Raw genomic sequence first — 144179 nt, 5'->3', positions numbered from 1 at the left:
CCTCCACAGTGCTTTGATTTATCCCCATTTTCTAGATCTTTGCTTTCGGTCAGTGAATGAGAACATTCTGGTTTACATCCGGAGGCTGAAAACCTATACAGACCTAATATTTCTCACAGCGGAGAGTTTGCTACAATTGCATCAAGTCTGGACAATCCTAAACAAGGAACGATAACGGAGGGGCAAGAAATAAATACCACATTTCCGGGCAGCGTCGTTGTCTTAGGCCTGATTCATCACTTTTTTAACCTTCGTTTAGCGTGTACGTTGGGAAAACTACGGATGTGCGCTCCATACGTGTCCACAGGGCTTCACTAGCACGACCGAGGCCAAAAGAGTGTCCTTTTGGTCCGTCGGGTTGGTTTACGTCCGTATACCTATTTGTTTGAGGATGGAATAACATAGTAGACTACTCTACTCTACTCCTCGGGGAGCTTCATCAGGGTTGGAGTCCCCACCTGGAGCATCAGGTAGAGCTCGGCCCAGAAGATAGTGACATCAGGGGCTTTCAACTATGGAGTCCCCTGGCCAGAGCATCGCAAGCGTTCTGGCCGGGGACTTTGGGACTGTGGAAGCCCCCAAAATTACATTACATACATGGACATTGACATCAGGGGCTGCTTTCAACTACAGACTCTTCCCGACGTACATCTCAGACGGAAGAAAATGAACCCAATATAGACAATACCCCTGTTAACTATATACTAGTGAGATGCATCTACAAGTCCACTGTACTCAGCCTCCTTACTCCGCTAAATGTCTCCGGGTCCTCGACTGTTCGGCTCGATAGGACTGAGCAATACAGAAGGTGTCTCCCATAGCGGGAATACAGGTCTCCAGATACAACTGAGAGGACTGTGTTAAAAACGCCTCTTCCCCAAAGTAATCCAGCTTGAACAGAGTGGACCCTCCTTCTACTTGTGTCTGCACCAAGGTTGGAGGCGTCACCTGAGAAACAGGAAAACAGAAATATAATCACGGTGACGCTATAGTGTGCATTGACAAAACCATAAACATGATGGTGTATGTTGAGTTATATTACTTGGTGCCCTCCAGTTGTGCCCCTCTGCCGTGAAACCGCCGCTTTGGGGTCCCCTCTGTCTTGTACCAAAATGGCCACATCCTTTGTTCTCGGATTGGCCAGAGCTGCTCACGTGAGCAGCTCTGGCCAATCCGAGTACAGTGGGAGTGCCTCAGACTCGTAGACTAAAAAGCGCTGCAGCCATTTTTGTGGCAAAACAGCGGGGACCCCAAAGCGGCAGATCCATGGCAGAGGGGTACAACTGGAGGGCACCAGGTAATATAACTCCACATACTTGCCACTTAGAGCCCTAAAAAAGCTGGGTGATTGTCCCTTTGTGAGGGGTAATGGCGGTAATACTGGTTGTCACTCAGCTTTAGGTGGAAATGTTCGTTGAGATTTCCTCCTGGAAGTAGAAACACAGTGGAGAACCCGCTTACCTCATAGTAACCGCTGTCAAAGAAATGGCTGCGGAAGCAGTTGATGACACTGGAGCGAACCTTGAAGATCTTGGACATGTTCTCTCCTCGGAGCATCATGTGACGGTTGTTCAGCTGGACGTCCACATCAGATTCTTCATTGATCAAGTTATCAGCGCCGCCAGCCGGGGCCAATCCGATAAGCTCCCAGTAGTCACATGACAGCTCATGCCCACCCGGGGCCTGGAAAGAATAGAGACACGATAGTAGCGTCAACTCCATGTATAGACCGGCAGCAAATCATTCAGCTTGTGCTGTGTAATGTCCGGAGCAGGAGAGTCGTCGCACTTGGCTCTAGTTACTTCCAAGTTATACAACTTTTTTCTTTGCATAGGAGTCGATGGAAATGACGTGGGACAATTTCCCTTGTGTTCTATGGAGCGGACGCTGTCCTGCCGGGGGCGAACTCCACTATCTACACACGTCATGTTACAAGTTATGTCTAAGAAGAATTAAAAGGGGCATTCAAGTTTTAAAAACGAAAGCTTACTGCTTGCTGTTATTTAATGGCAAACTTTATTGTTTACTTCCAGTGAATAGAAATCTCGTGTATTGGACAAACCGGTTCATGGCTTCTTACAGTTATCAGAGGTGTGACATTATGGAGGTGCAGATCACTGAAATCAATATGTGGGTTCCTTAAAGAAACAAGCATGATCACAGAGTGGGAACTCTTCCTAAAACATAACACAAAAACGGACACAACCAGGGTTGAATTAAATAAGCAATCCACGATAATCTAATCACCTGCAGTACCCAGAAAATTCAATCTAGATGGCGTGGTTCCTTACACCACCTATGGACAATTTCAGGGACACGAAACTTTCTATCACACACAATTAGTGTCATTTCTAAGCACCAAATATTGCATAAAATGACCACAAAACTGACACTTCATAACCGCCCCATCGCGTTTCCCCAACCTAGTTGCTTCATCAGGGGACAATGCTGGACAATTTGTGTGTAATTGGAGCCCTATAAAAAAGGTATATATATATTTGCTTGTATCGGCACATTTGTGACAGATTACAACTCACTTCACAGAAAAATGGAACATAGATATACAAAAACAAACAACAAAACAGGCCATACTTACTTAATGGGCAGGTTAACACCAGTTCCCAACAGGAGGAAGACAGACCACAAAAGCTACGAAGAGGGAGAGGGCTGAGGTACATGAACTAGTGATATCTACTCCCAACTAGTCTTGAGGGAGTGGCTGCTCAGTGTGATCACTGCACACAACCAAAGCTTCAAAAAACGTGCCAGTCACACGGCGTAGCGTATCTTGCCGGATCACAGCCCATTAGATCAGAGGGGCTGCCCTGCATGCCGCACCAGACCACACAATAGCACACTATTGGATCCTGAAAAAAAGTATCCATGATAAACATGAAGTATTAGTTGATACTTTGGCCAAAATACGCAATCTCGCAATCCACATCGAGGGTCCTCACCGTCTTGCGAGTCACTACACTACGATGGATACTTTTTTCCGGATGCAGCCAGGCCTCGTAATCCCCCTAAACCGCGATCATTGCTTTAAAGGTCTTAGAGACATTTCTGAACATACCCATGTGTTCCAGCAATAATAAAGTCTGCCTTAGGCAACGACGTTTCAATAACGACTGCCCCGTATGCAAATTACTTTGGAAGTGTCTGCTGGGCATTTCTCCAGCAGGGAAGTGTCCTGAGACCTAAACGGCAACTACTCCCATCTGTGTTTGATTGACGTCTCCTACATCCAACAGTCAATTGAGCCTAGGAGTCGTCACTGAGCTCGCAGGACGCTTCCCTGCTGGAGAAAAGCCCAGCGGACACCTCCAATATAATTTGCATACCACACAGGAGTTATTAAAGGGGTTCTCCTGAGAGAGAAAATTGAAGGCCTATCCTCAACATGCCAGAAAGAGTAGCAAAAACACACGGCGCCAATAATGGTACGGATCTTCAGGTAAATAGTTTGGGGTATAAAGTCGTTATCCAAATTATGAAAACTCCATAGGACCGCTGCAGCCAGGTAGATCCTCAATATGGGTCATTATTATCCGATCGGTGGGTGTCCGTCTCCAATCAGCTGCTTTGATAGGGCCGCAGCCTACGTTACACTTTACTATTGACGGCACACATGGGTATGTTCAGAAATGTCTCCCTAGCCCCTATAAAAGCAGATTAGCGGGGGATAAAACTGCTGACTGGTTCCCTTTAACAGACCCTAAACCGTTGACTGGAGGCAAAACAAGGAATCATAAGAGCCTGTAAGCCAGTGTGCAGCATGTAACACCAATGTCAGTGGGGGGTAGTGAGCTGGAACAGGGTGTAGGGGGTCACGGTGGACCATGCACATTAGTATTTGTGGTGCAGCTAAAAGGGATCAAGGGGGGAAGACAAAATCCAGAGAGCAGTGAGACAACCGGAAGATTAGTTTGCCGCACTGCTCCCTCTTCGGACCCACAAGTTCTGAATTCGCTCTTAGGGCCTGTTCACATCAACGTTCATTTCCGTTCCGGGGTTCCGTCGGAGGGTTCTGTCGGATGAACACCGCAACGGAAAGTGAAAGTGACAGCACAGCTTCCGTCACCATTGATCTCAATGGTGACGGAAACATCGCTAATGCTTTCCGTTCGTCACCATTCCAGCTGGTTTCCGGTTTTCCGACGGAATCAATAACCCAGTTTACTACGCTATTGATTCCGTCGGAAAACCGGAAACCCGTCGGAAAACCGGAAACCTGCCGGAATGGTGACGAACGGAAAGCATTAGCGATGTTTCCGTCACCATTGAGATCAATGGTGACTGAAACGGAAGCTGTGCTGTCACTTTCACTTTCCGTTGCGGGGTTCATCCGACGGAACCCTCAGACGGAACCCCGGAACGGAAATGAACGGTGATGTGAACAGGCCCTAAGTGCCAGATCACAATAATAAATATTTACCTGTTTTCCTTCTGGCACAAGGTTCAGAGTCCCATACACGGCCACCGTGCTTTCTGTAGAGAGGACCAGCCCGTTGTAAGACTGGCACTGTTAAAATAGAAGCGCAAAATACAATATTATCTGTCCCTATGGAAGATGGCAGACATCACAATTATTTGTCTATACCTATTAATGGCATGCTGGGAGAATTTTTTTTTTTTGCTGTAAACCGCATTAGAGGTATTCTCCCCTAGAAGCATTGCAGGAGAATAAGGTGCCTTGAGGAGTGCCGTATGGGTCCGTGCACACAGCATTGCTGCGTCCATAACACCTTTGATGCTTTCCTATATCAAAACTAAGGAATGTATGACAAATTCTTCAATTTGCGTTTCAACCATCCCCACAAATGCCTCAGATCTAACCGGTCTTTGTCTGTAAGGCAACTGGCTGCAGCAGGAGCCCTCCCCCACTACTGTCCGCAATATGAGACCTGGTAAGCAATGCTACATTTAATTGTACAGGGATCAGGAAGAAATTATTTCCTGAATTCTCTGAAATGCAAAAAACAAAGTTAGTCAGCACCTCCTAAGAAAGTGAATTAAATGACTGTATAGCGCCTGAATAGCGGCCGTGCTGCAGATCTGCTCCTATTCAGATGAATAGGAGCAGAGCTGCAGTAACCCAGCGCCGCTGCTATACAGTGTACGGAGCCTTCTGCTTTCCGGCACGACCCCTGCATAGCCTCGGGCTCACAGGGCCGGCAGCTGATCGGTGCGGTAGCCGGGTGTCGGACCCTATCCTGTGGATAGGTCATCTGTATGAAAAACCGCCCCATGTCTGGACAATAACTTTAACATTAATTTCGAGGTGTACTGTTCCTTTAAAAAATACATTAACTTTACACGACTTCTAGAGCATTTTCAGAAAACAGGCAGTGGTTCCCCATTTGGGACTTCCCTTTACAAGATGGATCAGAAAACTATGGCAAGGCTCCCAGCACCATTTAAAGGGTATGTCCATGATTAGAAAAACATGGCCCCACAAAATAGCACCACACCTGTCCATGGATTGTATCTGCTATTCCAGCTCAGCTCCATTAATGTGAAACGTCACACATACTGCAACGTCACACACAGAACGTTTTTCTTATACTGAAAAAAACGCAGATTTATCTAGAAGGTCCAACCATAATGATAGTAGATCAACGGGGGTCCAATGCAATCATTGACAGAGGGGTCATCAAACCAGACAATCCCATCGTTACATCATTCAGCAGGACACTCACCAGTTTATCACTGAGAACACATTGAAGGTATCCGGTCCCATCTCTTAGGACTATGAACATTAAAGTTTTTCCTGAAACGAACACCACAAATAATCAGTAAAAACATATAAAACCAACTCCAATTGTGAGGCACATTCATACATACTGATCCCTACTTATATAAGATCAAGAACAGCAGACTAGGTGGAATGTTTTACAGCCTGCAATAAGAATCCCCTAAAGATACTCGGGACACCCAGTGATCAGTTGTAATCTGTCAGGGAAACGGTCTGCAAGCATTCAATTCTCCTGCAGCTCCCCCAAAGGGGAAATAAAGCATTACACAGTTGTCATTGAAATCAATGGGCTGTCTATGTAATGTACTGGGTCTGACGCTCTTTGGAGTCGCTCTCTGCTCTGGCTAATAGATTAGGATCCTGAACATTGGACCCCCCTCTTCTAACTCAGAATTTTCTAATACGGTATTGGAAAATGGCTTTTCTACAACAGACAACCCTGCAATGTAAGTAAATTCATTGGTTCCTGGTCCAATTGTCAATTATCCAAACATCAATTCCAGGCAACCCTGGTTATTTTCATTGTAAGAAATACAAGCAGAAGATAGGCCAATATAATGAATACCTTGTCGGCGCAGCCTATGGACCCAGCCAAACACTTTCACTCTCTGTCCACGGTAAGATTCTAAATCCCGGATTTTTGCCTATAAAGGAAGATAAAATAAAACAAAAAAATATGCATAATACATTGGAACACAAATTTTTCACAGCCGTGTCTGAAAATAATAATTTGTATAAACATCGCTTTTTGATGTCAGAACCTGACTATTATACAGAGACGAGCGGCGCTGCATAGACGCTGCTAATCTCTTCCTGATCTGTCACCGATCACTTCTGTAGGAAGTTCCTTCTCCTGGGACAACCACTGATTGACTAACATGTAGTGCTCCTTCTCGGTTTAAAAAGAAGCTCCTCAGCAGCTGCAGCCTATTTGACACAGTTTTATGCCCTAGCTTCTGCAGATCATAATAGATACCAAAGCTGCTGCAGAACATCATAATACACACCTTATGAGGCAGCAGTTAAGGTGTGTAGTATGATGTTCTGCGGCAGGTGAGGTCTATATTAAGAGGCTCTGCAGCACATCATGACACACACCTCGGCTGCCGCAGAACATCATGACACACACCTCGGCTGCCGCAGAACATCATGACACACACCTCGGCTGCCGCAGAACATCATGACACACACCTCGGCTGCCGCAGAACATCATGACACACACCTCGGCTGCCGCAGAACATCATGACACACACCTCGGCTGCCGCAGAACATCATGACATACCTCGGCTGCCGCAGAACATCATGACATACCTCGGCTGCCGCAGAACATCATGACATACCTCGGCTGCCGCAGAACATCATAACACACACCTCAGCTGCTGCAGAACATCATAACACACATCTCAGCTGCTGCAACTCATAATACACACACCAACTACTGCAAATTATAATACAGACCTCAACTGCTGCAAAACATCATAATACACATCTCAACTGCTGCAAAACATTATAATACACACCCCAACTGCTGCAAAACATTATAATACACACCTCAACTGCTGCAAAACATTATATTACACACCTCAACTGCTGCAAAACATTATAATACACATCTCAGCTGCTGCAGACCTTCTTTATAATAAAGGATGAGGGAGTTTAAGTATTAAATCAATTGTAAGAAGAAATCTCACCCTTACTCTTCAAAAAGGGGTTCTGCAGCAGCAGTGTGTAATATAAGAAATATTGTGCCAACTATTGTAGAAGAAAATCAGAATTCCCCTCCGAGTTCTGTGACTTTGTACTTTTCTATAATCTCAGAACTCTTTGGAGACTCCCATTTTTGTTAGATTTCACTTGTAGGGGGCGCACATCTTGCACAGCGTGAATATAAAGAGCAGCGGAGCGTATAACATGTTGTGCAGACTCTTACAGTCACTGCTTCCGGGAGACTGGGGTCATTTTGGAGGACTATTTTCTTGGCTTCTTCCAAATTCTTTTCGCGTCTCAGGTTGTCCTCCGCCTGGAGAAAGAGATAAAAGAATCAACAGCAGGACGATTACAGTTTCTGGCAGTGATACACATTAAAGGAGCTGCAGTCTGACAAAGAAAAAATACTATGCCCTGAAAACCCACCTGCTGGTGCGCTGCGGCAAGCGGTCATTTACGTACTCTTACAGGGCGGTAAAAATCAGTCAAAATCTCAATGCAACATCCAGGACTGGAGAGGACTCGGATCTAACTTTGACCCCTTAAATGCCATGGTCAATAGCGGCACCTAAGTGGTTTGACAGAGGAAGGGGGCTCCCTTTAACACCTCATCCGGGCCGTTGAGGGGTGCGAATGGGTTGCCCGTCAGTGTAACACTAATAGGCGTAATAAAAGGCAATACAGCAGTATTTCTAGTATTATGGATGTATTTCACCAGACATTGATGGACCATCGCTGATCCCTACAACAAGGGGGCGCCGCACTAGGTAAAGTACATCACCACTCCCGACCCGGTTGTTGGTCCCAGTGGTCAGGACCCCTTCCCCTCTTTTACAGATGCCTCTCTGGGCCACCGCTCTCCATTTGTAAGGTCCTCTAAGCATCAGACACTCCGAACCTCTTTCTTTTCCTTGGCCTCATTCTTCATTTGTTCCCGGGTCCAGAGCTTCTTAACGTTTTTCAGCTGGGTCTTGGAGATCACATCCCATCTCTGCGGTGGGATATAAAAGATGAGAAGGGTTACACTAGATTAAATGTAGGACATGCTTTTCATACTGCAGTGTGATTGATCATGGTTTACATCATAAAGCTTGGTATACATCAAAAGCTTCCATGGGGCAAATCGACACTTTCTGTGGGGGTGCAGTTTAGGCTTTGTTCACATTGCATCGGAGGCTCCATCACAAATTACGTTGATGTGGTGAATAGTGCTGCATGCGGTGCAAATCTTCCTTTCAAGACACCACGACTGGACCCATTATAAGTCGATGGTGTTGGTTGGCACTGTGTTCTGGTTTCCCTTACAAACGGAAACCAGGAGGCAGATGTGAACAGAGCCTTACATTTCTATGACAGTTCAGCATCAAGGACACCTGTAGCTTTATCTACCTATTAGTCTGTGGCTTCCTGCTCCTCCACCCAATTCCTTTTGATGCCTCGTGCTACTGTCCCATCATATACAGCGTTACCCTTACTAACACAATCACATAAGTGGACAAGTCACTGCCCCCGACAAGACCAGCACACTACTCGTCCGCTGCCCGGGATGTTCTAACCAGAGCCTGAACTTAGGTTGCACGTTGCATCGAAACTTCAATACGGTTTCGATACTGTGCACCCTGAATCTGTTCAATACCGTTATTTCATGTATTTTGATACTATGCTGTGCGGCCGCACAGCTTAGTATAGTAACACATGAATGAAGTCAGAGCGGGGCTGTGGCTGTGTAATACAGTCATTGCCCCGCTCTTGAGAAGTGCGCGCGCGGTCAGGATGATGTGATGCGACCATTGCTGCACTAATGATTGCCGGCACTGAAGACAGAACATGGCGGGCGCACTGCAAAACACCATGTTCTGTCTTCTGTGCCGGCGCCACCGCTCATTAGTGCAGCGCCGGCCGCATCACCTCATGCTGACCGTGCGCGCACTTATTGTCTGGAGCGGGGCAATGACTGTATTACAAAGCCGCAGCCCCGCTCTAACGGCGGAGATCAGAGAAACCTCATCTCTGCTGCTATTCCCCAGAATGCTGCGATCAAAGCAGACTGCAGCATTTAGGGGAAAATGAGACGGGGGGATGCTCATTGGAACGCGTCACGGGGAATCCCTGTAACGCGATCGAGGGACATACCATATATGGGCGCCCAGGTTCGACTGGAGGACCCCAGGGCTATCTGACAATGTTTCCTGCTATTATGTCATACTGAGGTATGTCCTAACAGCTGCCTGTGTACTATCAGTGCACAGGCTAATGTACTGGCATGTAGATATGTCAGTACGTTAAAGTAAAAAGATAAAAATAAAAATAGGTAATGTTAAATAAAGCAAACAATTTTTTCAAATAAAAACAGTCTCAATACATAAAATATACAGAATTTGGTATCATTTAAAAAATTAAAAACTGCTTTCTTTCACTTATTAATGTGAGGCACGAGGTATACTGAATATTGAACCTCCATGTGCCTCACATTAATAGTAATTAACCCCATCATGTATCTCACACATTAACCCAATGTTGTCCATTATGTCTGAGGAACATGATGGGGTTAATTACTATTAATGTGAGGCACATTCAAAATTCATCACACCTCGCGCCTCACATCAGAAAACGGAAGAACTTTTTTTTATTATTATTGCTGGCAAAGTATCGTTTTGGTATCGAGTATCGCAATACTACACCAAGTATCGGATTCGAAGTCCAAATTCCGGTATCGTGACAACCCTAGCCTGAACAAATCTCGACACGGCCTGAAGACCCCAGAACAAGTCATTAGGGGATCTCCACACAGAATTACACTTTTTAGATAAGGGTTAATAGGAAAGTAATTAGATGGGAGGTACATTACGAAGACTATACCTGCTCCCCCCATATGTCCACTATTTGCCTCCATTACCCCAGTAAAATTGTAACGTGGCCTCGTCATATGTAGCACTGCCTGCCATATATTACATGAGAACGCATGCAACAACAACGACGCGGTGTCCAACCTCGTTCTCTTTTTGTGAATCCACATAAAAGACTGGAAACGGCTCTTTTCCCACGGTCAGCATAGCCTAAAATAAAAAAAGACACCGAGTCTGGGTCAGAGGGAGTGGAGCAACACATGACTGCATGGTCAGACTACACAAGTATGTTTGTAGTCTGTTACCACGGAGACAAATATATAGCATAGCAGCTGTATACACAAAATGATACGGGGCTGTTTGCAACATTTTTTCTTTTATACGCAGTGCAGCAAAAAAATGATTGCAAAGTATTTATATCCTATCCGATGATATTTAATGAAATACTGTAACAGCGTCACGTCAACATTACCTTTAGGACAGTCTTAAATGGTTTTTCTTTGGTTCCGTCTCCGGCGCCATCATCTCCCTCTTTGTCAGAAATGTACATCTCTTCTGCAGGAAAAAAAAAACCAAACGTGTAACTTTTGCACAATACGATGGATTTAAAAAGGAGCGGGGGAAGAAAAAAATTTAAATAAAATTCTCTTCTGTACTTAGGTGGCCATGTTTGTCGGCATGAGAGACTCCGAGCGGTCACCTCCGGAGCTGGGGCTTGCTGCTAAGCAGCCGTCTAAATTATTCCAGTCGTGCCTAGGACACATGGAACTTGCACAGATTATTTGTGGGACCGCCATTCACACTGGTCCAAGGGTAATCCAAGTCCTGTTCAGTAGAACCGCGAACGGTCAGAGCGATCGTGCACCTGAAGCATGGCCGACAGAAAGTGGCCTAGCAATATATCTACCTTGAGATACAAGTGTCGGACCACCACTCATAAAAGGAAGAATTCATGTATTCGTTATTAAATCCTGTTTTACACTGCGATAGGATATGGCAGACGGCTCATAGCTCCAGTGGAGGAAAAGCAGCGAGACGATCTGCAGAGACATTACCGGTACACGTCTGCAGGCTGGGCAGATACAATACTACAAGGAAACCGACTCATACATAGTCTATATATAAACATATTGCTGTACATCAAGTCACCAGAGACTAAAATATATAGTGACGCTGGAAAAATAAAAAACCCAAGAAAGGATCCTTAAGGGACACGAACCCGAACCACTGTAGAAACAAAAATGGAATGTTGTGCCATAAACGGCTGATAGGTGCGGGTCCTATGGGAGTGAAATTCTCCCTCTCGCCAACATATATATATATATATATATATATAGTATATATACTCCGTATATACGCACCCTTGAATAATCCCTACTACTAGTATATACAGCGGTACGGTGGATATATCGATGATATCCTGATGGTGTGGCAGGGAGGCCTGTCCCTTAACTTCTCCTTTGTGACTTACCTAGATGTGAATCCTGACAATCTGCTGTTCACTTTCAGACCATACTCCGTACCTGGACATATTACTTATGGGCGCTGAACAGCAGGTGAAAGTTAAAACCCAAATATACCGGAAGCCGACGTCGGGAAACGCCATACTACATGCTAGCAGCTGCCGTTCAGCTCACACCACCAAAAATCTGCCCATTGGAGAATATATTAGGGCAAAAATAGCCTGCTCCTCCAAACAGGCTTCATTCACCTCTGCGTTGCGCCTTCCGTTTTAGCGGATTCGTCCATATTGAAAAATAACGTACAAAATAACGGATGCCTGACTGAAAGCAACCGAAGGTAAGGCCTCGTTCACATCTGCGTTAGCGGCCTCCGTTGCAGATCTGATCAAGAGTACCAAAAATCACAGACCCATTAAAGTCAATGTGTTCTATTGGCCGCCAGTGGTATCGGAACCAACACTTCTGGGTTGTCCTTCATTCTGCTTCTCTGACGGAGCAGAAAAACAGAAAGCCGAACACAGATGTGAACGAGGCCAACCTTTCTTTTTTGACTGATCTTGTTGTAGGACGCGTCACAAAATGGGCACTTTACCTACCGTTTGCTTCAGCTTGGCATCAGTTATGCTACGTTTTTAACGGATTCGCTTTTTTAAGTAATTTTCATTCTGTGCATGTGCATTAAAAAAAATTGATTTGTTAAACGGAACTATTAATGGATACAAACAGAAGGCACATCCAGTTGTATCCGTCATCCATTATCTCCAATGGTAAAAAACAAACAAAAAAAACGGAAAGCTCTTTTCCGTCAAATTTCTATCATTTTAGACAGAAAAAAATAGGGCAGTAGAATAAATGAAAACCTGACAGAACGGAGCATAACTGATGCTAAACAAAACCATAGAAATCATTCGGTATTTTGACGGTTTCGTTTATTTCCGTTTTTCTACTTGACGGAGTAAAAGAATGGAAACGCAGAGGTGAACGAAGCCGAAGATCTTCCTTTCAATATCGTAATAATATTGAACCTAGAAGTAAAAAAAGTGGTTACAAGAAAACTGGGGCCCCATCTAGCGTTCGCCATTCTGTTGATCTGCTCCAGAGGAGAACAACAAGGCGAAAACCGGAAGCGCCGGTTCCGTTGGAGCACGGACACCACCGGCGGCTGACAGAACCCATTGACTTTAATGGGTTCCATCAAATTTCCATCAGGGCGTCTTTGGTTTTGCCAGGAACAATAGCGCAGCATGAGAGGGGATGATCTGCATAGCAATAGACTAAAAGAAACTAAAAGCAACTGGTATAACCGCGTCCCAAACTATTACAATATAACATTATTTAACCCGCATGGTGAACGCCGTAAAAAAAAAAAAAATACAAAAAATGGAATTGCTGTTTTTTGGTCGCCTCATCTCCCACAAAAAAACTGAATAAAGTGATCAAAAAGTCTTATATACCCCATAATAGTATCAATAAAAACGAGGGAGCTTGCGCTCCAAAAATTAAGCCCTCACACCGCTCAATCGACGGAAAATGAAAAAAGTTACGTCTCTCAGAATGTGGCGACACAAAGCAAATTTTATTTTTAACAAATTGGTTTTTTTCCTTTCCAAAAGTAGTAAAACATAAAAAAAAACTATATAAATTTGGTATCACTTTAATCGCATTGACCCGCAGAATAAAGGTGACGTCATTTTTACCACACGATGAGCGCAGTAAAAACGAAACCACCAAAAAAAACACAGGAATCGCTGTATTTTTCCCATGCCACCCTACAAAGACTCGTTTCCAGGACATTATATGGTACAATAAATGGTGTTGTGAAAAACGACAACCCGTCCCGCAAAAAACAAGCCCTCGTATGGCTGCATAGACGGAAAAATAAAAAACGAAAGTGAAAATCAGAAAAATGGCCAAGCGGTTTATGTCTGAAGGGCGAGAGACGTCCCTGCGTGGCCGGCTCGCCTCATCCCGCCCTTCTATTGCCATACGCCGACAGCCACCGTAACCTACAACATGGGGTACGTGGGACCCCCTTTCTTGCCCCTATCAGACACCTCTAGCACCCTGTGGATATATGAATAGCTATAGTGGGAAATGCAATGTGGTTTTTAATAGCAGAAGTGGGACCGTTTCACAGCATTTTTTCGTATTCGGTTCGTATCGATGCGGCAGCAGCCAGAACACGTGACCATAGCCGATAACAGAGAGAACGTAGCGACACTGCCAGTCATTCTCCAGCCTGTAATAGCTGATAACAGGGAACAGTAGACTGCCTCCTCCATCAGCAAATGAAGATAACAGACTTTAAGTGTAGTATCCCTTTAAAAACGAAGGCGGTCCCTGGACGCTGCTGAACAAGTACTTGGTCCTATCAGGGCATGCTGGGAATTGTAGTTTCACAACAGCTAGCGTTTTAATTTGCCATCATAAAAAGCTCTGATTGCTGTCAGCAAATGTAAACATTCCTACTTTTATCTAGGAACCACTTAATACACGTGACGGTTTCTTAGGCTGGGTTCACACGACCTATTTTCAGGCGTAAACGAGGCGTATTATGCCTCGATTTACGCCTGAAAATACGGCTACAATACGTCGGCAAACATCTGCCCATTCATTTGAATGGGTTTGCCGACGTACTGTGCCGACGACCTGTCACTTACGCATCGTCGTTTGACAGCTGTCAAACGACGACGCGTAAAAGGACTGCCTCGTCAAAGAAGTGCAGGACACTTATATACATTATATGCAGGGCACTTCTTTGAAACGTAATTTGAGCCGTTCTTCATTGAATTCAATGAAGAACTGCTCTAAATTACGGCCGTCAATGACGCCTCGCAAGATGCGAGGACGAGCAATTACGGTGCGGTTTTCTCCTGAAAACAGTCTGTAATTTCAGACGTAAATGCAGTTTACGTGTGCACATACCCTTACAATTGTATCCAATCCTCAGTTATACTGTCTGAATAATTGTTGCCATTCACCGACAGCAAGCAGAGGTCTTGAAACGGCATGGAAGTGATAAGTTCTATGATAAAGATATAGGGTGTATAGAGGGGACACTAGCAAAGACAAATCTTGCGAAAAAGCGGTGATGATTCCCTTTAAGTGCCATGTTACGGACAGGCTTCCTGTAAAGTGGCAATAGACGGAATAATGTACACCAAGATAGTGGTATGGGCACTAATGTATCTATAGCTTTACCAGCACATGGCACACGATGCTAGAATGCACCCGGTCAGGAAAGGGTTAAAGAGCCCTTCTACTTTATGACAGCCACCATTCAATATGTCAGGGCACCTTCTGCCCACAGCCTCTCCATACATTACTGTCAATTAGAATGATTCCAATGTATATATTGGCACGGACAGTCCTCACCTATCCGGAGCTGCGCTGCGCCTCCTGTGATCTCCTCCATGTCTCACACACTGTCAGCCGGTTGCATCAGATCGGCTTCTACTTACTCAGTGCGCATGCGCGTTGGTAGACGCGCCCTACTGTCAACCCCTTCCCTGACTCAGTATAGTCGCTCTAGCTCACACAGTGGACTCTATAGCAATCGACATCCGGTAAGTGGCCGGATGTGCAACTACAGTCGGCTTTACAGATGTCATCAGCCATTTTGTTGGTTGTCCAGACTACAGAATTTTCAGTTATTTTGCTATATCTGCCATTTATTGTTACTACGATTGCCCTATCTTCCACAGTGTTCATTATTACTAGAGTGTGTTCAGAATTGCTCAAAATATCACTATTATGCAACAACATTTTGAGATAAAATGAACAACTCACATTAATAATTGCCACTACTACCTGCCCAACAGTAGACATATATGGCCATATATGCACCAGGCATAGCAGACCACTGCACATTTTTACTTAGCCCATTTTCATAGTGCCCTCATAAGAGAGCATACCTCCCAACCGTCCCGGATCCGACGGGACAATCCCGGTTTCTCACCGCCGTCCCGGGCGGTCTGCAAAATGTCCCGCTGGGCGATGCATCACAACAGCTGATCGCTGCTGACTGCAGCAGCGATCAGAAGAAGGCAGGAGTCTTGCGGCGGTGTTCTCACTGGGATCGATGCCGGCACGGGAGTGGACCAGTACAGTCACCTGACCTGTCACCTGACCTGTCACCTGACCTCACCGGTCAGGTGACTGGACTGGTCCACTCCCGGGCCGGCATCGACACCAGTGAGAACGCCGCTGCAAGACTCCTGACTTCTTCTGACGGTGAGTGACGTCAAAGCAGAGCGGAGAGTGGCAGCAGTAGGGCCGGCTACCTCTACCGCTCTCCGCTCTGGCGGCAATGTGGCACAAAGTATAAGGGGGTTGTGTTGCGCTACCTACTGGGGGGCTGTGTGTGGAGCTATCTACAGGGGGGCTGTGTGTGGAGCTATCTACAGGGGGGCTGTGTGTGGAGCTATCTACTGTGAGTCTGTGTGTGGAGCTATGTACAGGGGGGCTGTGTGTGGAGCTATGTACAGGGGGGCTGTGTGTGGCGCTATGTACAGGGGGGCTGTGTGTGGCGCTATGTACAGGGGGGCTGTGTGTGGCACTATCTACAGGGGGGCTGTGTGTGGCACTATCTACAAGGGGGCTGTATCTGGCGCTATCTACAGTGGGGCTGTGTCTGGCGCTATGTACAGGGGGGCTGTGTCTAGTGCTTTGTACAGGGGGGCTGTGTGTAGCGCAATCTACAGGGGCTGTGTGTGCAGCAATCTACAGGGGGGCTGTGTGTGGAGCTATCTACAGGGGGGCTGTATCTGGCGCTATGTACTGGGGGCTGTGTCTGCCGCTATGTACAGGGGGGCTGTATCTGGCGCTATCTACAGGGGGGCTGTGTGTGGCGCTATGTACAGGGGGGCTGTGTCTGGAGCTATCTACAGGTGGGATGTGTGTGGAGCTATCTACAGGGGGGCTGTATCTGGCGCTATGTACAGGGGGGCTGTGTGTGGCGCTATGTACATGGGGGCTGTGTGTGGCGCTATGTACAGGGGGGCTGTATCTGGCGCTATTTACAGGGGGGCTGTGTGTGGCGCTATCTACAGGGGGCTGTATCTGCCGCTATGTACAGGGGGGCTGTGTGTGTGGCGCTATCTACAGGGGACTGTATCTGATGCTATGTACAGGGGGGCTGTGTCTGGAGCTATCTACAGGGGGGCTGTATCTGGAGCTATCTACAGGGGGCTGTGTGTGACGCTATCTACAGGGGGGCTGTGTGTGGCGCTATCTACAGGGGGCTGTATCTGACGCTATGTACAGGGGGGCTGTCTAGAGCTATCTACAGGGGGGCTGTATCTGGAGCTATCTACAGGGGGGCTGTGTGTGGCGCTATCTACAGGGGGGCTGTGTGTCACGCTATTTACAGGGGGCTGTGTGTGGAGCGATCTGCTGGAGCCATCATTGGGGAACCAGAGGTGAAGGCACCAGAACGTTCAAGTCGTCGTTTCCTGAGACGTCGGTCAAGACGTACCGCTAAAGCCATAACCTGATCTAGAGAGTCAGAGGTGGGATAGCTAACTAACTGGTCTTTCAGGGCGTTCGACAGACCCAATCTAAACCGGCACCTCAAGGCAGGGTCATTCCACCGAGAAGCTACATAACACTTCCTAAAGTCAGAACAGATGAGAGAGAACAGAAAGCACGGCGCCACGTGGTGCAGATTACCCAGGTACAAGGTAGTAGACAATGGAGAGTAATACTAACCTGGTATCGGATGATGGAAAGCAATAAAAAGTTAAGGTGCTGCTGCTGCCAGGACTCAAAACCGGTGTTTCAGATGAAAGACCGCAAAATAAGTGCTGGGTTAGCAAGAAAAGGGAGTCTCCGCGGGCGCTGCTGCACTTCAATGGGACCAGAAGGACACAAAAGTTCGGAGTGACGATAAGTGATGTACGAGAGAATAAATGATAAAGTAGGATTTATTGATATAATGACCAAATTGTCATTATATCAATAAATCCTACTTTATCATTTATTCTCTCGTACATCACTTATCGTCACTCCGAACTTTTGTGTCCTTCTGGTCCCATTGAAGTGCAGCAGCGCCCGCGGAGACTCCCTTTTCTTGCTAACCCAGCACATAAAGTCAGAACAGTACTCCTCAACGGGTCTCTTACCCTGACGTAAGGTCTCCAGCTGACTCTCGGCAAAGGCAGTCTTGTCAGTTTCGTCATAGATGAGCCCGAGAGCAGAAAAAAAAGGTCAACAGAAGAAAGTTCAGGGGCGTCAGGAGCCAAGGAGAAGGCCCATTCCTGGGGGCCGTCCTGGAGCAGGGACCTAATTATACCCACTCGCTGGCTCTCGGAAATAGAGTCTATATCTCTCCCGAAAAGAGAAAAAAGTCCTCCGGTTCCCTGAGACTCGGTCAGGCAACTTGAGGTGGGGTTCAAGAGGTGAGGTGAAGGGTACTACCTGGGTAGCATCACGCTGGTTGAACCTCTGAGCCAGGTCTTGGACCTGTAGGGAGAGACCCTGCATTTGCTGTGCTAGGGCCTCAAGGGGGTCCATAGTAGAGTCAGGGACCAGGGTAAGAAAAGGTATAAGGCCTGTGATTATATAATGAATCGGGTTAGGGAGACGACAGGTGAGCCCTAATCTACCCGCAACTCAGTCCCTGCCTACTTGCACGGCCTGTCCTAAGTGACGGCGTACAACTGGGCGACGGTCCCTACGCTCAGTAAGTGCAAGACAGACAACACAAGACAAGGGCACACAGAAACAAAGGGGGAAGTAGGGGCAGTTGCCCACAGAAAAAACGTGAGCAACAGGCAGTGGTGAACGAGCCGAATCAAACCAGGAGAGTACGTAGTAGCAAAACAGAGCAGAAGGATGGTCAGGCAAGCAAGGGTCAATAAGTCACAGCGGTCAATCAGGTAAATAGCAGGAATAGCAGAGCCAGGAAACCAGAGAATCACAGACAAGGAACATGCTGCAAGTGAGGGTATAAATAGACCAAGGGCGGGAGCTAGTACTGTCAGGCCAGGCTGTGATAGGTTCTCCCTCTACTCAGCCTGCAAGCCTGAGTGGTAACAAATCGCGTCACTCTAGCAGACCTTGGAGCTGATGAAGGCTGATTAACCCCGGGCGTCAACACAGAACCTGTGTCTGGCAAACCCTTTACATAGTCGCAGTAGAACCTGACGGACATGCCTCTGAGGGGTCATCAGATCTGGCGAGAAAATCAAAAAATCATCAAGATAAACTACAACACAGATTAAGAGGAGATCTCGGAAGATATCATTGACGAATTCCTGAAACACTGCGGGAGTGTTACACAGTCCAAAAGGCATCACTAGGTATTCGTAGTGCCCGTCTCGGGTATTGAACGCCGTCTTCCACTTGTCCCCTTGACGGATTCGAATCAAATTATAAGCCCCACGCATGTCTAATTTTGAAAAAAATTTGGCTCGTTTACGGTCAAACAGCTCGGATATAAGTGCCAATGGGTATTTGTTCTTGACCGTGATCTGGTTGAGACCACGGTGGTCAATGCAGGGTCGAAGAGATCCATCTCTCTTCTTAACAAAGAAGAAGCCAGCCCCGGGGAGGAAGATTTTCGTATAAAACCCCTCTCCAAATTCTCCTTGATATAGGCTGACATGGATAAAGTCTCTAGCAAGGAGACAGGATATACCCGTCCATGGGGAAGAGAAGCATTTGGAACCAGTTCAATGGGACAGTCATAATTCCGATGTGGAGGCAACGTCTCAGCCTCTCGCTTTCTGAAGACATCCGCAAAACTGGCATACTGAGATGGTAGATCGGAGAGTGACTGAGGCAGAAGGGGCATAACAGGACGAACTTGTGACAGGCAATGGCTATAGCATCTGGGACCCCATTGAAGAATTTCTCCGGAACACCAGTCAAGAACAGGGGCGCGTAGGCGAAGCCATGGCAGACCCAACAGGATAGGATTGATAGCCATAGGTAGTACAAGGAAGGCGGTCTGCTCCGAGTGAAGAGCTCCGACCCATAGTGTCAACGGCTTTATGATGAACACAATCGGATCGGGTAATGGTACACCATTCACAGAGACAACAGCCAGGGGTCTCTCCAGAAGAACTGTGGGCAGATGTAAATGATCCACTAGATCCTGCTGGTTGAAATTAGCAGCTTCTCCGGAGTCAACATAGGCAGAGGAGGGATGTGACGTTTCTCCGGAGACAATGGCCACAGGAATCGATAATTTGGAAGAGGTTTTAACATTTGGAGACATCCCACCTAGAGTTGCTTCTCCAACCAACCCTAGGTACTGGAGTTTCCCGGTTTCTGTGGGCATTGGCTCACAAAATGACCCTTAAGGCCACAAGAGCGTCTGCGCTGCTTCTCTTGTTCAGACAACCGGACTCAGTCTATCTGCATGGGTTCTTCAGGTAGCACACTAGGGGAAGGCAATAGTAGTCCCTGGACCGAGGGTGCTGGTCTGTGGCCCCGGCTCTCCTGTCGAACCTCTTGAATGCACTCCCGGATTCTCATGTCAACCAGAGTGGCTAACAGGATGAGGGCATCCAAGGTAGAAGGAAGGTCGTTCAGTTCATCCTTGATGTGAGAGGACAGTCCCTTCCAGAAGGTCACCATTAGTACATCTTTGTTCCATGCCAGCTCTGTTGCCAGGGTACGGAAGGAGATAGCATACTCCCCTACTGTGGAACCTTCTTGCTTGAGGGTCAACAGAGTGGCTGTGCATTGGTTAATAAATCCCCTACAGGCTCTGGGATCACCGTCATAGCGAGGAGGAAGAGGCAGAGGAACTGTGGATCAATCAGAACAATCAGGAGGAGCAACGGGCAATGGCACAGCAACAGCCTCTGGAGTAGGAAACGGAGGAGGAACAGTGAGTTGATCCAGACGGACCATGATAGAATTTACCACCTCCAGGAGTTGATCCTGAAGATTGCTTAGGTCATGCATCTCCGAGTGTATCTTCTGGACTGTGGTCTTGGGCTGGCCCGCGGGTTCCATGGCCTGAGCGTACTGTCATGTTCACAGGGTATGTGGACCCACTAGGCCGCTCCGCCGTAGCGGAGAGGCAGCTGGCCTAGTTACAGTCTATACAAAGGTCTATAGCAGTTCGTAACACTCGGGTACCTGAACTAGTCCAGACAGTGGCTGTGGCTTCAGCATGGATGGAGGTAGGTTCAGCAGGTTGCACCAGACGTGGCGGACAGTACAAGACGTGGCAGAAGACACTGGATGTGGCAGAAGATACTGGATGTGGCAGAAGACACTGGACATGGCAAACGACAGCAGTTGCAGTAGACACGACTCCAACACTAGTAGGCACAGAACAAGAACACAGCATGGGATACAGGAACAGGTAACAGGACACGGTAACAACTGGAACAGGAAAACACTAAGGGAGCATTTGCAAGACAGACTTGGGATATACTAACAACGCTCAGGCAAGGATCAGAAGGGCAGGGGTCTTCTTATAGTCCAGGAAATCATGTGAGTTGATGATGATGATTGTTTTCATGTGCGCACGCTGGCCCTTTAAGAGCGAGCTTGAGTGTGCGCACGCACCCTACGGGACACAGCGGACCAGAGCGGAAGTGAGCGCTGGCGTCTCCTAGGAAAGAGATGGGGACCAGCGCTCACAGATCCATGGCTGCGGGCGTCGAGAGGTGAGTAAACCCAACGGCCCGCGGCCATGAACGCTACATGGGTTCAGATATGTGCATCTTTTGATGGTGAGGTTGGGGGGAGTGTGAGCAACGCTACCTCGTATTTTGTAAGTCTTGCAGCTGATAGATGTTTTGTACTGGCCTGTGGCAACATTTCTTGTACTTAATGTGGTACCTGTATGGTGAAAGGGCTCTCAAGTACAATATCTGCTACTTTATCTTTTAAAAGTGCTGCTCTGATGCATGACGGTGCCCCTTTGATCACAGATTTACAGAGTGGTACCCCAATGGTCTTTGTTTTGGCCCATGTAGTTATGTAAAGATGCCTTGTGCATGTCTTTTTGTCTTATGACAAAAGAGGTTAAGGGTATGTTCACACGTAGTCAACCAAAACGTCTGAAAATCCAGAGCTGTTTTCAAGGGAAAACAGACCCTGCTTTTCAGACGTTTTTTTTACCAACGCGGCGTTTTTCGCGCCGTTTTCGCTGCGTTTTTTACGTCCGTTTTTGGAGCTGTTTTCATTGGAGTCTATGAGAAAACAGCTCCAAAAACATCTGAAAGAAGTGTCCTGCACTTCTTTTGATGAGGCTTTATTTTTACGAGTCGTCGTTTGACATCTGTCAAACGACGACGCGTAAATAACAGGTCGTCTGCACAGTACGTCGGCAAACCCATTCAAATGAATGGGCAGATGTTTGCCGACGTATTGTAGCCGTATTTTCAGACGTAAAACGAGGCATAATACGCCTCGTATACGTCTGAAATTTGGCCGTGTGAACATACCCTCAAGGTTTTTGTGTAGTCTGGTATGCCTAAGGCCGGTGCAGCTAAAATTGCCTCTTTGAGCTGTTGAAATATTGTCAGTATTCATCAGCTGTCAAGTGAAATTTTTCTGATATTAGTTCTATGGGTATTTCTGCCCTTTTTTAGAACTGTTCTGGCTGCTCCAGTGTTGACTAGGCAGCGTAGGACCTTATCTTGCGGAAGCATTAATTCCACTTGGGCATTAGTTCCAGGTTCGGCTTCTACATTGATAGGCGATATTGGGGTTTATTTGCAATTCTCTGTCTTACTTCCTGCTCTTCTAATGCCCTTATGACCAAAATTGTTTGTTCCAAAGGTATCAGAATACAGTCCAGTTTACTCATTACCGGAAAGGCATCAAAATAAAATGGATTATTTGAGGTAACGGGGTATATAGGTGCAGTCGGTCAAATAGCCTCTACACCTGGGGGGGGGGGGGGGGTGGATAGGTAGCTTCTACTCCCATAAGGGAGTGGTGAGCCTTTCCAGATTTACTGTAACCACATTTCTCATAAGTATCGTTCTCATGTAGGTGTGAAACATTGCAAGAACATACCCGAGTATTTTGTTTTGTTCGTCTCAGGGAATGAGTGTAGGGAGTATGCTGAACTGTAGTGGACTGCGCGCCAGTTTTCGATCCATGAGAGCAAAAACTCCAACATGTCACGAAGCGGGTTAGTGGACCCACTAGGCCGTACCGCCGTAGCAGGAAGGCAGCTGGCCAAACCACAGGAAACCCCAGAAATACAATGTCCCGCACAAAGGTACCTGGATAGTCCAGACGGTGACCGAAGCTCTGGAACAGATGAGATGGGTGCAGCAGATGGCGCCAAATGTGGCAGATGACACAGGAGCCGCCAGTTGCGCCAGACGTGGCGGATTCCTCAGGACGTGGCAGATGACACAGGACATGGCGGATTCCTCCGGACGTGGCAGATGACACAGGACGTGGCAGATGACACAGGACGTGGCAGATTCCTCGGGAGGTGAGTAAACCCGACGGCCCACGGCCATGCATGCTACAGTATCCACCCTCTTACACCCCCTCTTCTAATGGCCAGAGTGAGAGAGGAACTTTTTAATAAGAGCAGGAGCACTGAGGTTCTCTTCTGGCTCCCAGGACCTCTCCTCAGGACCAAACCCTCTCCAGTCCACCAAATAGAAAGTCCTTCCTCCTACCCTTTTGCAGTCCAGGATCTCCTTTACCTCGAATACATCAGAAGGACCGCTGGAAGCAACTGTGGAACTAGAAGTCTTGCTGTAGCGGTTCAGGACCACAGGTTTCAGGAGGGACACATGGAAGGAGTTAGGGATTCTGAGGGTAGGAGGCAGCCGCAGCTTATAGGAGACAGGGTTGATTTGTTGCAGGATCTCGAAAGGACCAAGGAACCTGGGAGCAAACTTGTATGAAGGCACCCTCAAGCGAATGTTCCAAGAGGACAGCCAGACTTTAGTCCCAGGAAGATACTGAGGCGGCTCTCTTCTCTTAGTATCTGCCTTTCGCTTCATGCGATCTACCGCCAGCAAAATAGAGGACCGGGTCTGTTGCCAGATTTGCAGGAAGTCCCCATATGCAGAGTCAGCAGCGGGTACCTGAGATGAAGTTGATACAGGAAGAGGGACTCTGGGATGTTGACTGTACACGATGAGAAACGGAGTGGAAGTGGTGGACTCACTTGTGTGGTTGTTGTAAGAAAACTCGGCCCATGGAAGAAGCTGTACCAAGTTATCATGCTGTGAAGAGATGAAGTGGCGGAGATAATTTTCCATGATCTGGTTGATCCTCTCAACTTGCCAATTGGACTGGGGGTGATAGGCAGAGGAAAAGTCCAAACTCACATCCAGGAGTTTACAGAGGGCTCTCCAGAACTTACAGGTAAACTGAACACCCCGATCTGACATGATGTGAAGAGGCAAGCCATGCAAGCGAAAGATATGTAGAATGAAGAGACTCGCCAGACGAGGAGCAGAAGGTAGGCCGGTCAGCGGGATAAAATGAGCCATCTTAGAGAACCGGTCCACCACCACCCAGACAGTGTTACATCCTGCTGAGGGGGGAAGGTCTGTGACGAAGTCCATCGCAATGTGCTGCCAGGGGGCATTGGGTACAGGCAGAGGTTGAAGCAGGCCGGCAGGCTTGGAGTGAGTCACTTTGTTAGAGGTACACACCGTGCAAGAAGAGACAAAGTCCAGAACATCTTTAGGTAGCATGGGCCACCAAAAGTGACGAGCAATCAGGTCTCGGGTTTTACGGACACCAGCGTTCCCAGCAAGTTTAGAACTATGTCCCCAGCGGAGAATTCTTCTCCTGTCTGCCAGCCGAACAAAAGTCCTCCCAGGAGGGATGTCTCTAACCTGCAGAGGATTAGCAGTAACAATGCAGGACGGGTCTATGATGGTCTGAAGGGACTCCACCATGTCTTCCGTCTCAAATGATCTGGACAGGGCATCGGCCCTCACATTCTTGTCCGCGGGACGGTAGTGGAGCACAAACAGAAAACGGGTGAAGAACAGCGACCACCTGGCTTGACGAGGATTCAGTCTTTGAGCGGACTGAAGGTAGGTAAGATTCTTGTGGTCGGTGAAGATCAGGATGGGGTGAGCAGCGCCCTCCAGAAGATGTCTCCACTCCTCCAGAGCCAATTTGATGGCCAGCAGCTCCCGATCTCCAATGGAGTAATTGCGCTCAGCAGAAGAAAACAGTCTAGAGTAGTAGCCACATACTACTGCCTTTCCTTTGGAGCTCCTCTGGAACAGAAGTGCACCTGCACCAACAGAGGAAGCGTCCACTTCCAGTGAGAACTGCCGAGATACGTCAGGATAATGGAGGATCGAGGCTGAAGTGAAGGCTCTCTTGAGGCTAATAAATGCGGACTCTGCCTCTGGAGTCCACACTTTGGTGTTCACACCCTTCTTGGTAAGGGTCGAGATGGGAGACGTCAGAGAAGAGAAGTTAGGAATAAACTGCCAGTAGAAATTGGCGAATACCAGGAACCGCTGTATGGCCCTTAAGCCTTGGGGACGTGGCCACTCCAGGACAGCCTTCACTCTCTCAGGATCCATCTTGAGGCCTTGATCTGAGATGATGTAGCCCAGGAAGGGCAGAGAACTCTTCTCAAAGACACACTTCTCCAACTTGGCATATAAATGATTCTCCCTCAATCGTAGTAGAACCTGACGGACATGCCTCCGATGAGTCATCGGATCTGGGGAGAAAATCAAAATATAATCGAGATAAACAACAACACAGACATAGAGTAGATCCCGGAAGATATCGTTAACGAACTCCTGAAACACCAGTGGGAGCGTTACACAGTCCGAAGGGCATCACTAGGTATTCATAGTGCCCGTCCCGGGTGTTAAATGCTGTCTTCCATTCATCACCCCAGCGAATCTGGACTAGATTATAAGCCCCACGCAGGTCTAGCTTAGAAAAAATTTTGGCCCCTCGTATGCGATCAAACAGCTCAGAGATGAGTGGCAACGGGTATTTGTTCTTGACTGTGATCAAGTTGAGGCCCCGGTAGTCAATGCAGGGACGAAGGGATCCATCCTTCCTTTTAACGAAGAAGAATCCAGCCCCGGCCGGGGAGGAAGATTTCGTATAAAACCCCTCTCCAGATTCTCCTTGATATAGGCCAACATGGATAGAGACTCAGGCAAGGAGAGAGGATATACCCGTCCACGGGGGAGAGAGGCATTAGGAACCAGTTCAATGGGGCAGTCATAGGTCCGATGTGGAGGCAGCGTCTCAGTCTCCTTTTTGCTGAAAACATCTGCATACTGAGCAAAATGGGGAGGCAGTCCCTCCAACGACTGAGGCAGAGGACGCTAGACAGGATGGATCTGCAACAGACAACGACCATGGCACTTGGAGCCCCATTGGAGAACCTCTCCAGAATTCCAGTCCAGGACTGGGGCATGTAGTCGAAGCCAAGGCAGGCCCAGCAGAACAGGATTGATGGCCTTGGGCAAAACAAGGAAAGAAATAAATTCAGAATGAAGCACTCCAACCTGGAGCTTCAACGGCCTGGTTTTAGAGATGATGGGATCAGCCAGAGGCAGTCCATTAACTAAGGCAACAGCCAAAGATGTCTCCAGGGGAACTGTGGGCAACTGAAGATGATCCACCAGCTCTTTCTGGATGAAGTTTGCAGCAGAGCCAGAGTCAAGATAGGCAGAAACTTGATGCGTCCTCTCGTCGGATACCAGGGTCACAGGAATAGTCAATTTGGAAGCGAATGCTCTGTTAGATTCCGTTCCACCTAGGGTTGTCTTTCCAACCAATCCTAGGCAATGGGGTCTCTCCGGCCTCTGGGGACACAGACGCACAATATGGCCTCCATGGCCGCAATACAGACAAAGTCCAGAAGTGCGTCTGCGTTGTTTCTCCTGGGTAGACAATTTGACATAATTACCCTGCATCGGATCCTCTGGTGGGACGACTGAGGAGGATTGCGGGACAGCAGAATCCAGCCTGGGAAGTTCTCTCCCCCGGAGAACCTCTTGGGAATGTTCCCGGATCCTCATGTCGACACGGGAGTCGAGTAGGATAAGATCGTCCAGGGTAGATGGCAGATCACGAGCAGCCAGCTCGTCCTTGATCCCTGAAGACAGTCCCTGCCAGAATGTAGCCACCAAAGCCTCGTTCCAGGTTAATTCAGCAGCCAGGATACGTAACTGGATGGCATACTCGCCCACGGAGAGGTCTCCCCTGGTGTAGGGTTAGCAAGGATGCAGCAGCCGAAGAACCTCTCCCAGGTTCCTCAAAGATCGAGCGGAAGGTCCATAAGAAGCACTGCAAGTCCCGGGTCTCTGGTACCTGATGTACCCACAGAGGATTGGCCCATGCCAGGGCTTTGCCAGTAAGGAGAGAGATGATGAAGGCGATCCTGACGCCATCCGAACAGAAGGACCTGGCATGTAGTCTGAAATGGATCAGGCACTAATTCAAAAATCCCCTGCAGGACCTCGGATCTCCGTTATAGCGTGGAGGTAGCGGCAAGAAACACAGGGGGTTGGTACCAGTACAGACAGGAAGTGTAGCAGGAGGAACCGCAGGGGCGGGTGCGGTGATGACTGTGGTTGGAGCGAGAAACCGATGGGCTATGGCGTTCACCGACAGGAGGAGCTGGTCTTGTCGTGACTGGAGATCCTCCATCTCGGCCAGCATGGCTTGTGTCGTCAAAGTCTCAGGTTGACCAGCGGGGTCCATGGCCCGAGCGTACTGTCACGAAGTGGGTTAGTGAACCCACTAGGCCGTACCGCCGTAGCGGGAAGGCAGCTGGCCAAACCACAGGAAACCCCAGAAATACAATGTCCCGCACAAGGGTACCTGGATAGTCCAGACGGTGACCGAAGCTCTGGCACAGATGAGATGGGTGCAGCAGATGGCGCCAAACGTGGCGGATGACACAGGAGCCGCAAGTTGCGCCAGACGTGGCGGATTCCTCCGGACGTGGCAGATGACACAGGACGTGGCAGATGACACAGGACGTGGCAGATTCCTCTGGACGTGGCAGATGACACAGGACGTGGCAGATTCCTCTGGACGTGGCAGATGACACAGGACGTGGCAGATGACACAGGACGTGGCACGACTTGATACTAAGGCAAAGCACGGGAAACCGGAATGGGGAACAAGGCACGGGTAACAACAGGAACGGGAAACACATTGGACCATTTGCCAGACAGACTGGGAAAACTAACAACGCTCAGGCAAGGATTAGAAGGCCAGGGGCCTTTTTATAGACCAGGAAATCGTGGCAGTTGATGATGATGACGACGATTTCTTATTTGCGCTGGCCCTTTAAGGCCGGGCGGGAGCGTGCGCGCGCACCCTACGGGACACAGCCGAACAGAGCGGAATTGAGCGCTGGCGTCTCCTAGGAGGGAGACGGGGACCAGCGCTCACAGATCCATGGCTGCGGGCGTCGGGAGGTGAGTAAACCCGACGGCCCGTGGCCATGGACGCTACACAACACTCATTAATCCCTAGTCGTTTGGCATTTCTACATTTAAAACAAAAGGGTGCATTCATAGGATTACATTGGCTATCTATGGGGCACTCCCACCCTCTGTAGATAACAGTTTTAAGATCTGGATACAACCAGGATCCTTCCCTTATAGTCTTTTCCATATTGATACCTGAGATGGGGATAGGTGGGGATATGGAGAGCAATGGAGCGGTGTGAAACCGTAGCGGAATGCAGCTTCACTGGAGCAGAAGTACCAGGATCAGTAATGGGGTTTAGTGGAGGCGTGTAATACTTAATTTTGGCCACTAGATGGGGTATCGGCATGGCCTGGGAGGGGATATATAAAGGAGAACAAAGGGAGCTTACCTCATTCAGTAGCAGTGTAGAGAAGTTGTAGGTTGCTGCAGGAGTAGCTAATTAGCCTTAGGAAGCATGGCGTCCTCCATGGACGAATTTTTGGCGGCCGTCCGGCAGGCGGTGACTCAGCGAGGACAGGACTGGGTGCAGGTCACGCTAATGGCTGCAGTGGCCGTTCCTGGGGAAACGAGGACAGCACTTCCGGTCTAGGAGCGGGCCCGGCGTTCCAGGCCACCCGGCCGCCCAAGTCCGGAGCCCACGCCCAGGGTTTGGCGCCGGCTTGGGAGCCCCACCAGGGACCCTCCTGTAGTTGCAGGCCGGCAGCGGTCTGCTCCGGTGGGCCTGCGGTCGGGGAGGAATCCCGTGCGCCGGCGGGACCCAGCGGAAGGTGGGAGGGGGACCGCCCCTCCTCCCCTTCTAATCGTCGCATTGAAGCGCAGGAATCGGCGGCTATATCCCCAGGTGAGAGACTGGCCATGCAGGGGGATGTACCTGCTACGGGAGCCGCCCGTTCCCTGCGGCGGGCTCTCGGAGGAAGAGGGCGACTGCAGCTTTACTTGCTGGAGCAGGGGGGAGCGTGGGCCCTGCAGATCTGGTCGCACATCGCCGTGGCCTGCACAGTCCGGCTGGCCGGCGGCTTGGACAAAGAGGGGGGCGGAGCCTGTATTCCCTGCTGCCGCACGTGCTGCTGGAGCAGCAATGGCGGCTGGAGAGCCCCAGGAAGAGGGTGAAATCACGGATGAAGACGATGCAGACGACGTGCCAACATGGAGGGGTCCTCCTCCATGGAGATGCGACGGCCGTTAGACCTACTAGACGGCCTGGATGTCGGGACGGAGCCTTCACTGCGGCTGCTGGGGATCCTGCCCAGGGACAGCCAGATGAGGGCTCTTCGGCGCAAATGGGGAATTGTCAAAGTGGGGGGGGGGGCTGTTTTACCTGTGGGGGTTGTGGGGCATGAGCGTATAATTCATGGAGTTTTGTCGGGTATGTTCGAATGGTTAGCACGTGTGGGGGGGGCGCACGGGGGGTTAGGGTCCCCCGCGATGGCGTGGTAGGCGTTAGGGTCGCAGCCTGATGTCAGTGTGGTAGTTGAGCGGCCACCTGTTGCGTTACCGGTAACTGCGGGGGGAGCTCCGGGGGCTGCGACTGTAGTGAGCATCGCTTCTGAGGGTGGGGAAGCGCTCGCAAGTACGAGTAAAACGGGGGACGGCGTCGGAGGCGGCGGAGGAAGTGAGGTTGGCGGACGCGGCAAAAGGGGAGGTATACGTGTGCTTTGAAGGTCCGTTAGGCGCTCATTTAAAAATAGAGACTGTCAGGGATCATTACCATGTATATTGTTTGCAAAAATATTATCCTCACACATATGTATATACATTTAAGTTCTTTGTGTAATATACTGATATATAATAAGTTCTTTGTTCATGTCGGACACACCTATGGAAGACACCGCCCCCTGGAATGCAAGAAGAGTGAGTCTGAGAACTTGCAGCTGAGAAGCAGGTGGGGGCTTGGGCACTCCCACATCTCTAGGGAGGAGGCATGTGTCTTTTTCTGTGTTTCTTTGTTCTGAATAAAGTTTTAGTCTTCCTCCTGGCTGACTGAGGGAAAGATATCTACCAACATTTGTCTGTGTGGTGTACTTCTTTCCAGGCATGCCTTCAGCTTTCAATTTACAGAGGTGGTTATTCGGTGTGAAATTACAGGGGACGGAAGCCACCCTGAAATACGGACCTGACATTTTTGGTGCCCGAACAGGGACTTCACTCGAGGAAATATCAAAATCCGGATAACCGACAATCACAGGATGAAACAGAGGACCCGAGATTGCCCACTGATAAGGAATTTGATCACCTCCATAATAACACGGTAAGCGAGTTGATTTTATGAATCTTCGTCTTATCTGTGTTAGTGGACAGTCTTGTGGCGATCTGTAGAACCCTTTTGTTGATTTCCTGTATTATCTCAGGCGACAGAGGTGATATTTTCCGCTGTGAGGTCGAAAACCTGTGAGACCTTAGTCGCTCCCGACTAACCATCCTCTGGGTAATTAGGGACAGACCGGAGAGCTGCAGACTGCGGAATTTTTATATTTCCAGCGAGGCCAGAGAGTCTAGATAAAGATTGTTATATCCTAGCGAGATGTAATAAATACATTGCAGACTAGAGATTATACTATTTCGGCGAGACTTAGCGTTGCAGACTGTGAAATTGTAATATTTTCGGCCAGACCAAGAGTTGCAGATCAAAAATTGTTATATAAATTACGTGTATAATACGTGTATAATATAGACTTTTAGAATGGATGGTTTACGGTCCATATTCAAATCATCAGGATCACCCGATCCTATTCATGATTTGGTGAAGCGAATGGAAGTTAGGAATAAGAAAGATATTGTATGTTATATGTATTAGAAAACACAGAACCAGCCGACGCCCGGTAATGGCGTCCGTACCTCATGTTGAGTGTGTCCTCATTGTGGTCGGGAACGCCCCCCCTCACAGCTGCGCAATGTGTTTCCAATGGGAGAGGCTGCCCCCACCCACCCCTGATGTGGCCACGCCCGGCCCAACCAAATCAGTATGAAATAATCGCCTTGTTAATTTTTTCATTTGTAAACACATGCTGCAGTGTCTTTTTATTTTAGGTTCCATTCTAGTGTGCGGGACGCTGTTCACTGATGAAACAACACGTCATCATTATATAGGGATGGTGGCCGACAGATTGGACTGTTACAGATTATGTGTTTGATGATTTGAACGTAGATAATTCCTATACAATGGTGTGATGAATGATTGCAGATACGTACGTTGTTTTGCCGGCATTGAAAGTGTTATGATTGTGAGACTAGAAGCTGTGAGGAATGAGTATGTGACCCCCCCCCTGTGGTATGCTGTGTTTGGGAGGGGGGGGGCTGACTGGGTGCAGTCTGCAGACAAAGGATTTAAATATGCACTGCTTTTAGATATATATATCAGTAATGTCTACGAACCTAAATAAATTTCTTCTCTTTGCGCATGCGCTGTTGTTTATAAAAGTTACGATGTTTATATGTTATGATGTGATCAGATTTCATGTGTTTTGATGTTTATTCAGATGTATTAAACTATAGATACAGTGAGACACGGGGTTTTGAAAATGTATGTGCCCCCCACCGTTCCATATTTTTATATACAGTTTATTGGTTTGCAGTAATTAATGTTATCAGATATAATATTTTCCGTTTTATTGAATAACTAACTACAATTGTTTTGTTTTTGATTTCACACATGAGTTATGTCATTGTAAAGATAAAATGTATTTTCGTCAGGAAAAAGTCATTGTTGTTTCAGGCTGTTGTACATTACAGGGGGTTAAACTAGTGCCCGACTTTGTTATGTTGAGATGTAGTTTTGAACTCTGCTACATTACTTTCGCAGAGTCCACAAAGGGGGGAATGGTGAAGGAACTGATCAGGTACAATTTTGGTTTGTTTTGAATTAATTAATTTGGTTTCAGGAGATCTACAAAATGTGTAAGAGACCCCAATGAGTAATCCAGATTAAATGTGTATGAGAGTAACCTAAATGTTGAGGTTTTTCTGTGTAGATGGTTCCAGATCTTTCCAGAACAGTAAATATGGCACTGGGTATGCTGTGCTGTAGTCTCCACCCAATATGAGGTATTGTGTAAAAGACCATCCCCCTCCAGCAAATTTACACAGGAGGCAGAGGTGACGTCACTCACAGATGAGTCTTTATAGATTTAGGTGGGGGAGAAGGCAAAGGAAAAAATTGTCTGAACATTGTTAATTTGATCTAAAGTTTTTAGGAATTTTTTATTTTTATTTGTTTTTGTATTAATCAAGTATTTGCAGACCCTGATAAAAGTGAGATTCTCAAAGTGTTCTGGATTATCAGATGAGTGTGGAGAAGTGTATAACATTTGGTTTTATTTTAGAGAATGAAGACGCCATCCCTTTGAGATGTTCTATCTATATGTGATATGGGTTTTTTTAATGTAAATTTGTAATGTAGAGATACTTCATCATATACAGTATGTACAAGACAGGATACGAGGCACCAGGTAAATTACCCAGAAACCACTCTCACCTTCTTGTTCATCTCAAGGAGCGGAGCTGGAGGTGCTCGCTGAGGCTTGTAACCTGGCAGAAGTTAAGACGGCCGACATTTACACTGACTCTAGGTACGCTTTTGGCATCGCTCGCAATTATGGGCCCATTGGTAGTAGGAACTTTATTGGATCATCGGGTAAGCCAAGTGAGAGAGCAAGAGAAGACAGAACTGACAACAAGGGTATGTGCAGACAGGCGTCAGTGAATTGGCTTGTCCCTGGATACAATAATGCCACCGCTAGGTTTGTAGCAGCCGGCATAATGTGCGCACTGCATGATATAGGTAAAACAGCAAAGGTACCTGTGAAAAGTGCAGCCCGGCCAGATTACCCGTCTCCACTGCAGAACATACAACTACCCGAGGTAGGCGTGTATGAATGTGCTCGTATATGTGTAGACCTGTTCTCAGGGGGGCCTGAAGCCCGGCCGGTATCTTCCCCACTGCAGACGTTGTGTGTAGTGACAGGGGAACAATGTTATAACAAGTATTGAGCTGGTATTTGTACAATGATAAGATGTCAACAGTTCTCTAGACGTTGTCCCAAGGTTAGTTTGTTTAATAACTGTATTTAAGAAGGGTTGTGGGAATATTAAATACTGAGGTTAAGTTTTATGTAAAGTTCTAGACTAGCCTCAGCATTAGACTGTTGGATGTGTCAGATAAAAGGTACAGAAGCGGAATATTCCCATTCGAAAACATTTTTATTTGTTTATTTTTGTAGTTGTGAAAGGGAAATTTTAGAGCAGAGAATTCTGTGCAGTGTATATATAGATATATATAAAGAAGAAGAATCAGTTTGTAGGTATCAGTTTTAGCTACTGACCAGTGTGAACGTTTAACATAAATCTGTCATTGTTAATGTTTTTTTTTCAAGTTAATTATCTGATTAAGACCAATTACTGATTAGGCTATGAAAAGCTTGTTCTCCACAGGAAGAGTCCAACTGGGAGCGGAAGGCGTGAGAACCAGATTCTAACAGAATGTGGACGGATAAAGGAAGGTAAACCGGTAGCCCAATGCATTCTTGATAGCACTTGTATTGATGGTGTATGACCTCACATATGCCCCAAGACTGCAAGGATCGACGTGGTAAAATCTAATTGGTATGTCCCAGGCTTTACAGCTGATGCTGCTAAATTCTGTTAGAGCTGTTTGATTTGCCTACAGAACAGTCCTGGCAGACCGGTGCCAACCTTATCATACCCGGCTCCCACGAAGAGAACAGACCTTGAGAGGCCTTCCCAGGTAGAACGAACCAGATTAGAGTAAGAAAAAATTGGTTTGAGACACTTGTCAGATAAACATGTGGAATCTGTGTATATTTCTGTGAGGTGGAGATGTTCTAGGCAATCAGCTGAGATCAAGGTACAAATCCTGCTGAAAAAGTATCACCAAGTGCAAATGAAATGTACCCAATAATTACATATCTTCTAGGTGCCCTGTCCATTGTAACAGAGAAGTTTTTTTCCTTATATAAAGGTGTTTGATGTCGTTTAAGAGCCTGACATTATTGTATGTACTTAGAACAACGTTTATAGTGTATGCGGATGATGTTATCACCAGATTAGTATTTATTTTAACAATTGACAAGAGTTGGCGGTCCCCAGCAAGTGCCAGTAAACATGAACTAAAAGACTTTTAACACGATGACCTCCATCACTGAGATGCGGCAGGCGCAGCCTGAGCCAGTACAACGCGTTTATCATGAACTGACGGCAGTGTCACAATTCTAAGCAGCCGCCCAGACACGTAACTTGCCAGAGGAAGAGTACAGATGCGGAGGGTTTGTGGTAGTCACAATACAACTCCACTAATCCGCCTACGTGGGATCTCACCCCAGGCTCACAGCATGAGGTGTTATGTACAGCACGGTGACGTGAACTGAAGGAGACGGTGTCTGACAGATGAGAAGGTCCAAACCAAGTCCTGATGACATCAGCGAAGATCAAAGTAAAGACCAAAGACATGAGTGAATCCGTCAGCAGTATCAAGTGTTTTGATAAGTAAGTGGCTAGGAGGGGGTAATAATAACTCCCCCACTGGACACCAACGTAGTCTGACTCCACAATTGTGTGGGTTACCCTGAGGGTGACAGTCAGTGAAGAGCAGAAGACAGGAGAAGAAGAGAACGATGATGTACAGGACTTGCAATGAACTAATGGGACCCAAACCTGAAGGGTGATAACATGAGATTGGTGATAGCATTATATTATTAGTTGAGGCCCTATTGTTTATAATGTCTGAGGTTTATAATTATAATGTGTGTAAATGTAGCGCCCATGGCCGCGGGCCGTCGGGTTTATCACCTCCCGACGCCCACAGCCATGGATCTGTGAGCGCTGGCCTCCGTCTCCCTCCTAGGAGATACCAGCGCTCACTTCCGCTCCGTTTGGCTGGATCCCGTAGGGTGCGCGCGCACGCTCGCGCCCGGCCTTAAAGGGCCAGCGCGCGCAATTAGGAAATCGTCATCACCATCAACTGCCACGATTTCCTGGTCTATAAGAAGGCCCCTGGCCTTCTAATCCTTGCCTGAGCATTGTTAGTCTTTCCCAGTCTGTCTCGCAAATGGTTCCTTAGTGTCTCCCGTTCCAGCTGTTACCCGTGCCCTGTTACCGTTCCTGTATTCCGTGTTGTTCCTGTGCCTACCCGCGTTCAAGTGTCTTCTGCCACGTCAAGTGCCATCTGCCACGTCAAGTGCCATCTGCCACGTCAAGTGTCTTCTGCCACGTCAAGTGCCATCTGCCACGTCAAGTGCCATCTGCCACGTCAAGTGCCAACTGCCACGTCAAGTGCCATCTGCCACGTAGAGTGTCTTCTGCCACGTCAAGTGCCATCTGCCACGTCAAGTGCCATCTGCCACGTCAAGTGCCATCTGCCACGTCGAGTGTCATCGGATACTGCCCGCCACGTCTGGCGCCACTTGCCGCACCTGCCTCCATCCGTGCTGAAGCCACAGCCACTGCCCTGACTATTTCAGGTACCCAAGCATACTGTCTACCATTTACTTCTGCTTAGACTGTGACCTGGTCAGCTGCCTCCCCGCTACGGCGGAGCGGCCTAGTTGGTCCACATACCCTGTGCCCGTGACAGTACGCTCAGGCCATGGAACCCGCTGGCCAGCCCAAGACCCCAGTACAGAAGATTCAGACAGAGATGCATGACGTACGCACACGTCAGGATCAACTCCTTGAGGCGGTGAATTCTATCCTGGTCCGCCTGGATCTACTCGCTGTTCCACCCCCGGTTCTTCCCCCTGAAGCTGTTGCCGTGCCACTGCCTGTTGCTCCCCCTGTTTGTTCCGGATCATCAGTTCCTCTGCCTCTTCCTCCTCGCTACGACGGTGACCCCAGAGCATGTAGAGGATTTCTCAACCAATGCACGGTGCATTTTAGGCTACGGCCTCATCTCTTCCCCTCCGAGGAGGCCAAAGTGGCATTTATTATCTCCCTCCTCGCTGGCAAGGCCCTCGCATGGGCAAACCCAATCTTGGAGCAACAAGGACCTGTATCCGCGGACCTAGCCTTGTTCCTGCAGTCCTTTCGTGCCGTGTTCGAGGAGCAGGGTCGAACATCCTCTGCCGCAGCCACTCTGCTGACCCTCAAGCAAGAGGGCTCCACAGTAGGGGAGTATGCTATCTCCTTCCGTACCCTAGCAGCCGAGCTGGCATGGAACAATGAGGCACTCGTGGCGACCTTCTGGCAGGGACTGTCCTCTCACATCAAGGACGAACTGGCAGCCCGCGACCTTCCTTCTACCTTGGATGCCCTCATCCTGTTAGCCACCCGGGTTGACATGAGAATCCGGGAGCGCTCTCAAGAGGTTCGTCAGGAGAGCCGGGCCCACAGACCAGCACCCTCTGCCCAGAGACCACTATTGTCCACTCCTAGTGCGCTACCTGAGGAACCCATGCAGGTAGACAGAGTCCGGTTATCTGAACAGGAGAAGCAGCGCAGACACTCCTCTGGACTTTGTATGTATTGTGGCCTCAAGGGTCATTTTGTGCGCCAATGCTCACAGAAACCGGGAAACTCCAGTACCTAGGGTTGATTGGAGAGGCAACTCTAGGTGGAACGTCTCCAAACGTTAAAACCTCTTCCAAATTGTCGATGCCTGTGGCCATCGTAACCGGACAGGCATCACATCCTTCCTCCGCCTATCTTGACTCTGGAGCGGCTGCTAATTTTATCCACCAGGATCTAGTGGACCGGTTTCAACTACCCACAGTCCGTCTGGAGAGACCCCTGGCAGTTGCTTCTGTGAATGGTCTACCGTTGCCTGATCCGATCATGCTCATCACTGAGCCGTTGACACTACGGGTCGGAGCTCTTCACTCGGAACAGATCTCCTTCCTGGTACTACCCAAGGCTATCAATCCTATCCTGCTGGGTCTGCCATGGCTCCATCTACACGCCCCGACACTCGACTGGAGTTCTGGAGAAGTTCTTCAATGGAGTTCCAGATGCCATAGCCATTGCCTGTCACAAGTCCGTCCTGTAGTGCCTCCTCTGCCTCAGTCACTCTCCGATCTACCTTCTCAGTATGCCAGTTTTGCGGATGTCTTTTGCAAACGAGAGGCTGAGATGTTGCCTCCACATCGGAATTACGACTGTCCCATTGAACTGGTTCCCAATGCTTCTCTTCCCCGTGGACGAGTATATCCTCTCTCCTTGCCAGAGACTTTATCGATGTCAAGGAGAACTTGGAGAGGGGTTTTATTCGAAAATCTTCCTCCCCGGCCGGGGCAAAATTCTTCTTCGTTAAAAAGAGAGATGGATCTCTCCGACCCTGCATTGATTACCGTGGTCTCAATCAGATCACGGTCAAGAACAAGTACCCGTTGCCACTAATTTCCGAGCTGTTTGATCGCATACGAGGAGCCAAAATTTTTTCCAAGCTAGATCTGCGGGGGGCCTATAATCTAATCCGGATTCGCCGGGGTGACGAATGGAAGACGGCATTTAACACCCGCGATGGGCACTACGAATACCTAGTGATGCCCTTCGGACTGTGTAACGCTCCCGCAGTATTTCAGGAGTTCGTTAATGACATCTTCCGAGATCTCCTCTATACGTGTGTTGTAGTTTATCTCGATGATATTCTAATTTTCTCCCCAGATCTGATGACCCATCGGAGGCATGTTCGTCAAGTTCTTCTGCGACTAAGAGAGAATCGCTTGTATGCCAAGTTAGAGAAATGCACCTTTGAAAAGAGGTCTTTGCCCTTCCTGGGCTATGTCATCTCGGATCAAGGCCTTAAGATGGACCCTGAGAAGCTAAAGTCTGTCCTGGAATGGCCACGTCCTCAAGGCCTAAGGGCCATACAGCGGTTCCTGGGTTTCGCCAATTTCTACCGGCAGTTTATTCCGAACTTTTCTTCTCTGACGGCCCCCATCTCTACCCTTACCAAGAAGGGTGTAAACGCCAAGGTGTGGACTCCAGAGGCAGAGTCCGCATTCATTAGCCTAAAGAAAGCCTTCACCTCAGCTTCAATCCTCCATCACCCTGACGTATCTCGGCAGTTTTCACTGGAAGTGGACGCTTCCTCTGTTGGTGCAGGCGCACTTCTGTTCCAGAGGAGCTCCAAAGGAAAGGCAGTAGTATGTGGCTACTACTCAAGACTGTTTTCCTCTGCTGAGCGCAACTATTCCATTGGAGATCGGGAGCTACTGGCTATCAAATTGGCCCTGGAGGAGTGGAGACATCTTCTGGAGGGCGCTGCTCACCCCATCCTGATCTTCACCGACCACAAGAATCTTACTTACCTTCAGTCTGCTCAACGACTGAATACCCATCAAGCCAGGTGGTCACTGTTCTTCACCCGTTTCCAATTTCTGCTACACTACCGTCCCGCTGACAAGAATGTGAGGGCCGATGCCCTGTCCAGATCATTTGAGATGGAAGACACGGTGGAGTCCCTTCAGACGATCATAGACCCATCCTGCGTTGTCACCGCCAATCCTCTGCAGCTTAGAGATATCCCTCCGGGGAGAACTTTTGTTCGGTTGGCAGACCGAAAAAGAATTCTCCGCTGGGGACACTGTTCTAAACTGGCTGGGCACGCTGGTGTCCGTAAAACCCAAGACCTGGTCGCTCGTCACTTCTGGTGGCCCACGCTACCTAAGGATGTTCTGGACTTTGTCTCTGCTTGCAAGGTGTGTGCCTCCAACAAAGTGACTCACAGCAAGCCTGCCGGCCTGCTTCAACCCCTCCCTGTACCCAGTGCCCCCTGGCAGCACATTGCTATGGACTTCGTCACGGACCTTCCTCTCTCAGCAGGATGCAACACCATCTGGGTGGTGGTGGACCGGTTCTCTAAGATGGCACATTTTATCCCGCTGACCGGCCTACCTTCTGCTCCTCGACTGGCAAGTCTCTTCATTCTGCACATCTTCCGCTTGCATGGCTTGCCTCTTCCCATTGTGTCCGACCGGGGGGTTCAGTTTACCTCCAAGTTCTGGAGAGCCCTCTGTAAACTCCTGGATGTGAGTTTGGACTTTTCCTCTGCCTATCACCCCCAGTCCAATGGGCAAGTTGAGAGGATCAACCAGGTCATGGAAAATTACCTCCGCCACTTCATCTCTTCACAGCACGATAACTGGGTACAGCTTCTTCCATGGGCGGAGTTTTCATACAACAACCACACAAGTGAGTCCACCACTTCCACTCCGTTTCACATTGTGTACAGTCAACATCCCAGAGTCCCTCTTCCTGTGTCGACTTCATCTCAGGTACCAGCTGCTGACTCTGCATATGGGGACTTCCTGCAAATCTGGCAACAGACCCGGTCCTCTATTTTGCTGGCGGTCGAACGCATGAAGCGAAAGGCAGATACTAGGAAAAGAGAGCCGCCTCAGTATCTTCCGGGGACTAAAGTCTGGCTGTCCTCTCGGAACATTCGCTTGAGGGTGCCCTCATACGAGTTCGCTCCCAGGTTCCTTGGTCCTTTTGAGGTCCTGCAACAAATTAACCCTGTCTCCTATAAGCTGCGGCTGCCTCCTACCCTCAGAATCCCTAACTCCTTCCATGTGTCCCTCCTGAAACCAGTGGTCCTGAACCGCTACAGCAAGACCTCTAGTCCCACAGTTGCTCCCAGCGGTCCTTCGGATGTATTTGAGGTAAAGGAGATCCTGGACCGCAAGAGAGTAGGAGGAAGGACTTTCTATTTGGTGGACTGGAGAGGGTTTGGTCCTGAGGAGAGGTCCTGGGAGCCAGAAGAGAACCTCAGTGCTCCTGCTCTTATTAAAAAGTTCCTCTCTCACTCTGGCCCCAAGAAGAGGGGGCGTAAGAGGGGGGATACTGTAGCGCCCATGGCCGCGGGCCGTCGCGTTTACTCACCTCCCGACACCCGCAGCCATGGATCTGTGAGCGCTGGCCTCCATCTCCCTCCTAGGAGATGCCAGTGCTCACTTCCGCTCCGTTTGGCTGGATCCCGTAGGGTGCGCGTGCACGCTCGCGCCCGGCCTTAAAGGGCCAGCGCGCGCAATTAGGAAATCGTCATCACCATCAACTGCCACGATTTCCTGGTCTATAAGAAGGCCCCTGGCCTTCTAATCCTTGCCTGAGCGTTGTTAGTCTTTCCCAGTCTGTCTCGCAAATGGTTCCTTAGTGTCTCCCGTTCCTGTATTCCGTGTTGTTCCTGTGCCTACCCGCGTTCAAGTGTCTTCTGCCACGTCAAGTGCCATCTGCCACGTCAAGTGCCATCTGCCACGTCAAGTGTCTTCTGCCACGTCAAGTGCCATCTGCCACGTCAAGTGCCATCTGCCACGTCAAGTGTCATCGGATACTGCCCGCCACGTCTGGCGCCACTTGCCGCACCTGCCTCCATCCGTGCTGAAGCCACAGCCACCGCCCGGACTATTTCAGGTACCCAAGCATACTGTCTACCATTTACTTCTGCTTAGACTGTGACCTGGTCAGCTGCCTTCCCGCTACGGCGGAGCGGCCTAGTGGGTCCACATACCCTGTGCCCGTGACAGTAAATATGCCACGGTGCTGCAAATTACAATCTGAGGAGTTTATGTGAAGGTGTGAGGTGAAGGTCACTGTGCTGCCCATGACCTGTTATATCTGCAGGGGTAAAAGTCCCTTAGGACAGTAAGTGACAGTGCGACAAATATTACCATTAATAAAAATTTAGACTGGATTAATTATATATATTACAACCAGCAGCGGCTTGTAGATTATATCAAGACAACCATCCTGTATCCAGAGGAGAATAGGGAAAGTTAGGACCACTCCGACACCTTGGAAGTCCAGGTACAAAGGGGGGTCAGTCATCAGGAGTAGCTCGTCTCAAGCTGGTGAAGAAATCCAAAACCCCTACCCGTCTGGTTCGAGTGGTCAGTGGTAGGTTGATAGGCAAGACTCAGGGATAGAGTAATAATATTTTTAGGGGGGACTGTCAGGGATCATTACCATATATATTGTTTGCAAAAATATTATCCTCACACATATGTATATACATTTCAGTTCTTTGTGTAATATACTGATATATAATAAGTTCTTTGTTCATGTCGGACACACCTATGGAAGACACCGCCCCCTGGAATGCAAGAAGAGTGAGTCTGAGAACTTGCAGCTGAGAAGCCGGTGGGGGCTTGGGTGCTCCCACATCTCTAGGGAGGAGGCATGTGTCTTTTTCTGTGTTTCTTTGTTCTGAATAAAGTTCCAGTCTTCCTCCTGGCTGATTGAGGGAAAGATGTCTACCAACATTTGTCTGTGTGGTGTACTTCTTTCCAGGCATGCCTTCAGCTTTCAATTTACAGAGGTGGTTATTCGGTGTGAAATAACAGGGGACGGAAGTCACCCTGAAATACGGACCTGACAAGACCAAGGAGAAAATTTGGAAGGACGAATTTGCTGAAATCTTCTCGTTGTTGCCTCTAGAAATATGTAACTTGGATAGGGTTAAACCGGACGAGAGTAAAAAGGACGAGGAGGAGAAGCGTCGTTATCGCTTAATTCCCCGCACTTTTTCGAATTGGTTACAGGCTTTTGCAATCTTGGCAAGCGTAGTGGGAGTGAAGGCACCGGAGAACTGTTCGGCGATTTTTTGCTATATGGACGGGATTGGGGAGGCTTATCGTGTGTACGGTGGCGTGGCGTGGTTACGGTACGACGAACAGTTCCGCCAGAGGAAGTCGGTACGGCCTAGTTTGCGTTGGGACCACAAGGACATTGGTCTTTGGATGAAGCTTATGGCGGTGCCAAAAGGGGGGGGGGGACAGCCCTTTCCCGGAACAGCCGGGGGCTCCTCAGCAGTGGGGTTCCCAGCCGGTTCGTGCAAGGGCTGCTGTTTTCAGTTCAATGAGGGACACTGCAAGTTCTTGTCGGAATGCCGCTACAAGCACGAGTGCTCTGGTTGTGGGGGAGGGCACAGCTTGTTGCGATGTTTCAAGCGGGGAAAAGGAAGAGGCGCAGAGGTTGGACAAAAGAGGGGTGACACCGGTGAGGGTGGCAGAGATGCTGGGATTCCTCGGGAGGTATCCAGATAAGGCGGCAGCAGAGTTATTGCGGGCGGGGTTTTCAGACGGTTTTCGTATCCCTTGTCATTTGGACGGTTCGGGGCGGGTGTGTAAGAATTTACATTCGGCGTTAGAACAACCAGGGATAGTTTACAAAAAAATTGAGAAAAAAGTTTGGCTGGGGCGGATCGCGGGGCCGTTTTGTGATCCTCCGTGGCCTAATATGTGGGTTTCTCCTTTGGGCTTGGTACCAAAGAAGGAACCTAACAAATTTTGCCTCATTCATCACCTGTCGTACCCTGCGGGTGGGTCGGTGAATGATGGCATTGATCCCGACTTATGTTCTGTGTCTTATACGTCGTTTGACACCTCCGTTCCGTGGGTTCGGAAATTTGGCAGGGGCTCCTTGCTAGCAAAAACTGACATCGAGGCGGCTTTTAGGTTGCTGCCGGTACATCCCGAAAGTTTCCCATTGCTGGGTTTTTGCTGGCAAGGAGCTTTTTACGTAGATTGTTGTCTTCCAATGGGCTGTTCGATCTCGTGTGCGTACTTTGAGGTGCTCAGTTCCTTTTTGGAGTGGGTGGTGCAACAGGAGACGGGCTGGATGTCGGTTTTGCATTATCTCGACGACTTTTTGTTTGTTGGCCCCCCGGGTTCGAGGATCTGTTCAATTTTGCTGCGCACCATGGAGCGGGTAGTGGGTTTGTTTGGCGTCCTGTTGGTGCCTGAGAAAATGGAAGGTCCGACGACTCAGGTGAAATTTTTAGGGATCATAATTGATACTGAACGGATGGAGTGCAGGTTGACGGTTGATAAAGTGGCAGAATTGCGCGATACAATAGCTAGTATGGCGGGGAGGTGAAAAGCGCAACTGCGGGAAGTTCAGTCCTTGCTAGGTAAATTGAATTTCGCCTGTAGAATTATGCCGATGGGAAGGGTGTTCTGCCGCCGGCTGGCCTTAGCTACGGCGGGGGTGGCGGGACCCCATCATTTCGTTCGATTGTCGGCTGACATGCGGGCAGACTTAGCAATCTGGCAGGAGTTTCTGGGGTGCTACAATGGAAGGTCCGTGTGGATGGAGGCGGTAGTGTCCAATGTTGATCTCGAGATGCATACGGATGCATCAGGAGCGCACGGCATATTTTCAAGGAGAGTGGTGTGCAGGGAAGTGGCCGGCCTCTTGGAGGGAGGAGGGGCTGGTGACCAATTTAGCATTGTTGGAATTGTTCCCTATTGTTTTGGCAGCTGAGATATGAGGCGAGCAGCTGAGGAATAAGAGGGTGCGTTTTTGCTGCGATAATTTGGGGGTGGTCCAGGCCATTAACAAACAGATGCCAGTTCCCCCCCGGTGGTAAAATTGCTGCATCAACTGGCGCTGCGTTGTCTCAGTTTGAATGTTTTGTTGCTGTTCATGTTCCGGGTATTGTTAATGATATCGCTGATTCTCTCTCTCGGTTTCAGTGGGACAGGTTTCGCAGGTTGGCACCGGGAGCGGAGCAACATGGGAAGTCCTGCCCTCCCTGGCTGTGGGACGTGGTCTAGGGGTATCGGCAGCGCTGATTAGACGGTCCGTGAGTACTAGTACCTGGGCAGCTTATTCCAGGTTTCGGTGGGAAGGATTGATGCAACAAGTGGGTGTGCCGGTGGCGAATGACTCCTTGGAAACTTTGTTGTTATATTTTATTGGTTTGTCGTTTAACGAGGGGGCATCTTTTTCAGTGGCGTTGCAGAGAGTGACTGCAGTGGCCTTTTGGTGTAAGTTACACTGAGTACGCGATGTGTCCAAGTCCTTTTTGGCGCGGCAGGCGCTTAAGGGCTACCGAAAAGGCGGGGCGCGGCGGGATGTTAGGCGCCCCGTATCATTCGAGTTACTGGGAAAGTTGTGTGTCAGTATCGGGGGTGTGTGTACTTCACAGTATGAGGTTGTTTTGTTCCAGGCACCATTTTCATTAGCGTTTTTTGGGGCTTTCTGGATTTCTGAGTTGGTTGCACGGAGTGGCTAGGTGGTTGGGGGTTTGCTATTGGATGACGTGGCAGTACTTGGTGACATTATTTCTTGTTTAATAAGGCGGTCAAAAACGGACCAGATGGGTAAAGGGGTGAAAGTGGTGCTTTCACGTTTGCAGGGCTCCCCATGGTGCCCGGTAGGGTGTGTGGAGCGCTTCTTGAATATTCGGAAGACGGGCGGTGGCTCTTTCTTAATACACGGGAACGGAAAGTCATCGTCTCAGTTTCAGTTTATTGCAGTTTTCAGAAAGTGTTTGGTGACCCTGGGTTTGGATTCTAGGGATTTCTGTTCTCATTCCTTTCGGATTGGGGCAGCTACAGAGGCTGGGGGGTCTTGGGGAGGCTGTGATTAAGAAGATTGGGCGTTGTGAATCTGCTAGGTTGAAGGGGTATGTCCGTCCTCAGTTGTTATAGTAGGGGTGTTCCTGCTTAAAAAATTACGGGGTGTTATGGTTGAGTCTTTGTATACTATGTTATTATTTCTATTTTCAGGAGCGGCAGCGTGTCTGGCTTGGATTGTGGGTCATTCTTGCGTGCACTGGGGCGCACGTGGCGCCGATGTTCGACCCGACGGTCGGCAATTGGGTTTTCACAGGGCAGATATGCAGGTTCGCTGGTTAGGGCTGCGGGACATGCTGTGGAACAGGGTATTGTCGGAGGTCCAGTTCTATGCAGGCATGGATAGGCCACCAGATATCTTATTGCTACATGTCGGGGGTAACGATTTGGGGATCTGCCCCTCTAGAGAGATCGTGCGGGACATCAAATTAGACCTGTTAAGGCTCTGGTCATCATTTCCTAAATTAATGGTGATCTGGTTGGATATCGTGGCCAGACAGGCGTGGCGGAATGCGAGGAGGGTGGAGGGGTTGAACAGGGCCAGGGCTAAAACAAACAAGGAGGTGTCACGTTTTGTTCGACGTAATGGGGGGTTCGCAGTGCGGCACAAAGAATTCGAGATACTGTCCCCGGGATTTCGCCGCAGCGATGGGGTTCACCTTAGCTCGGTTGGCATAGACATGTGGTGCTTGGGCCTGCAGGTCGGATTGGAATTAGCCCTCAAGGTTTGGCGGGACGGCCTCCAGTAAGGTTTCACTGTGGTCTGTCTGTGGCGGGGAGAAGGGGTCCTTGGAGGCAGAGATTTTATGGTCAGGTGCACGAAAATGGGCCGTGCATCTGAAGGTGTAATACAACGAATGGAGTCCTGGGGGGAAGGAGTCCCCCAGGAATAGTTGAAGAGTTGTATTTTGGTGCCCTTAGGCCAGGTGGACGGCTAAGGGTAAGGAGTTTTACCTTACTTGGAGAGTAGGGGTTAAAATTGGAGACTGCCTCTAAGGATCGTTTTTTCCCCCAAAAATGGAGAAGATAGAACAAGGAATATCTTCTAGGATGTTTTTGTTGATTATTTGTCATCTTACATTGTATTTTATGTAAAGTTATTTTGGAAAATTATTTATGAAAGTTGTTTATGGAAAAGTTATTTATATAAAAATGTTGTTAATAAATATGGCTGCTATGGCCTTTCTCCAACAACGGCAGTGGAGTCTTTATTGGGGGAGAAAAGGTGGGGCCATGGTAGAGACGGGTGTCAATCTTCTGTCCTTATAGTCAGTCCTGTACCTGTCCTAGGGGAAGTGGAGGTTCAGGTATCTGAGGTATGAGTTGAGGAGGGTTGACTATCATAGTGGTAGACATGTCTCTAGCTGCAGTGTGTTCTTCTCCTGATTTCTGACCTTGTGTGTTTATATCTGGTTCTTTTACAAAATGTTTCCCTTTCCTGTTCATCACTTTTTTTTAACTTCTAACCAAGCTTTTACTTTCTCTTGAATCCCTTTTTATAGATCCAATCCCTCTCTCTTACAGCAATTTCTACATCTTTGCTTTCCTCAAAACGTCTTTCTTCATGGCTGCCATTTCAGGACAAAATTAACAGATGTTTCGGTTCCAGCTCCTACTTGTCCTGGGAGTTTTATGGAGGTTGATGAAGAAAGAAAGATGTGTCGTCTACAGTATGCACTACTGACGCCATTGTCAAACTAGTGTCCTCAAACAAAGGGATAAATTATTACTTCAACAAGACCCGTTCTGTCTCCTTCTTTTAAGCCTGAGCTTTATGTATTAAAGGAAAAAAGAGGTACTCAGGTGGTTCTGGAGGATTCGGATGGCAGCACGAATGTGCAGAATTCATCTTTTGTCAAGAAATTAGTTGAGACAAAAAGCCAAGTAATGGATGCTCATTGGTGTGGGGTCCGACCACTGGAGCCTTCACCGATCATGAGATCGGGGGTCCTGTTCCTCCGAATAAACTCAGCGGCTGGTCGCACATGCGCACTGCAGCTCCATTCACTGTCTAAGGGACTGCCGGAGATAGCCGAGTACAGTGCTCGGTCATCTTCAGCCCTGCCATAGAGAATGAATAGAGCAGCAGGGCGCAAGAACCAGAATGATGAGACAGATGGCTCATTTAACAGGCAACATGCAGTCACTCGTTCATCGGCTGATTGACATGATAGAAATGTATGGGGACGAGCAAACGAGCGCGAATCCACGAACAGTTTTGTTGATCGGCACTCATTTGCACGGTCCATGTTAGAGGAACCTTAGATGCAAAACACCATCTAAAATAAAAGTTCAAGATTTGCAGAGTCTGTACATGCCACTTAGGGCTTATTCAGATGAACGTGATATACGTCCGTGCAACGCGCGTGATTTTCACGCGTCTCGCACAGACCTATATTAGTCTATGGGGCCATGCAGACAGTCCGTGATTTTTGCGCAGCGTGAGTCCGCTGCGTAAAACTCACGACATGTCCGTTCTTTGTGTGTATTTCGCACATCAATGGGTGCGTGAAAATCACGCATGGCACACGGAAGCACTTCCGTGGGACATGCGTTTTTCACGCAAGACTTGTTAAGTGTATGTAAATGAGTTTGAAAACGTGTCCAAACAAGCACAAACCAGGAAGTTGCTTTGCACTTGTTTGGCACATACTGAGCTGGACACGGACAACTGCAGCCATGCCTAGGGTTTGTGACGTGGAGAAACTCATCTGCCTTGTCCAGGAGAGGCCAGAGTTGTGGGACACGCGGGCAGAGGCATACCACGACCGCACGGGCAAAGAAGTGGCATGGGATGACATCGCGCAGACACTCTTCAGCCAGGAGTGGGCTAAAGGCAGCACACGCGACAGAAAGAGCATTGGTAAGTACATTGATTTATAGATGTCATGTAAAACACACATGCTGTAGTGTGTCCTTGTGTTAACATTTTCAAAATGCCCAACGTAGAAGGTGTGTCACAGCAACATTGAGCTTGTGTAATGTATCTTGGTGTGTAACGGAATGACAAAGTTTCCAACAAGAGGAGATTTGGGTTATGTAACCTCATGACTGACCATTTTGTTTTTTAATCCTTTGTACAGTAGATGATGTGAAGACCCGGTGGAGGAGCACGGGAATATGGGGCCAGAGGCCGAAGTGGTGACGGTGCGAGCAAAAAAAGAAAGTACATGTACACCCAGCAGCTCATGTTCCTCAAGGACATCATGGAGATGCGACCGTAAGTCATCAGACTGTACGTTTAAGAAATGTATGTGTTCACATGTCATTTAATCCAAACAGGGTGTTTGTCCCTTGTGGCAATGTTACTAATCACTCTACATTTGTATTATAGAAGCAGTGACAATCTGCAAGACACAGAAGAGGAGCCTGCCCCAGAAGACGAAAATCCCCTGCTGTCATTAACACCAGACCCGACAGCTCCCAAACCAGCCCCATAGTCGTCCAGCCAACCACAGGTGCCGCTTGACGTACCTCGTGAAACCACCACGGCAGCCAGGCGCAGCCACATGGGTTCCGCAAGTGCACAAGTGGACACAAGGGTACTGGAGTACCTGCGGCGCTGTGCAGACGAGGACGCCTGTGACGCCTTTGGCCGCACCATAGCCCCGTTACTGCGGAAGGTACCCGACCGCAAGATGGCTCCAGTCCTCCATTATCACCCTGATTGACAGTGCCACACCTCCAAACAATCCATGCCAGTGCTTCAACGCAATTGAGCATTGGCATGGATTTCCGGAGCAGTCGGGGGCCTTCAATGCACCTGGCCCATCCCAGCCTGTCACCCCCTTGCCACGCCAACATTACTACTGTCCAATGCCGTCACGCATGTCTCCTATTCCTGTGCCGGGGCGTGAGCGTCATTTCTCTTTCTACAGCCGACCGGTGGAAAGCTTTCCACAGGCGCCACCTCACAGCTATCAGACGCAGCATCAGCACCACTATGCTGTTGAGGAACATCCTCTGCAGGCCCATGGACAGCATAGTGGTGCTAAAATGGGCAGCTACAACTCACCGCCGCATCGATATCACAAATTGTAGTGCTGTGCCTGCATCATAGTTGATGTTATCAGTTAGGCCTGTTTTGGTTTATTCTTTGCAAATGTGCATCATGTTGGTGCGCTGTTTTCTTTGACGTTTAACATATGTTCTATGTACTGATTTTGTGTGGCATCAACATAAAGTCTGGTATTGTTTTACCAAAAAAGTGTGTGTTTTCCTAAATTAATTTTGTGTAACAATCTTTGCCAATCATGTCCTTCTGTAACGTTTCCACACGGTTGACAGGGCCCAATATTGTTGCATGCCATAATTGAGGTATTAGTGTATCTTTTGTGGTTTTGCTCGAGTCAAAATCAACTTTTATGCGCCCGTGCAGTGCTATCATATTGGACGCACACAGGACATTTGTGATTGTATTAGAGAACATTGGAATTGGCAATGTGCTTCACATACAATTACGTGTTTGCCTGCTAAATACTACGGCGAAACCCCAAAAGATATAAGCTCGCAACCCACGTCAAGGGTCCTCATGTATTGCGAGTCCCTAATACTACAATCCCCCCCAAAACAAAATACATTGGCGTCACTAATGATCTATATCAAGAATATTCTCAACTATGCCACCGTTTACATAGAATCGTCCTGCCATGGTAGTGCTCCAGCAGGGCTGTCAAAATATTCTGCAAATATTTCACGCACTCGGAGACCAGATTTTTGTGCCCTCCCTAGTGGAATTGGCCGCACAATGGTTGATGTGGTTGCATTTCTTAGGATATATTCAGCATCAAAACTTGCATCATGTATGCGTGTAAAGTTATGAAGAACTATACACGCTTGTATGACACGGGTCACATTCTGCGGCGTCATTTGCATTGTTGTGAGAAAGAACCTCCATTTGTTTGACATTATGCCAAACGCACATTCAACACATCTTCGAGCTCTGCTTAGCCGGTAATTGAAGATGCGCCTACGGTCATCCAAGCCCCTTCTTGCAAATGGACGCATTACTTGGCTCATCAGCTCATAAGACGATGGCCCATTCTGGATGAGCGAAATATGCGTGCATCAGCAGAGCTTCCATACGACCCAATGTCTACTATTGTAAAACAATAATTACTGTCGGCCAAGGCCAACAAGACGATGGAAAAATACTGTTTGTAGTTATAGTATCTGGAGCCAGAGTGGGGGGGGCTTCTTCACACGAATGTGATTCCTGTCTAGGGCAGCAATACAATGAGGAAATTGGGTGCCGCTACTAAAATCTTCAGAAATACTAAGCCAGTGTTCTGCCGTGGGCTGCGGCATCACTGTGGTCTTTAATCTCTGCCACAGTACGACACAAGTGCCTGTCACAATGCATGAAATGGTGCTCACTCCCAGAAGAAACGCAAAATGTAAGGAATGGTAACTATTTCCTGTTGCAAGAAATCTACATGCGTGAGAAAAACACACAAAAAAAAACCAACAATTATGTAGGACATGACACCCATGCACCATCGTGTAAGCAGTAATTGTATAAAACACACATACCTCAAGGTCACAAGAAGTCGCTCCTCTGGGGAAATGCAGTGCCGCATGTTTGTGTCCTGGTAGGTGATTCCTGTACGAATCTCCTCCAGCAAAATATCAAACGTGGCCATAGACATGCGGCAAAACGACCTAAATTTGTCTGGGTGACGTCGGAGGTCATCATAGAGGGTATGAAAGTGCCCTTTGGAGGTGCGTTGGGCCACAAGAGGATGAACCCAAATCCTCCCTCTTTTCCTCGTTTGATCCTGTAGCATGGGACGGCGCTCGCCAAATCTCCGAGAAACCATCCACGCTAGCAGCACACGGCCCAGCGGAGTATACGGCATAATTTTGCGTTGAAGAAAAGAAGCCGGCAAACACTGTAAAGTACCCAAAGTATTTTGCAAGCTGCAAAAACGATGAGAACATGTGCACACATCAAGCATGTGTTTGTGAAGGGTGCCTTTTTGTAGGCTGGCCCCTCCATAACGCCAGCCTCCGTTTTTTTTACGTGCGTGAAAAGCGCATGCCATACGCGCGTAAAAAAACGCAGAAACGCCGCATAAACGGATGACACACGCACCTACAACGCGCGCAATCCGCCTTTTTTTGCGTGCGCAAAACGCACACGCTCGTGTTAATCCGGCCTTGGGGTATGGGCACATATAGTATTTTCAGGCGTATTTCAGGGCGTTTACGCCTCGAAAAACTCCTGAAAAAACGGAAGCAGAACGCCTTCAAACATCTCCCCATTGATTTCAATGGGAAATACGGAGTTCTGTTCCGACGGGGCGTTTTTTTCCCCCGCCTCATTTTAAAAAAACGGCATGTAAAAAGATGCTCGTGAAAAATAAGTGCATGTCACTTTTTGGGATGTTTTTAGAGCCGTTTTTTATTGACTCTATAGAAAAACATCTCTAGAAACGGCCGTAAAAAACGCGAGTGGCTTAAAAAACATCTGAAAATCAGGAGCGGTTTTCCCTTGAAAACAGCTCCGTATTTCCAGACGTTTTTGATTTTGTGTGCGCACTTACTCTTATGCCTATGTCAACATGCATATATCTTTATAAAACCACCAAAACTGAATTAAATAAAAATATGGTTTACGCTGCATATTTAAAAGGTAACTAAACGTTTAAAAAACGTATAACATGTCATAAGTTTTGATCAGTGGGGGTCAGAGCACTGAGACCCACACCGATCGTTAAAACGAAGCTTCAGAAGCACTCGGGTGAGTGCTGTTCCGCTTAATTTCTGATCAGTTTTTGTCGAAAGCCGAGTGAGTGGTTTACATGCTCAATAGCAACTCTATGAGTCTGCATAACGCACAGCTCTCACTTGAGCACATCTGCCTCTTCATTAGCAATCAGTGGGGGTCTCAGTGCTCGGACCCCCACTGATCAAAAATTCTGACATGTCACTATGGGATGTCAAAAGTTTTTTAAAAAGTTTAGTTACCCTTTAAAAGGTGTAACACGTTATAAAAACAGGGATGAGCCAACTTAAAAAATAAGTGCATTAAATTTTTCTGAAAGCAGACAACACAAAGAATGTAAAAGTCCTGCCTAGTCGTTTACAGCCATTAACACCTTGATGCAACTTTTGACAAAAAAAGTTGAAATCAGCAGAACATTTAGACACATAAGGGTATGTTCACACACAAACTTTTCAGAGAAAACAGCCTCTGATTTTCAGCCGTTTTTAGGCTATGTTCACACTGAGTTTTTGTACGTGGAAACCGCCCTGCAAAACTCGTCAAAAACGGCCCTAAAATGGCTCTCATTGATTTCTATGGGAGGCAGAGGCTTCTTTTTACCACGAGCGGTAAAACCGCCTCGCGGGAAAAAGAAGCGACATGCCCTATCTTCGGGCGTTTACGCCTCTGACCTCCCATTGACATCCTTGGGAGGCAGAGAAAGCGTATTTTGCTGTGAAAAACGCCGCGAAAAACGCAGCAAAAATCGGCGTGCAGGGAGAGGAAAATCTGCCTCAAACTTCCAAACGGAATCTTGAAGCAGAAATTCCGCCTGCAATAAACTCCGTGTGAACATAGCCTTAAAGCTGAAAATGAAGCTTCTTTAATTTGGAGCTTCTTTTGAGGCGTTTTTCACAGTGTTCAATGGAAAATCAGCGTCAAAAAACACCTCAAGAAGTAACATGCTACTTCTTTTTACGGGAGCGTCTTTTTACACTCCATTTTTTAAATACGCCCCGTATGAACTAAATGCTCTTTTTCCCATTGATTTCAATGGGCAGATGCTTGTAGGTATTCAGCTTCCGTTTTTCAGGCGTTTTTTGAGGCGTAAAGGCTCCAAAATACGCCTGAAAACACTGCGTGTGAACATACCCTAAGACCTTACAAAAATGAAAGTTAAAGAGGCTCTGTCACCACATTATAAGTGTCCTATATCCTACATAAGGAGATCGGCGCTATAATGTAGGTGACAGTAATGCTTTTTATTTAATAAAACGATCTGTTTTCACCACTTTATTAGCGATTTTAGATTTATGCTAATAAGTTGCTTAATGCCCAAGTGGGCGTGTTTTTAGTTTAGACCAAGTGGGCGTTGTACAGAGGAGTGTATGACGCTGACCAATCAGCGTCATGCACTCCTCTCCATTCATTTAGACACCGCATAGGGATCCTGCTAGATCCTTATGTGCTGTCTTATACTAACACATTAACAATACTGAAGTGTTTAGACAGTGAATAGACATTCCACGGGATGTCTATTCACAATCTGTGCACTTCCTTACTGTTTCTATGGTAGTTACAGCAGAGGAGGCGTAATCTCGTTGTAACCTGTCATTTACTGCATAATTTCGCGAGATTACGCTTGCTCTGCTGTAACGACCACAGACAGAGTAACGAAGTGCAGAGATTGTGAATAGACATCCCGTGGAATGTCTATTCACTGTCTAAACACTTCAGTATTGTTAATGTGTTAGTATAAGACAGCACATAAGGATCTATCAGGATCCCTATGCGCTGAGTAAATGAATGGAGATTGGTCAGCATCATACACTCCTCTGTACAACGCCCACTTGGTCTAAAGTAAAAATACGCCCACTTGGGCATTAAGCAACTCATTAGCATAAATCTAAAATCACTAATAAAGTGGTGAAAACAGATTGTTTTTTTTTTAAATAAAAAGCACTGCAGTCATCTACATTATAGCGCCGATCTCCTTATGTAGGAGATAGGGCACTTATAATGTGGTGACAGAGCCTCTTTAAATTTGTCTGAAGTTCACACACACCACACACATCTAGATGTAAAGTTGCACCAACATTGTGAGAATGCATGACTTGAATGAAAAGTTTGTGAGAAGTAACAACAATAATAAGGGAATTAAACACTTCAAAAAGTGAATGTAACCCCACTTTTCATATGTCCTTAAAGGAGACAACACAGTGATTACATAATCTTACCCAGTTGTTTACAGACATGACTGACCACCTTCATGCGACTGTAATACAATTTTTTATTTTTTTTTGCAAAAATTAGATGAAAGTTTTTGTGTTTGTTTTTTCACTAGACTCCAAAGCAAATGATCACTTACTTAGAAAACATGCTTTTAAATGAAAAGCTCAGGGTGAATGAAATTCACACATATCCTCTATATAAAATGCTTTTCCAAATTGTAAATTGACTTGAAGACTTAAAATAAAGAGTCTATACATTATTTATTAGGATCATGATCTACATAAATGTCAGTAACAGTTATATTGAAGTCATCATAGTCCATGTAAACATCACACTGAAGTGTCCATCATTCTTGGGTAGAGGTATATCACAACAAAAAGTCTCTTGTATCTTAAACATTGTTTCTAATAGAGCCATCATTTTCACGTGGTGTAGTCTTCTTTCTCCGTATACTGAGTCCAGTTGAGATAAGATCGCCATATCCTTTTTGATGGGAGAATGCATAGGCAGAACGTCGAGCAGATAAGTTACGCTGGATTGGGCTCAGCATTTCTTCCTCTGGAAGTTCTTTCTCTTTGTAGCGTTCTGGATTTTTGTGGATCTTAAAAGGAGAAAAACAGATGACATTAGTCCAGGGCTGCATTCACAATTCTGACAACTTCAGAGCTTAAATCTCACAGTATTCCCTGCTTGTTCAGTGTCTGTACAGAGCTTGCTAAGCGGATTTACATCAAAAGCCATTAATGTCTTATGCTCCATAATAAATATACGCCTCAGCCAATACAAACATAAACCTCTGTGTTTTACATTAACAATGTTTTTAGCCATCCAGTATTGTTGTCTTTTTTATTCTTTCTGTATACTTATCACATGATGATTTCATGTAGGTTTTTAGCCAGTTGTTTTCCAATGTGTTTTTTTATTTATCCAAGGGTTCATGTCCGGTCACAATCCAACAATTGTCAACATGTGAAAAGTTGAAGCAAGAATATTTCTGAAAATTATAAAGCACTAATCGCAAGAACTTTAATTCATACTACACCTTCACACGCTACAAAATTATTATATATATGTACACTTACCTTAACCCGCAGAGACATCTGCTATATACGGCACTCTGCCGGCCAGGTTCTTCTGCGAGCCAAATACACTTCCCTGTGAAACGCAATCACCTTCACCGGTCACAGACCGGATATAAACCCTAGCTTTCTGTCATAACTCTCACACAAGCCATGATTAAGGATGCTGTGGGCGTATGAAACGCGTAGGCAGCGTGCATATTTTCAAATCCACCTTTGCACTTGGACAGTCGTCCTCATCTTTTAAACATTTTTCAAATAAAATTGGAACCCAGCTTCCTTTTTAAAAGTCTATTCTTCAATTTTGTGGCGCTGGATGCTTCCTTGTATTCCTGTTTGTTCTATGTACCGCGTGCCGACACGAGGATCCGGGCGCGGCTAGCAGCGTGATTCTGCCGAAGGTGAGCTTGAGGATACCTCCTATATATACTTCTTACATAGTTACTCCACCAGCAGAATAGTGAGTGCAGCTCTGGAGTATAATACATGATATAACTCAGGATCAGTACAAGATAAGTAATATAATGTATGTACACCAGCAGAATGGTGAGAGCAGCTCTTGGTATAATACAGGATGTAACTCTGGATCAGTACAAGATAAGTAATATAATGTATGTACACAGTGACTACACCAGCAAAATAGAGATTGCAGCTCTGGTGTATAATACAAGATAAAACTCAGGATTAGTACAGGAAAACTGATGTAATGTATGTACACAGTGACTCCACCTGCAGAATAGTTAGTAAAGCTCTGGAGTACAATACAGGTAGTAACTTTGGATCAGTACAAGATAAGTAATTTAATATTTGTACACAGTGACTCCACCAGACAATAGTGAGTGCAGCTCTGGACAATAATACAGACTTCAACTCAGGATCAGTACAAAATACGTGTAGCGTCCATGGCCGCGGACCATCGCGATTACTCACCCCCCGGCGGCCACAGCCATGAATCTGTGAGCGCTGGCCCGCATCTCCTCCTCAGGAGACGCCAGAGTTCACTTCCGGTCCAGTCCGCTGTGTCCCATAGGGTGCGCACATGGAAATTTTCACTAATTTGCCCATGATCACCCTGGACTATAAGAAGGGCCCTGCCCCTTTGCTCATTGCCTGAGCATTATTGTGTTTTCCTACGTTAATCTTGCAAATGGTCCCTTACTGTTATCCTGTTCCCGTGCCCTGCTACCTGTACCCTGTGCTATTTGTTCCTGTGCCTTAAACCTGTTGTAGTCATGTTGTGTCACTGGTTCCTCCTGCTGTGTTACACCTCGTCTGGTGTCTGCTGCCAAGGTCTCATCTGTGTCTAGCCATTGCTACTGTCTGAACCACTACAGGTACCCTTATGCTTGGACTATTTATATATTTACTTGGTACACTGTTTGGCCAGCTGCTGTCCCGCTACGGCGGTACGGCCCAGTGGGTCCACATACCCACAGATCGTGACAGTACGCTCAGGCCATGGACCCCGCTGGTCAACCCAAGACCATGATGACGTCACAAGCCATGCAGGCAGACCTGCGAGACCTTCGGTCAAGCCAAGTCCAACTTCTCCTGGCAGTGAACTCCATTACACAGCAACTAGATACGCAAGCTGCAGCCATCAAGGCACCTGTTCCTGCTCCTGCGGCTGTTCCTCCTATTACACCTCCTGGCCGCACCAGTACCGACTCCCGATTCTTGCCGCCTCTACCTTCTCGCTTCAACGGAGAAGCGAGTAGCTGCAGGGGTATTCTGAACCAGTGCCAGATCCACTTCAGCCTACATGCCAAAGCATTTCCGTCTGATGGCGCAAGGATCGCTTTCATAATCTCACTCCTTACTGGCAAGGCCCTAGCATGGGCGAATGCTATCTGGTAACATCAGGGACTAGAGACCCGTGACTTCCAGTGTTTCCTACAGACTTTCCGCTCTGTATTTGAGGTACCTGGGCGAGTCTCATCTGCTGCTGCATCTCTGCTGACCCTTTTCCAGGGAGACACCTCCATGGGCGAGTATGCCATTCAGTTTCGCACCCTGGCAGCAGAGCTGTCTTGGAACAACGAGGCCTTGGTGGCTACATTCTGGCAGGGACTGTCTTCTGAGTTTAAAGACGAGCTTGCCACTCGTGATCTGCTACCGACCCTGGATGACCTTATTCTTCTCGCCACCCGGATTGACATGAGGATCCGGGAGCGATCCCAAGAAGTTAGTCGGGAGAGAAGTCTTCCTACTTTCTAGCAATCCCTGTTGCTCTCAGCAGTTGTTCCACCAGAGGAGCCTATGCAGGTGGCCTGGCTCAAACTATCCGACCAGGAGAGAAAACGCAGACACACTTCGGGACTTTGTTTGTATTGTGGCCTCCGAGGCCATGTTGTGCATTTATTCCCCCAGAAGCCAAAGAACTCCAAATGCCTAGGATTGGTTGGAGGGACAACCCTAGGCGATATAGCGCTGAAAAAAAACCTCTCTTCAAAACTGTCCATCCCCGTGACCATAGTGTCTGTTGAAAAGACACACTGGTTCTCTGCCTATATGGACTCTGGATCCGAACCTAACTTCATCCAAAAAGACCTAGTGGATCTTCTCCAGTTCCCACAGTCCCTCTGGAGACGTCTTTGGCTGTTGCCTCAGTGAATGGACTGCCTCTGCCCGACGCGATTGTATCTGAAACCAAGCCGCTGAAGCTCCAAGTTGGAGCCCTTCATTTGGAGCTAATTTCATTTCTTGTCCTGCCCAAAGCCGTCAGCCCTGTGCTACTGGGTCTGCCTTGGCTTCGAGTATATGCTCCAGTCCTGGACTGGAATTTCCGGAGAAATTCTCCAATGGGGTTTCAAGTGTCTCAATCGCTGTCTGTTGCAGATCGTTCTGGCCCAGCCTCCTCTGCCTCAGTTGTTGGCAGGATTACATCCTCATTACTCTCAGTTTGCGGATGTCTTCAGCAAGAAGGAGGCTGAGACGCTGCCCACACACCGGGTTTATGACTGCCCTATTGAACTGGTTCCTAATGCGTCCCCTCCTCGTGGACGGGTATACTCTCTCTTCTCTCTCTCTCCTTGCCAGAGACTCAGTCTATGTCAGCCTATATCAAGGAGAATCTGGAGAGGGGTTTCATACAAAAATCCTCCTCCCCAGCCGGGGCCGGGTTCTTTTTTGTCAAGAAGAAAGACGGATCTCTTCGGCCTTGCATCGACTACCGGGGTCTCAATCAAATCACACAGTCAAGAACAAATATCCGTTGCCACTAATTTCCGAACTATTTGACCGCAAGTGAGGAGGCCAAGATTTTCTCTAAACTAGACCTGCGTGTGGCTTACAACTTGATCTGGATCCGCCGGGGTGACGAATGGAAGACGACATTCAACACCCGAGACGGGCACTATGAATACCTGGTAAGGCCCTTTGGTCTGTGTAATGCTCCCGTGGTCTTCCAAGAGTTCGTCAATGACATCTTCCGAGATCTCCTCTATATTTGTGTTGTGGTCTATCTCTATGACATTTGGATTTCTTCTCCAGATCCGACGACTCATCGGAGACATGTCCGTCAAATTCTGCTACGATTGAGGGAGAATCGCCTGTATGTCAAGCTGGAGAAGTGTGTGTTTGAGAAGAATTCTCTACCCTTCCTGGGCTACATAATCTCGGATCAAGACCTCAAGATGGATCCTGAGAAGGTAAAGTCCGTCCTGGAATGGCCACGTCCTCAAGGCTTGAGGTCCATACAGCGTTTTTTGTGATTCACCAACCTCTACCGGCAGTTTATCCCAAACTTCTCTTCACTGACAGCTCCCATCTCTACCCTCGACAAAAATTTTTATGAATGCCAAGGTGTGGACACCAGAGGCAGAATCTACATTTAAAGGGAACATGTCACCAACATTTTACTTATCCCTCACTGGCCGCTGCTATCAAAAGTTAATTGCCGTTATCCCCTCTCCTAAACTCCTCCTCCAACTGTAAATAATGCTCTGCAAACATTTTGCACCTTTTATCATTATAATCCGGTGTCCTGTTGTACGCACACCCCAGAAGAGGACATCAATGCACAAGCGCAGGATTTTGTGTGCTGGGGGAATGTGTGGAGTTGTCAATTAAAAGTAAGGAGGCGGGATTAACTCGGAAAGACTCTAAGAATGAAGATATGACTCTTTTCAAATGAAGATTTGACTAATTTCAAACGAACATATGGCTCTTTTATGCTCATTAGCATACAGCGCAGGAACACTAAAAAACTGAATACTAAAGCTGCACAGCCAACTAAGAAGACAATTATAGATTATATAGAAATGATTAAATAGCTATTATTCTAGACTTTTTTCTCCCGCAGAGTGCAATTACTCTATTGGGGATCGGGAATTACTGCCCATCAAATTGGACAGACTAGAGGGCGCAGCTCACCCCATCCTGACATATACCGACCACAAGAACCTCACCTATCTCCAGTCGGCCGAACGGCTGAACCCCCTGTCAAGCCAGGGGGTTGCTGTTCTTCACCCAGTTCCAGTTTGTGCTCCACTACCATCCTACTGACAAAAATTTGAGGGCCGATGCTTTGTCCAGGTCATTCGAGACATGGAGTTTCCGCAAAGTATCATTGATCCATCCTGTATTATTTCTGTTAATCCTCTGCAAGATAGAGACATCCCTCCGGGGAGGACTTTTGTGCGCCTGGCAGTCAGGAGGAGAATCCTTCGCTGGGGGCACAGCTCCAAACTGGCTGGGCATGCTGGTGCTCGTAAAACCCGAGATCTAATTGCCCATTATTTCTGGTGGCCCGCGCTGCCCAAAGGTATTGTGAACTTTGTCTCGTCCTGCACTGTGTACGCTGCCAACAAGGTTGCTCACTCCAAGCCTGCTGGTCTGCTCCAACCTCTGCCTGTGCCCAATGCTCGCTGGCAGCATACAGCAATGGACTTTGTCACAGACCTTCCTTCCTCTGCTGGATGTAATACGGTCTGGGTGGTGGTGGACCGGTTCTCGAATATGGCTGATTTTGTTCCGCTGTCCTACCTTCTGCTTCTAGACTGGCCAACCTCTTCATGCAACACATCTTCCGCTTGCATGGCTTGCCTCTTCATATTGTGTCTGATCGGGAGGTTCAGTTTACAACAAAATTCTGGAGAGCGCTCTGTAAACTCCTAGATGTGAAGTTGGATTTTTCCTCAGCCTACCATCCCCAGTCCAATGGTCAAGTCGAGAGGATTAACCAAATCATGGAGAATTATCTACGACACTTCAGCTCCATGCAGCGTGATGACTGGGTACAGTTTCTTCCATGGGCCGAGTTCTCAAAAAACAACCACACAGTGAGTCCACTACTTCTACACTGTTCTTCATTGTCTACGGCAACATCCACAAATTCCTCTTCCTGTTTCAGCTATGTCACTGGTGCCCACAGCTGACTCTGCATTCAGGGACTTTCTACAGGTCTGGTAGCGAACCCTTTCCGCTATTCTACTGGCAGTCGACTGCATGAAGCAAAAGGCGGATACTACAAGAAGAGAGCCGCCTCAGTATCATCCAGGTACCAAAGTCTGGCTGTCCTTAAGGAATGTCCGTCTAAAGGTACCTTCGTACAAGTTTGCTCCCAGGTTCCTCGGACCCTATGAGATCCTACATCAAATCAACCCTGTCTCCTACAAGCTTCGGCTGCCTCCTACCATCAGAATCCCCAACTCCGTTCATGTGTCCCTCATGAAGCCTGTGGTCCTTACCCGCTACATAAAAACACCTAGCTCTGCAGTTGCTCCCAGCGGTTCTTCCAATGTATTTGAGGTTAAGGAGATCCTGTACTTCTAAAAAGTTGGAGGAATAACTTTTTATTTGATGGATTGGAAGGGGTTTGGTCCAGAGGAGAGGTCCTGGGAGCCAGAAGAGAACCTCAGTGCCCCTGCCCTCATTAAAGGGAATGTGTCGGTAGAAACTGTAATTTTTTTTTTCAGTTTAACAATTAGTATTTGAGTGATTACACATTGTTTTATTTTTTTTTATTTTTTCACAAGTCAGGAAATATTATAAATTAGATTCTAATTTATAACATTTCCATGTGCTGGTCACTAGAGGGAGCAGTTCCCAAAATTGCAGCATGGTCACTGTGGTAAAGTAACGTCATTGATTTATGCTGCAAATTTGGGGGGGACACACTCTCCTCTTGTGTCCTCACGCAATCCCCCCTCCCTTCTTCTGGCTAGTGCCAGGAGAAGGAAGGGTTTGAATTTTCAAACCTCCTACACTGTGTGCCGCCATTTTCTAAGCGACTGCACAGTGTAGGAGGATTAGATAAAGGGCTCAGCAGACAGTATCACACGAACATACACGAACATAATACACACATCACATACACGAACATAAATTACCTGCTCTTGTCGCCTCCGCTGGTCTACGCCAGAAGTGGTCATCTTACTGTCCGGCAGCGGCTTCCGGTCAACATGAAAATGGCGCCGGATTTTGCTCTACGAACGAGTGTACGCTTCTGTAAATGGAACGGCTCCCGTTCGAATTCACTATGGGGTTGTATGTGCCGTACTCCATCTCTGTATGTGTCGTTAATCGACACATACAGAGATGAAACAAAATGGCAGCGCCCATAGAGAAGTAAAAGTAAGAACACAGTAAAAAGTTTAAAGTCACAACACAAATAAATACAATTTTTTTTATATTTTATTAAAGGCAATATAATAAAAAAAAAAAATTCATGACACCTTCCCTTTAAGAAGTTTCTCTCTTGCTCTGGCCCCACGATGAGGGGCGTAAGTGGGGGAGACACTATAGCGTCCATGGCCGCGGATCGTCGGGATTACTCACCCTCCGACAGCCACATCCATGGATCTGTGAGCGCTGGCCTGCATCTCCTCCCCAGGAGATGCCAGTGCCCACTTCCGCTCTGGTCCACTGTGTTCCGTAGAGTGCGCGTGCACGCTCGTGTCCGGCCTTAAAGGGCCAGCGCGCGCATATGAGAATTATCACTAATTAGCCCATGATTACCCTGGACTATAAGAAGGGCCCTGCCCCTTTGCTCATTGCCTGAGCGTTGTTGTGTTTTCCTATATTAGTCTTGAAAATGGTCCCTTAGTGTTATCCTGTTCCCGTTGTTTCCGTGCCCTGCTACCTGGTCCCTGTATCCTGTGGTATTTGTTCCTATGCCTTAACCCCTTCCCGCCGCAGCCCTTTTTCAGATTTCCATTTTCATTCTTTCCTCCCTACCTTCCAAAAGCCATAACTTCTTTATTTTTACGTCAATATAGTCCTATGAGGGCTTGATTTTTGCGGGACGAATTGTAGTTGTTTGTAGCACCATTTATTGTGCCATATAATGTACTAGGAAACGGGAAAATAATTAATTGTGGGGTAGACCTGGGGGCCTTCTTTAGGCCCCCAGGCAGCCATAGCAACCATCCCCCCCGCGATTGCGTTGTGGGGGGCACGATGAGCTGTTAGAGGGGGTTGCCCCCTCTTTCTAAAGATTTCAATGTTGTGGTCGGTATTGACCGCAGCATTTAACGAGTTAAACAAGAGGGATCGCGCTCAAGCGCGATGCCGCTCGTTACTCTGAAGTGTCGGCTGTAACATACAGTCGATACGGGCATCGTATGGAGCGGGTTCACTCCATGAGCCCGTACCATTCTTCCCCTACCCGACTTTGGTGTATGGATACGTCAAATGTCGGGAAGGGGTTAAACCTGTTGGAGTCGTGTTGTGCCACCGGTTCTGCCTGATGTGTTACACCACATCTGGTGTCTGCTGCAAAGATCCCATCTGTGCCTAGCCGTTACTACTGTCTGAACCACTACAGGTACCCTTGTGCTTGGTCTATTTATATATTCACTTGGTACACTGTTTGGCCAGCTGCTATCCTGCTACGGCGGTATGGCCCAGTGGGTCCACATAACCACAGATCGTGACAATACGTAATGTCATGTATGTACACAGTGACTCCACCAGCAGAATAGTGAGTGCAGCTCTGGAGTATAATAAAGGCTGTAACTCCAGATCAGTACAGGATAAGTAATGTAATATATGTACACAGTGACTTCACCGGCAGTATAGTGAGTGCAGCTCTGGAGTATAATACAGGCTGTAACTCAGGGTCAGTACATGATAAGTAATGTCATTTATGTACACAATGACTCCACCAGCAGAATAGTGAGTGCAGCTCTCAAGTATAATGCAGGCTGTAACTCAGGATCAGTACATGATAAGTTATCTGATTTATTTATAAAGTTTCTCAATGTTTTATGCAGATTATATTATGTATAGAAATTATAAAACTGAGATTAATGGAGAAAATAAAATGTACACAAGTAACATTTATATGTAGTATATTTGCATTTACTGCTGATAGCTTCCCTTAAAAAAAAGTTATTAATCACATATTTGCATAAAATGTCGAGGACCAGGTACTTACTTTATCAACTTGAGATGGCCAGACAATCTTGATCAAAAAGTTCATTGCCAAATAGGGAAGCAGACATATAGCGGTTGTTAAGATGATTATTAACCAGATGTATGCTTGTCTTAATGCAGTTGTAATAGTTCCTGGATTGGGATAAGGAAAAATTGCTTAGCAAGTCCTTCTAGAGCGCTTAGACCAACCAAGTCCTTGTTTTAAGGGGAACCCTACTTTTCCATTAAAGGGAGCCTGTCAGCACATTAATGCTGCCCTAACTTGCGACAGGTGACCCGATTACATTAAACTATGTTTTACTCTAAAGTGCTGCAGCGATTTAATGAAATCATAGGGGGAATTTATCAAGTACTCTACGACAGTTTTCTGGCGTATAAAAGTTGCAATTTGCGTAAAAACTCAGTTTTTACGCAAAAATATATTGACTTTTGCAATTTCTAAAAAGTGGCTCAGCTTAGCAGGAGGGGCATGGCCACTCAGGGAATTACAAGTCATTATAATTTACATCAGAAACTGGCATAAGTTATAGCAGAAAACTACTCTCCTATCTGATGCACAAACAGCCATAGATGTACCTAATTTATTAGGAGGTGCCGCCTTTTAGTAAATGAAGTACATTTTACTCAAGTACTCTTTATTTTAAGACTGGCATATGAAAATCTGCCCCATAGTATTAACACTGGTTCGTTTAGTGTAATCAGGGCACCAGTGGCTATATCACGGTGCCCACCATTTATAGTATAATGAAAAGTTATACACTTTTTCAATATACTTTCTGTATCAATTCCTGAACAGAACTCTGGTGCTGTCATATAATAGGAACCTTCATTGTTTAGTTCCAGGAATAACAATCTGTCCTAGCAATGTGATGGACACACAGGTGCATGGCTTACAGCACAGTTATCAGAGCTGTGTATTGTAACGAGTCCATCACATGACCAGGACAGGTTCCCATTAAATTACAGCAAGCAGAGATCTTAAAAAAACTTGAGGATTTGTTACAGAAAGCATATTGGAAAATTGTATTGATTTTTTATTATACAAAGAATAACATTTATTTACCCTGTTCATATGCCCTATTAGGACATATGGACGTTATAGAGTGGGTCACATGCTTAGGATCCCTCGATTAACTAGAGCATAGATCCGTTAACAAAGAATGGCTATCGTTCTGGTGGATCTGGGCTGACCATGTATGACAGTGGCCTTTGCAGGGGAAATGCAGTGACATCAGCTGTACTTCATGTTTTTTAGATGCCGGACGATAAATGATCACGGCTGGCTTGAGTTGAAAAAAAGAGTGTCTTGATGAAACAACCCCTTTAACATGAATGATGGACCAAAATGAAGGATCTTTCAGCCAACAGTTGTATTATGTCTATGGCCAGCTATAATGTTATACTTTGTTTTTGACTATATATTCAGCTGTGTTTTTGTGATATTATAGCATACTGGACATAGCACAGATTTAACTGCACCGTTACTGATGAAATCAGGGTATATATTTTTATATTGTAGTCCACAAATAACCCTAAGCTAAAAGATACGCACTCTTGAGTCGAAGCCCGATCCACATTAAGTCCATCTTCAAAACACACAAGAGTACCCATTATGAATGGTGGAAAAAGGTTTAATTTAACACTGTGGATAGAGTTCTTTACTGTAAGAGCAGGCATAGTCTTTTGTTATGGCAAACTGGACCGTGTCTTGTAAGGGTATGTGCACACGATGAGAGGCTTTTACGTCTGAAATGACAGACTGTTTTCAGGAGAAAACAGCTGCCTCGTTTCAGACGTAATTCCTCCTCCTCGCATTTTGCGAGGCTTCTCTGACAGCCGTAAATTTTGAGCTGTGCTTCATTGAGTTCAATGAAGAACGGCTCAAATTCCGTCTGAAAGAAGTGTCCTGCACTTCTTTTGACGAGGCTGTATTTTTACGCGTTGTCGTTTGACAGCTGTCAAACGACGACGCGTAAATGACAGGTTGTCTGCACAGTACGTCGGCAAACCCATTCAAATGAATGGGCAGATGTTTGCCGACGTATTGGAGCCGTATTTTCAGATGTAAAACTAGGCATAATTCGCCTCGTTTATGTCTGAAAATAGGTCGTGTGAACCCAGCCTAAGGGTATGTGCACACGTAGTGACCAAAAACGTCTGAAAATCCAGAGCTGTTTTCAAGGGAAAACAGACCCTGCTTTTCAGACGTTTTTTGACCAACTCGCATTTTTCGCAGCGTTTTTCGCGCCGTTTTCGCTGCGTTTTTTACGTCCGTTTTTGGAGCTGTTTTCATTGGAGTCTATGAGAAAACAGCTCCAAAAACGTCCAAAGAAGTGTCCTGCATATAATGTATATAAGTGTCCTGCACTTCTTTTGACGAGGCTGTATTTTTACGCGTCGTCGTTTGACAGCTGTCAAACGACGACGCGTAAATTACAGGTCGTCTGCACAGTACGTCGGCAAACATCTGCCCATTCATACGCCTCGTTTACGTCTGAAAATAGGTCGTGTGAACCCAGCCTAAGGGTTGCACTTTGCCATATGCTGGATCAACAATAGTTAGCCCGTCTAAGGAGGTTGTCCAATATCTGTCAAGCCCTTTGTAGACAAAAAAAGTTTTCCCTTCCCCATGCTTGTGACAGTTTCAGGAGAAAAAACAAAACGTGAGTAGTCTGTCCAGAATAAAGCAGTAGAACTCTATGGAGTACTATAGTTATATACCCCTAATACTAGTTAGAGGGATTGTCCATGTTGACCATGTTGGACAACCCCTTTTGTTAGGTTAGTGAAGATAAAATGATCACAAGTTATCTAATCTGTGGGGGAACCTGGTAGAAAGTATCATAGTAAGTATTCCCCTGTTCAGGACCCCCACTATGAGCCTGTTAAATACGCAGTGTTATAATGAATGCTATTCAATAGAACTGAAGATACATTATGCTGACTTTGCAAAACATATATCAGCTATTTCAATATCCAAGGAATGCATGAGTAATGACAATTGTAGGTCTTCCAAATGTAGACACAAATGCCACCTAAATGTTAAGACATGCCTATACTCAGGGCCGTATTTATGACAGACAGAGATGGACATAGGGGGGAGGGTGGTCATCCAGAGAGACGCTCAAGGATATACATTGATTCCAAGGATGAATAAACACACCCAGGCTAAGCAAGATGGAGATGACAAGTGTCCCATACAATGACCATGTAAGATGATATCTTTATCCTGTATTTGTAAACTATAGTTTTGTATGTATCTGTGCTATAGTATTATGTTTATTACTATTTTTAAATAAACTAACCATTTTTTGTATAAGTTTTGTATTCCTGCTTTTAAATACTAATCAGGTATATTGATGGAAACACGGTCAATATGAACTATTTAGTGAGTCAGAAAGGACCACATTTAACAGAGCCAGAACGGACAGCCGCTCGAGCCATCAATGAATTACATAGACAGCCATTTATCTGAAATTGATGGCTGGAAAAGACTTCCCCCGCAAAATCAGCTGTTTGCCATGGGTCTCAGAACCTGGACCCACGGCGATCAGCTGATCAAGTTGGACGCTGCCATGATAAAGGGGTTGTTTTTGGTGAGACAGCCCCTTCAACCTCACCTAGCCACAGCTTCTACTTTTATTCTTTGCATCAACCAACCTAATTATATATACCTGTCATGGTTAACATGGAGGTAAAGAGGATGTGCATGCCGCTGCTTTGTAAGTCATATGTTATCGCAAAGTAAATCATGATTGTTCCAAACACAGAAAACGTAAATAAAAAGGTCCAGTACGTCATAGTTAGCCCAGCCTACATGTGAACATAAAAATATATAAAGGTCAGCATGTAGTAATAACAATAATGTAATAAAAATAATAATAATAATAATGTAATAATAACAACAACAACAACAACAATAATAATAATAATAATAATAATAATAATAATAATGTAATAATAACAACAACAATAATAGTAATAATGTAATAATAATAACAATAATAATATTAATGTAAGAAAATAATAATGTAATAATAATAACAATAACAATAATGATAATAATAATGTAATAATAATAATAATAATAATAATAATAATAATAATAATAATAATAATAATAATAATAATAATGTAAGAAAATAACAATAATAATAATGTAAGAAAATAATAATAATAATAATGTAATAATAACACCAATAACAATAATAATAATAACAACAATGTAATAAAATAATAATAATGTAATAATGTAATAATAATAACAATAATAATAATAATAATAATAATACTACTACTAATAATAATAATAATAATAATAATGTAATAATAATAATAATAATAATAATGTAGCAAAGCTAAAATTTTAATAAGAAAATCAATGAGTGATGTAGACCTTACTCACACCTAGAAATGTTAATTCTTCATCAGATTTTGAGTGGATTTGGCAATGCACATTAAAGGGGTTGTCCGGGCATTTCATATTGATGGCCTATCCTTAGGATAGGTCATCAATATCAGATTGGTGGGGATCCGACACCCAGCAACCCCACCGATCAGCTGACTGAAGGGGCGTTCATCAGTGTTTACCACGCACAGCACCTTACACTTCTGCAGCTGATTGCTGGGGGTGCCTAGGGATAGGCCATCAATATAAAATGCTCAGACAACCCCTTTTATAAACATATTTTTTAGTCATGTTTTCTGTTTTTTGTTGATGAACAAATTATACAAACATAACAACATTGCCAAATACAATAGATGCAGGGATGACAAAACGTTTGACAATTGTGGTGCTTATATTGCTCATATTTACTGTTTCTCTGGGACACAGCACAGGAATTACAGAAATTTGGACAAAAGTGACATATTACCTTAATCAATAAAAACAGGTAAATCATATGGATTGCAGAACATACATAATCCTCCGCAGCCATCTAATCATTGCAAGTTTACCACTCACAAAATAAAAATTGCCACTATCGGACCCTCTGCCTATCCCCCGAAAAGTCTACTTTTTTCCCCTTTTCATCCAGAGTTATCACCCCCCTGACCCAGAGATCTATTCAGCATCTCCTTACATACCATGCTGTATAACAAAAAGGAGAAACCAAGTCTGTGATCTCCTGTCTGTTCAAATACTGTGCAATAAAATGTCTCCATTTTCTTAAAAAACTCTCTGTCGTCCTTTCTTTACATCTCTCAGTATCTAGGCGATCCACACCTAGGGGTTTTTTCAATTGGGCAATCAACTCAGCGATTGTAGGAGTGTTCGAGCTCAGCCAATTTTGTAATGGACATCTCTTTGCCACCAAGGCAATATGAACCACCAAGGGAACACCCTTTGGAGTAGTAGAAGTCTCCTCGTCAGGAGGTCTCACTTGGTGAAATAACATGCATTGCGGTGATGATGGCAGGGAGTATGACCAAAAGGACTCAATAAATTGGCATGTGTCTTCCCAAAATGTCTGGGTATCCGGACACGTCCAAATGCCATGCCACATATCAAATCTAATGGCTTTACATTAAAGGCACGCTGTGATCCTATCAGGACACGAAGCTAAGGCCTGAATATTAAAGCCGTATATTGCATTGTGCATGAGTTTGAAATATGTTTCCCTCCATCTTTCGTTAATGATTTCCTTGCGTATTATCTCCTATCCTTTTAATATGGTATTAGCTATATCTAGGTCTCCCGTCCACCTTTCCCAAGTTTTATAACAGACTGTCGGCTGTAATTTAATGGCCTTGTTCCGGATATTATACCAAGAGGAAATAGTGTCCTTCTCCGTTCTAGGGCCTAGAATTTCGTCAAAGGTGTTCAGTCGCCTCTATGTGTAATGAATTTAATCTGTCCTTACAGAACTTCATAATTTGCATAATGAGGAAGTTATGTCTTTCAGTTAAGCTATATTTTTCTTTTAGCTCAAGCATAGTGAGGTACCTCAGGGATTCGGAGTGCATTAAGTGATGGGCAATCATAATGTTCCTGTCCCTCCATTCTTTAAAGAGACCATTTTCCCTACCCTGGGTAAATTCCGGGTGGTCCCAAAATGGCATCTGTTTAGATAGCAAGAAGGGTACTTTAAATAGTTTTCTTATTATCTTCCACGCTGCTATAGTGTCTCTAAGTAAAAGTGAGTGCTTCGTAGAACTTGGGAGCTTGGCAAGCCTAGTATGAAGTAGGGACAATGGGTTCCATGGGGACGCGAGTTGTTTTTCTAGCTCCCAATTCGAGAAATGATTAGTGCCATTCCACCAATCTAGCAGATGTCGAAATAGACACGCTAGGTTATAGCCTCTTATGTTGGGAAAATGTATCCCACCCTCTGCTTTACAATACATTAATTTGGATAGTGCTATCCTGGGATGCCGTCCGTTCCAGATAAATTGTGAGAAGGCCGCGTTAAGTCGCCTCATGCCTACATGTTTCAGCAGTATAGGAAGAGTTTGTAATGGGTAAAGGAGATTTTAATAAATTTTTTTTGTGTTTGTGTTTATTTTTTACAGGTTCGGTCGTTGGACTACGTCGGATTCGAGTACTACTTTGATGACGGCGCTTTTTATTATCAATAAAATGGTTAACGAGGATTGTGTGGGTTTTTTATTTCAATAAAATATTTTTTCTATATCTGTATTTTTTTAAAACGTTATTACTACAGCCTTAGTAATGGCCTCTGGCTGATTGACAGCATCCATTACTAAGTCGGGGCTTAGTGTTAGCCGATGCAAAGGCTAACACGAACCCCCCCATTATTACCCCTGTACCCACCTCCACCAGAGGTGCCGGGAAGAACCGGGTAAGATCCAGTACCTGACGATTTGTAGTGATGGTCGGGCACTGGGGTGGCCGCAGGCTGATATTATCAGGCTGGGAAAGGCTAAACACAGTGGCCCTTTCAACCCTGGTAATGCTAGGCTGTGGCTGCTGTGTTGTATCTGGCTGGTTATGAAAAATGGGGGGACCCCACGTCATTTAAAAAAAAAATAAAACTAATAATAATTGGAAAGAACAATGTGGGGTTCCCCAATTTTTGATAATCAGCCAAATACAATAGAGCAGCAGCCACCTAGCATTACCAGGGTGGGAAGGACCACAGTTTCTGGCCTTTCCCAGCCTAATAATACCAGCCTGCGCCCGCCTTGGTGCCCGAACATCACTACAGATGGTCGAGTACTGGATCATACCCGGCTCTTCCCGGTACAACTGGTGGCGGTGGGTACCGGGGTAATAATGGGGGTTAGTGTTAGCCTCTTCATGTCTAACATTAAGCCGCGCCTTAGTAATGGACGCTGTCAACCAGCCAGCGGCCATTACTAAGGAGGTAGTAATAATGTTTAAAAAAGTACAAGGACAAAGAAAAAATATTTTATTGAAATAAAAAAAAAACGCACAACCCTCGTTAACCATTTTATTGATAATAAAAAAACTCTGTCATCGAAGTAGTCCTCGAATCCGAAGTAGTACAACAACCAAACCTGTGAAAAAATATAAACACAAAAAAAAATTAGTAACACATAAAAAAGCAAAATAATTATTATCTTACCTTTCCTGGGTCCAGCGCTGGAGCCGCAATATCAGCGAGCTGGGCCCTATATCTAATCCTATCATGTGTGATACTGTCTGCTGAGCCACTGTATCTAATCCTATCCATAGCTATAGGGTCATAGTGCTATAGATATGCTGTCTCCTATATACACATACACGCACACACATTTTTTTGGGGGTATGTGTATTGGGGCTATTTCCCCTGATGTTTCAAGACCTTCATGACGCCCTGGCTGCTAGTGCTGCATCATTGTCACTTAGGAGACACAGCGATGCAGCTGAAAGCTGCGGGCCATCGGCCATGAGAAGTTTGAGAGGTGGTACAAGAAGAACCTTTTGCATCGGGGCCCATGAGCCTTTATCTACGCCCCTGGCAGCAGCTGAAGTGTATTATGATGATTTACAGAAGCAAGGACACTGAACTCTATAATACACATAATACACAATGCGTAACTTTTTTAAGAGAAAGAACACAACATGTCAAGCAGGGCCTAAGTAGCACTACTCATCTCCGAATACTGCATAGTACCAAAATCCAAGGAAAAATCTTTTTGACTCACCTGAAAGTTTACAATAATAACAAGGGCAGTGGCAGTAGTAAAAGCGAACGTCTGATAGTCTGAATTCACTAATCCCTCGCCTGTGGTCATTTGCCAGAAAGCTCCATAAGGTATGAAGAAAATGGCCAGGGATGACACGATACCATGGAAAAGACTGAGGAAGAACTTTGTGTAGTTGAACAATTGACCTTTTTGCCCGGGGATATAGAGACTTGGACACTGCATGCTGAGCTTGTCATTGACGTCCTTGTTTGTAAAGAAGAAATACATTTATTGTAACGAAAAAACATAAGGCAAAGCAAAACCTAGAATTGGCCCGACCCCCTACTGTAAGCACCGACAAATAATTATAATTTCTTTTTTTTTTAAATTGAATTTAATATCAAATAATTATTAATAATCTTATTTCATAAATTAACTTTATAGGAGTTGAAGCTCCAGTTTTCAAACACAGAGCTACAAAATCTCTTGCTTCCATTCACATGGCAAATGAGAAAACAATTACTTCATGCAGCCACCACTAGAGGGAGCTTAGTGCCCATGGATTTAGGCTGGGTTCACATTGTGCGTATTTTGCATACTTTTTTTTTGGTTGATGAAAACCTATTGAGAGACATTAGGTTATATGTACCAAAACAAAACAAAAAAAACATTCTAAAAATGCAACAAAAATGCACAGTGTGTACCCAGCCTTATACAGCTTCTATTGAACTCCAGGTGGTCTGCTCTCCCTAGTGGTGGCTGCAGGCAAGTGCTATTGCTATCAGACAAAAGAAGCAACTCAGTGCTGTTCCCCCTCTAACTACAGGCCCCATAGGGTTTAGGTTCTCTGCCTCTATAGAAGGTACGCCACTTTTGTCAATATTTTCGTTGCATTGATTTCTGGCGGTCCTGAATGGCGAATCTGCCTATTTATACAGTGATACACACCTTTTCCTCTATAAAGCTAGTCATATTTACCATTCGGGACTGCAGGAAAGCTGGATAAAAACCCCTATGGGATCTGTAATGCAATATTTGCTGTCAGCCAGCTTTGCCCAAATTAATATAACTAAGTATCTTCCGCATAGAATTGTAAAGGATATGTACACTTTTGTTCCAATTTTTTTAATGCGTTATGAAAAACAAAGCAACTTTGCAAATAATCTAAATTAAAAATGTCCTCCCCTTTTGTGTCTTCAGCTGCTATGAAGACCTATGCGCATTCATGGTAACAGACAACAAACAAACAAACAAACAAACAAACAAACAAACAAACAAACAAACAAACAAACAAACCCTGTGTAGTATAATCCTGAAGTCATACTGTCATCTGTCTGTCCCCTACTTCTTGCAAATCTATTGAATGTATGACAGGATCAGACTACACGGGACTTGTTTGTTGTCTGTTACCATGGAGACACATAGGTCTTCATAAGAACTGTAGACACAAACCAGTTGGAAATGCTTAAAAAAGACTGCAAAGACTAGAAATAAAACAAAATTGGTTGTAAAAGTGGACAGCTCATGGATTTCATCATTAATATTTTATATTTTTTTGGGGGGGGGGGGCACTAATGGAATATTTAGCTTGCTGTAAATAGATAGAAAATCATGAATAAGATATGCATTCTAAAGGAGAGGAACACAGGGTAATTGTTGACATAATAACTTTTCTCTTCTGTTATAAGCACAACGTTAATCTAACTGTGAGTCATGTCTGACAGTCTGGTTGCTAGGGATACACAGCCTAACAACCACAGTACCCTGTCGCATATTTTGCATTGGTGCTCAGGAGCTTCAAGTTACGCCTTTGCCGTCCAACACCATGTCTCTAAAGTTAAGTCAAGGGAGGTTGATAGGAGCCAAAGTGGTGCGGCACTCTGAAGAGCAAACAGCCCCTTCATTCTAGAGATCGTTGGGGGTCTCAGCACCTTGACCCCCACCAATACTTTCTTCTGACATAGCTATAGTCTTCTACTTACCTGGTCTTGTAGTCCAACAACAATTATAGGAAGACTGGAATACAGCAGGTTGTAGAGCGACAAGAACACGGTGTCGTACACAGTCTGGCAACAGAGGGTGGATAAAACAAAAATCATTAAAAAAATATAAGAAAAATTCATATTGAACACTTAGATTAACCTCTTCCAGCAAAATAGCCTAAATCTACATCATCAGCAGGAGGTAGTTCCTACATATGTACATCATGGTAATTTATAGTACAATATAGATTGCCCCTTTTGACAAGTCCCAGCCAAACTCTGGCGTACTTTGCCTTTATTGGGTTGAAGGTCACTAGTATTTATAGGACATTTAAGGTATGTGCACACACACTAATTACGTCCGTAATTGACGGACGTAATTCGGCCGCAAGTCCCGGACCGAACACAGTGCAGGGAGCCGGGCTCCTAGCATCATACTTATGTACGATGCTAGGAGTCCCTGCCTCGCTGCAGGACCACTGTCCCGTACTGAAAACATGATTACAGTACGGGACAGTTGTCCTGCAGCGAGGCAGGGACTCCTAGCATCGTACATAAGTATGATGCTAGGAGCCCGGCTCCCTGCACGGTGTTCGGTCCGGGACTTGCGGCCGAAATACGTCCGACAATTACGGACGTAATTAGTGTGTGTCACATACCCTTATAGAATGAATATTTCCTAAAGTATATCTCATAACTTAAAATTGTACTATAACACAGGTTTCTACTGGCTGGAAGATCCACCCTTAGAGAATGCAAACCCATTGATAAGATCCCATTGGTCTAGAATTTTCAGACGATAAAAAAAAAAATTGCATGCAGGAAAGATACAGTCTGTACCATGCCCTTCTCCCCAAAGTGGGTGCAGCTGCACCTATAACCTTGTCTAGTATGGTACTGTATCGATGCCCAAATTTAAAAAGGTCCTGTATAAAGGGGAGTTTTACCTAGAATAATTTTATGACTTTAACAGAACTTGGTTGGGGTTTGCGAGGTCAGACCCCTACAGATTACCCCCCAAAATTGACTATGGCTCTATAGAGCGTCCATACCCCAGTGCCCCATTGGCATCTTATTAGAGCTCTACTCTGGTGCTGGACACTACGATTGATGGAAATCTCTGAGCCATGCTGAAGGGATTTGGGGACTCCAAACAGTGCTGCCAGATATTAATTTTGGATATGAATTTTGGAAAAAGTTGTGGACAGGGGTCACAAATCCCCATGATGTCATCTACTGGATCTCTTGGATGCCACGTTAGCTTGATACACAATAATAAATTCATAGTGGAATTACTCATGTTGGATGGAGTTTTCTTTTTAACATGTGGCTTTAAAATTTTTGAATTATGTTATACTGACCTGACCAGAGAATCCATTGAAGAAGGCGTACCAAAAGTGCACAAGTGTATAGGCAAAGTTCTTGTAGAAGAAATAAGTTAAAAACTTGCACATGCGGATGTAAGACCATCGGCCATGAACCAGAAGAAGCCTTTGGAGGTATCTGAATTGGGCAAAGGAGAAGTCACTGGACATCACCGCCTGCATTCCCTCCTGTCCACTTATGCCAACTCCTATATGGGCAGCTGCAGAAAAAAAAGTAAAATAGGCACAGCTATGATAACAGATAAAGTAATCAACAATAAAAAGTCTGCTGGTTGCTACTGGAATCAGTCGACATTGTGCTGACAGACATACCCAAACAGCTTAGCCAGGCAACTACAATACAATACAAACTAGCACTTTACATGAGATTTCTGTATGCTGCATTGTGTACAGACAAGCTTTTATGTAGATTAATTCAAGATGGGAAATCTTGAGAACCTACTCATTAAAGGGGTTGTCTTACCACCCCCCGCAAACAGCTGATTTAGTGAGGGGTAGCTGCGGCAAGTCAGGCGAAATGTGGTGTTACCCGGCGGCCATTCAGATGATTGTCTGTCCATTTTTTTTTACATGTCCAAGTATTACATGGACGAATCGAATATGCCGGAACAGGAGCTTCTCTTATAGGGCGTTTCTATATTCTGGCTCATCCCGAGCTGGGGACCACCCTCTATAATGCCAATATGTCCTAACAGGGCTTATGGACAGGGGTTGTTGTCATAAGGCAACCCTTAAAAAGCCTTCTTGTCATTCCAGTTGAGTTTTTAGAATAAGCTGTTGTGTGTACTGGATTAATAACACAACTACTGACCACAATGTCACCTGTATCATGGATTTTCAGCAGTTTCCCCCTCCGTCTGCTTCATTCCTGATTATCAGTTTTTCATGAGCTCAGCTCCAGAAGGAATGAGCATTGCCTGCTATAATCCCACACTCAGGAGCACTGCACCCTGTGCCCACGGTATGTGCCTATTTCTAGCAGAAACAATAACGTATCCATCACCCATAGGCTATAATGGCATATGTTTAACATATACAACATAAAAAGCTTTTGAAAATACCCATGGCGGATATGTTAAATGGACATCTGTGATGTAATTGGCTAATATAGTATCCGTTAACAGATACAATTTTTACAGGATAGCACAGAATGGAATAGTGTAGACCATACTGCATTGCCAGACAGAGACCAAAAGGACATTCTTTAGGCATCTATCTGACTAATAGAGCTCTATGGGCAGGCTATATACAAGTTTGCACATTTTGGGGTGCATACCTGGCTGGAACGGTGCAAGGCATTAATGACCCAGTTTCGGGCATTTAAGTGTTGGTAAGTATGCTGGTGTGAGATAGTCTAATACTTACTAAAAGAAGATCTGTACAGCAAGAAAAATGTGCAAGTGTGTGCAGGTAGCCCCTCTCTTCCCCTCCTCCTCCTCTCTCTCCCCCTCAATCTCGCTGCAGGTCTGCTCTGCATTATATAATACCTCTGACGACTTTCATGCATAATCATTGTCGTTTTTCAGTGAGTGCAGAGAATCTGAACAGTTACCGACTGTTAATACATTTTCATTGGCTAGCCTACTCATTCTCTTACTTTTTATCATGTTGACGTCATTAGCGCCATCACCAATTGATAACGTGATGGCCTTCTTGTACTTCTTCACCAAGTCAACAACCATGGCTTTCTGTTTTGGAGTCACCCTACAGCAGATGACGGATTTGCACTCACAGGCTAGGTCCACAAAGTTCTTCTGTCTTTTTTCCTTTAAGGCGTTGGTTTTGCTTCTCTCTTGCAGGTCCTGCAGTTTCTGTTCTGACGTCTTTGGGAATTTCAGCTTCAGGCGTCTTCTCTTCTTTTTCTTCTTCTCAAGCAAGATTTCATTCTGTTGTATTATATTGGAGAAGAGAACTTATATGGAGAAATTTATCAAGACTAGTGCAAGGGAAAAGTGAAGTAGATGACCAGAGCAACCAATCAAATTCCATGTCTCATTGTGCAAAGCAGCAACCGGATTGGTTAGATTTCTACAGGCAAATGCTCTACTTTTTCTTTGCATAACTTTTGATAAATCTCCCCCAACATTGGTTTAAATATGGCAATGTTAATTCTGTAAAGGGAGAAGTAGTGATGTGTGGCATCGAGCATCTTCCAGACACTTCTGGCACCGCTTATCTCAACAGAAATGATAGAATTGGACAGGAGAAATATAATCTATAAACACATTTTTGTATGGGGATCAAGAGTCCAACAAACCCAACATTTTCCTGCCTAAATTGATCTAGTTCAAATACAGGCTTTAATCCAACCAATATATTGCACCAATATGAGTCTAAAATTATATTCACCTCCCACTAGGGGCAAAGACTTATGGAAGTGGTCGTAATTTGGGAATAAATAATAAAGTTACAATGAAAACTTTCTCACTACTTTGGAGAAAAGATAAGACACGGCCAATGTAAAGGTGCGGCGTTGTTTCTAGAAGAGAGGGCCTTTTAGCGGTCAATTTTGAAGTCCCTAATACAGCTGTAACATGCTCTCACCTAAGGAGTCTTGTTTTCATGAAATGTTCCCTTTAAAGCCTCAAATAGTCCATTAATAAGGGGTTATGCCAGCAGTCTAAATTGCGGAGCAAAACATGGCTGGTTGTTTCCAAAAATAGTGCCACACCTGTCCACAGGTTGTGTGACGTATTGTAGCTCAGCCTCATTCACTACAATGGAATTGAGCTGCAATACCAGACACAACGCATGGAGAGATGCGGCGCTGTTTCGGGAAGAACAACCCCTTTAAGTGTTCCCACCTTGATATGCAGAATGTCTTTAGATATTGCAGGGTGCTCACGGGCACTGTATACTGAGTCGATTTGTGAAAGGATCATTAATGTGAAATTCTACATAAAACTCGACTTTTCTCTCCATATAATGTTTGATAGCGGAGGGTTTATAATTCTTATAGTTATGCCTTGATTCCGGCCAGTGATGAGCCAGATTTTTGGCACATTTTAAATTTACTGCAAAATGTTTGCGCAGCAAGGAACATTGATTTGCGGCATGCTCACCACGTCGGGTCGCATACTTAGAATATGGCCGCGGTTTTGTCAAGTCGTGAAATGCGCCAGACTGAACACAGGCATGCGCCAGTAATGGGTGGTGTGAAGAAGAGAAAGGAGTTTAACATTCACCAAGAAACAATTGCCACATCTTCAGTCTAGCATCTCTAGCTTTAGGCTCTCTCTCTTTAAAGGGGTTTTCCCAGAGTCATAAATTATCACCTATCCACAGGAAAGGTGATAATTTTCTGATCGCTGGGGACCCCACCGCTACAACCGTCATCGATTGCAAAAACCGGAGTACCAAACCTCCTGTTTCTCATCACTGCTCGACCACAGCGAGGGAAACATTGAATGGAGTGAAGGTCGAGCATGTGCGCTGCCGCTCTATTCAAATGATGGAAACAGTCGAGTACAGCACTTGGATGTTTCTGTAATTTTCATAGACATTGAATGGAGCGATGGGCGCATTCTCGACCACCGCTCCATTGAAGCTCCTCCACACTGTGGGTGGTGGGGTGAGGAGGATCTGAGGGATCAAAACCCCAGTTCTCAAGATTGGCGGGGTTCCTATCGGTGGGGCCCCCCTTTTCCTGTGGATAGGTGATATTTTATGATTCTGGGAAAATGCCTTTACGCTACTATTAATAAATCTGCCCCATTACCTGTAGTTTTCTTTAATATCAGAGTCCACTTACCAGCCATGATCCAGTGATGATTAACGTCCGCTTCTTATTAGACTCTGGATTAAGCTCATTGTTCTCATTCAGTTCTCCACTGTTCACATTGGATATTTGGAGATCAGTTCTTCTCTGTATTAGTGTGCTGTATAAGCAGATAAAGGTTATATATACAGTATATATCCAGAAGACCAGGATACTAGTAGACAGTAGCAAGCTCAATATTTTTTACATTAGAGGAACATTTGTTGCAAAACAAAAAAACGGTATTATGCTCAGTGCAGGGCCTGAGGGGGCGGAGCATGAGACATAGATTATCTGCTGGGTTTTCTTTTGAATCCCTGTGTCATGGACCGCCCCTTCACACCCATGAACTAGGCATAACACACTGGGGCAGATTTACTATTGTTGTTGTGCCAAAATTCTGGCCTAAATTGCACCTTTTTTTTGGTGCAAATTCATTAAGATAAATTTATTATTGATTTTACTCCAAAAAGTGCAGATGTTTGCAACTCATGAGGCACTTTTCAACAGTGTCTAGAAAAGGGTGCGGTTTAGCTGAAAGAGGCGTGGCTTGAATGCACCAATGTATGTCCCAATTGTGCCCACATTTTGCCTCAAGAAACTGGCTTAAACTAAGCCAACCAAGAGATGGCATAAGGAAAAGAACAGAGTCTAAAATGTCTAGCAAAATGCACCAAATTTATCATATTGATACATTTGGTGCATCTTCTGACTGACTGGTCTAAGTTTACACTGTCTAAATATTAGGCAGCATTATGAAACCTGCCCCAGTGATTTTTTAAAGGTGCAGGCGTGACCAGGGTTTCTCTACCCTTAGGCTGGGTTTACATATAATTCTCGGGTACTTACTTGATCTCTTCTCCGTAGGTGATAACTGATTCATCCGTTAAAAGCTTACATGCATAGCCAATATTTTCGGCAGTCTCTAAAATAAATAATACATATAAATGTTTCATCATGAATGTAGGAAATAAGTACAGTACAGTAAACGGCATCACAATGCCTGCTTCATCTGTACATGTGAGATGGAAGCCTGGACTTTATTGTATTATTCTAAAATCTTAAAACTATTGATTGACTTATGTAATACTTTAACCTTTATTCTTCTTTTGAAATGTCTCACCGCAAGCTAAAAAGATATTTCCTCTTAGACAAACTATGAATCTGCTTGCACAGCTAAAATATATGATGATTCTGAGCACGTAGCTAAAATATATGATGATTACAATTATAACAAAACATGTGATATAATATGATATAATGTGATACAATGTGATATAATGTGACATAATGTGCACGTGTTCTTTTATGATGACTCCAGGACAAAATCCCTTGTGATTTAGAGAAGGAGGAGACATGGTCATTATTGATTGAGTAGACTGTAGACCATGGTCTCTCTTATGTGATTGGAAAGGAAGACATAGCCAACACCCATTTTAATGATACATAATCTATGTATTGTTTGCTAATAAATTAGAGAAATCTGATTGCACTTGCGATATGGTGTCAAGTGTGTAGTTTCTGTTAGGGATCTGCCAGGTACTTCATCTAGCTATACTCCTGGGATTAATCAATCCACACCTGAGGCCAGACCTGCTCGACTGACACCATCTCCCACCAACCAGGGTGGCAGGCTCAGGAGTGGGAGAGCCTATCGCGGCCTGGTCTCTCGGAGTTAGCTCCGCCCCCTGCCCTTTATTACCTGCCCTGTGCTCTCCCTCAGTGCTTGTAATTCTTTTGGATTCCTGGCCTCTGCTGCTTGCTCCAGCCTGCTTCTGCCGTGCTTCTGCCTTGCTGCAGTTCTGCTTGACCTGCTTGCTTGCCCTGGCTTGCTTCTGTCTCTGTGCCTGCTCGGGTGTACTCACTTGGTCCTGGTCCTGACTGTTCGTTCGCCGCCCCGTTTCCTCGTGGCGTTCCGTGGCTACTGCCCCTTCCCTTGCGTGTTCCCTGTTTGTCTTCCTGTGCACTTAGCCAGCGTAGGGACCGCCGCCCAGTTGTACCTCGTCGCCTAGGGCGGGTCGTTGCAAGTAGGCAGGGACAGGGCGGTGGGTAGATTAGGGCTCACTTTCCCTTCACCTCCTTCCTGCCATTACATAATTACAAGCCCTTACCTAGTCTACCATTTCTCCTACGCTGACGCTATCATGGACCCCCTTGAGACCCTGACCCAGCAGATGCAGGGCCTCTCCCTACAGCTCCAGGCCCTGGCCCAAAGGGTCAATCAGGGTGACGCTGCTTTAGTAGTACCCCTCACCTCACCTCTAGAACCCGACCTCAAGTTACCTGACCGGTTTTCAGGGGACCGTAAGACGTTTCTCTCCTTCCGGGAGAGTTGCAGACTGTATTTCCGCCTAAAGCCCCACTCCTCAGGTTCCGAGAACCAGCGGGTGGGTATCATCATATCCCGACTCCAGGAAGGGCCCCAAGAGTGGGCCTTCTCCTTGGCTCCTGACGCCCCTGAACTTTCCTCTGTTGATCGTTTTTTCTCTGCCCTCGGACTCATTTACGACGAGACTGACAGGACTGCTTTAGCCGAGAGTCAGCTGGTGACCTTACGTCAGGGTAGGAGACCGGTTGAGGAATACTGTTCTGATTTTAGGAAGTGGTGCGTAGCTTCTCAGTGGAACGATCCGGCCCTAAGGTGCCAGTTTAGGTTAGGATTATCTGACGCCCTGAAGGATCTGCTGGTTAGCTACCCCTCGCCTGACTCCCTTGACCAGGTTATGGCCCTAGCAGTACGACTTGACCGACGTCTCAGGGAACGTCAGCTAGAACGCTTCAGTGTGCTCCCCTCTGACTTTTCTGTGATTCCCCCCGAGGTCCCGTCTCCTCGCCCCTCCACGGAGGACTCGGAGGTACCTATGCAACTCGGGGCCTCCATGTCCCCTCGACAACGTAGAGAGTTTCGCAGAATGAATGGTCTCTGCTTCTACTGTGGGGACGACAAGCATCTACTGAACACCTGCCCCAGGCGCAAGAATAAGAAGCCGGGAAACTTCCGCGCCTAAGTGATCATCGGGGAGGTCACTTGGGCGCACAGGTATTTCCCGTTAATGTGAAACGCAATAAAATTTTGCTTCCCTTTCAGGTCTCGTTTGCTGGCCGGTCTGCCACGGGCAGTGCTTTCGTGGATTCTGGCTCATCTGCTAATATCATGTCTGTGGATTTTGCTATGTCTCTAAAGATGCCTTGTATTGATTTACCTTATCCTATCCCTGTAGTAGGAATCGACTCCACTCCTCTTGCTAATGGTTATTTTACTCAGCATACTCCTGTTTTTGAACTCCTGGTTGGCTCCATGCATTTGGAGCAGTGCTCTGTACTGGTGATGCAGGGATTATCGTCTGATCTGGTATTAGGTCTTCCCTGGTTGCAGTTGCATAATCCCACATTTGATTGGAATACTGGGGATCTCACCAAATGGGGTAATGAATGTCTTATGTCATGTCTTTCTGTTAACACTATTTCTCCCCGGGAGGAGGTAAACACGCTTCCTGAGTTTGTTCAGGACTTCGCCGATGTGTTTTCTAAGGAGGCCTCCGAGGTGTTGCCCCCCCATAGAGATTACGATTGCGCTATCGATTTGGTGCCTGGTGCCAAGCTTCCTAAGGGTAGGATATTTAATCTTTCATGTCCTGAACGTGAAGCGATGAGGGTGTATATCCAAGAATGCCTGGCCAAGGGTTTCATTTGCCCCTCGACTTCTCCTGTAGGTGCTGGCTTCTTCTTCGTGGGGAAGAAGGATGGTGGTCTTAGGCCGTGCATTGATTATCGTAACCTGAATAAGGTCACCGTAAGGAACCAGTACCCACTTCCTTTGATTCCGGATCTTTTTAATCAGGTTCAGGGAGCCCAATGGTTTTCTAAGTTCGATCTACGGGGGGCATATAACCTTATCCGCATCAAAGAGGGGGATGAGTGGAAAACTGCGTTCAACACACCCGAGGGTCATTTCGAATACCTGGTCATGCCCTTTGGGTTGTGTAATGCCCCTGCTGTCTTCCAGAATTTTATTAATGAAATCCTGAGAGAGTACCTGGGTAATTTTCTTGTTGTGTACCTTGATGACATACTGGTGTTTTCCAAGGACTGGTCCTCCCACGTGGAGCATGTCAGGAAGGTGCTCCAGGTCCTTCGGGAGAATAATCTGTTTGCTAAGACTGAAAAATGTGTCTTTGGGGTACAGGAGATACCATTTTTAGGGCAAATCCTCACTCCTCATGAATTCCGCATGGACCCTGCCAAGGTTCAAGCTGTGGCGGAATGGGTCCAACCTGCCTCCCTTAAGGCGTTACAGTGTTTTTTAGGGTTCGCCAACTATTACAGGAGATTTATTGCCAACTTCTCGGTCGTCGCTAAGCCTCTTACGGACCTTACCCGCAAGGGTGCCGATGTCCTCCATTGGCCCCCTGAGGCCGTCCAGGCCTTTGAGACTCTCAAGAAGTGCTTTATCTCGGCCCCCGTGCTGATTCAGCCCAACCAAGAGGAGCCATTTATTGTGGAGGTTGACGCTTCCGAGGTGGGAGTAGGGGCTGTCTTGTCCCAGGGTACCAGCTCCCTCACCCATCTCCGCCCCTGTGCTTACTTCTCTAGGAAGTTTTCGCCCACGGAGAGTAACTATGATATTGGTAACCGCGAACTTCTAGCCATTAAATGGGCTTTTGAGGAGTGGCGGCACTTCCTGGAGGGGGCCAGACACCAGGTAACGGTCCTTACGGATCACAAGAATCTGGTTTTCCTAGAATCGGCCCGGAGGCTTAATCCTAGACAAGCTCGGTGGGCACTATTCTTTACCAGATTTAATTTCTTGGTTACCTATAGGGCTGGGTCCAAGAATATTAAGGCTGACGCTCTGTCATGTAGTTTCATGGCCAATCCTCCTTCCGAGAAGGATCCCGCTTGTATTTTACCCCCTGGTATAATCGTCTCTGCCACGGATTCTGATTTAGCTTCTGATATCGCGGCTGATCAGGGTGCAGCTCTCGGGAACGCCCCTGGGGACAAACTGTTTGTTCCCCTGCAATACCGGCTGAGGGTACTCAGGGAAAACCATGACTCCGCTCTATCTGGTCATCCTGGCATCTTGGGCACCAAACACCTCATTACCAGAAACTATTGGTGGCCTGGGTTGCCTAAAGATGTTAGGGCTTACGTCGCCGCTTGTGAGGTTTGCGCTAGGTCCAAAACCCCTAGGTCCCGACCTGCGGGCCTACTACGTTCCTTGCCCATTCCCCAGAGACCTTGGACCCATATCTCCATGGATTTTATCACCGATTTGCCTCCATCTCAGGGCAAGTCGGTGGTGTGGGTGGTAGTCGACCGCTTCAGCAAGATGTGCCACTTTGTGCCCCTTAAGAAGCTACCTAACGCCAAGACGTTAGCTTCTTTGTTTGTGAAACACATCCTGCGTCTCCATGGGGCCCCAGTCAATATAGTTTCTGACAGAGGGGTACAATTTGTTTCCTTATTTTGGAGAGCTTTTTGTAAAAAGTTGGAGATTGATCTGTCCTTCTCCTCCGCCTTCCATCCCGAAACTAATGGCCAAACGGAAAGGACCAACCAATCCCTGGAACAATATTTAAGGTGTTTCATCTCTGACTGTCAATTCGATTGGGTCTCATTCCTTCCCCTTGCTGAATTTTCCCTGAATAACCGGGTCAGTAACTCGTCAGGTGTCTCCCCGTTTTTCTGTAATTTCGGGTTTAACCCAAGGTTCTCCTCCGTCTCCCCTGGTTGTTCCAATAATCCTGAGGTAGAGGAGGTTCATCGGGAACTGTGCACTGTCTGGGCCCAGGTTCAGAAGAACCTAGAGGCGTCCCAGAGCGCACAAAAGATTCAGGCGGATAGTAGACGTTCTGCTAACCCCCGGTTTGTCGTCGGGGATTTGGTCTGGTTGTCGTCCAGGAACTTGCGCCTTAAGGTCCCGTCCAGGAAGTTTGCTCCCCGATTTATTGGACCTTATAAGATCATTGAAGTCCTCAACTCTGTATCCTTCCGTCTGGAGCTCCCCCCATCCTTTCGCATACATGACGTCTTCCATGCCTCCCTCCTTAAACGCTGCTCCCCGTCCTGGTCCCCCTCGAGGATACCTCCTGTTCCCGTTCTCACCCCTGAGGGGGTGGAATTCGAGGTGGCCAAGATTATGGACAGTAGGATGGTCCAGGGCTCCCTCCAGTACCTGGTCCATTGGAGAGGATACGGGCCGGAGGAGAGGACTTGGGTACCTGCCCGTGATGTTCATGCTGGGGTATTGATCAGGAGGTTCCACCTCCTCTTCCCCACTAAACCGGGTCCCCTTAGTAAGGGTCCGGTGGCCCCTCATAAAAGGGGGAGTACTGTTAGGGATCTGCCAGGTACTTCATCTAGCTATACTCCTGGGATTAATCAATCCACACCTGAGGCCAGACCTGCTCGACTGACACCATCTCCCACCAACCAGGGTGGCAGGCTCAGGAGTGGGAGAGCCTATCGCGGCCTGGTCTCTCGGAGTTAGCTCCGCCCCCTGCCCTTTATTACCTGCCCTGTGCTCTCCCTCAGTGCTTGTAATTCTTTTGGATTCCTGGCCTCTGCTGCTTGCTCCAGCCTGCTTCTGCCGTGCTTCTGCCTTGCTGCAGTTCTGCTTGACCTGCTTGCTTGCCCTGGCTTGCTTCTGTCTCTGTGCCTGCTCGGGTGTACTCACTTGGTCCTGGTCCTGACTGTTCGTTCGCCGCCCCGTTTCCTCGTGGCGTTCCGTGGCTACTGCCCCTTCCCTTGCGTGTTCCCTGTTTGTCTTCCTGTGCACTTAGCCAGCGTAGGGACCGCCGCCCAGTTGTACCTCGTCGCCTAGGGCGGGTCGTTGCAAGTAGGCAGGGACAGGGCGGTGGGTAGATTAGGGCTCACTTTCCCTTCACCTCCTTCCTGCCATTACAGTTTCTCTCCGATGCATCGTCAAGCTCTCCCACATATTTGAAACCAGATAAGAGACTACGAGGTACAGTTGATGACCTGCCTAAATTGATGACCCTTAACAATTGGTGCCGAAAGCCCAGTATGGAAGACAACTAGTAACGGACTGAACACAGTGGACGCATTCGGGAGGAGTCGCTCACATAAAACCACGGTGAGTAACACTGTTAGTTACTTAAAAATTGCCTCCGCCACTCCCCTCCCGATTCTGTCTCAGGTCAGTCAGTGTCTCTTACATTTCCATTCCGAACAAATTTCTCTATTTGTGTTTGTATGAATGTTTGAATGTAAGGTCTACATTAGAGCTCAGACTCTATAGACATATGTAACTTGAAATCACAGTAACAGATATTGATTGAAATACCAACTACTATTGTTGTTTGTGTTTTACTGTATGGAATCTTCATATAGTTATGGTTAAGATAGTTAAAAAGGATCAACTTAACGGATATCCCACTGCACACCTAGTATAGTGTATTAAGATAGTAAAATATATATACCTTTCGAGTGCTATAGGCCTGGGGAAAATATACCATTGTGTCCTAATTATAAGGATATAATTGAATCTGATAGAGTCAGATTTCAACAGAGGGTGACGATATACCAATTCCTTTCGAGTGCTGTAGGCCTGGGGACGGTATATCACTATATCCTGATTGTTATATAGACAGGTTTGACACAGTCAGACTAAAAAGGAGAGTAGTCCTTCGAGGTCTGATACAGCTGACCTGGGAACCTCCTTATAAACTCCCGACATGGGGTTCAGAGATCTTGAACCCGACAGTGGGTGTGTGGAATCATGGGTGTCAGCAGTTGATATAGTTAAACGGTTGAAAGGTGAAGAAGCAGTCAAAAACTGTAAAAGGATGTTTAAACAAATGAAAATAGGACGCAATGGTACATTAGATAAAGGAGGTTGTTTACATAGTTCAATATATAAGACTAACTGATCGGAAAAACAGAACTATAGAAGAGTGTATCAATGATGTTGATATGAATAGTATGTGCATAAAAGCATAGAAGAGTGACTGTACTAGTGATGATGAAAACTAATACAGCGAGTAATGTGGATTATGATTAGAAGTATGATGTAGACATGTATACAGTGTGTGTGTCCGTGTATACAGTGTGTGTCCGTGTATACAGTGTGTGTGTGTCGCGGACTGGTCTTAGAAGCGACTGGAGCAAACGAAAATGTTGACTGTTTGATGTGAGATGTTTTTCTCAATACAGATTAAGAACTGAATTTATTGAACTCTAAATTATTGTTATTATATTTAAGAATATTGTGTAAAGTCCTAGAACATTGAACTTAAAGAGGCTCTGTCACCAGATTATCAAATCCCTATCTCCTATTGCATGTGATCGGCGCTGCAATGTAGATAACAGTAACGTGTGTTTTTTTTTAAATACGATCATTTTTGGCCAAGTTATGAGCAATTTAATATTTATGCAAATGAGCCTTTCTAATGGACAACTGGGAGTGTGTTTTCTCTTATTTCCAACTGGGCGTGTATTGTGTTTGTAACATCTGGGAGTGTTTACTTGTTTTACTAGCTGGGAGTTGTGAATAGAAGTGTATGATGCTGACATATGATGCTGACAAACACTTCTATTCACAACGCCCAGCTAGTAAAACAAGTAAACACGCCCAGATGTTACAAACACAATACACGCCCAGTTGGAAATAAGAGAAAACACACTTCCAGTTGTCCATTAGAAAGGCTCATTTGCATAAATATAAAATTGCTCATAACTTGGCCAAAAATGATCGTTTAAAAAAAACCAAAACACGTTACTGTTATCTACATTGCAGCGCCGATCACATGCAATAGGAGATAGGGATTTGATAATCTGGTGACAGAGCCTCTTTAAGTACAATGTTGTGTAAATAGACTAACTTTTTAATGTACCTTATCTATAAGGTTTAAATAATTAAAGTTAGTTGTGTAAAGTCAGGTTTTAGAGTTATAAATACAGCAGTTTCCTTTCAGCATTTTGTTTTGCCGAGTTTTGTAGTTCTACAATTAAAAGGGAAGTAAATTGCTGCTCTCTCCAGATTGTTACCAATACACAGAGGCAATCAGTATGCCTGGACGGTGTTTCCCCAGGGTGCAGCAAATTCCCCTGATATTGTCACCCGTACAATGAAAGAGCTGCTGGATAAGTGGTCCCCCAAACACTCCACCACTTGTCTATTGCAATATGTTGATGATTTTCTTTTGTATTGTGTCTCTGTTGACATATGTGCTTAGGAAACAGTCTCATTATTGTTGTATCTCTCCCATATAGGTTGCAAAATGTCCATGAACGAATTACAACTTTATAAGCCCACTGTTGTTTTCCTTGGACATTGCCTGTCTTCTGGTGTATTGCACCTCACTTCCTCCAGGCTTACTGCTATCCAAGACCACCCAGTCCCACATAACCATTGCTCTCCCAGAGCCTTCCTGGGATAGTGGGTTATTGTAGACCATGGATTAAAAATGCGTCCAAATCAATGCAGCCCCTGTATGATTGCCTACAAACTGATCCCTTCCAACTCTCGCCTGACACTCTAGATGCATTTTACACCCTCAAGCTGTCTTTAGTCTCAGCCCCAGCTCTGGGCATCCCTAGCTACCTTCAGCCTTTCCACCTGTATTGTCACGAACAAGGTGGTCACACTTCAGGTGTGCTCACACAAGACCATGGTGGTCGTATGCGGCCCATCGGATATTACTCCGCTAGCCTCAATCCCATTGCACAAGGTGCCCCCCGCTTGCCTCAGGGCTATTGTAGCAGCCACCCTCCTCCGTGACAATACTGCAGACATTATTTTACAACATGATTTAGTGCTTAATTTCCCAGACGCAGTTGCACTCTGAAAACATGTACTACGCTCCACCCTGCCACTCTGATGCTTATGGTTGTAGTGAAAGGAGGGCAAGGGGGGATGTCAGATCCTTAATGTACGAACTTGCAAATGACAATGACTTGTTTGATATGGAACATGAGCATGATTGTCACAGTTTAATGCAACTTGAATCCCAAGGGTTACCAGGTGTCACTGATGTACTTTTGACTAACTATGATGTTCAGTATTTTGTAGACAGATCCAGATACTGGAATGAGCAGACAGGACATGCCACCACCAGGTATGCAGTAGTCCAGGAAGGTAAGACAGTGCTGCAAAAGTCACTGCCCTCCAGCAGCTCTGCCCAAGAGGCAGAACTCATGGCACTCGCAGAAGAATTTAAGTTGGGCACAGGTAAAAGGGTGAATGTCTATACAGACTCAAGGTATGCCTTTGGAGTCGCACACGATTATGGCACAATATGGCGAGCAAGAGGCTTTCTGACTTCAGCAGGCAAATCAATCAAAAATGCAGACACAGTACAACAGCTAGTTGAGGATTTAGCATTACCTACAGAGGTAGCCATAATTAAAGTGCAAATGCACACAAGACTAGAGACCTCTGAAGCAAAAGAAAATGCATGGGCTGACCAAGCAGCAAAAGCAGCTTCAACCCTCCCCGTGTTGGTAGTCCAAGAAGTGGGCCCAGTCACGGAGGAATTGCTGTCTGCCTTCCACTCTTAAGAGCCGGCCCCTGAACTGAAATTGTGTCAGGAGGCAGGAGCTGTCAGAGGCGAAGGAGAGCCATGACGTGTAAAGGGTAAAACGTGCTTACCACATAGTCTTTCCCCAATGATGTGCGCCCTGGCGCATTCCCCAGTCCACAACACAAAAGGAGCCATAAGTAGCACAGTGTTACAACACGGATTTGCCCCTGGATTCCAGAACGCAGCTGCTCGACATGTAGAGGGTTGCCTGACATGCGCCAGACACAACTCTGGTAAATTGACAAAAACACCCAGTAAGCGCACACCTCGCCCTGATTACCCCTTCCGGCGACTGCAGGTGGACTACATACATTTACCCAAGGTGAATGTATATGAATATGTCCTCGTGTATATGAATATGTCCTCGTGTATATGAATATGTCCTCGTGTATATAATTATGTCCTCGTATGTACTGACTGGTTTTCAAACTGGCCTGAGGCATGGCCAGTAACCAAAGGCACAGATAAAAACACTGCTAGGAAAATACTCAGTAAAGTAGTATTCCGATATGGGGTCCCTGAAGTAATTGAGAGTGATAGAGGAACCCACTTCACAGGAGAAGTACTAGGGCATATACTTACAAGCCTCGGCATCACACAGGCATTCCATACACCATACCACCCCCAAAGTAGTGGTAACGTAGAAAGACTAAATGGAACTCTAAAGTTAAATATACAGAAAGCCATGGAGTCCTCAGGTTTGCCATGGACTGAATGCCTACCCTTAGCATTGTACTCTGTTAGAACCACTCCTGGGGGGCCTTTGAAACTCAGCCCCTATGAAGTACTGTTTGGGTCAATCCCAAAGACGGGTTTGTACTTCCCACAACAGTTGCAACAACAGTTTGACGGACTAACAGCCTATGTTATCCAACTACACAGGCATTTAACTGAATTGCATAAACAAGTGTATTATTCTATTCCAGACCCAAATTCCTTAGAAGGTGCCCATCAACTGCTGCCAGGTGATTGGGTAGTCCTGAAAAGACACATAAAAGAGGCCTTGGAGCCCAGATATACCGAACGGTACCAAGTGCAACTGGTCACTGCAACTTCAGTCAAGCTCGAAGGCAAAGACACCTGGATAACCCTCAAATTTGCACAGACGCCTTGGGCTTCTGCTGGAGTGGACCTTGCCTGTTATCCAAGCTTCTCATCCTGCAGCTGCATTCAGATTAAATCTAAAGGAGTACACTTCCCATTAATGAATTACACAGAGTGCAACGGAACCAGTTCCATCGATACTCATTGTGTAGGAATTGATGCTACTTTAGGTCAGATGCCCCCTGCGTAAATACCACTGTACAATTACTTGGGGAGGTCTTGCGATTATACAGTATGTCAGAAATAACACCGACATCACAGATTCCGCCACTGTATTAGTAGGTAATATGATGGCTAAATAGGTGACCAGTTTGTTTAAAGGGTCAGTCACACGGGTACTGAAAAATATGTATATTGTATGGGAACATCAGGCGTATAAATGGCTCCCAAGTAACTTCACGGGTACATGTACGTTAGCCTATCTAACACCTGCAACTTTTATTATACCACATGAGAATGTATATGTTAATGCCGTGCCCAGACACACATTGTATAAAAGAAGGACAGACAGGCGACCTCATATGGTACATATGGGAAGTGCTAACGCAGTCATAAGTACCCTATTATAATGCAGATGTGGGATAATACCTTTTCTTTCTTAAACCCAGCCAATTGGTTTAAGGGAATAGCAGTATGGCTGATGGATATACTTCAAACTGTGTTCCAAATTATTTTATTTTTTATTCTTGGCTATATAGGTTTTCGATTGTTAATATGGCTAATGACATTTTTATGTAAGAGAACAAATAAGGTGATACAACATAGGCTGAAACCCAGACCCTTCCATGAACAATATCCTATGAGAACGCAGCCTGTCACTGAGCCCTAGGTGGATGGGCAGAAGCAGTAATGAAGTCCCCCTCACCCAGTTTAGTGGGTGAGGATATTAGCTTGGGGATCAGTGAATAGGTTTTAAGAATGAGAAAAAGGAGGGTCTGAGATGGAAGCCTGGACTTTATTGTATTATTCTAAAATCTTAAAACTATTGATTGACTTATGTAACACTTTAACCTTTATTCTTCTTTTGAAATGTCTCACCGCAAGCTAAAAAGATATTAGACAAACAATGATTCTGCTTGCATAGCTAAAATATATGATGATTCTGAGCACATAGCGAAAATATATGATAATTACAATTATAACAAAACATGTGATATAATGTGATACAATGTAATATAATGTGACATAATGTATACGTGTTCTTTTCTGATGACTCCAGGACAAAATCCCTTGTGATTTAGAGAAGGAGGAGACATGGTCAATATTGATTGGATCGACTGTAGGCCATGGCCTCTCTTACGTGATTGGAATGGAAGACATGGCCAACACCCCTTTTAATGATATATAATCTATGTATTGTTTGCTAATAAACTAAAGAAATATGATTGTGTGTAGTTTCTCTCCGATGCATCGTCAAGCTCTCCCACATATTTGAAACCAGATAAGAGACTACGAGGTCCAGTTGATGACCTGCCTAAATTGATGAGCCTTAACAACATGGCATTAGGGATTGGCACATTTACCTTTCTTGTCTCCTGTCAGGACCCAGATCTTTATGTCTGCTTTAGCTAATGTATAGATTGTCTGAGGTACCCCATCCTGCAACTTGTCTTCGATAGCTGTGGCTCCCAACAACTGCAAAAACATATTTAAAAGAATATTAACCACCATAAATCAAAGTAATTTCTTATATAGAGCTTTAGTGCACAATCTGTGCGTCCCTTTTTGAAAACATTGGTATTGGGGTATTAGCATGGTAACAGAATAATAAAACATCAGATAATGCTGCCTCTACTTAGGCTTTATTCACATCTGCGCTAGTAGTCGACTACGCTATTGATTCCATCAAAACAGTGGAACCCTTGCACAACTGAGACAAACGGAAACCATTGGCACCGGATCCGTCACCAATGAAATCAATGATGATGGAAACGGAAACTTATGGTTTCCGTTTGTGTCTGGTAGGGCTGCGTTCCAACGGTAAGTTCAGATGGAACGTCGGAACGGAGCCCTAGCGCAGATGTGAATGAAGCCTTAAAGGGGTTGTTCCATCAGGACAAACTTTTTTCTAAATGGAGACCCACTGATCACCATGGGTCCGGAAACTGAAGCCCACGGTGATCAGCTTTTACCACTGGGGGAAGCTGCAGGTGGCCACAAATTTTTTACATGGCACCTATTCTAATGAATGGACGATCATGTAATATATAGTCCACCAGAGCGGGAGTCACTCTTTGCATGGGTTCTCCACTTTGGTTAATAAAAGGCGAACCCCAGTGGTGCATGCCCCTCTATGACATCCATATGCTTTATTTTGGCATATTGTCCAGAATTTCCTTCTAAAAATCTTGGTATCACTTTGCATGATTCAGCCAAGTCTATTGAAGAAAATCCAGGAAAGTAGCCCCAACCTACTGGTTGTCACCTTCTCCCTGATCCATTGATTGTACCTGACGCTGGTGTAGATGTTTGTTATAGCATCTGATGCTTGGCCACAGATCAGATGCAGAGAAAAGCCTAGTCCAGAGAAGTAGTTTTTTCAAAATTTGGAGGGTATAAAAACAATCAAAGAGGTAAATTTACATAGATTACAAATGTCACATACCACTAGGTTATTTTCGATCTCTTCATACACTTTATCCAGAGCTTCGTCGCGGTTGTTTATATCCACACTGGCCTGCTGGTATTTTTGATTCCATTTCTCAAACTCTTCGGAGCTGATGTCCTTGTAACAAAGACACAGGGTCCTCAGAGTCTCATTGGCAAACACCTGATTAAAAAAAAGTCAAAGTTTATAATGTAGAATGACCAATAAAAAAACATATTGATAACGCAAAGCTAGAGTGAAATGGTTGTAACAAGGCTGCCATCAAGAAAAAAGCACCTAGTCTTCCAGTGTAACCATATAACTTATAATCTATGGACTAAGCTATACGGGTGATTTTCCAGCTCTCTACTGAAACTCTCCAAGCTCCGCCATTTGAACATTTACACCAGTAGCCACGGAAAGTTCTGTCTGCTGTACAATAGACTGCCTCTAAATGCTATACAGGAATGCTTCAGGTCTGAGGCCCCTCCCACACAAACAATAGAAAGATGGCTAAACAAAAAAATTCATGAAAAGGGGAAAAACTTCAAAAACAAGATACTGGAAGTGATGTGCTATCTGTGTAATAAAAGCAGGTATGGAACGAGGGCTAGGGTCAGGAGGGGAGGCACAATCTATTGGTTCAAAAATTGTTTTGCCTTTAGATTTCTTTGTACAACCAATTGGACATGGTGACCAAGGTGCTGGGGTAAAATCTTTAGTGTGCCAAGGGCAACATAAAGAACGATTGTCCATCCAACAACTATAATGCTGGACTTTACAGACTGAGGGGGAGGAAGCACATTCTGAAAACTCTGCCAACAAGAAAGCCTGTTCTGCCCAAAGGAGTAACTTGAAGCTCCTGGTCCCCAATACAAAATCTGTAACAAGGCCTACCATGTGCAGTCAATAATTTTGGTGGCTTCATTTTTAGTAGAGGAACTTTTGGGCACCTTCAAGCACGAAGGCTCGGGTGTGGCTGCTACTTCTTCCACCCCTATAGCTGCATCCCTGGTCCCACCCCTGAATAAGAGGAATGCTTAAGGGAGATAGTATTCAAGTTACTTTTATGTATTTATATAAGCACAGCAGATTCTTAGGCTTCGTTCATATCTGCGCCAGGGTCGCGTTCCGACATACCGTCGGAGCTTTCCTTCGGAACGGGACCCTGACTGACACAAATGGAAAACATAGGTTTCCGTTTTCATCACCATTGATTTCATTGGTGACGGATCCATTGCAAATGGTTTCCGTTTGTCTCCGTTGTGCAAGGGTTCCGTCGTTTTGACTGAATCAATACCGTAGTCGACTATCCATTATCTTTGTCACCCTCTTTGTGCTCATAAAACAGATCACTTAGGCTTCGTTCACATCTGCGCTAGGGCTCCGTTCCGTTGTTCCGTTGGAGCTTTCGGTCAGAACGGAGCCCTGACAGACACAAACGGAAACCATTGGCACCCGATCCAGCACCATTGAAATCAAGGGTGATTGAAGCGGAAACCTTTTTTTTCCGTTTGTCTCTGTCAGGGTTCCGATGTGAATGAAGCCTAGGTGATCTGTTTTAAGAGCATAAAGCGGGTAACAAAGATAATGTGTAAAGTACTAGTGTACTTTAGTATTTTATGTCATTCTGATGGATAGATAGAACTGCAACTAGATCTATATGGTCTATATGGCCCATGTCTACCATTTCACACAAACTTACATCTAAAGAATCCTGTGTCTGTTCCTTGATAGGGTTGTCTGGATGAAGACGTTGATAAATGACGGTGTCGGCTCCCTTACAGTAAAGTTTTATGTTTCCATCGGGATCCCGAACTGAAATTAGAGAATTTTTTGAATAATAGACCAAAACAGCTCACAATAGATGATTGTAGTGATCTTTTATGCATATCACAAAAAATTCTACACTGAAAAACCATATACGACTTATTATTTCTATGCATTTTGAGCTCGCTTCACATATTTGGGTATGTATGTAGACGTGGACCATCAAGACATTAGACTCTGAGACAGTGTTAGGCTCTGTTCACACCTATCCAGTTTTTCATCCATTTCTGACTGTTTTCATTGTAATTCGAAGTGATCAAGGAACAAACAAACTGCAAAAGGGGTCTCTGCCCCTCTCACAGATCCGCCTGTACCCATGTCACATAACATGCCTTCTATCATATGATGGACTGTAGCTCCTTCAATTCTCATGCAATATAAGCCTTACCTATTACAGACATGCGTTTTCTATCACTGTTAAAGTCAAGGATTGCCAGTCGTTCATAAGTCACTTCTTTTCCAAGCTCACTAATGGTGATGGTACTTTGGGTTCTCGAAAGAAAGACAAAGCCAAAATTCCTAGCAGCTGTTACCAGGGCACCTTCATCCGGAGAGGCTGCTTCATAGCACAGTTCACTACCTACAAGTAAATATAACATGGACATATGTTAGGTAGTTTGATTATGATCTTGCCATAGAGTAATGTCATTCTTTTGACTGGTCATACTTATGGTCTATAGAAGCATTTATCAAAATGGGCACACCTTTTTAGTTTTACTGAATAGTCATCGATCATACATTGCTCTGAGCATGCAGAGCTTGGAAAGCAACCAGACAGCCAAAAACAGTCTCATTTTTTGTGGGATTGTCCCAAGAAAGAGACCTCAAAGGGACTAGGCTTATGCAAATATGCCCCAATATGGGCATTTCTGGGACATTTTGTGTAAATTTATGGGCAAAACAAGGATGGTTGCTTCTCTTCTGAGTGAAACAGTAGACCATAAAGCGAGTGCCCCTCAAAAAGTTGACTATACATTGGAAATAAATAGTCAACTTACTTGTTGCCCCTCTCCTGAATAATCCGGCCTCCATCCCTGCGTTCCGGTCCCATTTTCCGCTCTCTAAGATGGACACCTCCACCTACTCCACTGCCCCCCGATAGATGAACGCTGATGATGTCAGCTCGCATGTCGGCACTTTTTCCAGAGGCACTGACGTCCTCAATGCTCATGTATCAGAGGGCAATGGAGTGGGTAGGGGCGTGTCTCAGACTTCCAAAAAAGCTCTCATATGAAAGTCTGAGACTGCAACGACCTTCTTGGAGAAGGGACAACCGGGGACTAGAACACAGGATGGATCATTCAGGAGCGAGGCAGCAGATAAGTGGACTATACATTTATTTTTTGACTGGAGGGTGCTTTTAGGAACCTTCCTTATCATTATAGTAGATCTCAACCTCCCCAAGGTTGCCTATCCCTGCTCTAGATCACATTTTTTGCTATTTACCAGGATTTTTGATTGTTGAATTAGAAGTATTTATAGTAAGCATCTTGGTTTGGCCCAGGATCAACCAAGAATGGGTCATAAGCTCCAGTTATCCACTACCAGTAAGATTTCCATACTTTTTTTTTTTGTCTGGTTCCATTATTAGTAGTATTAGTGTGTACAAGACCTGGACCAAGTATGCACCAGCACAATATGTACCATGATTAGACCTGAAAAATATCACATACAGGTTGGGAAACGACCCAAATATTAATTTTACATTGACCTTCTCAATATGAATGAGATCAATGGGCATACCTATGAAGCATGCTACCCTACCTCTCTGCCATCTTAAATGCAGCTGGAAAGTAGGTTATTGTCTTGACTTGCTATGCCCCCTGAATTTTACTTGAAGTTTCTTAATTTGAACAGTAATACAATGAAAGGATTGTCAGTAGTACTTACCATTTGTCTTATCTACCATTACTGTGTGGCACAGAGCGAGTAACTTAAAAAACTGGTGAACATATTGATCGTTTCCAAACCGGATTTGTTTAATTAAATTCTTGTCGTTGTATGTAAAACTGGGATCGGCTAAAGGATTCCAGCTGAAGTCCACGTTCTTAGAAAATAAGATATCAACAACGAGAAAGATTTAAGGTGTAATTCCGCATTTAACAAACATTTCAGTATAAGTCTACATATAAAGTTGAGTAAATTTGTAAATACTACCAACTTTTACCAAATTATACTTTGTGTTGTTTCGATCATTTATATACACAGCTGCTCTCAGAATTTTACTTGTCTCTCTGGGAAACAGACAGCAGTTTAGCCACACCCTGTTGTCAGACATGTGACCTAACAGCTTAGATCCAACTATGTCCCTGTCACATGAGCTCCCACAATGCAACACTTTCTGGTAAAAGGAGATCATCAGAGTTCAGGAATTAGCTTTTAATATCAATAAAGAAGGCAAAACCAGTACAAAATAATTATAGCAAAGTGTGTCCTGGTGATGTTGGAAACTTCTAGGAGACTGATTTCTTATCTGCTTGCTTTACTGTTAGTTCCTTGCTCTCTATACCTTGTGCCCTTGCGACCTTGACTTGTTGATAAGCCTTGGTCTAGTCCAGGGGTCTCAAGCATGCATGCGGCCCCTGGGGCTGTCATCTGCGGCCCGCGGGGCACAGAGACGCTAGTATCGGCTCTGCTCCGAGACTCTGGAATTCCCTGACATCGCTGTCCACATATGAACAGCGATGTCTGGGGCTTAACCAGAGCCGGAGTCCCTGGCAGAGCGCTAGTACAGGCTCTGCTCCGGGACTCTGTGGAATTCCCTGACATCGCTGCCCATATATGGACAGTGTGTCAGGGTCTTCCCCAGAGCGGAGTCCCGGGCAGAGCGCTAGTATCGGCTCTGCTCCGGGACGCTGCGGAATGCCCTGACATCGCTGTCCACATATGAACAGCGATGTCTAGGGCTTCCCCAGAGCGGAGTCCCGGGCAGAGCGCTAGTATCGGCTCTGCTCCGAGACTCTGGAATTCCCTGACATCGCTGTCCACATATGAGCAGCGATGTCTGGGGCTTCCCCAGAGCCGGAGTCCCGGGCAGAGCGCTAGTACAGGCTCTGCTCCGGGACTCTGTGGAATTCCCTAACATCGCTGTCAACATATGGACAGTGTGTCAGAGTCTTCCCCAGAGCAGAGTCCCGGGCAGATCGCTAGTATCGGCTCTGCTCCGGGACTCTGTGGAATTCCCTGACATCGCTGTCCACATATGAACAGCGATGTCTGGGGCTTCCCCAGAGCCGGAGTCCCGGGCAGAGCGCTAGTACAGGCTCTGCTCCGGGACGCTGTGGAATTCCCTGACATCGCTGCCCATATATGGACAGTGTGTCAGGGTCTTCCCCAGAGCGGAGTCCCGGGCAGAGCGCTATTATCGGCTCTGCTCCGGGACTCTGGGGAAGCCTCTGACATCGCTGTCCATACACCCACAATGATGTCAGGGGCTTCCCCAGAGCAGGAGTCCCAGTGATGTCAGGAGCAAAGCTGGAGTCCCAGGAAGAGCCTACTAGCACTCTGCCCGGGACTCCAGCTCTGGGGTTGCCCCTGACATCTCTGTCCATATATGGACAGGGATGTCAGGAGCAGTGCTGGAATCCCAGGCAGAGTGCCAGAAGCGGCTCTGCTCCGGGACTCCACTCCAGCTCTGGGCAAGCCCCTGACATCACTGTGGTAGCATCTGCGGTGGGCACTGTGGCAGCATCTGCGGTGGGCACTGTGGCAGCATCTGTGGAGGGCACTGTGGCAGCATCTCCGGAGGGCACTGTGGCAGCATCTCCGGAGGGCACTGTGGCAGCATCTCCGGAGGGCACTGTGGCAGCATCTCCGGAGGGCACTGTGGCAGCATCTCCGTAGCGCACTGTGGCAGCATCTCTGGAGGGCACTGTGGCCCGCATCCAGCTTTACAGTTTAAGTGTCGCTAAATGCAGTCCGGCGGCTCAGTTGACAGCGTTTGGCAGACACACGTCAAGATTGGGCAGCCCCTTTTTAGATAGTGCTGCAGTGCCCTCTGTGGATGCTGCCGCAGTGCCCTCTGTGGATGCTGCCACAGTGCCCTCTGTAGATAATGCAACACACCCCTAGATAAGGCCACAGTGCCCTCTGTAGATAAGGCCACAGTGCCCTCTGTAGATAAGGCCACAGTGCCCTCTGTAGATAAGGCCACAGTGCCCTCTGTAGATAAGGCCACAGTGCCCTCTGTAGATAAGGCCACAGTGCCCTCTGTAGATAAGGCCACAGTGCCCTCTGTAGATAAGGCCACAGTGCCGTCTGTAGATAAGGCCACAGTGCCCTCTGTAGATAAGGCCACAGTGCCCTCTGTAGCTAAGGCCACAGTGCCCTCTGTAGATAAGGCCACAGTGCCCTCTGTAGATAATGCAACACACCCCTAGATAATGCCACAGTGTCCTGCACATGCTGCCACAGTGCCCTCTGGAGATGCTGCCACAGTGCCCTCTGGAGATGCAGCCACAGTGCCCTCCGGAGATGCTGCCACAGTGCCCTCCGGAGATGCTGCCATAGTGCCCTCTGGAGATGCTGCCACAGTGCGCTCCGGAGATGCTGCCACAGTGCCCTCCGGAGATGCTGACACAGTGCCCTCCGGAGATGCTGCCACATTGCCCTCCGGAGATGCTGCCACAGTGCCCTCCACAGATGCTGCCACAGTGCCCCCCGCAGATGCTGCCACAGTGCCCACCGCAGATGCTGCCACAGTGCCCACCGCTGATGCTACCACAGTGATGTCAGGGGCTTGCCCAGAGCTGGAGTGGAGTCCCGGAGCAGAGCTGCTTCTGGCACTCTGCCTGGGATTCCAGCACTGCTCCTGACATCACTGTCCATATATGGACAGAGATGTCAGGGGCAACCCCAGAGCTGGAGTCCCGGGCAGAGCGCTAGTAGGCTCTTCCTGGGACTCCAGCTGTGCTCCTGACATCACTGGGACTCCTGCTCTGGGGAAGCCCCTGACATCATTGTGGGTGTATGGACAGCGATGTCAGAGGCTTCCCCAGAGTCCCGGAGCAGAGCCGATAATAGCGCTCTGCCCGGGACTCCGCTCTGGAGAAGACCCTGACACACTGTCCATATGTTGACAGCGATGTCAGGGAATTCCACAGAGTCCCGGAGCAGAGCCTGTACTAGCGCTCTGCCCGGGACTCCGGCTCTGGGGAAGCCCCAGACATCGCTGTTCATATGTGGACAGCGATGTCAAGGAATTCCAGAGTCTCGGAGCAGAGCCGATACTAGCGCTCTGCCCGGGACTCTGCTCTGGGGAAGCCCCAGACATCGCTGTTCATATGTGGACAACGATGTCAGGGCATTCCGCAGCGTCCCGGAGCAGAGCCGATACTAGCGCTCTGCCCGGGACTCCGCTCTGGGGAAGACCCTGACCCTGACTCGTGCTTGAGACCCCTGTACTAGAGCATACTGGGAGATGTCGTTTTCTAATAGCTGGGGAATGACAGGTTGTTCTGTAGCTATTGTAAATGTAAACTGCATACTGACCTCTGTGGTACGTATCTGCTTCCCAGACATTTGCTTTAGATTACCTGGAAGAAACATTTTATGAATGAAAAAGAAACTAATGTATTTGGTGTAAAATATATTTTCAACTGCAGATTTTTCCTTAATTTCTTCACTATTCTTTCTAACGAATCTCAAAAAAATACCATAACATCTGAAAATAGAAAACTTCAATTAGGGTTTTCCCTAAGAAATTGATGGTCTATCCTCAGGATAAACAATCAATACCTGATCGGTGGGGGTCCGACACCCAGCACCCCCGCCGATCGGCTGCTTTGAAGGGGCTGCACCGCGCATGCGAGCCCTGCTTCTACTTCATTTCAACCTGCTTGTACTGTGAATCGCCAACACAATTGTAGCGGCAGTTCACAGTATTACAGCCTTCTCATATGAAACAGCTTTCCCCTTCAAAACAACTGATCAGCAGGGATGCTGGGAGTCGGACCCCCACTGATCAGATGTTGATGGTCTATCCTGAGGATAGGCCATCAATTGCTTAGAACTGGAAGACCCTTTCAACTTTCTAACTCAGTCCAGAAAATATGGTGGTGGCTTTCTGAAATCTAAATCTACTATGCGGAGATCTAATATGACACCACTAGGCCTAAACATGCTTATCACTCTTCAAATCTATGGTACAATTCACATTCTCAGTTCAACAAAAGGAATTAAAGGAAATGTATCACCTACATTTTATTTTTATTAACTAAAACTATACACTGAAAAACATTTTTTTGTATTTTTATTTTCTGTAAATGGTGAGGAGGGCAGTCACCTTGCCGGGAGCTCCTGTGAACACCAGTTCAGAGATTTGCTTTACAGCAGCCACATAGACCTAAGAGACCTCTTCTATGGGAGAGTGTAGTGGTCATGCTTTGTAACGTGCAGATGTCACTGTGCAGGAAGAGGGAGGAGGGGAGCTGTTCCGATCACCTATTGTTAGTGGTATGATCCTGTGATATCTGCATCGTATTTTATAATAGATCCTGTCTGATGATAATGAGGTGACTGCTGAAAAGTGGTCAGACTACAGGGGGTGCGGAGTAGACTGTGTGGAAACTGGAATATTTCAGGATTTTTTTTATATAGATAGTTTTACATTTTATGTTTAAACAAAAACATTATTTTAAACATTTAAAAAAAACATTGGCATAAAGTTTTTAAAAATATGTTTAACCTAAAATAAATTCAGATCACATTTCTGACAATGCATTCCCTTTAAATTGGACAACTTATCCATATTGCAAGTCCCCAGCAACAAGCTCATCAAAATGAGGAACCAGTAGGACCAACAGATAAATTATCATTTGTGGCATTACTCGGCACCCACTTAAATCAGTTAGTGCCCATTGATTACAGTGGTCTATAGTGGTCCTCTAGAACAGAAAGCCTGGGATTGGGATCCTAATTTGGGAATGTAACGTCTATGGCCGCGGACCGTCGTTCTGACTCTGACGGCGTTCAGTGACTGTCTCCCGTAGGGCGCGTGGGCCCTCGTGCCCGCGCGTGCATGGCATTAAAGGGCCAGTACGTGTCCAGTTGCAGTGAATCTGCAATCAACCCAGAATGCTGCTGGACTATAAAAAGTGCTCTGCCCTCTTGATCATTGCCTGAGCGTTGTTGTGTTACCTTAGTTTGTCTTGCAAATGGTCTCCTAGTATTTTCCAGTTCCAAGTGTTGCCCGTTCCTGCTGCTTGTACCCTGTATTCTGTGCTACCGTGCCTCTGTGCCGTCTAGAGTTGAATTTGAGTTGTGTGTTCTGCTGCATCTACTGTGTTACATCCACCGGGTGTCTGCCTGCTGCCAGAGCCTCATCTTAAGCCTGAATCACCGCTACTGTCTACATTGCCACAGGTACCCTTTCTGGACTATAGACATTGTATTGTACCTGGTTGGCCAGCTGCCTTTCCGCTACGCGGTATGGCCCAGTGGGTCCACACCCGGCACCGTGACAGGGAACCCCTATCTGTTACCTAAAAAAATCCCTAGAAAGTAAAAGGTGTTGTCTAAAGTAAATACTCCTGATACTTCTAATAGGGTCAGGCCACACAGATCCAGAATATTCCCTCATTAGCACTTATTAGCAGATGGAATCTTCTTTGCGCCCTATTAGTTGGGGAATACATTTTAATACCCTATAAAATCAATATTATAAAAAAAATCATAAACTTTGGCCCAAATTTTACAATACATAGTGATCCTTATTCTGTATTTACCATAAATGTTCCTGTTAATAGAACACTTCTTAAACGTCATGATATTCTGTGTCAATGTCCCGGTTTTGTCAGTGAATATGTACTCGATTTGACCTAGCTGTTCATTCAGTGACGTTGTCCTAGCCTTGGCTCCTGTGTCTTTGCTAGGATAATACATGTGTAAATCCCAGTCAATAAAGTAACTTTGGCCCAAACGAATCATTTCAACACTGAAAAAGAATCAAATATTTAACTACAGAAAAAAGTTTTCTTAGTTACTCAAAAAAATTTAGGAAATTTTTTGCATACTTCAAATACACTGTAACATTAAAAAGGTTATCCGGGTTTAGAAAAACTTGGCTGATTTCTTTTAATAACAGCGCCACACCTGCCCACAGGTTGTGTGTGGTATTGCAGCTCAGCCCCATTTACTTCTATTGAGCATTCTTGTTCATCCCAAATTTGTTTGATGGGGTTGAGGTCAGGGATCTAGTTAAGTTCCTCCACATCAAACTCACCCAACCATGTCTTTATTGACCAGGTGCACTGGGGCACAGTCATGCTGGAACAGAAAAGGGCCGAACCCCAAACTGTTCCCATAAAGTTGGAAGCTACAATTGTCCAAAATGTCTTGTTATGCTGAAGTATTAAGATTTCCCTTCACTGGAACTAAGGGGCCTAGGCTGACCCCTGAAAAACAACCGCATAGCATTATCCATACTCCACCAAACGTTACAGTTGGCACAATGCAGTCAGGCAGGTAACGTTCTCCTGGCATTCACCAAACCCAGACTCATCCATCAGACTGGCAGATAGAGAAGCGAGATTCATCACTCCATAGAACATGTTTCCACTGCAGACTCATTCCAGAGTCCAGTGGCGGCGGCTTTACACCACTCCATCCGACGCTTGGCATTGTGCTTGGTGATGTAAGACTGGCATGCAGCTGTTCGGCCATAGAAACCCATGCCCTGAAGCTCCAGGGCACAGTGTTTGTGTGGATGTTAATGCCAGAGGAGGTTTGGATCTCTGTAATTATTGAGTCAGCAGAGTGTTGGTGACTTTTATTCACTATGCGCCGCAGCACTCGGCGCCCCCGCTCTGTAACTTTACGTGGTCTGCACTTTGTGGCTGAGTTTCTGTGATTCCTAAATCCTTCCACTTTACAATAATACCATTTAGGGTATGTTCACACGGCAACACCAATTACGTCTGAAATTACGGAGCTGTTTTCAGGCGAAAACAGCTCCTGAATTTCAGACGTTTTTACAAATGCACGCGTTTTTCGCGGCGTCTTTTACGGACGTAATTGGAGCTGGTTTTCATTGGAGTCAATGAAAAACGGCTCCAATTACGTCCCAAGAAGTGACATGCACTTCTTTGAGGCGGGCGTCTTTTTACGCGCCATCTTTTGACAGCGGTTTGGAGCAATTTTTCAGGCGTAATTCGAGGCGTAAAACGCCTGAATTACGTCCGTAAATAGGGCATGTGAACATACCCTTACAGTTGAAGGTGGAATATCTAGGAGGGAAGACATTTAATGAACTGACTTGTTGCAATGGTGGCGTCCTATTACAGGACCACGCCGGAATTCAGTGATCTCTTTACAATGACCCATTCTATCACAAATGACTGTAAAGGCGACTGCATGGCGAGTTCTGGATGTTATACATCTGTGGCAATGTATCTTACTTAATAACATTCCTAATGACCAGTTATTACCTCTACTACTGTAGTGCCAAATGATATCCTGTACATACAGCTTTTATATACATTTTGACAAGATAGTAATCCTATATATGGTATATATGTCCTGTACCTTACGTAGAGGGAAATTGGTACCATTGTGTTCAGAACAATGATATATCCCCAAAAACCAAGAAATCCCCGGTAGTTTGGTGAGTAGTCTTTCCCGTCATACAGATACCAAGTTGTATTTCCACTGTTTACATCGCTTTCCCAAAAAGTCTGTCCGATGGCTAAACCAGCCGCACTCAGGATCAGCAGAACAAATATCTGCAAGACACATATATATAATCTATAGATAGAGAGACAAGTGGAGTTACTATAATAGTAGTTCAGGGTTGCAGGAAACTTTACCATGTACACCATTCCGTTCATCATTTGATCGATTTTTGTTCTTTTCAGAGTTGATTTTCCACTGTTTCTCATAATTTTAGTGTCCGAACCTAGGAAATGCAATATCGTCACAAATGAGAGCATGAAACTTAAAGGGTTTTTACAACTTCTGACAACTGATGACCTATCCACTGGATAGGTCATCACTACATGCTCTGTGGGGGTCCGACACCCAAACCCCTCACAGATCAGCTGGTCCGGTGCCTCAGTGCACTGGACGTACACGATGGAAGCAGTTGGCTCCCGCCACGGAATAGCGGCAGACCTGCAGTTCTGCAGCACAGCCGCTATTCTATGTACGGAGCCAACTGCTTTCGGTCTCCGTACATAGCATTATGTGCCATAACATCCTGGTGGCCTGCTGCTTAACGGTGCAGGGTCGGACCCGCACCAATGATATACAAAGGGACACAACTCTCGGATGAGCATCATGGACCCTTCGTTTTAGAGCTCAGTAGGGATTACAAGGCACAGAACCCCACTAATAACATCTTGTCGGTTTTCCTTTTATAGGGATTGTCTAATTTAGAAAATCCATTGTCATACACCCTTTTAGGGAATTCTGAATTAATAGAGGGGGTCCTCGGTTCAGGATCTTCCTCTCTTGACCAGAATGGAGAATGGTTGCAAAGAGTGTCTCTGTCTCTAGAGATATCTAAATTAGAAAAAGGAAAGAGGAGGACAACGGCTCTCCTCTAAGGTAATATTTTTTAAGGAACGGGGGACAGTGTAAGTGGTGAGATGGTACACTCACCTGGCAGTGTTGTGCTGAGATAGGCACAACACTATTGCTTAGCGTGGAATCGAGAATTCATGAAGATCATTCGGGACACGGCGCCTGACAGGTAAGTATTCAGAACTAAGTATTTTTCAGTAGACTTTATTTGTAATAGATACTACGCGTTTCAGGACCGGACAGGTCCCTTCCTCAGGTCCTGAGGAAGGGACCTGTCCGGTCCTGAAATGCGTAGTATCTATTACAAATAAAGTCTACTTAAAAATACTTAGTTCTGAATACTTACCTGTCAGGCGCCGTGTCCCGAATGCTGCAACTTTTTCTTCTCCACATCCTCTGTCTCTAGAGGACCTGTCCGGTCCTGCATTACAAGGGCAATTATTAATATGAATGGGCGCTCTGCAATACTTAATATCTCCTGTGGTGGCACTGCAGGAAAATTGAATACTTACTGCCGAGTTTTCTCACAGATTACAGCTGATCGATGGAGGTTCCCAACAGGGGAACACTTTGTGAAAAGCTTATTGTCAAGGGACCCATCTAACAATTAGGGATTGTCCAAAGCGGAGAACATTAAGGAGGACCTCTTACAACTTTCTCCACAAATGAAAAAAACATAGAACAATGTACTAGTCCATGGACAATGGCGATATCAAAGTCTCGAATATTTTCCTGCTGCCAATTCAAATTCTGCTCGCAAGAATCCCCTTTCTAGCCATTTACAATTTTTTAGTCAATCACATAATAAATAGTGCAAGTTCTTTGTCATGTGATTGGCTAAAGAGCCACATATGGTCAGTACAGTGGAATTCCGCCCTGCCGGGGCATGTTTTACATTGGCATTTCCCAGTATCCCTCTCCCAAAAAAAATATCACTAAGAAATGAATGAATACATTTAGCAACTTGTCAGAAGAGTACAACTCAAGAATGTATATTTACTGGTGAATTTATGATTTTGGGTGTATGCCCTTTACTGACCTATTACAGTAAAAAATGATAGCTTCTATTGGTATAATTATAAAAATATAACCTCTGCTTGCCATAGACATGAGATATTTTTTGTCAGATTCAACCACATTTGGCGGAATCGGGAGACAATCTTCAGTTTGTTTGGACCATAGGCCTTAGATTGCTGGATCTGCCAACACAAACCTTATGTCTATGGTTAGCTTATGTTTGTTCAGGCGATGGCCTCTCTTAGTCGTCTTTCTATAATGATTAGATCATAGTCACTGACCTCTATTGTGAGCAATTGTGTGGAGTGTTGGATATCCATGGTACCTACTGTTATGGCTGGTCAATAGCGAACCATGCATGTCCATCACATGTATCCACCATAAAAGTCAATGACCCTCTTGATGGGGGCATTTCTACCCAGATGGTTGTCTACCCTTGCCTAGAACATAGGAGGAACCTGAGTTGACAACCCTTACTGCACCCCAGGCACAAGTGTGTGTATATACACACCGAACAAAGAAAAAAAGCTTGAAATTACCAAATATATATTAAAAAGTAGAAAAGTTTTTATCCAATTACATTAAATACAACATAAATAACATAATATATTGTAAATCAGATAAAATAGGAGACAACCATAAGGCACCAAGATGTGTCAGCCTTACCAAAAGAAATAGCACTTTGTCTGATATACAATGTATGATATTGTTTATGCTGTTTTTTACGTAACTGAATAAAAATGTTTCTACTTTTTTATATATATTTGGATATTCAAACCTTTTTTCTTTGTTCGGTGTGTATCAAGAATTGGAAGTACTCTCGTAATTACCTTTGAGGAATTGTGTAGGTTTTACAAGTGCGTATATACCATAAGGTGCGCAATAAGGTAAATGCAATTATTACCTGCAAATATGACAAGGCAGTGACAGTGCAATGTATTGCGGATTTTACAGCCACGGAGTAAGATTTTATCATTATCAAGTCCGCAACGTGATTCTCTCCAAAATAATGTTCCCACAAACTTATCCAAACGGTTATTTGGTTCCTCACATTCAACCAGTCCTGGGAAAATAAAATGGGTCATTTCAGATATGAAGAGCTCTCATCTGCGAAACATATGAAAGTGTAGCTAAACGTTTGACAAACTTCTGACATGTCGTAGTGACATGTCAGAAGTTTGGATTGGTGGGGGTCCGAGCACTGAGACCCCCACCAAACACCAGAACGAAGCAGCTGAAGCCCTCGTGTGGGCGCTCAGCTGCTTCGTGTCTGTTCGGCTTTTTCCGGAAAGCCGATGTATCGGAGTACGGGCTCATAGACTTTCTATTGAGTCCGTACACAGATACATTTATTTCTGGAAATAGCCGAACAGACACAAAGCGGCTGAGCGCTCACACGAGCACTTCAGCTGCTTCGTTCTAGAGATTGGTGGGGGTCTCAGTGCTCGGACCCCCACCAATACAAACTTCTGACATCTCACTATGACATGTCAGAAGTTTGTCGAACATTTAGCTACACTTTAAGACAATCCCCTGTTTGCACAAGAGCTCAAATTAGCAAAAACGCTGTCCCGCGAAAATCTGGACTATTGTCAAGTAATGGTTCAGTGATCATCGAGGAAGCGAGTATGAATACATAGTACTGAGACCCTATGACACATACGGGGGAATTTTATAAGACTGCTGCTTCATACGCCAGTCTAATATAAAAAGCACTGGAGTAAAATGCAACTTTTAATAAATGAGGTGCATTTCTGGTTGTCCGTGCGCCAGAAAGGGAAATATATGCCATCTATAAACTGGAGTAGATTTTTGCTATAATTTTCGTCAGCTCCTGGCTTAAATTATAGTAAATTTCAACTAAGCCCCTGCCCACTATTTTTAAAAGTAGCTTAGTAAAAATGGAAAATTCTAAAAAATATGTGTGCAAAAACTGAGTATTTGTGCAAATTGCGACTTTTCTCCGCCAGAAAACAGGCGTAAAGTAGTTCATAAGTTCCACCTTATAATGTTTAGTTTGTTCTCTCCAAGGCTTCCTCCAAATTTGAATGCCATATAACTTTTTATCATTCTTCTTCCTGCTCACTTTCCCTTGTCTTGCATGTATTTTAGAATTGCATTATTTTTTATCCTTGCAGATGATCAAGCGGGAGGGACAAGAAACAAGCAGCCAAATGCAGTCTCTGGTTTAGAACAGTGGTCTCCAACCTGTGGCTCCCCAGCTTTTGGGAAACTACAACTCTCATCATGCCATGGTGTTTCCCAACTGCTGAAGAGAAACAGATTGGCAAATAGTGGTTCAAAATATGCAGTCCAAGGTTTAGTGACCACCGCAGTGCATGTAGCTATATGTACTCAAATAGTTGACACCAAGTCAGGAAGTCAGGTCATTGCCAGGAAACCCAAGGTAAAATAATCAGCAAAAAAAAAAAGGGAAAAGGTATTTAATGGTAGAAAATGATCTTATAAATTTAGGGATTATGACGTCTCTCAAATATTATTTATGACAGAGACAATCTTACCATCAAATTCTGAAAGTTCCCGCTCTTCTTTAAGAAATGTATCTGTTTCTTCAAGGGACATTTTGAACTTCAAGTTTGTTTCTCTGGAAAAATAAATATAAATCCGATACCAATAAGATAATATGAAGAGATTTAACAGTTTTATTAATGAATTCCAAAATTCATCATATTTAAAAAGTATGTTCACATTTTAAACTACTTTGATAGATAAACTACATACGGTGTACACAGTAGATTTAATTGACATAAAGCATTGAGTCACTTGTATATGTACATACCTATCTTGTAATGATCCCGAGTTACAGCCTGTATTATACTTTAGAGCTGTATTCATAATTCTGATTGTCTTATAACTGTCAAAAAGCTTGTTGTCAGACACACCACTTAGGCTATGTTCGCAAAGTGTGGTTTATAATGCAGATTTTGATGCGGCTTTGACTGTGGATTTCGCTCTTTGGTATGGCAAGGGTATCCATAGCCAGATCCACTACATTTCCACAACAGAATAGAGCATGTGGAGGATTCACTTGTATTGCACTGTAGTTTGCTGCAGATTTTACATGTGGAAAAATCTGCCAAATATAGCAGAGCTCCTATAATGCAGGGGAGAGTTAAGCTTCATTCACATATGGTGTATTTTTTGCAGATTTTGTTGCAGATTTTGATGTTGTTTTTTGAGCCAAAGCCATAAGTGGATCCAGAAGGAAGAAGAAGTATGAGTTCTTCCTTTATATTTTCCATTCATTTTGAAACCACTTCTGGCTTTGACTAAAAAATCTGCATTGAAATCTGCAAGAAAATCTGCGTCAAAATACGCAATGTGTGAATGCAGATTCTATTGCAGATTTTGATGCAGATTTGCTATGAATTTGAATGGTAAAGGGTGAAATCTGTGGTAAAAATCCACAACATAAATGCATTTGAAAATTTGCAGCGTGCTCTGTGTTTTCCGATTATTTTTTTCCTCTATGTGTGGATGAGGTTTTGAAAATCCCATCCACATCTATTCTACTGGAAATCATTGCACATTTTTAGTGTGGAATACGCACCGACAAACTGGAACAATTTTACCACATCTGAAATTTCCCTTACGTTTCTTACATCAGATTAGTGTACATTACTAGATGAAAAGATGACAATTCACAGAATGAAAATCACCACAGCCGCAGACACAGTGCAGACACTGAACCAGCAAGGAATGCTGGGAGATTTCAGCTCTGAAGACTGCAGAATTGGGAAGGTGTTCTCTTTATAAAAAAATATAGAATTGGGAAGGTGTTCTCTTTATAAAAAAATATAATTGGTATGTGAGTATGCTGTATCTCAGTAGCACCTAATAGAATGTCATCAGCACTATTCAATTTGGCTTTATTTATACATTTTACCAATCTGCCGTGTAGTTTCTTACCCATCAAGCTCTGCTGTTTCTACATAGCACAAACTGTTAGGTTCAGAACTTGAGAGCAGCAAAACATCCGCCTATAGAACAGAAAACACATAAGACAATTGCTGCTGAGTAATTCAATTTATTTTGCAAAAAAAGCTGTGATTTAGTAGCAGGTCCATAGGGCAATACCTACGGCAGACCTGGGGGGCCTTTATAAGGCCAGTGGCTGCCATAGAAACCCATCGGTACCCCCGATCGCATCACAGAGGCACAGATTGGCCGACAGAGTCAGCTCCTCCATATGTTAAACTCCTTAGATTCCCTGGTCGCTACTGACGGTGAAAAATAAGGGCTTAAATGGTCGAATTGGAGGTTTCTGTCTGATCCCGGCTGTTACAGCGGGAGCTCAATTGTGCCTACATGATCACCAGGACATACAATTTTATCCTATTGCGGTTAGAATAACATTATAAAAGCTTAATAGCACCTCCATTGAAAGGAATGGGTTAAAGAGGCTTTCCACATAACACAAAGAGATGGCATATTGCTAGGCTAGGCCATAACTTTCTGATCGGTTAGGCTTTAACAGTCAGGACTCCCACGATCTTGTGAAAAAAAAAGGACTTTCAAAGTTTTTCCCTTGACAGCGTAGTCCTACTCACTTGACCAGGTCTGTGACCCTTTGATGGAGGTCCCAGAAATCACACCACCACCGATAAGAAAGTGATGACATATCTTACCATTGCACCATCCTTTTCTGTGATGTCAAATTCTCTCTATTCACTAGCTAAAGCACAACCTACTATTAGGTGATAACGCTGATCCCGGCCATTTAACCCTTTAGATGTCGCTGTCATTAGTGACCGTGGAACCTAAATGGTTTTACAGAGGGAGGGAGCTCCCTCTGTACGCCCATCGCCACCCCCGCGATACGATTGCATGGTTCCAGTAGGCTATCATGGCAGCGGGGGCTTAAAAAGCTCCCCTATGTGGGGCATTAATGTGTAAATTGTTTGGGCCCTGCCTAAGGCAGGACGTAACAGACTGCCTGGTGTAACACTGACAGGCAAAATATATTACAAAAAATAAGTATTGCAGTGTATGAAAACGATCAAAGGATCGCAAGTTCCCTAGTGGAACTAAAAAAAAATATTATTATTAATAATAATAATAATAATAATAATAATAATAATAATAATAAAGTTCAATAATGTGTATTTGAAAAAAAAAAATCCAAAGTAAAAAAACAAGTTTAAAAAAAAATAAGAAATAAAAAAAATACATATAATAAAATGAACACGTTATTTATACCGCACAGTGAACAACATTAAACAAACCCTAAAAAACAAAATGTCAGAATAGCTTTTTTTGTTTTGGCCTCAAAAAACACATTTATAAAAGTTAATCAATAAATGATACGCACGCCAATGAAAATTACAACTTGGCAATGTGGCGATGAGGAAATGAATTAGATGTATTCTAAAGGCCCAAATAAGGTTGGACCTTAATGGGTTAACAAAGGTTAAAGGTTATAGAATAACTATAATCTATTATATTCTACGCACCGGAACAAAGTCGTCTTTTTTAATCCGTACAATGTCTCCAACATGAATATTTTTCCATTTGGTTTTTTGAAACCTGAAAATAAAAATAAAGATTTAGATTATAGATAAAACATCAATTGCAAATTTTTATTTTGATCATTTGTTTTTATCTAATTTTTAGTCTGATTGAGACTAAATAGACAGTAGCGTTCATAGAAGAAAGGAAACCCCATAGCTAAGATCAGAATGGGTTCCCCATTATCGTGCCAGGTTTTGTCATCCAGGAGAGAAGGGCCTAGTGTTACCCCCCCCCCCACCCCTTTTACAACACCCTTGGGCCAATTCCTGCTCCCTTATTTTCTAACTTTGCAGAGGGGTGTCCCGCACATGTTCACGCAACCCAACAGCAAAAGTAGTAGGACCAACCAGGGCTGAGCCCCCTCTCTCTAAGTACCCATCTACATGGTCTGCCTCAATTACACCACTGATAACCGCAGAGGGTGTATATTTACACACTACTCTGTTTTACTGTGTGGCAGAGAAAAAAACTGCTGTATGCAGCCCCCCTGCAACTTCCAGGCCCTTATCCATGAAGCCAATACCGTAAAGAAACATGTGCCTTCAACAAAAAGATATTACAGAATAATAAACATTGTAAGGGAATTAACACATCTAAAATTGGATCCATAAAAAAATCACTTAAAAAATAAAACCCTGTCTGTGCTTCTGATATGAGCATAATTTACGCCTTCTATCCCCCATGAAGGAGAATGATGTTCTATTCTTATCAGTTATATCAGTTACTATCTAGAAAGGGGTTTTAGGCTCATCAATGTGGCCACGTCCACAGCACCTTACATGCTGAAGTCTACCAATGACAGTGCGGTACTACATGACTACAAGCAGGGCTGGCTTTAGGGGTGTGCGACCTGCTCAAGGGGGCGCCTCAGGTGGCCTGGGTCTTAATATTAATTGTACAGCGGTATGATTTAGACATTGTATAGCCCTGTTATAGATTACTATATGTATGGAGCTGTTATGTGGTTACTATATGTTAGTATTATCTGAGCACTGCATGGGGGTATTTGCATAATGTGGCCCTAATACTTTAACACTGTACATTATATTATTTTTTTTATTTTTATTAATTAGACACTTTTTGGTATAGTTATTTGCGCACTGTATGACAGTACACCATATGGGGGAAATAGAAGGTACCACCCAGGTCACCATCTTATCCAAGGCTGGCCAATATGACATATAGCAGAAAATATTGTATTTTGTAGATTAGCAATAGGAATATGTACTTTTACCTTCCATCCTTTATAACTTCGCACGATCGGTTATTTATCTCATTGTCCATTTTGTGGCGGGACTAAAAAAACAAAATGAGGGATAGATATGTCAGATGCATTACTTTGTCAAAAGTATGTGAACCCCTCTCTTTTAATTAGTGGGTTTGGCCATTTCAACCACATTCATTACTACAATTACATAATAGGAATCATACAGTCGTGCGGTGTCCACAGACTATCATAACAGTAGTATTGTTCATCCTTAACAGCTTGTTGACTTTCAACATTGCACTCTCCTAGGATACCACCTTTCCAGCAAGTCCGCTAATACCATTTTCAGCCTACTAGTTATGCCCTGGTCACCAGTAAAAACCATTATTGAGAAGAAAACATATTTAGGAGCAGAGCCGGTAGGTTGGAGGGTGCCCTGTGTAGCAAGGTTTATTGACACCCCCTTTTATGGTGTACCATATAGCCCACAAAAAGTACAATAATACAGAATACAAATACTGTGCCATACAATACAGTGCCATCGGTGCCCACTGCCAGGCTCCTACCTAAACAGCACTTCTCAGTCATTAAACTAGGAAATTTAACTGGATCCAGTGCAGCTGCCTTCAGTGTAAGATCCGGGTGCCCAGGCCATAAGGCCAGTGGCGCCTCCATCAGTAACAAGTGATACGCTCTGTGCAACATTACAGGTTGCACACCCCTAAGCCCGTTTCTGTTTAGTAGTATTCAGAGCTCATCCATGAACAGATCTAGTGTCAGACTGAGCAACCTTGGGTCTACCAGAGGAAGTGGTCCACCATTAGTTATACAGAACACATGCATGTTAACGTATAACTGTAGCCTAAACTATGCAAATCATCGATAAATTCAAGTAACTTATTTAATTGAATCTACTCGGTAAGAACTGTTCCTAACAGAAAGTGGTTGTCTTTAAATCATCTTCACATGTGGTTGTCTTCTGCTGGACTTATGAAGACCATGACTATCTTAGAACCTGATCTAGCTAGAGGTAGATCACAAAAAGCGACAGAATAAAATTTTTGAGCGGTAGCACAAGCCTGATATAACAACGTGCCAATTGTCAGCTAGACTCCCCAAACTGGACTCTGAAGCTGTGAATCCAACTTTACAGTCTGGCAGATCAATCTAAGTTTTAAGGATTTTAGGAGGACTCTTTCTGATCAAATATGTTGTCCTAACTGTGATGTTTGTTGGAGGAATAATAGTCTTGGTTTATTTCTAATGGTTTAGGTTTCACCATGAATGTTTGACCGGCGAACAATGACTAGCCCATTGAAAGAGCCGCGGAACTCTGGCAAAAGTGCCCCATCATTTCATTGTTTACACAAGAACAGAGGCTCGTGTGTATGCAGTTCCCATGGCCCCTTCATTGTGATGATTGGAGGAGGTCTCAGAGGTCAGACCTTTACCGATCAAACATTCATGGCCTATCCTACGTCCCACAAAACCTCTTTAAGTGACGGCCATAAGAAATAGATTGCTAAGATTGGTGTGGAGGAACTTAACGGGCTGCACAGAGCCCTGACCTCAACGCTCATGAACATCTTCGGCATGAACTTATATGCCACCTATGAGCCAAGCCTCATCAGCCAAGGAAAATTCACTAATGCTCTTGAGGACAATTTCCAAAATTTAGTGAAAAGTCTTCCCAAAATAGTTGAGGCTGTTAAAGTAGCGAGGAGGAGACCAACCTAATATGAATGTTCATGGTCTTAGGATGAATGAGATGTTCAACAAGCACAGATGATTCGATATTTGGGTGTCTACATACTTTGGGCCACATATTGATTGTATATGAAAGCACGTGCAAAAAAAAGTTGAGGTATTTTTTCATTCAATTGGATTTCTGAAATAATAGAAGACGTCTGATTCGTTTCTCAGGGTCTCATCACTTTTGATCTTTCAGCTTCTGACCCTGACCTCAGTCGAGCATGCATGTTTATTTTTAAATGGGGAAAGGGAGACAAGCCACTGGGAACAAAAGGATTGGGCATGTTAAAATCCAACATGTTAGATTCTCACTTCAGTCGACATTTGTTATCGGGGCTGTCGGGAGACCCCCACACAATAAATTATTGCCTAATTTTGTGGATTTCGTCAGGATCCACCAATAATTTTATGACATGTATGGGTAATATTAGTCTGTACAGGTTTTTAGCATCTGGATGCAAACAGGAATGGCTCCGTTCACCAACAGCAAGCAGAGATCTTGAAATGACCAAGAACTGTAACACAAAGTATATTTGAAAGTTGCAGAACTTTTTATCATTTAACGATTAAACTTTATTTATATAAAACTGTAAAACCCCTTTAATGCCCTTAGTGCCCCACCCCAACATTATGTAATTACTATGGGCCCATCGTGTACTCAAGTCAAGGTGAAACCAAATGACCTCACTGATAGCAGCATCCTGATATTATTAGGGGTGGAATGTACTGGAGATATAGTTGGCTATTTTTTTTTTTTTATATTTAGGCCAAGGACCTTCTTTATAATTATCTTAGAGAAGTAACAAGGTCCTTACAATTGACCCCGAAGAATAAACAGGAACTCCGATTTGCTAAATAACAAGGGATATTTATGGCATGTCAGAACTTTATGGTGTCTCTTTATCAACATGTTAGATCCTGTTTACCTAGCGAGGGTGTGCGTAACTATTGGCAAAGAAGACAACACTATTACTATGGGTCCAAGGAGCACGACAGGAAGTCCCAAAGGAGAAAAACATTTGATATAATCACTTTAGGTATTTCTATTCAGCTATGAATGGCAAGTGGTATGTAAGTACGAGCAGTTATCCTTTGCTACAAACAGGTGAGTATAACCTATGCCATCTAACCTATGCCAGGAAAAGTGCCCAACAGTGCAGATTAGTGAATCATCTACATGTATCCGGCTGACTGATAAGAAAACACCTTAATAAAATTATGATCACGTGCCAAATATAAGCAGATGATTTTATGCAAAGTGTTTCCTTACCTGTGTTAATGTGCGTATAATAAACCACTTGTATTTAGTTGTCGGTCCCTGATCTACATTGTAGGACCCTTGTGGCACGAGTCCACTTGAGGCATTTGCACCATTGTTTAGTTAAGTGGCACAGGACCTCTGGGTGATCTGTATCAAAACTGATGCAAAGGAAAAGTAGAGAAGAAGCCCATCACCAGAGCCAGATTATAGGGAGGGAACAAGGGGCCTCCACCACTTTGGGGACCTAAAGGGCCTCCTCCATGCTCAGACTGGTTCTTTCGATCTAGTTGTTAAAATCACTACCGGATTAGGAGAGCCAGTAGTGTTGTGGGTGCAAGGGAGCCTTTGGCTGCCTGCTCCGTCATTCACTTGTCCTGTGGCCTACCACGCACCATCGGCACATTACAATGATGTCTGCTAGATGCTGATGTGGGAACAGGGACACATTTCAATAGAGGGGACCTGCATATGCATAACCAGCTCTCCTATACGTAGCTTGCCATAAGGGGTCAGGTGAGGTCCAGGTCCCAGATTTAGAATGGGGACTGCACATACCAACCAATAAGATTTCATCTCTTATTTTTCAGAGGCCCTTTGGAAACTAAGAGCAGCAACCTGATTTGTTGCCCTAGGCACTACTTTACGTGTGATTTCATCAAAGTGTTTTCTAAACAGTCAGCTGGATACATGCAGATGAGTCACTACTCCGCACAGATTGGCACTCTTCCTGGCATAGATTGGATGGCAGTGCTCATACTCACCTGTATGTAATAACTGCCCATACTACATACCTCTTGTCATTCATACCTGAATAGACAGTAATACCCAAAGGGATTATACCAAATGATTTTCTCCTTTGGGACATCCTATTATGCTCTTTGGACCCATAGTAATAGTTACGGACACCCTCGCTAGGTAAACAGGATCTAACATCTTGATAAAGAGACACCATAAAGTTCTGAGATGCCATAAAGATCCCTAGTTATACCACTCACATATGTAACAATTCGGAGTTTCCCTTTATTTTTCTTACTAATTACATGACGTTGAAGGGAACTAGGGACATTAAAGGGGCTTTCCACTTTTATGTATAAAGAAAAGGTTTAATCATCGGATGCTGACAAATTTTTTCTAACATACCATTGTTTATAATTTCAAGATCTCTGCTTGCTGTCAGTTAATGGAAACATTCTTAAATACATATAACCAGAGGCTAAGAACCTGTACAGACCTATTTTACGGATACACATTAGATTATTTTTGGAGGATCCTGACAAAATCAGAAAGATTAGCCAAATCACCGTTGATGGCATATGTGAAGGAATCAATAAATGAGCAGGTTGAGATTCAACATGCCCGATACTTTTGAACTAATTGGAGATAAGCAGCTGCCAGACACTTCCTCTCCCCATTAAAATAAACATGCATGGTTGACCAAGCTGAGCCTGCATGTTTATGGGGAACTCGGGGACATAGCTGTCGGTCCTGTACAATGTCTTCCTGATTTACATTGCAGAATCTTTATTGCACATGATTTGGGCATTTGCACTATCGTTTAGGTGAGTGGCAGAAAGACTCATTCAACTTCATTCATTGCATCTTATCCTCATTCAACTTCATTCATTGCGTCTTATCCTCATTCAGCTGGATGTATGCAGAGAAATCAGGGTAAAGGTCCACGTACACGGCACGAAATGGGCCGTGTAAACGAGCGCCGATCAACGAGACAGCTCTCACAAGGAGCTGTGATCAGTAATGTATGGGGACGAGCGATCATTACTACAATCGCTCGTTCCCATACATTTCTATCACGTCGGCAGCACGTCTCCTTGTTTATACAGGGAGATGTGCAGCCGGCAATGTTAATATTTTGTTCTGCAGAAATGATACAACCAGCAGATGATGAGTTTGCTTGTTTATCCGCTGATAGTTGCCCTGTTTAATCAGGGCAATGATTGGGAACAGGCGTTCATATGAAATATTATCATTATTTTATATTATACTGTACACCGGCTGTTTTTATATTATACTGTACACCGGCCTAACTGCACCTAACTCCAGAATCGGGGGCTGCCAGCCTCCGCATACAGGCCGAAAATAAATGGAGAGGTGGGCATGCATGTGCGGGGCTATCTCCATTCATATCTATGCTTACAGAAAGAGCAGAGCAATCGGTCCTAAAATGGTGAAACCATTCTGGATATAGGTTGGGATTAACCCTTTAGTATTAATAGGGTATACTGACCCCACCTTCCCTACTCTAGGAGGATCTCCTCAGTTCACTGAAGTTGAGTTTCCCATTTTTCCTCCATCACATTGTTCTTCTGAAAATATGTGCTGCCTCCTTGACTCTCACTATAAATTATGTAGATATAGAACGTGTCAGATAGCCTTCCAGTCTCTCTTGGTAAATGATATAGCACTACCTCCTATGTAGGTACAGATAGAACGGTCTCCTTGTCTCTCCCTATTAATTGATGCAGCTACAGATAGTACTACCTTCCCGTCACTCCCTTTAAAGAGGCTCTGTCACCAGTTTAAGGCTATGTTCACACAGAGTTTTTTTTGCAGGCGGAATTTCTGCCTCAAAATTCCGTTTGGAAGTTTGAGGCAGATTTTCCTCTCCCTGATTGCCGATTTTCGTGGCATTTTTCGCCCGCGGCCATTGAGCGCCGCAGGCATAAAACGCAGCGAAATACGCCTTCTCTGCCTCCCATTGAAGTCAATGGGAGGTCAGAGGCGGAAACGCCCGAAGATAGGGCATGTCTTTTCTCTCTCCCGCGAGGCGGTTTTACCGCTCGTGGGAGAAAACCGCCCCCGCCTCCCATTGAAATCAACGGGAGGCATTTTCGGGCCATTTTTGACGAGTTTTTGGGCGCGGTTTCCGCGTCAAAAAAACTTGTCAAAAAACTCTGTGTGAACATAGCCTAACACTTCCCTATCTCCTACCTAATCTAATAAACGCTTTGTTGTAGGTAACTACTGTTTTGTTGTTTTTTTTAAAAAAAGCGTTAATTAGTGACGAAGTTCTGATAATTTTTACACTTATGCTAATTTTTCGTAAAAGCCCTACTGAGCTTTTTTTTTTGTTTCACCAAGTGGTCGTTGTAAAGAAAAGTGTATGACGCTGACCAATCAGAGTCATATATTTATTTTTATTCATGCCCAGCTTTACTCACAGCACAGCGTGATCTAGCGAGATCACGCTGCGGCGTCACTTACTTCCGCAGTTCCTTCACTGGAGCGACGGGAGAATGACCAGACATCGCCTCCAGCCATCCCAGGATGATTTTCCTCCTCAGCAGCAGTCCTGGCACGGCTGGAGGTGACGCCCACTTGATTTACAACGCCCACTTGGTGAAACTAAAAAAAAGGCCACTTGGGCTTTTTCCAAAAATTTGCATAAATGTAAAAATTAGCAGAACTTTGTCACTAATAAACGTTTTTAGAAAAAACAAAAACAGTAGTTATCTACAACAAAGCGTTTATTAGATCAGTTAGGGGATAGAGAAGTATTAAACTGGTGACAGAGCCTCTTTAAATAAAGTAGGTACCGATAGTACTGCTTCCTTGTCTCTCCCTGTAAATAATGTAGACACAGATAGCACTACCTCCCTGTCTCTCTTGGTAAATTATGTAGCACTACCTCCCTGTTTTTCAAAGTAAATAATGTAGGTACAGATTGTACTGCCTCATTGTCTCCCTGTAAACTATGTAAGTACAGATAACACTGTAGTTTTAGATAGTACTGCCTCTCTATCCCGCTCTGTAAATAATGTAAGTAAAGATAGTACTGCCTCGCTGTCTTTCACACTAAATGAAGAAGGTACAGATAGTAGTCCCTCCTTGTCTCCCCCTGTAAATAATGTAGGTACAGATAGCACTGCCTCCCTGTCTTTCCCGTAAAGGATGTAGGTAGAAATAGTACTACCTTTCCGTCTCTCCCCATAAATAATGTAGGTACAGGTAGTACTACCATTCCATCTCTCCCCATAAATGATGTAGGTACAGATAGTACTAGCTCTCAGTCCCTCTCTATGTAAATGGTGTATGTACAGATAATACTGCCACCTTGTCTCTCCCTGTAAATAATCTAGGTACAGAGAGTAATGCCACCTTGTGTCTCCCTATAATTGATGTAGGTACAGATAGTACTGCCTCTCTATCTCCGTCAGTAATTGATGTAGGTACGCATAGTACTTCCGCCTTCTCCATCCTGGTAAATGATGTAGCGCTGCCTACCTGTTTTTCCCTATAAATAATGTAGGTACAGATAGTACTGCCTCCCTGCCTATCCCTGTAAATGATGTAGGCACAGATAGTACTGCCTTACTGCAGACACTGCAATTATTAGTTGTCATCTAGCCTCTGCTACTCCTATAGGAATCCATCAGAATCTGATTATTTAAATATTAAAAAAATTTACACAAGAAGCTAAATGTGATGAAAAACAAGATTATGTTCTTACAATGTCATCTGCAAGGTCTTTGATTGCAGTGATCCCCAGAACGATCACCAGAGGAATGAAAGTAGTGTACCACGAGACTGTGGATATCGCAGGAATCAGCTGGAACAAGATAATAAGAGTATTATGGCACAGTCTTAGGAATGTCCACATTTTATTTTGTAGCATGGCCCAAAAAATACGCAAAAAAAAACCAAGGCAAATAATTTGCTTTATTTATCTTGTACTGATTCTTAGTTACAGAATGTTTTCTTCTACAAGCACATCCAAAGTGAAAGAAAAAAATCCCGGCTAAAGCTTGGAAACAGAGTGCAGTATTACTGACCTTTGCATACACGCACTTGACCTAACATCTTAGCTGACAAGATTCGAAAATGTTGTTAAGTAGCTCAAAACCATAAGGGCCTGTTCACATGATGTTTTGGCCCTATGTTTAGCGTGTATAATGGGAAAGCTCACTACGTACATGCTAAACGTGTCCATAGGGCTCCATTACCTAGACGGAGGCCAAAAGTGTGCCCTTTTGTCTACTGTTGGGCTGGTATACGTCGGTATACCTTTTTTTGGAGGATGGAATAACATAGTAAACTACGCAACTTCATCCTGAGGGGACCTGCAATAAATACATATACTGCGCGGTATAAGTCTTTTTTAACATGGGAGCCTGTTTGGCATCCGTCACAGATATACATTAAATGTATACTTGTGGAGCTTTGCCAAGGCGGGAATCCCCAGGAATAGCATTAAGTAGTGCTCGGCCGGGGGATTCAGGCCCTGGAGAAGCCCCTGACGTCACTGTCCATGGTATGCCATTTTTCATTTTTTTCGTTTTCACTCCCTGCGTTCCAAGAGCCATAACTTTTTTATTTTTTCGTCAATGAAGCGGTGTGAGGTCTTATTGTTTGCGGTAGGAGTTGTAGTTTTTAATGGCATTATTTAAAGTACTATATAATGTACTGGGAAACTGAAAAAAACCACTTTGCGGGCTGAAATGAGAAAAAACTTTCTACATAGTTTTTTTGGATTTAGTTTTTACGGCTTTCAGCATACGGTAAAAACGACAGCTTAACTTTATTCTGCGGCTCAATACGATTACGGTGATACCAAATTTATATATATTTTTTTAACATATTATTACTTTTATTACTTGTTAAACAAAAATTGTTTTGTTTCATCACATTCTGAGAGCCATAACGTTTTTATTTTTCCGTGAATTGAGCGGTATGAGGGCTTATTTTTTGCAGAACGAGGTGTAGTTTACATTGGTACCAATTTTTCGTACGTGCAACTTTTTGATCACTCTTTATAAAAAAAAAAATTTCAAGCTAAGGTGACCAAAAAACAGGATTTTGGCGTTTTACATTTTATTGTTTTTACTGCATTCACGGTGCAAGGTAAATAATGGTATATTGTAATAGTTCAGACTTTTATGGTTGCAGCGATACCAATTTTGTTTATTTTTTTATTTTTGACATTACTTTAGAGAAAAAAAATGAGAAAAGGGGGTTTTTTGAACTTTTAATATTTTTTTTTTCCACTACTAATAACTTTATTAAACGTTTTTTTTTACACCATTTATTAGTCCCCCTAGGGGACTTGAACCAGCGATTGTTAGATCACCGGTAAAATACACTGCAATACTAATGTATTGCAGTATATCGTTATTTTCACAGATTTCTGTTAAGCCGTTTCTCTGAGACACGGCTTAACAGAGGCAGACAAAAGGCAGACCTGGGGGCCATCATTAGGCCCCCGGGCTGCCATGACAACCACCGGCGCCCCCCGATTGCAGTGTGGGGGCGCCAATGAGCTGTCGGAGGGGGCCACCCCCGCTTTTCAACGCTTCAGATGCTGTGGTCACGATTGACCGCAGCATTTGAGGGGTTAAATGGCCAGGAACAACACGATCGCTGTTCCCAGCCGTTAGTCTGGGCTGTCAGCTGTAAAATGCAGCTGACACCCGCAGAGTATGGAGGGCGCTCAGCCCGTGAGCGGCCTCCATACTTCCCTACTACATGTACGTGATAATGCGTCAAGGGGTTAAAGCCTTTGACGTTACTGTCCATATGGTTAAAACGTTTCTTTAAGGCCGGATTCACACAAGCGTGTGCGTTTTGCGCACGCAAAAGGTCCAGAAAAGCTTCGTGTGTCATGAGTATATGATGCGTGGCTGCGTGATTTTCGCGCAGCCGCCATCATTATGACACTCTGTTTTTATGTTTGTAAACAGAAAATCAAGTAGTTTTGACTACTGTAGCGCGCATCCTATCAGATTCTAGGGTGAAGTATTTGAGTCTGGTCCGTTCCTTCATTTGTGCTTGTGAATTTCTTGGTGTATGCAAGTATCAGCTCAAGCTCTTGATTATACCCTGTATTACCTGACTATTTGGATTCTTGGAATTGGACCTCGGCTTTGTTTTTGGATTTAGGGTATGTTCACGTGCAGTGTTTTCAGGCGTATTTCGGGGTGTTTACGCCTCGAAAAACGCCTGAAAAAATGGAAGCTGAACGCCTACAAACATCTGACCATTGAAATCAATGGGAAAAACAGCATTTAGTTCATACAGGGCGTCTTTTTACGCCGCTGTTTTAAAAAACGGAGTGTAAAAACGGAGTGTAAAAAGACGCTCCGTAAAAAGAAGTGCATGTCAGGCTGGGTTCACACGACCTATTTTCAGACGTAAACGAGGCGTATTATGCCTCGTTTTACGTCTGAAAATAGGGCTACAATACGTCGGCAAACATCTGCCCATTCATTTGAATGGGTTTGCCGACGTATTGTGCAGACGACCAGTAATTTACGCGTCGTCGTTTGACAGCTGTCAAACGACGACGCGTAAATTGACTGCCTCGGCAAAGAAGTGCAGGGCACTTCTTTGCAACGTAATTTGAGCCGTTCTTCATTGAACTCAATGAAGAGCAGCTCAAGATATACGAGCGTCACAGACGCCTCGTATATTATGAGGAGGAGCTTTTACGGCTGAAACGACGCAGCTGTTTTCTTCTGAAAACAGGCTGTCATTTCAGCCGTAAAAGCCAGCTAGCGTGTGAACATACCCTCACGCTTTTGCTCACTGATTTGGATATTCTGCTCTCGGCTGGTTATTTACCTCTGCCATTCCTGGTATCCTTTGGTTTTCTGTTCAGGTATTGCCTGCATTGTCATGTCCAACACTGTATTCTGTTAATGCAACGTGGGTTCTATGCAGCCAAATCCAACCTGCCTTGCAGTGGGCTCTGGTAAAGACCATAGAGTAGCCCTAGATTCTGCATCAGAGCAGTGATGGATTTGAGGTAGCGGATTATTTGCACGCTTAATCGAGACAGTCTCCAGCTGCCTTTGAGGAATCGCTTACAGGGCAATGCCACAAACTTGCACTATGGGAATTGCTCAACTAGTGATTCCATTACACATATATGGACAGTGACTTCAGGGGCTCCTCCAGTCAGGGGCTCCTCTGTCCGGGGACTCTGTAGTTTAGAGCCCCTGATATCACTGTCCATGTATGGACAGAGACATAAGGGTCTCCTCCAGTAGCGGAATCCTGAGCCAGAGAGTTGCGGATGCTCTGGCTGGAGACTCCGGAACCTTAAAGCTCCTGATGTCATGGCCAATAACTTACCAGTGACGTCAGGGGCTCCTCCAGGAGCAGAATCCTTGGCCAGAGCGTTGTGGAGGATCCTGGTTTTTTTTAAGCTCCTTACATCACTGTGCTTATAAGGACAGTGATATTAAGGGGTTTCCCAAAACAGGAGTCACCGGCCAGGACTCCTTAGTTGAAAGCCCCTGACATAACTGTCCATATATAGACAGTGACGTCATTGGCTTCCCCAGCCTCAGCACTTAAAGTAGTGCTGTGCCCAGGGAGTTTGGACGATGTTTCCCACTGTATGCCTATTCCCAATTCTTCAGATTGTAATCTGAAACAGTCAGCAAGCTTGTTGCCAGACACTACCCTGGCATTTTAGCTGAGCTCCTATAACGGAGGGGGACAGTTGCTTTTTACAACTTTTTAAAACTTTAACTCAGGATCTATCTATCTATCTATCTATCTATCTATCTATCTATCTATCTATCTATCTATCTATCTATCTATCTATCTATCGAGCCTGATAATAGTAGATGTCATGTATACCAGAACGGTTGCCCCTGTTGCCAGATGTTGGTGCTCAGTTATATTTGCTGCCAGCCCTATAACTCTGCCACTGACCACACGCAGGGCCGCCATCAGGGGGGTATTAGGGGTAGTGGTGTGAGGGGCCCGGCCAAACCTAATTGAAAGGGGGGCCCGGCAACTGCCTCGACATTCTTTTGGTAGGAAAAAACGGGCCCCTGCAATGGGGCCCGTTTTTTTCACCAAAAGAATGTCGTGAGCTGCTGCTGCTGCTGCGGGCCCCCTCCCCTCGTCATGGGGGGCCGTCAAACCGTCCGCGTCCACGAACGCCCGCACTGGAGACCGCCCGCGCGCGCACCCGCGATCGACCGCGCGCGCACCCGCGACCGGCCGCCCGCGAACGAAGCGCGCGCAGCCGCGGACCCACATGGACAAAACTTACCTGGAGCCTGGCTGGAGGTGAAGGACTGGACGTCTGGACCGAAGACCTCCCCTGGAAGACATCGCCGGAAGAGGACTGGAGTGGGAGCAGCTCTTCTGACAGTGAGTAAATTATCTCAAAGTGTTGTTTATGTATAGCCCTGTTCACACAGTATTTTGCAGGCAAAAAAAAATCTGCCTCAAAATTCCTTAAAGAATTTTGAGGCAGATTTTGCCCTGCCCACACTATCTTGCCGCGTTTTTTTGCTGCGTTTTTTGCCCGCGGCGATTGAGGACAGCAGACAAAAAACGCAGCGAAAAATGCATTTTCTGCCTCCCATTGATTTCGATGGCAGGTCAGAGGCGGAACCGCGGCAAGAAAGGACGTGCTGCTTTTTCTTTTTTCCGCGACTGGCTCCCATTGATTTCAGATTAAATCAATGGGAGGCGGTTTTGGAAGTTTTTTGGTGCTGATTCTGACGCAGTGTCCGAGTCAATATCAAGGCCCAAAAACTCTGTGAACTGGGCCTTATTGTTAGGGCTTATTCAGACGAACGTGTAATATGTCCGTGCAACGTGCGTGATTTTCACGCGCCTCGCACGGACCTATGTTACTCTATGGGGCCGTGCAGACTGTCAGTGATTTTCACGCGCCTCGCACGGACCTATGTTACTCTATGGGGCCGTGCAGACTGTCAGTGATTTTCACGCAGCGTGTGTCCGCTGCGTAAAACTCACGACATGTCCTATATTGGTGCATTGTTCGCGCATCACGCACCCATTGAAGTCAATGGGTGGGTGAAAATCACGCCCAGCACTTCCGCAGCCGTATAAACTATGAATGAAATTAGAAAAGCACCACGTGCTACAAACATACAAACAGAGTGTCATAATGATGGCGGCTGCGCGAAAATCACGCAGCCGCGCATCATACGCTGCTGACACACGGAGCTGTTATGGAACTTTTGCATGCGCAAAACGCCACGTTTTTTGCGCGTGCAAAAAGCACATGCTCGTGTAAATCCGGCCTTAGGGTAGGAACACACTAGGCATGAACGCTGCGGATTTTATGCAACACATTTTATTGTGGAAAATCCGCAGCGTATCACAGTCGCAGCAGAGTGGATGAGATTTCAACAAATCTCATCCACACGCTGCAAAAATAATGGACCTGCCGTGTGACTTTTTAAGCCGCAGCGTGTCAATGTATTCTGTGGAATCGCCGCTCCTCTGTTGCGGAAATGCTGCGGTTCTGCCGCAAATATCACACATGAGAAAAAAAAAAGGTACTTTTTTAAATTGATAAAGTTTAGACTTACCCCGGCCGTAGTCCTGGTGACGCGATCCTCTATTCTTAGCGCAGCTCGGCCTCCTGTCATGAAGTTTCATCCCATGTGACTGCTGCAGCGGTCACATGGTCTACAGCGTCATCCCAGGAGGCGGGGCTACGTTCAGAAGAGAGAGATGCGTCACCTAAACTACGGCCCTGGCAAGTCTAAACTTTTTTTTCCCTGCAGGATTCCCGCAGCGGACATGCCTCACGAAACCTGCGCCACTATTTGGTGCGGTTTTGCTGGCAGAATTCCCTGCGGCTCCCGGGATAAGCTGTGGAGTTTTACTCAGCATATCCGCCTAGTGTGTCCCTTATGATGTCGCTCCTGGAGCTGCTGCCGCTCTCTAAATAGGCAGTTGGTTCAGTAGAATTTGGAATTATTTTTTTTTGCGAACCAGCTTAAAAAAATACAAAACTTTTGTGTTAGGGCCTGTTCACATCACTGTTCGCTTCCGCTCCGGGGTTCCGTCTGAGGTTTCCGTCGGGTGAACCCCGCAACGGAAAGTGAAAGTGACAGCACAGCTTCCGTTTCAGTCACCATTGATCTCAATGGTGACGGAAACATCGCTAATGGTTTCCGTTCGTCACCATTCCGGCTGGTTTTCGGACGGAATTAATAGCGCAGTCGACTGCGCTAATGGTGATGGAAACGGAAGCTGTGCTATCACTTTCACTTTCCGTTGCGGGGTTCACCCGACAGAAACCTCAGACGGAACCCCGGAGCGGAAGCGAACAGTGATGTGAACAGGCCCTAACACAAAAGTTTTGTATTTTTTTAAGCTGGTTCACAAAAAAAAATAATTCCAAATTCTACTGAACCAACTGCCTATTTAGAGACCGGCAGCAGCTCCAGGAGCGACATCATAAGGGACACACTAGGCGGATATGCTGAGTAAAACGACACAGCTTATCCGCCCCGGTAGCCGCAGGGAATTCTGCCAGCAAAACCGCACCGAATAGTGGCGCAGGTTTCGTGAGGCTTGTCCGCTGCGGGAATCCTGCAGGGAAAAAAAAGTTTAGACTTACCCCGGCCGTAGTTTAAGTGACGCATCTCTCTCTTCTGAACGTAGCCCCGCCTCCTGGGATGACGCTGTAGACCATGTGACCGCTGCAGCAGTCACATGGGATGAAACGTCATGACAGGAGGCGGGGCTACGCTAAGAATAGAGGATCGCGTCACCAGGACTACGGCCGGGGCAAGTCTAAACTTTTTTATAAATTTAAAAAAGTGCCTTTTTTTTTTTTCTCATTTGTGATTTTTGCGGCAGAACCGCAGCATTTCCGCAACAGAGGAGCAGCGATTCCACAGAATAAATTGACATGCGACTGCAGTCACACTGCAGGTCCATTATTTTTGCAGCGTGTGGATGAGATTTGTTCAAACCTCACCCACTCTGCTGCGACTGTAATACGCTGCGGATTTTACACAATAAAATGTGTTGCATAAAATCCGCAGCGTTCATGCCTAGTGTGTTCCTACCCTAAGGCCGGATTTACACAAGCGTGTGCTTTTTGCGCGCGCAAAAACGTGGCGTTTTGCGCTTGCAAAAGGTCCATAACAGCTCCGTGTGTTACCCTCGTATGATGCGTGGCCTCGTGATTTTCGCGCAGCCGCCATCATTATGACACTCGGTTTGTATGTTTGTAGCACGCGGTGCTTTTCTGTTTTCATTCATAGTTTATACGGCTGCGGAAGTGCTGGGCGTGATTTTCACGCACCCATTGACTTCAATGGGTGCGTGATGCGCGAACAATGCACAAATATCGGACATGTCGTGAGTTTTACGCAGCGTACACACGGACACACGCTGCGTGAAAATCACTGACAGTCTGCACGGCCCCATAGAGTAACATAGGTCCGTGCGAGGCGCGTGAAAATCACTGACAGTCTGCGCGGCCCCATAGAGTAACATAGGTCCGTGCAACGCGCGTGAAAATCACACACGTTTCACGGACGTATTACACGTTCGTCTGAATAAGCCCTAACAATAAGGCCCAGTTCACAGAGTTTTTGGGCCTTGATATTGACTCGGACACTGCGTCAGAATCAGCACCAAAAAACTTCCAAAACCGCCTCCCATTGATTTAATCTGAAATCAATGGGAGCCAGTCGCGGAAAAAAGAAAAAGCAGCACGTCCTTTCTTGCCGCGGTTCTGCCTCTGACCTCCCATCGAAATCAATGGGAGGCAGAAAATGCATTTTTCGCTGCGTTTTCTGTCTGCTGTCCTCAATCGCCGTGGGCAAAAAACGCGGCAAGATAGTGTGGGCAGGTCAAAATCTGCCTCAAAATTCGGTGCGCGGTTCCAGGCGGTCGCCGGTGCGCATGCGCGGGAGTTTGCGGGTGCGCGTGATCGGTCGCACAGGCGGCGGTGTTTGACGGCCCCCATGCTACCCAGGGCCGCCATCAGGGGGGTATTAGGGGTACTGATGTGAGAGGCCCGGCCAAACCTAATTGAAAGGGGGGCCCGCAGCTCATGACATTCTTTTGGTGAAAAAAACGGGCCCCATTGCAGGGGCCTGTTTTTTTTTCTACCAAAGGCAAGTCGCGGCAGTTTGCCGGGCCCCCCTTTCAATTAGGTTTGGCCGGGCCTCTCACATCAGTACCCATAATACCCCCCCTGATGGCGGCCCTGGGTACCATGATATAGTACTGGACGGAGTACCGTTAACAGGCGGTGCCACGGTAGGGGGGCCCAGAAAATGTAGCTGTAGGGGGCCCTGAAATTCCTGATGGCCGCCCTGACCACACGTTAATATTTCTCTTACCTGTATAACAAGTAGAAGCAGGAAATAGGCGTTGGCAATTCTCCTAAACTGTTCAAACAAGTTTAGTGGCAGAAAGGTGATGATGTTGTACTTGGATGTCTTGATTTCATTCGTCTGCATAAAATAGTTCTTATTTTTACACATTTTTTGGTGCTTTGCAATATTTTACAGATTCTCAACAAAATTTTACAGATAGCTTTTCAGAAGACACCACCAGTGAATTATAGGATTGCAGAAAATGATTGATTAAAACAATGTAACATTGCCTTTCATGTCTAATTATAAGGCCGGATGTGTAAAGGGTTTACCCACTGTAGGCATTTATGACATATTGATTGAAAATGTAATAAATGTCTGACCGGTGGAGGTCCTACAGCTCGGACCCTCACTAATCCAGAATAATTGAAGATGATGGCCTGGCGGTTGACCAAAAACAGCCAAAGATTCAGAACACTTCCCTGGTTAAGGAATGCCCAGCTGACACTTGACTTCTCATACACATATAGTAAGTAAAACTTTAAGGGGTTGTCCAGGCATGGACAACTCATGACCTATCCACAGGATAGGCCATCAGTCTATGATCGGTGGGGGTTCGACATCCGCACCGATCTGCTGCTCAGGCTGCCTCCGGGCGCCGGATGTCCATGCCGCAAGCTGATGTTTTTGGTTACAGAATAGCGGCAGAGCTGCAGTGCTGCAGCTCAGCTCCTATTCAAGTGAATAGGAGCAGAGCTGCTTTTCTGCAGCTCGGCCGCTATGGACTGGTCAGAGCCAACTGCTTACTGCTCCGAATACTGCACCCGGAGGCAGTCGAAGAAGCTGATCAGTGTGAGGGTCTGGGTGTCGTGACCTATTCTGTGGATAGGCCATCAGTTGTCCGTGCCTGGACAACCCCTTTAATTTTCTCTGAAATTGTAGCAGCATGTTCGGTAAGGCTATGTTCACACAGAGTTTTTTGTAGGCGGAATTTTCTGCCTCAAAATTCCGTTTGGAAGTTTGAGACAGATTTTCCTCTCCCTGCACGCCGATTTTCGCAGCGCTTTTGGCGGCGTTTTTCGCCCGCAGCCATTGAGCCACGAAATACGCTTTCTCTGCCTCCTATTGAAGTCAATGGGAGTTCAGAGGCGTAAAAGCTCGCGGGAAAAAGACGCCTCCGCCTCCCATTGAAATCAATGGGAGGCATTTTCGGGCCGCTTTTGACGAGTTTTGCAGCGCGGTTTCCGCGTAAAAAAACTCTGTGTGAACATAGCCTAACAGGGGTATGTTTAAACTTGTATCCCCCGTAACCTATTTAGCGGTGTTACCAGTTTGGTAGGTTCAAAACTGCTGACACATTCCCTTCGAGACTACATCCATTGACCCTGTGTAGTTCTAGTCTGTATTGTGTCAGTGTAAAATCTTGGGTGTGTTCTACATTGCGTCCACGTTAGTAGAAAACATGCTGCTATTGATTTTTTGGTTGTATAGAAACCCTTCCCCAGATCACGAGCAATTTACGGTTGTTATCAATTCACGTCACAATTCCCTTTTGTGGACCCAACTTTGACCCTCTGTAATTCATGTGCCATGTAGGAAGAAGGGGTGGGAAATATTACCATGGATTTTACTACGCAAGTTCAAGCAAAGAAACTTACAGCATATTTGCTTCTCTTAAAGCAGAAGTATTTTTTCTTCATGAATTCCGGCTGCTTGTAGAAATTTGGATCGTTCGCTTTAACTTTCCAATTGCATTCTGAAAAACACACAAGATATTTTATGTACAAGCGAGTTTTTACAGGAGCAGAAAAATACAAATTACAAAAGACAAGACTACAGCAAAATCTGCCTTATAACTCCCACCGGGTGTTCGCAAACTTTTTCCCCATCCCCTGGTCAAATCTGCATGGTGGGGGTTGTAAAACGGAATTACTAGGCAAAGTACGTTACACTTTAGGTTGTGGAGTCTCAGTTGCCATGATTGGATTCCGGTAGGCTACCCTGGGGTGCAGAGTCTAAGGGCTCATTTAGACGAGCGTGTATCACGTCCGTGTGACATCCGTTAAAACAATGGCCGTCACATAGACTAATGTACTTCAATGGGGCTGTTCACACGACCGTTGTTTCAACGGAGCATGTGAAGGGTCCGTGAAAAAATAGGACATGTCCTATTTTTTTGAACTTCACGCATTCCTCCATAGACTCTAGTATATGGGGGATGCATGATAACGGGTCCCGCACAGGGGTACCTCAAAAGTGAAAAACTGCAGTTTTTCACGTCTGAGGTTGGCCACGTTCGTGTGAATGTAGCCTAAAGTTAACAATACCTATTAGATAAAGGTCGGCTAAACCTGCAGAGATTGTGTAAAGGATCTGCCAGACACAGCTTCTGTATCGACGCCCGTGGTTAATCAGTCTGCATCTGCTCCTAGGTCTGATAGAGCGACTCGATCTGCTACCACTCAGGCTGAACCTATCACAGCCTGGCCAGACAGAGCTAGCTCCCGCCCTTGGTCTATTTATACCTTAATTTCCTGCTCTTCCTTTGCCTGTGATTCTGTCTGGTTTCCTGGCTCTGCGTTTCCTGCTAGTACTATTGACCTCTGCTTCAAATTGACCCTGGCTTTACTGACTACTCTCCTGCTCTGCGTTTCGTACCTCGTACACTCCTGGTTTGACTCGGCTCGTTCACTGCTCTTGTTGCTCACGGTGTTGCCGTGAGCAACTGCCCCATTTCCCTTAGCTTCTGTGTATCCTTTTCTGTTTGTCTGTCATGCACTTATTGAGCGTAGGGACCGTCGCCCAGTTGTACGCCGTTGCCTGGGACGGGCCGTGCAAATAGGCAGGGACTGAGTGGCGGGTAGATTAGGGCTCACCTGTCTGTCTCCCTACCCCGACATTACAGATTGGCTGTCTAACTAAAGTGCATGGGGGTCTCCAGACTCTCCCCTGATGGCAGAATTTGGGGGAAAGGAGGATCGTGCATTTTGGATTTCAACTGTCTTATCCGTTGTTGCCGCAGGAGATAAGCCGCTTTCAGAGGTGCAACACTGGAGCGATTCCCCTTTAAGGTCCAGGAAGATTGACGTCACACGCCACACCGGGTTCTGATACTGTGACACCACGGCCCCGGACGGGCCGACAGGCCACCCGCCGAGTAGGGAGAAAGCCGCTGCGGCTCGTGTCAGCACACGGTTGACTGATAGTCGCCGATCTGTGGTGCCTTTGAGGTATGATGTAGCAAGTTGTCAGAGCTGGAGGTCAGAATATGGAGGGAACATGGAGCGGGAAGAAGGTCAGGCAAGGGTTATGATTAAGCCTCAGGAGCCAAGATAACAAAATCTCCAAGATGGAGATGTGCAAAAACAAGAATAGGAACAAAGTGAGGAACAGCAGGACCAGGATATCAGGGCTTGAGACACGCACAGGGCACAAATACTCAGTCAGTGTAAGAAACCCAGTTAAAACATACTGTTTGGATGATGTCATTGGGGCACGCCAGTTGCCATTACAATGCAATACGGCTGGTAAGCCTAAGGGTATGTTCACACTACAGCGTCCGTAACGGCCAAAATTAGCTGCTTTTCATTGGTGTCAATGAATAACGGCTCCAATTACGTCCCAAGAAGTGACAGGACACTTCTTTGACGCGGGCGTCTTTTTTACGCCCCGCCTTTTGACAGCGGGGCGTAAAATAAATAACCGTCTGAACAGAACATCGTAAGACCCATTCACATGAATGGGCAGATGTTTGCCGACGCTATTGAGGCGCATTTTCAGACGTAATTCGGGGCTAAAACGCCCGAATTACGTCCGTAAATAGTGTGTGTGAACATACCCTAAACAGGATGCCGGGGAGAGAAAGCAGAGGGACACGGGAGCCAGGAGAGGTAACATACTGTACAAGCTGTAATGGTGGCCATATTGATTGTCACCCAGCTGTCTCAGAAACAGCTGAAAATAACTCTGTCCATTATTTTACACTTTACATATAGAATTCATCTAAAATAAAAAGTTGAGTAACTTTACTGATTTTATACTTATCCGGAGTTACAGCCTGTATTATACTCGACAGCTGCATTCACAATTATGCAGGCTTTAGAGCTGAAATCTCCCAGTTTGCCTTGCTTGTTCATTGTCTGCTGAGAGTTTGCTCTGGTTATTTGCATTATGGGAAGTGTTATCTTTACAACAACGTTGTGCAGACATCTGATGTAGGAAAACCTGTCTCCCTGCATTATAGGAGATCTGCTAAGCTGCTAAGCTGTTAGTTGACCAGCTTGATGATTGTTTCCCATGGCACTCGGAACAACTTAACACTTGCCTTTGGGAGACTGATCTTGTTCTTTGATTCCATTCCCTTCTGGAAGAGATTGTGGACTGTCCAACTCGTCATCTGTTTCATCATCGCTGTAGGGAAGCTCCTCATCATTGGGTGGCTCTGTATCTTCACTTGATGTTCTCCAATTATTATTCATACTGTTAATGTCAAATGGAACATAATACAACAGAATATCAACATTGAAAATACTACTGAAAATAATTGTGTATTTTTGCTATGAAAACATAACATTTCAATTTTCAGTGTACACACGCAGGCATACACACACACACACACACACACACACACACACACATACACACACACACACACACACACACACACACACACACACACACACATGTGGAAAAATTCCGCAAATTAAGAATGCAGTTTTAAAGGCAAGGGGTGGTCACACCAAATATTGATCTGATTTCCTTTCTGTTCATTCACTTTTAATTTTGTTAGTTGATAAAAAAAATATATATATTTTTGAAAGCATTCTTACTTTGCACTATTTTTCCACAACCGCCTAAAATTTTTGCACAGTACCGTGTCTGTATGTATATATACATATATATATATATATATATATATATATATATATATATATATGTATATATATATATGTATATTTATATACGTACACACACATATAACTGAAACTTTTGCACAGTTCTGTGTGTATATATACACATATATATACATATATATATATATATATATATATATATATATATAGAAATAAAATAAATAAATGTATAAATAAATAAAGCTTTTTTTACCAGATGAAATGTAATAATAAGAAAATCCATGACATAACAAAAATATATGAAACGTGAGAATTACCATGATTTTGTACCTATTTTTTAAAGATTTATAACTCAAAATTAAAGTAAAACTCTGATAGTCCAATCAAAGTTTATCCCAACCCTAAGCTAACACGGCAACGCCTATCATAATGCTTTAAAACAAATCTATCAATAATATAATGTTCAGTGACTATGTAACAGTGACACGCAATGTAAATACCACCATACAATGCTAAAATAATACCAACAGACAGTGACCAAATATAAACTCCACACATGCCTGAGGTGCCAGGCCATTCTGAAGGGGCGGCTGATGTTCCCTTGGCAGTTGCACAGGTCGCACACCACTAAGGCCAGCCATAGGCGGCTGAAATGATTTCTCACATGGTAATATCTATAAAATATCCACTGACTGCCTTAATATAGGAGTTGTCTTACGATTTCTGAAGTGTTTGCTTTGTCCACATACATCCACAGCCGCGTTTGTCACGTTATTTGCTTTTGAAAATGTCACGGTGGTTATTTTTATATGAGGACTGGAGAAAATGAACTTTGTTCCCAATCTTTACAGGCACAACGAGAAAAACTGGTTGCTAAAAATGCCTTGTAGGTGTTACAGTGTGGTAAGATGTGACAATAAGACCTGTAACATTGCGGCTTGCTTGTATGCAGAAACTCTGACGTCTTCAGTATTTTAGTTGCATTGGACACTGAAGACTGATGGAGGGAACATCATCACTAAGGCTCGGTTCACACCACGTTTGGACTATCGGTGGTGCACAGATTTTTGCCATAACCAGGCTCTGGAGCTTGAGGGGACCCAAAAAATTTAAATATAAGGAGACTAGAACTAGTGATAGTTTGGGGGCCCTATTATAGATTTTGCATTGGCGATCCAGGAACTTTAAGTTACACCTCTGTTGGCTGGTATACATAAGTAATCCTATGCCTGATCTGCATTAAAATGCGTGGTCTACTTCACTTTTCAAGACACCACGCGGTATACAATGGCAGACATATGCAACTGTCTATGTGCACATATGTATATATCTGAAGCATACGTTCAGACAGAGTTTCTTATTGGAATTACTGGTTAGGGAGCTCTTCAGACACCCTAATAAACCAATTATGGGTTCAATATTTACTTTTACCGTATCCCACCCTTGGAAGGTGTTACAACATATCATAGGCAAAAATTGTAGAGATTTGTGTAGTCATCAGGTTTTGTTTTTTTTAAAGGCTATGTAAACCTTTGAAACCGATTTTTTTTTAAAATAAAAAGGTCAATCAGTCTGTTTGGTGCAACTTTATAATTCATTTTTGTTAAAAAAAAAAATTACTTTTTGAGATACAGCTGCTCTGTAATCTGCATACATAGCAGCTGTATCTTACGCTGAATCCTGTACCCATCAGGTCCGCGGGACTGATGGGTTCAGTGAAAGTGGAATCCAGCAGGATCCACCTGTTATCCATCACATCTACGTTCGTAACTTAGATGTGATAGATTACAGGTGGATTCTGCAAGCCAGAGACACACAGGACACACTGACACTGAAACCGTCAGGTCCGCGGGACTGACAGATTTAGGTCTTAGCGCACAATACAGCTGTATCTCAAAAAGTAAAGATAATTTTTTATAAAAACTAAAATATAAAGTTGCACGAAAAATACTGATTGACATTTTTATTTTAAAAAAACCTCCCTTTTAAAGATGTATATAGCCATTAACCCTTTCAGGACCAAGGTCATTTTGGCCCTTGAGGACCAGCCCCATTTTTTCAAATCTGACGTGTCATTTTATGTGGTAATAACTCTGGAATGCTTTTGCCTATCCAAGCAATTCTGAGATTGTTTTTTTCGTGACATATTGCACTTTATGTTAGTGGTAAAATTTGGTCAATAAATTCATTGCTTATGTGTGAAAAACACTAAAATTTTAAGAAAATTTGCAAAAATTATGTTTTTCTAATTTTAAATGTATCTACTTGTAAAACAGATAGTAATACCACACAAAATTGTTGCTAATTAACATCCCGCATATGTCTATGCATTCTTTTATTTTTCTAGGACGTTACAAGGCTTAGAACTTTAGAAGCAATTTCTGACATTTTCAAGAAACTTTCAAAAGGCTATTTTTCAAGGACCCGTTCAGTTCTGAAGTGGCTTTGAGGGCCTTATGTACTATATAGACCCCATAAATCACCCCATTTTAAAAACTGCACCCCTCAAAGTATTCAAAACAGCATTCAGAAAGTGTTTTCACCATTTAGGCGTCTCACAGGAATTAAAGAAAAGAAAATAAAACAAATTCTTTAACACAGAAGGTTTTACCAGAGAAAAGCACCTCAATATTTATTGCCCAGATTCTGCAGTTTTTAGAAATATCTCACATGTGGCCCTAGTGTGGTAATGGACTGAAGCAAAATTTAGAATATATTTTTGGCACCGTGTCAGGTTTGAAGAGATTTTGTGGTGCCAAAACAGTGGAAACCCCCCAAAGTGACATGGTTTTGGAAACTACACACCTCAAGGAATTTATCTAGGGGTATAGTTAGCATCTTGACCTGACAGTTCTTTTTCTATATTTATTGGAGTTTGTCTGTGAAAATTAAAATCTACTTTTTGTCTGAAAAAATATAAAAAAATTAAATTTTTACAAGGAATAAAGAATAAAAAGCTCCCCAAAACTTGTAAAGGAAATTCTCTCGATTACGGCAATACCTCATATGTGGTAGTAAACTGCTGTTTGGACCCACGGCAGAGCTCAGATGGGAGGGAGCGCCATTTGGTTTTTGGAGCGCAGATGTTGCTTGGTAGTAGTTCGGTTTGGGGATTTGCTGGTATTTCAGTTTATAATGTGGGGGCGTATGTAAGCTGGGCAGAGTACATCAGGGCATAACAAGAGGGTATAATAATGTGGTAAATAAATATGAATTCATAGATATGTGGCCGGTGTCGCACTGATAAATGGTGCTGGATGTTATCCGCTTTTGGAACGCTCTACACAATTTCTGTCGCCATATTCTGAGCGCCAGAACTTTTTCATTTTTTCTCCACTGGAGCTGTGCGAGGGCTTATTTGTTACGTTACCATCTATAGTTTTCATTGGTACAATTTTAGGGTACATCACTTTTTATTTGATTTTTTTGGCAAGCAAAGTAACAAAAATAACATACATTTTGACAATGTTTTTTGTTGTTTGTTTTTTTTACAATGTTCACCGTCCACTATAAATTACATTTTACTTTATTCTTCGGGTCGGTACAATTACGGTGATACCATATGTATATAGTTTTTTTTATGTTTTGTGCCGTTTGCGCAATAAAATCACTTTTCTATAAAATTATTTATTTTTTGTGTCACCATATTCTGAGAGCCATAATTTTTTTTTTTTTCAGTCAAAAAAGCTGTGTAAGGAATTGTTTTTTGCGGGACGGGTTGTAGTTTTTATTGGTACTGTTTTGGGGTACATGCGACTTTTTAATCACTTTTTATTCTATATTTTGGGAGGGGTGATGACCAAAAAAAATTGTGATTCTAGCATTGTTTTTTAATTATTTTTTGCGGTGTTCACCATGCGAGAAAAATAATATTATAGTTTTATAGCTTGGGTCGTTACGAACGCGGTGATTTCAAATATGTGTACTTTTTAACGGTTTCATTTTTTTCCTATAATAAAAGACTTATTATAGGAAAAAAGCATTTTTTGTTTTTACACTTTTCTAAAACATTTTTATTTATTTTTTTTTTACTTTTTTTACTTTTAGACCTGCAGCACTGATAGCTGCTATAATACATTACACTACCTAGGTAATGTAACGTGTTATAAACTGTCAGTGTGACGCTGAGACTCACACTGACAGGAAGCCTATGAGGTCCTCATAGGCTTTCGTGAATGACAGACCGACGGCAGCACCCACAATCGGTCCCCGGGAAAGTTTGTTGTAGCAACAAACTTTCCAGTTTCTTGCTAAACAAACTTTCCCTGCGATCACATGATCGGGACCTGAACCAATCAGGTCCCGATCATGTCTCCGGGACCAGAGCCAGGGGTTGACAGTGCGATCCGGGTGTCAGCACTACTCTGAGACGCCCGGATCGCGCTTTTAACACCCAGTGTGAATTCACGTCGGCGCTGCACAGAGCCCAGCAAGTGCCGACGTGAATTTACTGTAGGCGGTCGGGAAACAGTTAAAGATGGTGATCATATTCTCTGTAGCCGAAACAATCGGTTCGACTGTTAGAGAACAGGTTGCTGGGGAGACGCGGACGCTGACACCACCGGCGCAAGAGCGATCTCCCCAGCGCTTTGAGGGCAGAAGGAGAGGTCTGCAGATTCACGTCCTATCTGCACGGGGTATATGTGAATATAACGTGAATCTACAGATTGTCGGCATGAAAGGGTTAAGCAAGTTTTTGTATTAAAAATCATCATAAGGCCTCGTACACACAGTCCCTGTGGTTCCATACAACAGAGCCATAGACAAACCATGTGCCATGGTACAGTGCTCTGCATGGTGCCAGATTACAGAAATATTCTTATCTTGAAGTAATGCCTCCAAGAAGGATGCCATCATTTTTTTCTCTTAGATTTCATATGATATTAGAGGCATAAAGAGGTACAGTATGGTCTATGGGTGCTGTATAATGGTTCGGGACAAGTTTGTATGGAGCTGTAATACGCTCATGCACATGCTGCCTAACAGATTTAAAAAAAGAAACTCGATTTTTTTATTAGATGTTTATTCTGAATTTATTTTTCATCCATTTTTCAGATTTCTGTTTTGCTCCTTTTAAAAACTTCAGATAAAATTGTATAAATAAATTAAATTAAGATCGATGACAAAGTGATGGAATAATGAGCCCCACGGATATCAATGTCATATTTACACATCACTTTTTGTTTGTGTGTTAAAAACTTATAAGGAAAATTCTGATAGGAATAATAGTATGAGTGAATTGATAGATAAATTAATTAATACATTGATGAATTAATTGATAAGTGAATGAATTAGCAAAGTTGACGTCTTTTGCTAATTACGGCTCCCCCTGGATCCTAACTTGTAATAGGTTAAGTCCATGCAAACTTTTCTCTAGTTGGCGCTCAGATTTTAAGATCTAATGCCGCAATTACTCTACAGTGAACCTTCCCCTCATTTAACTCAGAACATTCCCACTCAGGACTAGAGATGAGTGAATTTCCCAAAATTTGTTTCGGGGACGATTCTGTCGAAATGGTTCTCCAATTTGATTTGGTCCAAATAAATTTGTCACGAGTCGCAAGTGCCCCGATTGCCCTGTCTGACTCTGATGTTTTCTAAGTTTGTATCTAAGTTGGATACAGTCCTAGAAAACATCAGAGCGTCAAATAGGACAATTGGGGCATTTGCAATTCCACCATTAAAATAAAAAAAATACCATACTTACCTCCATGAGTTTTCTGTAGCAACGCGGCCCTGCTGGCCTCCTGAGAGGATGTTATTTTATCGCATGTTACCGCTGCAGCCTGTCATTGGCTGTACCAATCACATGGGACAAAGTGACTTAATCTCAGGAGGCTGGCAGGGAGACGAGAGCCCTATTCTGCATCTTGTGCTTCGGGAAACCAGATGATAGTATGATATATTTTTTAAATCTCCTCTTCTACCCCTCTTCCTTTTTCTAATATGTAAAATGCCGTTCCATTGCCATTATGCCGATTTGTGCACTGCAGACCTCAAAGGTTTCCGATTTTCAGTGAATCCATAACTTTTGGGAAATTCACGCCGAATTCAATTAGTTTAGAATCGTTTCGCCCATCTCTGTTCAGGACCCAGTCCACTCCCTGCTCTATGATTACTTGTTGCCTATTGTAAGGAAACATGAAGGAATTTTACGAAGTAATTGTCGTCAAATTGCCTGAAAAGACAAGGGATACTTGGTTGGTGAAGGGTTGGGACAAGAGGTAGGCAGAGAAGGCGGCCACACAGGGCGCAAATTACGGATTTCAAAAAGAATAATATAAAGGAAAAGCAGAGTGTGTGCTTATAGGGGAAATCCGGGCTGTGTAAATACAGGTCTGTACCCACAGGGTGGGTAGAAGTGGCACCCACAACCAGGATCCAACACCTTGTGAAACCTTAGTCCACCCAGTCGTATAAGATAGCAGGGCTATAAGAAGGTGGTACAATGTCTTTGAAATGCACCTTGCTGTAATAATGAAAGGGGGGGGGGGGTTTATTATAGAAATAAATATATGATGTGTATAGATTCTATAGTATAGGGCAGGTTATTAGGTGCTTAGGAAGAAATTGGTGATTAGATGTCTAGTGGACACCAGTGTTCCCTATAAGGTGTGCGGCTGCGCACCTTCCACGATCCGCCCGCTCACTAAACTTTAAAGCCCGCGCACTGTCACGGGCAGCGGGCGGATGCAGTGGCTACGCCAGCACCGGAGGTGGCTCCGGTGCTAGCAACAGCCACATTCACTTGTAGGTGTGTCCTCAGGACGCCCATACAAATGAATACTATAGGCTGCAGGCAGGGCCGGCCTTAGGGGTGTGCGAGCGCACAGGGCGCTGCACCGTCCCAGCTTGTAGGGGGCGCTACTGGGCTCTGCCTCTACTCTGTGCTCTGCTCTTAGTTACACACATGGAGTAAATAAGAGCAGAGGAGGAAGCTCCACCCACAGCCCATCCTGCAAGAAGCCTGTAATTCTGTCATCAAGGAGAGATGGTGAGTATCTATGTGTGTCTGTGTGTATATGTGTGTGTATACAGTATGAGTCTCTGCATATACAGTATGTGTCTCTGTGTGTACACAGTATGTGTCTCTGTATGTACACAATATGTGTCTCTGTATGTATACAATATGTGTCTCTGTGTGTATATGTGTGTGTATACAGTATGTGTCTCTGTGAATATGTGTGTGTATACAGTATGTGTCTCTGTCTGTATATGTGTGTATAAATTATGTGTCTCTGCGTGTATATGTGTGTGTATCCAGTATGTGTCTCTGTGTATATATGTGTATATTTTACAGTGTGTGTGTTTGTGTGTCTCTCTGCATGTGTTTATGTCTCTTTGTAAAAGTGTGTGTTCAATGTTAAAGTAGAACAGATAAAATGAAGATATCTGTGCTGCCTCCTATATACCCTGCTGCCCCTATATACCCTGCTGCCCCTATATAACCTTCTGCCCCTTATATAACCTGCTGCCCCTCATATAACCTGCTGCCACTATATACCCTGCTGCTCCTTATATACCTTGCTGCCCCTTATATACCCTGCTGCCCCTTATATACCATGCTGCCCCTATATACTCTGCTGCCCCTTATATACCTTGCTGAACCTTAAATACTCTGCTATCCCTTATATACCCTGCTGCCCCCTATATACTCTGCTGCCCCTTATAAACTCTGCTGCCCTTATATATATATATGCCTCTGTGTGTGTTTATATGTGTCTGTGGGTATAGTTATCATCTACGACATTATCTGTACTCAGAGAATTATCACTATGTTTTATCTGTGGTGTTACATAGGACTGCAGGTAACATCTACATTATCTGTACTCAAAGAGTTATCACTGTGTTATCTGTGGTGTTACATGGGACTGCAAGTAACGCTACTACATTATCTGTTCTCAGAGAGTTATCACTGTATTATCTGTGGTGTTACATAGGACTGCAGGTAACGTCTACTACATTATCTGTACTCCGTTATTACTGTGTGTTATCTGTGGTGTTACATAGGACTGCAGGTAACATATACTACATTATCTGTACTGGGTATATATGGGTCTGTATGTGAATGTGTCTTTTATGTATATGTATATGTTCCTGTCTGTGTATTTATCTGCCGGGAGGGGGGGGCCTGTGTAGCGCTATATACAAGGGGAGGAGGGGGGGCTGTGTAGAACGCTATATACAAGGCAAGGAGGGGGGTTGTGTAGAGCTATATACAGGGGGGAATTACTGTGCAGCGCTATTCACAGGACCTCAGGCTTATTGGCCTTTGGGACTATGACTGGGGGCAAGGAAGGGGTTAATATGGGTACAGCAGAGCTAGGGGAAGTTTAGTTCCTCCCTCTCCTTCTTATTGATGGCAGGGTAGCTTATAGGGCTATAAGGTCCCCTCCTATAGGGCGTCATTAGAGGGATCAAGGGTGGGTTTACCCCTCCTCCTTGCCTTGGGTTTATAAGGCAAGGGTGGGAGGGCATCTTCCTCTTTTGGCCGTTACTTGTCCCACCCTCCCTCCCTCCCTGTTGACTGTTTATATGTGTGTTTTCAAAAAATAAAAAAATTACAATGCGGATTACAATGGGCATACTTGCTGGAGGTCACGCCCGGCCACCAATAGTGAGATACAGCTGTTCACTGAATCTGCAGGTAGCACGGGTTTTGGGACAATTCTGGGCTCAGCCTGGTGCGCGGCTCCGTGGCCCCATTCGTGGTGCTTGGGAGGGTGGTGTAGCAATTTAACACTCCTGGAACCGTTTCCCATTATAGTGGCTATTGAACTATGGGGGCTTGCTATGTCTAATTCTTCAGTTGTGTTTTGGTCCAATAACTCGAGTGTGATTCATGCTGTTAATCATTTGTCTTCTTCCTCAGAGCCGGTGGTTGTCCTGATTAGACTATTGGTGCTGAGGTGTCTTCAGCACAACATACAGTTCAGGGTTCGCCACATTCCAGGTGTTCAAAATAAAGTAGCTGATGCTTTGTCACGTTTCAATTGGCAGGTGTTTCGTTCGATTTGCCCTCAGGCGGATGTGAAAGGGGCCAGCTGCCCGGATGCGTTGTGGAGAATGCTGGATCTCAGCTGGTCCCCCTTGTAAGGTCATCTCTTGCTCCGTCTACCTGGGCAGCAGACGGTAAAGCGTGGAATGAATGGCTGGATGTTGTGGGGATGCGTGATTTAGGCCCTGCCGGAGGCCCCTTGTTAACATATGTTCTAGAATAAGTATCCCTCTTGTTATCCCGCGGTGTGTCCAGCATGTGCGCCCAGCGCCGGTTCGCGGGCCTGGCCTTTTTCTTTAAGTTGCGCTTCTGGCCAGATGTCACTAAATCCTTCATCATCGTTCAGGCATTAAAGGGCTGGAAGAAGTCTGCAGTGAGGCGTCCAGTTTCCTATCCCATACTCCTTAAGTTGTTAGCGGTCCTCCTGGACATATGATCTTCCCCGTTTGAAGTTTCCCTGTTTACTGCGGCCTTTGTTTTAGCCTTTTTTGGTGCATTGCGCATTTCTGAACTCATAGCTATTAGCGCATCACGCCCTGGTGGTTTGTTATTTGAAGATGTAGCGTTGTCCAACTCTGGGGTCCGTTTTCGCATACGCAAATCTAAAACGGATATATTTGGCAAGGGTTGTTGGGTCTCACTGTGGCCCGTACCCGGCCCTGCATGCCCTGTGGAGGCCGTGTCCCGATACCTGCGCTCCTAGTCAGCGGGTTCATAATTCCTGTCCCATACAGATGGGAAACCCCTTACTAGGTTTCAATTTTTATCTGTGTTTAGATCGGCACTAGCGGGTTCTGGCCTCCCGCCCCAAGGATTTTGGGACACATCCGTTCCGCATCGGGGCAGCTACCACTGCTACCGGCCTGGGTTTGCCAGACGACAAAGTCCGCTGCATTGTTCGTTGGCGGTCAGATTGCTTTGCTGGATATATCCATCCTGATTTGGTTTTGCATTAAATTTTGTTTCTTGTTTCAGGTTCACGCCCCGCAATATGGACCCTTGGGCACTCCTATGTTTTCTGGGCAGAACGGAGAGCGACCATATGACCAGGAGGTCTCTCGCTGGTTCTGATCGGGGCCGACGTTCACTGGCGGGGTATCAGAGGCCTGAGATGGTTGGATGTTTTGACCGAGGTGGTTGCTATCAGCAGGCATCGTTCTATTCCTACGGTGTTAGAGGTCCATGTTGGGGGTAATGATGTGTGTTCTGTTCGTTTGGGAGAGTTGATTGCGCTCATTCAGTCTGACCTGGAGAGGTTTACATCATTTTTTCAGGAGTTGGTTTTGGTCTGGTCAGAGGTGATACCTAGAGCGGTATGGCAGGGGGTCAGGGATGTGCATGCCATCGAACGAGGGAGGCGCCTCCTGAATACTAGGGTCTCGTGGTATGTTAGAGCCAGAGGCGGTGTTGTGATCAGGCACAGGCAGCTGGAATGTGACAACAGGTGCCTGCTACTGCAGGGCAGGGTGCACCTGACCGATATAGTTTTGGACATATTTTTGTCCTGGCTCCAGGATGGTGTGGAGGAGGCCATGTTCAGGTTGACCGGGGGTCGTGGGGAGTAGGTGTGTGCAGTGGAGAGTGCACACCCTCCTCGTGGCGGTGTTTGGTAGAGATCTGACCTATATGCCCTTCCTTAGGAGGGCTGGCATTCAGGTAATAAGTTATGGTTATATATATATATATATTCTTGCAATCAGTTACTGTTACAAAAAAGCTAAAAAAAAAAAAAAATATAAATATAATAAAGCTACGGCCGACCCTCGTGTCTACCCACGTTATAAAATAAAGAAAGCCTCGTTTGATTTATTGTCATAGTGTT

General features: G+C 45.2%; 2 protein-coding genes across 3 annotated transcripts in view; both read right to left on the bottom strand.

Moving 5' to 3' along the window:
- Positions 1 to 15835, bottom strand: part of NARS1 (asparaginyl-tRNA synthetase 1) — a 23140-nt gene extending 7305 nt beyond the window's left edge. The window contains exons 1-10 of one of the 2 annotated variants that reach the window (XM_075841212.1): positions 15686 to 15835; positions 10781 to 10863; positions 10453 to 10518; positions 8361 to 8453; positions 7686 to 7775; positions 6321 to 6399; positions 5700 to 5770; positions 4436 to 4522; positions 1462 to 1683; positions 749 to 948 (exon numbers count right to left, since the gene is read on the bottom strand). In XM_075841212.1, coding sequence (XP_075697327.1) covers positions 749 to 948; positions 1462 to 1683; positions 4436 to 4522; positions 5700 to 5770; positions 6321 to 6399; positions 7686 to 7775; positions 8361 to 8453; positions 10453 to 10518; positions 10781 to 10858 — 986 coding nt within the window. In that variant the 5' untranslated portion in view covers positions 10859 to 10863; positions 15686 to 15835. Of the gene's footprint in view, positions 1 to 748; positions 949 to 1461; positions 1684 to 4435; positions 4523 to 5699; positions 5771 to 6320; positions 6400 to 7685; positions 7776 to 8360; positions 8454 to 10452; positions 10519 to 10780; positions 10864 to 15146; positions 15257 to 15685 lie in introns of those variants that run through there. The other variant, XM_075841203.1, reaches the window with a different exon arrangement.
- Positions 15836 to 53645: 37810 nt separating this feature from the next.
- On the bottom strand, positions 53646 to 132984 carry LOC142747437 (phospholipid-transporting ATPase IC-like). The gene is given in 27 exon segments (XM_075854979.1): positions 53646 to 54003; positions 62862 to 62992; positions 66535 to 66673; positions 70970 to 71215; positions 72934 to 73017; positions 74295 to 74518; positions 75916 to 76204; positions 78070 to 78196; positions 78925 to 79000; positions 91250 to 91361; positions 92332 to 92496; positions 94019 to 94131; positions 94532 to 94723; positions 96034 to 96190; positions 99634 to 99677; positions 101868 to 102076; positions 103666 to 103862; positions 103947 to 104035; positions 106583 to 106741; positions 108201 to 108283; positions 109609 to 109679; positions 111153 to 111225; positions 112445 to 112506; positions 119899 to 119997; positions 128531 to 128644; positions 130165 to 130262; positions 132825 to 132984. Coding segments are annotated over 27 exon segments (3723 nt in total). The 3' UTR covers positions 53646 to 53793.
- Between the last annotated feature and the right edge of the window lie 11195 nt (positions 132985 to 144179).

Source organism: Rhinoderma darwinii, chromosome 1, assembly GCF_050947455.1.
Source record: "Rhinoderma darwinii isolate aRhiDar2 chromosome 1, aRhiDar2.hap1, whole genome shotgun sequence".
NCBI classification, from domain to species: Eukaryota; Metazoa; Chordata; class Amphibia; order Anura; family Rhinodermatidae; genus Rhinoderma; species Rhinoderma darwinii.
Note: the sequence above shows the minus strand (reverse complement) of the source record. Positions and strands in the feature narration are given on the sequence as shown.